This window comes from Diplotaxodon limnothrissa, linkage group LG18 (assembly GCF_057381915.1).
Source record: "Diplotaxodon limnothrissa isolate DT_005_m linkage group LG18, D_limnothrissa_male_GT1.1, whole genome shotgun sequence".
Classification (NCBI taxonomy): Eukaryota; Metazoa; Chordata; class Actinopteri; order Cichliformes; family Cichlidae; genus Diplotaxodon; species Diplotaxodon limnothrissa.
Window position 1 is genome coordinate 28,877,011 of NC_140613.1, and position 144,179 is coordinate 29,021,189.

A 144,179-nucleotide genomic window follows, 5' to 3' on the forward strand; every position below is an offset into this window, starting at 1 on the left:
TTTGTAGCACACTGATGCCATGATGTCTGCTTTGGATAACAGTGAAAATTCGTTTATTTTTTAGTTTCCTGTTTCATTTTGAACGTATTTCTTGGCGTGCATGTGATGTTCTGTGCCGTCTTTTGTATTGTCTTTGTCTACTCTGCTGCCTTTGAAGGTTTTGCATCTTCAGGGAATATTTCAGGGTTTTTTTTTTACTCTCAAACTACATAACATGAAAGTTTTTTCATCATCATTTTGATAGGTAAGTACAGCTCACATTCACCTATTGTTTTAATCATTACATTCATTTTAAGAGATTGCCTCTGCATCATCAATCAACAGGAATCATAACACAGCGTTTTTAAGAGCATTTTCCTAAAAGCATCTTTTCCAGGCATTTTAAGCGATCAGTATTTACCCATTTAAGACGACCAGAGTATTCAGAGTGGGGGCGAGGGTGTTTATGCACTAACCCACCTCTCAGATGAATCAGGTGCCCTTCATGTGTCACTTTGCTTTGGAGTAGTCCTGCCACCTAGTGGGCAAAAATCAGTGCATTTTAAAGACATGCACACTGTATTACAACGCCAGCAGACCATTCTTTTGTGACAAACTGTCCAGAGATATATTAGAGGCTGGACAGTCTAGACTACATGTTTAAGTAAAAAGGTAACTGAATCTCATTTGTTTTTATTGTTTGTTGTCTAATTTTTAAACCTTTAAACTCGAGTAATGACACAGAATGATCTTTTGCCACAACTTTATAATTGTAAGCATTTTACTTCACGTCTGTTTGTTCGTTTGTTTGCTCTTTTCAATTACTATCTTTAAAGATATTATTTGTAAAGGCACTCGCTGACTTAACCGAATTACTCAAACAGCAGTACAACAACAGTATTCAGCCGGTTTCTGTGCAGAAAGGCTACAGATGGCTACAGAGTACAGAAATATCACTCAGCATATTTTTGTGATACTCGTACTTGAGTATTTCCATTATAAAGGCGCATTATTCATAAAACTCTCCATGCTGTAAATGACAACATTTGCAAGTGTAAGCTGCCTTTGTGACAGCTGCTGTCTAGATCAAAAGTCTCACTGTGTCAAGAGACCCACTGCAGCTGCTCTGTTTAGTGAAATAGAGTAAATAGCTTTCATTTGGCATTTATACACCAAATTGAGTTTTCATCTCTGTGCTACTTAATTTCCATGCTCAGAATTCATCTCCAGATCCGCAGAGTCAAACTGCATTAACAAGGCTTCATTCATAATTTAATGTTTAGCCTGATGTGATAAGAATAATGTTTGTTCCCACAATCGAGTCAAAATGAACTGGCTGCTTTTTCTTAAGATTATTTTCTGCTAACAGGACTCTTTTCTGGTCATGCTTTCCTCCCAAGCTGGGGGAGATTCCAGCCCCCTCCCCACCAGCCCCAGAGAGGGAACAGATGGGCGAAGAAAATTAATGACTGAGTGAGTAAGGATCTGCAGGTATGCTTGACTAAGCTGCTCACTAGTAACCAGATTCTTAAGAATACTGGTTTTCTTTATGACTTTGTCTTTGATTAGATTCATTTCATTCAATCTCAGAATTTTTACAATTTAATAACTTCAAAATCTTCTATTCATTTGAGGTTGAAATGTAGAGAGAATGATGTGCTCAGACTAATCATTTTAAATGTCTTTAGTATCAAATTTATTGGGTATGTCTTTGCCACATTAAAAAAAACAAGAATAATGTTGAATGTTTTAATTAGAAGTGGCTGTTCATTCATTTGTAATAATGAGGCTCATGCCAGTGGGTATATGAGTATTCCTGGTCACTCACAGTGTCATTCACTGAAATATTTCATGCCTTATGCTATGCAGAGAATATTGATGATGGAACCAGCCAGCCTTTGCACTTCAGGTGTTAACAAATGTTATCCAAGAAAACAGAACTAACTAAATTTTTACTAATACTGCAAAAGTAGTAATCTCCCTTGTAAGGTAGACAGGGCGATCATTAGAATGAGCAGCGAGTGCTGCGACGCCTCCTGCACACACAGCTATAGATTTAATGTGCAAACATTTGCCCACTCTTCCACTTCAGCTGTTTCAAAAGCATGCTGTTGAATCAAACAGACTGTGCTTGGGTTATGTAACCCTTAAGTTCTTAGCCTTAAACACGTGCATGCAGATCCTATGCTTTCGTCTCCCTGGCCATAAAGCTGATGCTTGAACACAGCCTGAATTGACTTTTTAAAACGATTACGGGCAGAGAGTACTTATTAACGTGTAACTTAAGTAGCTGAACCTGGATAAAGAGATGGTTGTCTTTTTATCCAGCCAGTTTGTGATGCTGGTGAAAATTGTATAAATTTGTAATCTGCCATTGTGATTCAATTACAGGATTTTTGTTTTTTGTAGTGGAACTTTACAATATCTTTGTTAATGTAATTTATGTTGATAAATATTTTTCTCTCGTGTCCACAAATGTTTTTAATGATGATCTTAATCCGCACATTTTCATATATCCTGCTTTAATAATAACAGAATTTTATATGACTCTATTAGACACCATAGATGGTGTCTAATTAGACACATTGATTTTTTGTATGATGTAACTGCTGATGTAACTAATGTCTAATAGGTTTCACAGTTGGCCGTATGACTATGTTATCATACTAATATATTTAAGGGTACCCAGTGTGCAGCCTGGTGATGCTGACTCTGGGTGGGAGTGTGGATGTACACAACAGATTTCCTGCCAATGTGGCCGTTAACTTTCAGAATATGTTGATCTCCAAAAAAGACAACAAACACAGATGGAGAGAAGCGATGAAATGTCTCTGTAAGATAAATCATAAAGAAAAACCTTATTTTTGTATGGGCTGTATTTAATCTCAGATGGCAAGCTGTTTATCTGGTTTAACACCTGAATTATCCAATCAATAATAACAACTTCTATAAAAACAAGACTTTAACGTGTGACCATCTGCTGGCTCCTGAATACGGCCAATCGATCCACGGGACGGTAAATCTGCAGTCACTTGTGGTGTGGAGGCCGTTTCAGTCTGGCTGCTGTTTGGTCAAGTGAAAAAGCCTGCACTCCTTCTGTCGCTGAACTCAGCTGATATAAAACGCAAGGACTAGAGATTTACTCAGCAGTATTATTGAACCTCTTTGAGAGGATGCGGCTAATGTTTGCCCAAAAATCAATAGATTTGTCATTAGGTGGCTTTTTTGTTACATAAAGACTGAAAGGGGGCCTTGAGGGTTTGTGCATCCCATGACACTTTTTCTAATTTCGCAGTACTGCAGAGGTTTTCTGTGCCCTGCCTGTTGAATGTGTCACTTTGAACAATATATGTTATTAGCCTGTATGAAGACGTGTTACCTTGTTTTTCTGGGAGAGAACTTAATCGATTCAGTATTTCTTAACAAGAAAACCTTCATGAAAATACATTTGGACAATCATCAGCTCTGAAGGTGACCTATCATGTTCTCAGTGTATATCCATATACACGTGAAAGAAACACTTTTAATCAGAGCACAGCATTAATCTGTTAAACTTGTGGGGCATTGAACTGGTCAGTTAAGTATCAGAGGGGGTTGTTTCAGTTTCAGCTGCTTTGGCGTTAATGGATTAACAACAGGTGCACCAGAGGGGCTGTTTTTCACTAGTTTTGCTTTTGGCTAGGGTCAGGGTGACCCCTGATAGCATGAGGGGATACCTGAGCCCTACAGAGGTTGCACATGTAGTCCAACTCTTCCACGACGGCACATCAATACATTCCATCGCCAGAAGTTTTGCTGTGTCTCCTCCATCTCAATGGCATGGAAGAGATTTTAGAAGACAGGTAGTTACTCTAGGAGAACTTATCAGAACTGTAGAAGATCCTTAACCCATTAGCAGGACTGGTATCTGCTCCTTTGTGCAAGGAGGAACAGGATGAGCACTCCCAGTGCTACAAAATGACCTCCAGCAGGACACTAGTGTGAATGTCTCTGATCAAACAATCAGAAACAGACTTCATGACGGTGGCCCAAGGGCCCGACCTCCTCTAGTGGGCCCTGTGCTCACTCCTTAGCACTGTGGAGCCTGATTGGCATTTGCCATAGAATGCCAGAATTGTCAGGTCCACCACTGGTGCCCTGTGCTTTTCACAGATGTAAGCAGGTTCAGCCTGAGCACATGTGACAGACATGAAAGCGCCTGGAGAAGCCGTAGATAATATTATGCTGCCTGTAACATTGTTCAGCATGACTGGTTTGGTGGTGGGTCAGATATACCTCTACAGGCTAGGCAATGGCACCATTCCCACTATTAAGTATCGGGTTGAAACCCACTTTCAGATCCTACACTGGTGCAGTGGGTCCTGGTTACTGGCAATGCCCGGCCTTTGAGACAGGAACATGCAGGGAATTCCTGGAGGATGAAGGAAATGATACCAATGACTGGCCCCAAAGTTCATCTGACCTAAATCCAATAGAACACTTCTGGGACAATATGTTTTGTTCCATTCGACAACACCAGGTTTCATTTCAGACTTTCCAGGAGCTCAGTGATGCGCTGGTCCAGATCTAGGAGGAGCTCCCCTAGGAGACCATCTGTGGTCTCATTAGGAGCATGCCTGATGTATGTCAGGCATACAAGCAGATTACCATTTGGAGTTGCTCCAAGGAAATTTTGGAATAGTTTACTAGCCTGCTGCATCATCTTTTTCACTTTCATTTTCACTGTCTTTGAATTCAGCAAGCTGTTGGTTGATCATTTTAATTTCACTCAAATCATATGGCATCCTTTCATTTCTAACACACACAAAGTGAAAGAGCGGCTCCAGCAGATTCCAGGCACAGGTCTTTGTCCAGAAGAGTGCATGTAGGAACCTTCAAACACCCAGGCCTTCACGGTACCATTGTCTTCTTCAAGCTTTAGCTGTTGTGGCTGGACTGGACTGATAATCTGGTATGCCAGGCATTTGACAGTGACCCGATACACTTATGGGTAGATGTCACTTTTGTCAATGCATTTACATATCTGGGTTTATTGCAGTTTGACTGCCAAAATGTCTGCATTTATAGAGGTGGTCTCACTTGCTGATAACCAGTTAATCAACTGCACCTGACTTCTTAATGACTGACTTAATTCCTATGGAAAATTAAGAGTGTACTTTTTCACAGGACTAAATTCACATGACTGCATTTAATTAATACGGCCAGAAGAAGATGAAAAAGGGGACTGACCTAATAGCAAAGAGGCTAACAGATAAATAAATGGGGGCAGACAATAAGGATTAACAAAAATTAATAAAAAAATAAGGATTATTCGGTATGTTGAAAGCTAGCCTAAGAGAGATCTTCCCAAAAAATACCAAGTTGGAAATGAGCATAGCATGTCAACATTAAGTGACATAATGCTGGTCGAGTTGTAATCATTCAGAAAAAAAGGCAGCAGTTTAAGATTTGTGGATGAGCTTACAGCAAAAAACAAACAAACAGTAAATTAAAAAAAAAACAATAAAGTGCATTTTGTTTATTAAAATCACAATAAAAATAGTTGCTAATGTCAATATTTCCTTGTTATTTGCACTAAGAAAAAACACAATGTTACAAACGGGAAGGAACTAATCTTGCTGAGCACTTTGTGTACAGGCATATATGACCACAGCCTTCTGGTTAAAGTAATTTCCTCTGCACACACTCCTGGGCCATGCAGCTGTACCACCTGATACTCTCTTGTCCTGCATTAGCATTTAGATTCGTGTATGTATTTTTTCTAGGATGTATTTCCTCTGTCGATTCCTGTTCCTATGAATGCTTTGGGCTCAGCCCGAGGGGCTTTGAACTCAGAGAGGACCTTTTATAATTTGCTCCTGGAGAACATCAGGAGCAGAGCCAAAAAGAGTGATTGAGAGTGAGTTGCAATAAACGGTTAAACCCCAACGCGAGCATCCTGGCAGAAATTTATTCAAGTGAAGGTCTCACCTACCTCCTATTCTGGCATGGTGTCAAATCTTGGCTGTTTTAATACATCTAAGACCTCAAAGATGTCTGGAAAAAGGACGGTGGAGCCCTTTAGGCGTCCTGTCCAATCGATATTCTTTTCAGCTTTTTTGGCGTGTGACATTAACAGATCAGTAGAGCCATGAAACAGAAAGCCAAAGAGCTCAGCTCATGCTGTTATCCACTCTCCGGTCTTAAAAGTGATCCTCCATGTTCCTGCTAATAGTTCACTGGCTCACTGTCTACCCCCCCTTTTTTTGTTCCTCTTCAGGCGTAAACGCAAGAAAGACAGGAATCAGACAAAATGAAGTGTTGTAACAGCAGGAACCCTGACAAAGCAGAGTGTAGCCTCTGGTGGAATGACGCTGATGTTAAGCTGTCTCCATACAGCCAGCTGTTTAACACTCCCTCTCAATCTGTATGTGAGCCCATTTAGCAACTGGCTGCTGTGGAATCAGTTGTTTCAAGCAGAGTCATTGCTGTGAAGGTCAACTCAAATGTTTTCCTCTGGAAAACACTAAAAATAGATGAGAGTCAAACCGTAAAGTGCACTTGTAAAAACGCTGCGGTGATAGCAGGAGTGGACATAATCTAATTACTTAAATAGTGTCATTCAGGCAGTGTTTAGCTTATTTAAGTGACTACTTCTTCTCACGTACATTTCAGACAGGTAAGAAATCTTCTTACTTTAATGGAAGTTTACTGCAGATCAACAAAATGCCAGACTTATTCACTCCTCTCTTCAAGCCTCTCCTCTTTCATCGTGTCTTCTTGTTCATGCCACTCACTGCATGTGCTCAGATCTTAGACCTCCTGTAATTTCTTCACCCTTTTTTGAAGAGGACTGCTAGCGAGAAGGTACTGTATGGATCCATTTACAGTACATGTAGCCATACTTTCAGTACTTGTCTAATATACACTTTATTGCCAAAAGTATTTGCTTGTCACATGCATATGAACTTGAGTTCCATCCCATTCTTAATCCATAGGTTTAAATATGATTAATATGAGCCTTTGCAGCTTTAACAGCTTGGACTTGTCTGGGAAGGCTTTCCACAAGGAGTGTTTCTGAAAATTTCTGACCATTCTTCCACTAGTACATGTTTGAGGTCAGACACTGAAGTTGGACAGAAGGCCTGGCTCATAGACCCCGCTCTAATTCATCTGAAAGGTGTTCTAACAGGATGAGGCTTCGACTCTGTGCAGGCCAGTCAAGTTGTTCCACACCAAACTCGCTAATACATGTTTTTATGGACCTAGCTTTGTGCACTGGTGTGCAGAACAGGAAGGGGCCATCCCCAAACTGTTCCCACAAAGTTGGGAGAATAAAATATCTTGGTATCGTAAACTAAGGAGCTGAGCCCAACTCCTGAAAAACAACCTTATTGCTCCATAATCCCCCCACCACCCAACTTTACACTTGGTGCAATGCAGTCAGACAAGTGCTGCTCTCCTGGCAACCACCAAACCGAGACCCTTCCAGATGGAGAAGTGTGCTTAATCACTTTAGGAAACATCTGCATCGCTGTAGAGTCCGGTGGTGACTTGCTTTACATCACTGCATCTGAAGCTTTGCATTGCTCTTGATGATCTGAGAACTGAATGCAGCTGCTGGGATCGGTAACCCATCCCATAGCTCTCTACACACTGTTCTTCATCTAATCTGAAGGCCATATGAAGTTTGGAGGTCTGTAGCGATTGGCTCTGCAGAAAGTTGGTGACCTCTGTGCACTATGCATCTAGGCATACGCTGACCCCATGCCGTGATTTTACACAGCCTACAACTTTGCGGCAGAGCTGCTGTTGTTCCCAATCACTTGCACTTTGGTATACCACTAACAGTTGACTGTAGAATATTTAGCAGTGAGGAAATTTCACAACTAAACTTGTTGCACTAGAATTAACTGAGCCACCCATTCTTTCACAAATGTTTGTAGAAGCAGTCTGGATGCATAGGTGATTGATTTTATACACATGTGGCCATGGAAGTGATGGGAACACTTGAATTCAATCATTTGGATGACTGAGTGAATACTTGTGGATTGTGTCCCTGATCCACAGCTCTCCAGTGTACGTTTTATTTCATAAAAAATATTGGTGGATTTATTTATATTCAGAAATGTCTGCCCAGCCTTCTTTCCTTGTCTGGACGGTGAGCTGTTCGTGACATTTTATGTAACTGAGGCTTCACGAAAAGAAGGACAGATATCATTTTCTTTGAATAAGCTCCATTTTTCTTCCAGTTCCTCTATGGTTACGGTAATTACATTTACCACAAACCAGTATGAGTTTGTGTTTATATTTTGGAAGTAAAAAAAAAAGACTTATTCCTATGAAGCAGTATTCATGATTTCCCCTGAAATCGACACCTACACTCACAGGCATCCTGCCATCTCATCTCCACAAATCAGAACTGGAACAGTACTAATGATTCACTTTGTCCTAATGTTGTTATCCAAAATCTGTACCAAAACACTCTAAATGAAATGGTGTCATGGCAAGTCTTTCCTATCTGAACCTCATGTGATTTTCAAATTCATATTTTATACAATAATACTACTTTAAAAAAAAACAAAAAAAAAACGAGGGCCCTTTTGAGATGAGTTTTCCCTAACTGATATCTCCCAGTATGTTAAATTAAACATAAATTGACAGTTGCGCCCTAGTCAGCGATTTTCTTCTCTTGAATAGTTTTAAGCACCCCCCCATCCTATGTTATTTACCAACCCAATTCCAAAAAGTGTAAAATGTAATTACTCATGTTTAAAGTCAGCCATTTTAATATTTTAAGAAAAGGTCATTTTGAATTTGATGCAAACAATGTGTCTCACAAAAGTTGGGACGAGGGCTACAAAAGGCAAGAAAAGTAAGTGTTACTGAAAAGAAACAGCTGCAGGCACATTTTGCAGATAATTAAGTTAACCTGTAACAGGTCGGCATCATGACTGGGTAAAAAAAGAGCGTCTTAGAGAGTCAAACCTCTTAGAAGTGAAAACAGGCGGAAGTTCACCAATCTTGAAAAGACTGCATTGAAACATTTTAACAATTTCAGAATAATGTTCCTCACCAAAGACTAAATAAATGTTCATCTAGATCAGGGGTGCCCAATCCCGGTCCTCGAGAGCTACTATCCTGCAGCTTTTAGATGCATCCCTACTCCAACACAGCTGAATCAAATGGTTTGATCTCTTCAGCATGCCATCATGTTTGGCAAAGGCCTGATAACAAGCCATTCATTTGATTCAGGTGTGTGGGAACAAGGATGCATCTAAAAGCTGCAGGACGGTAGCTCTCGAGGACCGGGATTGGGCACCCCTGATCTAGGGTATAATGCGTGCAGAGAAATCTCTGTGTGCAAGGGACACGGCTCAGAATCAGTACTAGATGGCAAAGGGGAAAACTTCTGTGTTGTCCGACAAATCAAAATATGAAATTCCTTTTGGAAAACATGGACTGCACATCATTCACAGTGGGACCATCCAGCTTGTTATCAGGGCTCAGTTTAAAAGCCTGCATCTTTGATGGTCTGGCAGTACCTTAGTACATATGGAACTGGCAGCTTGCACATCTGGAAAGCCATCATCAATACTCAAAGAGAGCAACATATGCTCTCAGATAATGGCATTTTCAAGCAAGGTCTTGCATATTTCAGCAAGACGATGCCAATCTGCATACTGCAGCTACAAAGTGGAAGAGGCTGGGTGCTGAACTGACCCACTTGCGGTCCATACATTTCACCTACTGAATACATTTGGCCCATCATAAAGCAAACAAATAAATTAATCATTTAAAATAAAAAATATATATATACAACCAATAAGGCCCAGGACTGTTGAGTAGCTAGAATCTTATATCAGACAAACATTCCTCTCCCAAAAATCCAGAAAGTGGTCTCCTCAGTTCCCAGATGTTTAAGAAAAAACAGGAGATGCTCCGCAGTGTAAACCAGGCCCTGTCCCAACTTTTCAGAGATGTGTTGTTCATTCAAAACGAGCTAATATTTTTCTGAAAAAGTTACATTTCCTCAATTTACTTTTGATACGTTTTATGTGTTCCATTGTGAGGAACGGGTTTATGAGATTTGCAAATCATTGCACTCTGTTTTTATTTACATGTTACAGATGTTTAGAACATGTTTAGAAAAGGGTTTGTATTATGCGACCCAAGATAAGATCCCGATAGGCTGGGATATTACTGACAGATAAATGAAGAAGTGTTAGAATATTTTGAAAGTGACAGATTATCTTTGTCTTCTGTGTGTTTAACACCATCATTCTTGTCTGTTTGCTCTTTCTGTAAGGGTCACAGTGATACTGAACTCGACTTCACATGCTAAAATGTATACAGTGAACTATGGATTAGGGTCGGCTGATAGTGAAATGTCCTGGGTCAGAGGTACATATTTGGCTCTTTACGTTTGAGTATATTCAAATTTCAAAAACGAGTATCGGGTGTAATTTATTTATTTATCCTTTGTCCTTCAAGCCCTGATCTCAAACCACAGATAAGCGAAGCGTTTGTTTTTGTGTACGTGTGTGTGTCTTTAAGTGAGATTTAAAGGATTTGATTGAGATCCCTCTCCTAACCATAACTGACCCACATATTCTGTTGCAGTGGTAGAATATGCCAGTACGTGACACAGCAGTTTGCCCTCTGCTAACATGAAATGGAAATTCCCATTCATTGGGTGGGGAGGGGGTGGAGGGGTGGGCTAGGGCTGGATGTTTACTGCATCCAACCAGATGAGGGCAGTGTATCACAGCTCTGCTGCACAACCTCAGAGCTCTACCAGGGAATACTACACGCTGAGGACAACTCAGCCCGAGGTGGAGATTGGGAATGGATGGAAACCCTGCTTTAAAGCATCATTTTGACTCATCACTAACATGAGCAAAGACAGCAGGGACTACACTTTACATCTAGTCACTATTAGAGTGGATGCGGTTTCCAGTGTGTTACACACTTTCCTCCTCGCCTCGCTATTCCTCCAACTGCTGCTGTGATGTGTCTCACTTTTTCTCAGCACAGATGTTGTGCTGTATTCTGTTGTTATTCTCTGCCAAATGACAACCAAATGTCTGCATATAAACAGATGTCACTGAATGGGTGTCTTTTTTCCCCCTCACGACACTTGTCTGCTTGAAATACTCTGCTGCACCTTTGTAAAACCTTTTTTTTATTCCAGCATTGTTTTATGTCAGCAGATTCACGTACACACCGTACCTCGACAGACAAGTAATTGAGAGCATATTGAGCATCTCGACTTCTATCCACGAGATGCTGCATTGATGAATAAATCATGGATCGCCCTTTCAAGTGCATCTTTGAACAGTGCTGAAGTTTTTAACCCAATGAAACCTGGAGACAGCTACAGCCCCCAGATTTTAAACCTCTTATTCAAGCCCTACACACGCCACCTTTCTCCTTTAACGCCCCCACCAATTCCCTCTCTCCCTCTATTTCTCTCTCTCCAGCATAATGCCCCCCCATTGGGTCTTCTTTCATCAGAGAAGAGTATCCATGAGATGCAGACACAAAGGTCTCTCATACACAGCCCTGAATATACACCAAAGCATGTATGCATAAACCAGACTGCGCACTTTTGTTTTATGTCCCTGGAGGGCCAATTTTAGGAAATTCGGCGACAGCTGCACCCTCCACATCCCACTAATTTGTATCTTTATGAAACACATTTGTTATATTAAAAAGAGACAACGAGCTCAAAATTTGTGTCTAATTTAGGCTGCATCTAAGAAAAAAGCAGCCTAACTGCGTTGCATAAGCGATGACATTGACAAATAGCAGCCGTTCAGATGAGAGGGTGAATCATATGTCATTGTTACTTACAGCTTGAGCTGCAACCTGGCCTCACAATCCTCCTTCCCAAATCCTATCACAGCTGTGAGCGGTGGTCTCACAGCTCTGAGGAGAAAGCCACTGAATGAAACTGTTTGATATATGGCTCTATTCCCCCCGATGTCTTCACGTTGTTACAGACATATTGCCACGAAGACACATTTATCAGATGCATCATATCAGCTTTCTGCTCATGACATCACAAAACCGTTTCTTTTCTGAGAAGAGCTATAGTTTAAAAATTCTTCAAATAAATAATTACTTACTGTCGGACACAGGGGAATACAAGAGCCCATATGAATGGTTTGACACATGGAAGCCTTAAATCCTGCAGGAGGATTCAGGGTCCTCATGAGCAGGATCATCTACTAGAGCAGATGTTGTGACTTCCATTCAGTGATCACATTTAAACAAGTTTGATTACGGAATGTGTTTCTTACTTTTTCATTTCTTATCTCATTTCAAACTCGTTTAGTTTATAATTTACAGTGCTATTGCTTCTGAGAGAAACAAAGGTTTTTCTTATCTGACTTTCATCTTAATGCTTTATTTCTTAAAAGGGATGTATAGTTTTAATCAGTTTTTTTTTAAATTAAATAGATGTTTATTGGAATCAAAAATACATACAATACAAATTGAGGGTATTAAACAGGGAGCAGCATATAAATACGTAATGTAAATATACTATCAAAATATTCAAATCCATATTGAAAAGTTTTCTAATTTGTATTTTCATAGCAACTATATGAAAGTTTTTTTTCAAATATCACTTTTCATAACAATAGTAGAGTTTGCCTCACCTAACCAGTGGGCTTTCAAACTGCCAGAGAAATTAAATTAGCTAGGCTACTTGTAAGTAGCTAAGGAGCACATGAAGTAGCCAACCAAAGATCCTGGCACTCTTGAAAAGCACTGTGAGTTAAACTTGCATTAAGGTCGGACACAGATGCTCCAGACTTTTCCTCTATAGAGCTGTGTGTAACTAAATTATCCACCTAACATTAACTACTGATGCAGCTGAACATACCACCAGCTCTTAATTCAGTTCATACAAATGGTGTAACTAGCAGGCAACTTAGGAGCCTCATTAAGGAAAAAAAAAAAAAAAAGAGGTTGTTTTATTGTAGCTAAATGTGAATATAATGTACTTAGAGTATTAGCAACAGCAGCTAGCAAGGATGTTCAGAAATATATATATATATATATAAAATTATTTTATTATTATTTATAGCTAAAGCTAGCTAGTTAATTTGATGAACATGCTAAGGAGCTTTTTGGAAACTATTGTATAGGCTAGTATTTATAGGCTTATATGAAAACAAAATCATGATTCATTAACAAGTGATTACCGTTTGCATGAATTAATAATCGGCAGATCAAAAATATATGAAACACTGTAGTTATTGCAGTGTAAAACATGTAAATTATTAGGCCAAAGTAGTGGCTAGGAAAAGTTCTGAATTATTATTTGTAGCTAAGGCTAGCTAGTTAATTTGGTGAGCATGCTAAGACGCTGATGAAAATTATGGCCGGAAACGTTTTGAAAAAGTTCAACTTTGAAAATATTTTTGATATATGTTAAAAAAAAAAGTTTTTAGTTTTTAGTAGAATGAAAACAAAGCTCCCTCCTCCCTCAACTACTGCCAATGGACTAGTTAATTTCACAGTAGCTTGCAGTTGCTAATATATGCTATTACCAATTACTGTAGACTGTTTTCTACAGTCATTGGCTATTACAAGAGCATATAGCTAGAAACGGTGGTTAAATGTATGCTAACATTTATTTAAGTACTTTACTGAAGTCAATTTTAAATGTACTTTGACTGTATTAGGCTACTTTCTTATGTATTCTTCTGAAGATTTTTATATTTACTTATATATTACACTGTATATAAATAACCAGTACTATAATTAAAATAATTTCCTGCTACAATATTTAACAGATAAGGTTTATACAATTCACGAATCCATACCTGACCCATTATTATAATACATATGATTCTGCACAATGAACACTTTAGCTTTAGATATTTTATGCATGATTTGATGCTAAAACAGGTTTTTTCTTTCACTATTAGGACTCCTCCTTATGTATAGAGTACATAGCAGTGCATACTTGTTTTGCCAAAACATATAGGAACTCCTGTACAGTGCCACTTTTCATGCGAGCTCAGGGTTGTATTTAAGCCTGAAAATCCACCCTGATTGTTTCCACACTTAGTTTTCTATATGGTATTTCTTTCCAATCAAATGATCAAATCTAAATTCCTGTTATAGTAATTTTGTCTAAACAGCACATCAAAGATTCTGTCGCTTAAAACAAGGTAAAACCGTCTCACTTTGTTTCCCAGCAAAGACATTTGAAGATTTGACTAGAAAGTGTTCTATTGTTATTGTTTTTAGCCAAAATCATGATTTATCAGCAAGTGATTACCTTTGAATGTAAGAATCAATCAATTAAAAATATATGAAAAGTGTAGTTATTACAGTTTAAAACATGTAAATTATTAGGACGCCTGGAAGCCTAGAATCTCTGCAATTTAACAATAGGACTCTTTCCTTTGTCTATTTTTTATGGTACATCTGCTATTTCAAACAAATGATGGTGACCTAAAGATGATGAAGAGTATCTCAAACCTCTCTCTCTCCCCCCTTTCTCTCTCTCTCTCTCTTGTCTGAGTGCTGAAGTCGGAGGCGCTCCTCGGGTTTGCCACTGCGCACCGCGGCATCGCTTCTCACCACACTGTGCGGACTGTTGCTGCGCCTGGAGCACCTGCAGGCGCTGAAAGAAGAAAAAGAAGAAGAAGAAGAAGAAGAAGGGGGGGAAGAAGTGGACAGCGATTGCCTAAAGAGACATCTGAGAGAGGAGAGGAAGGAGAAGGGGGCCGGACAGGCGGGAGGAGCGCACCATGGCCTCAAAGGAGACTACAGCGGCGGGCTTTGCCAACGTCAACAGGGAAATCACAGGTGAGCTCCCGACCCGGGATGACTTTTTCGGGGAAAAGTGTGTTTTTAACACCGCTTCGAGCACTCCCGAGAACGCGAGAGGATGGATGAGAGCAGCTCTCGGGACGCGTACGGGTAGTTTTCTTTTACTCAGCTGCTCTTTAAACAACCTCTTTCCACTGCGTTTGATTTGAAAGGAGTTATCACCGCAGGGAAACGCAGGATATGCCTCCCCAAGGCAAAACCACAGTTAATGGCTGTTCGGGCTTGTGAGGACTGTAATCCTAGCGATCTCAGTGCAGGAGTCTTCACTTTGGGATTGATTTGTTATAAAGATCCGCGGTGAAATTTATCGTGCGCACGGGTCCAGTAGTGCTGTCAGAGTTATTTTCAAGTGCTGCGGTGCGTGTGAGCGCGTCATGGCTTTGTTGTGCATTCATTAGGAGTTTTTTTTTTTAATGGCTTTCTTTTCTCGCTGCACGTGTGTGCGTGGGAGTTATTGTGTGACTGCAAGCGCTTTTCGTGCAGCATGGGTACAGCTGGAAGCCTGAGCCTGTGTCTCCCGCTGAAGAGATCGGACAGCACAGGACACACGAACACACCATGTTTGGATGGTAGAGTGTTGATGAAGGGTGTCTCTCACCGCTAATTATCCTGATGGAGTTAAGTCCCGCTGTTTACCAGCTCAACCTGGTCAAGCACCTTCTGTGTGGCCTGGTTGTAAGAGGCAGGCGGTATTAGGCCATTAACACACCTGCTAGTGGAGGACCAGATGGGGAGGGGTGGGGGAGATGGGGTTCCTGAGGCTTGGGGAAGGTGAGTGAGCACATCCATCAAACTGCCAGAAAAGGCAGGGTGTATTAGAGGGAACTGACGGTGGAAAGGGGGACTGACCCATGCTGGTTTTTCATCTCCACCGCACCTTGCCCCTTTTTTAGGGAACAGATGCTGAGGTCACACCGGCAGGCCTTGGGGGGTTCTGGATAGTGCGTTAAAAGGTTTAAGCGATTGGGTCTTACCCAGCTTAATGTCAATAACTCTCTGGTTGTCTTCAGCTGATCCTTCTTTCGATCTACCTGAGTGTGCCCCCCCTCTCAGTCCCATCCCTGTCTCATCCTGCTGGCATCTGCCGCTGCTCAGTCAAGCGTGAGAGCCAACTTCATGGTTGTTGCCGGATGGGGACTGTGAGAATTGTGTGTGCGTGTGTGTGTGTGTGGTTGATACAGTGGGAAAGTTGGGAGACTGTGAGTGGAGCGTCGTGACACAGCATGACTCGCTGTATCTCCATCTGCTGGGCTCCATGAGTGCATATTTAGCACGGATGGCCCCATTTGAGATGTGTGCTGTGAACATATCACAGCTTGTAGGCATATGTGCGTGGTTCCACACTGAGGCTATAGGCTGATGTTATTTTGATGTTGGTTGTTGTTTGGGGGGGGATGTAATTGGCAGAGGCCTCTGGTGCGGTTCAGTGAGCTTCACAGGGTCGCCTGCCTGGCATGGTGGGGTAGAAGTCCCTAAAGACCGCAGCTCTGAATTGTGTGTTTGGTTCCGTTGAGAAGAGCCGGGCTGCTTTTTTCTTCTCTGAGGCTAAAAATAGTCCAGTTATGAGTCCTCTTCAGCTAGGAGTTGCATATGTGTCTGCCTGTCCTCATGTTGGCGTCTTTGAAGCTGTCTTCTTTTCTCTGTGACTGTTCGCCCCTGTGCGGCTGTCTTTTAAGGAATAATCCACCTCAGACACAAGACGTGATGGTCGTGGGGATTTAGCTGGGATGTGAACATATTTTTTGATTGATAACTACATCTTTAGAGCTTTTAAAAAGCTCTGAGACAGAAGAAGCACTGGGACTATTTCCAAAAATATGTCACCTGTTGGTGTCCTAAATCCAAAGTCTGTCATGTTCATCACCATACATCAAAATGATGACAAGAAAAACCCAAACAAGGTGTCATGTAAAGACTGCTTGTTTGTCTCATCAGTTGCTGAAAAATATCCAGTTTACCCTCTTCATAAATGCACAACTACTATGCACTTTACTTTTAGTTGTTGGACAAAATCACTTGAAGTGTTTTAGCTCTCACGTGATCTTCATCAGCCTCTTTTACTTATTTGCATAAAAACAAGACTTCAATCTTAACACGAGGCAAATGAGGCATTATCTGCTGATGATGACCACATATTTCAGCTGGTTTTTAGATTCTGAAACTTTTTATTTCAAGACTTGGCAAAGAAGAGAAACCTAAATACTTTAACCAACACATGAAAAAGGTTTTAACCCCCCACCACCTGATAGCTGGGGTGCTTGGACATCGAAGGGTTAATTAGGGATCAAGCTTTAATGTGCTGAATTGGCATCAGCACTGATACTGAACTTTATTAAGCGGGTTTAGCATGGAGCATGATTTAATCACATTCCAGCCAAGACCTCTGTAGTCAAAAGAAGATTATTGCCATCTGCAGTAATTTATATATGTATAGTGTGGCATGACTGTAGTTTGGGACCTCGCTGCTTTTCCATGTGCCTAAGAAAAGTAGGAGGCGGGAACAACAGCGGCAACACCTCTGCATAGAAGAGATTGAGTAATTGATTGACGCTGATCAAGACACATACAGCACAAAAAAAGGAGTTGGGCTTGTGGCGGGTTGCAAAGTGGCTCGCAGACTAAAGCAACTTAAATAACTGCTGGTTGATTATATACTTTAGTCTATATTTATTTTCTTCCAAAGATGTTCCTCAGTCTGATGCGCTGTATTAAGGAGGTGCTGTATTATCACAATTCACATTAAAAGTTGCCTTTGAGTCACTGCAGTTTAGTGATTCCACTTCCCTTCTGGGCTGGGTATGACAGCAGCCTCTTGTGCACAGTATTGTTTTATTTATCAGTTACTAGAAGTTCGTATTCACTCTAAACCTTTAGACAGCATTTTAACAGCTGAAGCCCTCTACTGACTTTTGTCACCCTCATGTTACTTTGATATGCAGGAGTGGCCCGATCAGTGCATTTCAGACAGTGAAGAACAAGAGCCCTTATATTGAATGGATACTCAGAATCAGTATTTGGAAAGAAAACTGGTGCATCTCATTCTTATTCCGTTTTTTTCTTTCCATTTTTCATCATGCTTTATGTTCTAATTTACCGATTTACCCTCTTGAAAGCCTTTCAAAGCATTTCTCAGAGCATCTCAGGACTGTAACCTTTTTTCTGTAATGTGTTTACATTATGTAATCAGTGCTCCTTTTTTTTATCCTTGTCTTTCCCTCTCTGCCTTCTTTCCAGAGAGCATCAGAAAGGTGCTGGACAAACAAGCCATTAAGTTTGTGCGAGCCGTCAAGCAGGACATGAGGAGCGGCAAGTCAGAGGACAGGATTCTGGTGAGAGACGCCGATACCCGCACTCCACCCCAGCACCTCCCCCCACTTCATTCTTGTGTTCACACCGGTGACCCGAGAGAGCTGCTAATAAAATGAAAGAATCTTTCCGTGCGAGGCTTTAAATGTGCGACAGAGTGACGCTGGCTCGTTAAAGTCAAAATGGAAATCAATAGAGCTTAATTGCAACAAATTGAAAGGGCCGTAAGAAGTCGCAGATTGTACTTCCTGAGCCACACAACAGACGCGTTGAAAATTAGGCTTAAGACAGATGCTGTCTAAGCAGAGCAAAGTGGACACCATGCCGTGTCCCACTGAATCCATCCTCAGAGTTTATTAGATGTGGCAGGATGGCCTTAATGCCGCAGGCGAGAGTGTGGTGTGTGCATGTGTGGAAGCCTGATGTTGTGTACATACAGGGTCCTGGTTTATTGCTTTGTTTTTGTTTTGTTTGTTATTGAAGGAGCCTCGTGTGTTTGTGTGGGACTGCATGCCAGAGGGAGTGTAGGTTGTCTGTGATGTGTTCAAGGAACCAAGGCCAGTGCTGTTATTGAGAGACTGTCAGTTAGTCAGGCACATTGGTGCCCGATCAGTTACTCATACTGTGTTGCCAAGAGCGAGCTTGTTTCCTCCTTTAAAGGCAACAAGAAAGGGATGAGCTGATGTGAGAATCCAAACTATTAACCAGGACTTCTCTCAGTTTTCCGTCCCTCCTATTATTTCTTTTCCCCCTGTCTCTGCCTTGCCTCCACCTATCTCCATCATTACCACACCCCCCTCTATTTTTGTCATCCTCTCTTTGTTTCCCATCCTTCCTCCCTCCCTCCTCCTTCCCTCCCTCCTTGTCTGTCCATCTTGATTATTCTCCTCCCTGTCATCACCCCCCCCCCCCCCCCCCCCCCACCGCCACGCTGATCGCCTCTCGCTTTCTCTCCATCTCTCCACTTTTATGCCCTTCCACTCGTCCCTCCATCTTTACTCAAACCTGTAAAAGGGTATTGAGCTTCTCTTTCCATCAGAAGCAATTCAATTAGGTCTTTGCCTTACGAGAGTTTTTTTTTCTCTTACTATCCAAATGGGCTTTGGCTGCTGCTGCTGCCTCTGCAACTGCTCCAAATTCTTTCAAGGGAAAGGATGTTGGATGCAGCTATATATGTATTCGTTCTAGCTCGTTGTCAAGGTCTCCCCCCTTCCTAAAAGGCAATCTTTTCACTCTAATGGATACATTTGTTTGGATGTAAGAAGGGCGAATAGACAAGAGAGTTTGTAAATTGACTTTTTTCAGTCTCTCTGGGTATTATGCACATAATATTCATGCTTGAAAGTATCATACATGGAGGTCAGAAAGTGGCGCATTCTAGGATTGCTGTCAGATGCAGAGCTTGAATTTTGTCCTGGAGAAGAAAAGAAAACCACAGCTTCCATCTCGATTCCCCTGGTTTGTTCGGTTCACAGGAAGAGAGTTTAAAACATCAACTCTGTATTTACTTTTACATTCAAGTCTTTGTTCTACATTTGCTCTCTCTGTCTTTTTTTTTTCGTGCCCTTCTTTGCCTCCAGAGACTGCTGGTATCCAACTGTCTGTGTGTGTTGACTGTACCAGCCATCATGCTGTGACACACACTTACACACAGGCACACACAGGGTTGTCTCCCCCACCACCCATCTCAGACAGACACAGGCCCAGCGTGACATCTAAACAGCACCGAGGGCACTGCGTTGGGGAGCATCAACATGCACGATTCCATCATTGGCTATGCTCAGACACGCACATGCACATTTACCCATGTGTGTGCATTTTGCATACATGTGCAGGAGGTATTAATGCACACTCGCACTGCTCAGTGCATCCAAACTTGCTCGCATACACACACACACTCTTACAGCCATTATTAGATCACCCTATTTGAAGATTAGAGGCAACTCTGAAAACAAAGCATCTTCAAAGGCTGAGTGGGGGAGAGAGCGATATGGAAGGAGGGAAGGGAGGAGTGGGCGGGTGTTGCTGGAAGAGGAGGGGAGAGCATGCCAATGGAGCAAAGGGAATGAAGGAAGGAGAGAGGGGGGGAAGGAATCTCTGATGTGTTATGATGCCCCAGTTGCCGATTTGGTTCTTCCGCCACTTATTTACCCTGATCGGTCGCTCTGTTTTATCCTCTGTTGACTCTGCGGTTTCTTCACTCCCACCTAATAACGGGCCTATTACTGGCTGAAAGTGCCACTGTTTGACAGCCCTGAACACACTTGGGTGCTTATTCCCACTTAAGCTGCACGGTTGCGTGGAGGTCCCATTCATGGGGCTCTTGTAGAACTGAGGTTTGAGGTCAAGTTTAAGCTACTGCGTTTAATGATTCGATTGTGCCCGTGTGCTCTGTGGGTTTGCCGGTGTGGAGGATGTGCGCAGCAGGGCTGCTTGTGATGAAATTAGTAGAATATGTAATGATTTATGGTTAGCAATCACTTTCAAAGTAGCTTTATTGAACATAAATCATTCAGAACTGAAAATCATTTGCCCTTTAATGGACCCACACTGAACAAAGCAATTACAAAAAAGCCCAAAAACCTAGCCACACGTGCCATTTCTTGCTCTTGGAGACTTCTAGTACCAAGTGAGTATTTATATTTATATTTCTAATTCTACTTTTTCGTTTTATTTATTTTATTTCTCTAACAAGCAGTAGAAATGCTAGTTTGCAGTAAAAGTGTACCTTCAGCAATATGGATGTAGCTGTGGTGCACAATATTTTTTTTTGGCATCATTGGGTGAAAATTCCATTTTAACCTTTCAGCATATTGTAGCTCAGGCAGTCTGTGAAGGCTTGTGCAAATCTTCTTGGCTTTGTTTTCAGTGCTTTTGATGATGTGATGGGTAAGGTTTGGCAAATCACGTCTTTTCATAGAGAGGGCAGTCTTACTTGTTTGTTTGTTAGATCGAACCCAAGCTGTGCGTAGCTAAAATTAGTTTTTTTTATTTATTGCACTTCATTCATGTTCTTATAGTGATGATGATGTGTTGTTTTGGGCAGCCCTTTCTTCAAGCGGTACAAAACTAAACTAAATTGACAGAGATGAAAAAAGTGAAAGACACAGTTCTTTAAAAAATTCTTGCAGTAATTCTTACAATATACAAACCCTATTCGTAGAACTATATAGAACTACAAACAGTTGCTGTTGGTCAGACAAATGGTTCATGTAATTTTCCTGTAATCAATAAGGTGTTTTGTGGTTGGGTGTGTAGGTGGATATGCCATTAAAAACAGAGGAAGAATTTAAACGTAGCTCGTGGGCTGTGGTGGTGCATTTGTGTCAGTTTTATCTTAATGCAGTGTATGAAACATGTGCACATACTCGGGTGCTTTGGGGGCTTTGACAGATTTGGTAAATTCTGTGTTTTCTATTTGTTCTAGATTTCTGCCTCCGTCACCTCTGAGAGTAGAGCCCATTCTTCTTCTTTTCCTGGACTACCAACAACATGCAAAAACTGAGAAATAACTAATCATGATTACCAAAACCGTGCCAGCATGGATTTTCCTGATTAGTTACTAATTACAAATTAGCAACTTGTAACTGATTAGTCATTTTTCAAAAAAAATTAATTAAAATGTCAAAAGATATAATTTTGATAAATGTACAACAGAAAATATTTGCCAAACTAGTGCATAACAATACTAATACATTGAAAAAAAATACATACATAATTATTTACAGTAGTAAATACTGATTATATTTATTTTAAAGAATTACAGACCTATTAATAATAACAGACATCTCCAGTAATTTGTAGATCCTGCTAAATCAGAGTAGTTGTTTGTGTTTGTGTGTGTGTGCGTGTGTGAGTGTGTGTGTGTATACTCCTTGAATAAGTAAACTTTACCACAAACTGGAGCCAAATACTGCGTCTACTGTATGGAACAGCAGCCAAGTAGTCGCTCTTCTGAAAGTGTTTGACTTTATATCCTATGATCAGTCCATGAAAATCTTTAAAGTAAAACCTTTAAGATAATCCTATAACAATAAGACAGCCAATGAAGCGTGATTGAAATTGGCATTGTGTTTATTGTTCTTGGTTTGGAGTCTAATAATTGATTTTTGATTTATACTGGTTTAGAGACCATCACAATAATCCAGCAGCGAGGGAAATAAAAGGATGAGTGATAGTTTGTGCCATCAAAAATCATTACTGAGCATATCTTGGCGACATTCCTCAGATGGTCGTAACATAACTGGATCATTAGCGTGTTTCTTGTAAGTGAAGCTAGCGTGACAGAGCATATCCAGCCTTCTGATATTTCCTTTTTAACAGTACTTTGTTAGGGACAAAGCAAAGACAGGATGCCATGATACAGCAGTTAAATTTTAAAAGAACTACTGGCGGCCATTTTTTAACCTCTGTTGGCTTTACGGGACGATACTGCTGCATGTCATTAGCAGTTGATTAAAATAGAAAGCAAGCCTCCCAGTCTGTTGTTGTATTTATTTTTTTCCTCCTTTAAGTTTTTATTTTTCGCATACTCCTATGGGTTTTTAACATCTTCATGAATAAGCGTTTTTGATAGTTTTGCTGTGTGCCTGTTAAATTATTAAATTTTATTACTTTGCAGTTGCACAATTGCTTCTGTTCCTCAGTGCCTAGACCGGTGAAGGCTCCATCATTGACTTGGGTTTTACTGACTTGTCCAGACCCATAAGGTAAATGAGGAGTTGCAAAACCAAGTCTGCATGTTTAGAATTCTTCTTGCGTCTTCTGTGGCTCCTTTAATGCCATTCAAGGTAATGTCATTGGGTCTTCTTACATTAAACAAAGACTTCATATTTTGCAAGCCTGCCTTACATTGACAGGAAGCATGAAAAATATGGGGATATCCAGAGATAGATTATCATATGGAGACAGACTGTTAGTAGCATTATAGTAAATGGAGGTGCTTTTTTTTTCTTAGTTTCTTAATCCATTAGCCTAATATGCATTTATTCTGACAGCTTTTGTTCAGTGTGCCTTTTGTGAGTCCTGCCACGTTATGAGGCTGCAACATATTACAGGAGTATCCTTTTAAGGCTTTCATAGTGATTCCACTATGAAAGGTCAGCACACCTCTGTGAGGTCTCTTCTCAGGGTTGGGGACAAAATCTGTTGTTGTTGTTTTTTTCTTTAAGTAGCTGAACTTTTGTGCTTGCAGTGAGTGTTTTGCTATACTGTGTTGAGATTAAATGGGTGCTCCTGGGCTGGGGATGTGTACCCATGACCTGGTTATATATGCTTCTGTAATCTTGAGACAGGTTATATGGATATGTAAGAGGAAGTGCTTTGACGTAGGGCTGGGCAATATGCCCTAAAATCCATATTGCGGTATAATTTGAAGCATGTGCGGTAACGATATATATTGTGATATATTCTTTTCTTCTGTACATATATATATATAGATGTCAAAATGACTGAACAGTATAGAATGCCATTTTAATAACATTTATTGTGCAAAACTTTTCAAATAATTTTTAAGATGTAACAGATCTTTTTCCAAACAATGTAACACAAAATTCTTAAATAGCAAATAAAAATGAAGATAAGTCTGTAAACATTTTTGAATGAAAAAAATACAAGTAAAAAGTTGTTGAAGATAAAGTGCAAAATGTGCCTTTGGAAAAGATGAGTCTGCTAGTGTGTAGGGCCGCCTTTTTTCTTTCCACTTGACCGACTGGGCGTTTGTGGAGGGCGCGTTCCTCATATTCAAAACGTGCTTCGTCTCTTCGCTATTACTGTTGCCCGGCATAATTTGCAGATGATATTTTCTGCTTAACATCTGAATGCTTAAACCCAAATCAGGTGCATATGACTAACGTCGCACCAGTGTTCTTTATGAGCACCTCCTCCTCCTCCTCTCCACGTGTAAGCTCCATGCTAGCTTGCAGCCGCTGCGATGATTTTGCGCAGCAACATGCGCTATTGCGGAAGAGCGGTATAGTCAAAATCTCTACCGTTGGCCAAATTCATATCGTTTATACCATATACCATTTATACCGCCCACCCCTGCTTTGACATGTTGCCTTTTTATTACTTGTGTACTAAAACCATTTTCACTATCTTGTTTGAGTACCATTTTCTAGAACAGGGATGGGAAACTCCAGGCCTCAGGGATCGGTGTCCTGCAGGTTTTGGTTATCACCCTGGCTCAACACACCTGAATCAAATGATTAGTTCATTACCAGGCCTCTGGAGAACTTCAAGACATGTTGAGGAGGTCATTTAGCCATTTAAATAAGCTGTGTTGGATCAAACATCTAAAACCTGCAGGACACCGGCCCTTGAGGCCTGGAGTTCCCCGCCCCTGCTCTAGAATATCTTTGAAGGCCTTCCGAGAATGTGACTGTGGCATCTTTGACATGTAGGCGCAGAGAGTGAAAGTGCAGCAATCCAAGCAAAAAAATTAAAGAATCTCGTTTTTGGTATTTACAACTTCAAACCCGCTGTACGCTGAAAGCAGAACAAGGTCTCTTTTTATTTTTTAATTTCCCCCATTGTGTGTGGTTTGTGTTTTAGAGAAATGGAGCCCACAGGACGGTGTGTTTGTGGCCAGTGATGGTAAAACTGAGCCAATTCTGCAGCACTTGCTTTTGATGCTGCAAAAATTGCGTGCGGTGGTGAATAAAGTCAAAAGCGAGAGATGCTCAGCGAATTATGTAACTTGACGTGGTGAAACTGGGCCTGGAAGACGACTCTTTGTTGCACAGAAAATCTAACTGTGTGTTGGACTGTGAAAGAAAGCCGAGTACAAAGGAGGAAAAGAGACGGCCGGCGCTCGCAGCGTTGTTTCACTCTCGCCAACACACGATGTGCTTGTGTAATGGTAAACATTACCACTGCATCACCCGTCATTTTCCTTTCATGGCTTTTCCCCCTGTGAGATTGTCAGCATGGAGTTTCTAGATTCGCCGTCTGACGGTGCGTGGCGAGCGCTCAGCTGTAATTAGGACTGAGTCTTCTTTCAATTATCATAAACACATGTTGGTACCCTGTGGCGGAGACGCTACGAAGTGTGACTGCTGACCTTCTCTCCTCCCACGAGAACGAGAGAAAGTGTGAATGAGTGTTTGCGCGCGCGTGAGTTATCAGGGCTGTAAGGGAACTCTGCCTCTATCTTTATCTCTCCGTTCTATTGAGTCGCTTTCTCTCTTTCGCTCCCTTGTTCTCATTGTCTCAGTCCTTACTGTACCCGCTGCTCCTCTCCTTTCCTCTCTTCTTTCCTCATCCATTTGGCCTTCCTTACCTGCGCTCATTTCTCGTCCCATCCGGCATCCCTGCATTTGCTTGCTTTAAGCTTTCACTATTTTCCCCTCCCTTTATTGCTTTTGACCCACTCGTCCAATCCCAGCCACTCTCCAGCCTCTATTTCTCCTCTCATCCTCTCATCTCCGTCACCCATCTACATTACAGTACTTCATCCCATTATCTGCCTCTTTTCCCCCAGTTTTTCTATCTCATTTTCAGAGTGCTATCTCTTTGATTTAGGACTCCATTTTTATCAGAGAATTTGGAACAAGATGTGTTTCGGAGCTTTGCATCTCTCCCTCCCTACCACTCTAAAGTCCACTTACGAAGCAGGACCTGGGGCATCTGTGCTTTCAGACCCTCCTCTCTCTCTCTCACACACACACATACGCACACACACATAAGCTGACAGATTGACTGATGGCAGGGTTGTGTTCTTATGATGCTGGGTTCACTTGAGTGATGGTGGCTGACTCTGTGTGACAGGATGGGAGAGAGAGAGAGGGGACGAGTGTAGTCCAAAGCCAGCTTAGCAAGCTATTGTGCATCATTATACGTGCGTGAGAGTCAAAAAGCAGTGTGTGCTGTAGGAGCACGCTGAACGTATGCAAATATTGGCGATAGAATGTTTCTGATTTTCACCCCGGTGTGTGTTTGTGTGCGAGTCTTTTGGTTTGTTTTTTTAATGCCCTTGTGGCCGAGCCAGAAATACCGCAGGCGGCCGAATCTGGCACTGATCCTCTTCTTGTTCCCTTCAGAGGCAATGCCGCAACACACACGCATACACATTTACACGTACAAGACCCAGAGACACACTTTGATTTGCGCCATCTCGTTTGAAGTGCAAGACCCAGAGCTTGACAGCTTATGATTAATATAAGCCCCCGCCCTCTGCCCTCTCTGCCTCGTGTGCACGCGAACACACAAAGCAGTGTAGAGATGCGTTTGTTGCTCTGTGCGTGTACTGTACACGCGGTCCTCCGCAGTGAGCTTCGGGGGCCAGCCTGCTGGCTAGATCTTTGAACTAGAGCTTTGACACCGTGCCATCACCGCAAGGGCACTTCTGGACTCCCCCAACCCCTCACCCCCCATCATCTTCGCCTTCTAGTCCTTCTCTCGCGTTACTTCCACATCACTTTTAGAGATTGTCGCCTGCTGTCTGCCTGGCTGACCAGATCAAAAAAAAAGAAAAAAGTTGACCATCTCATTTCAGAGGATTTCCTGGGTGGAAAACGAATCTTTCTTCAGCTTTTAGGATTTGTGATTGATCTGCGGAATAGAAGGTTTGCCAGAATGTCACCTTCTATTGTGGGAGGGGGTCAGGGCAAGGTGGGCAGGATTCTGCTTCTGGCTCATCATACTTGACATTAGCGTCACTGCTTGTGCCAGCTGATACTTATTATCTTTATGCTTCAGAAACTGCTTCAGAAACTATTGACTTTCTTTTTCTTTTTGGTTACTTAGGACAACCCATTTATTTATGTGATTGTCGAGGAAGAGGACGGACAGGACCAACAGTAATTTTCTCCATCCATGACTGACAGACGCTCATGTACGATGGTTGCAGTTGATGGATACATATATATATATATATAAAACATGTATTTTAAAGCCATGTTTTTATTTTGGGTGCTCAAATGCAACTGCATAATGATGAGATACAATTAATTCCCATTTTTGATTCATTTAAATTCACATACAGAGATCAAGCACAGCAGAGCAGCTTTTCTACCCAAAGCACAAAGTGCACCGCACCTGCTACTTAGCTAGAAACACATTCACTCATTCAAACTTCCTGAATCAATAACATTGTTCTTTACTTGCTTTGAGTTGTAAGACAAGTGCTCAGGGGCTGTCTGCGAAGTGAAACACTGAAAAAGATAATACACAAATATTGAATAATCTGACTTGCTGTAGAATACAGTGTCATCAGAAGCTGTTGAAGTATAACCTCCTGGCTTTGGTGCAATCAGCTGATAATTTCCTCGTTGCCTGTTATTTCCGGATAAGATGACATTCACGAGTGGCAGAGGTCGATATGTGTGCTGTGTCGGACTGTTTTAACAAATTTGAGCAAATTTAATGACTTTAGAAGGCTTTAAACATTATTTTTTGTATTATAAATGTCCCTTGTATACCAAGGAAGCAAACAAGACAAACAAGAAAGGAGAAACAACATTGGTATGGATATCTGTGCATCTCTACTTAACAGTGATTGATTTAAACAGCACCGTAACTCTATAAGATGGTCTCTTATTTGCTTCTATCTTCCACCAGTTATTTTCATTGTTAATCATTCTGCCACATTATCTTCTCCTTTCATTAGATCCCTCGCAATACAATGAAAGCCCAAGGTGATTATCTTCCTTTTTATCCTTACCACCAAGCACAAACCCAGAGTTATCCACCTTACTACATAATATATTAAAAAAGGGGAAAAATTTGAATTTTCAGTTTCTACTTGACAATCAAAATATTTGCCTTTTCTCCCTTTTTTCTCCCACTGATTGACTTTTATTAATCGACAGCTGTTGCTACGGTACTGCTACACCACACAAATTACTAATATGTACACCTGTGAAAATGTCAGCCTCCCGCTAAGCCGTGTGTGACAATTACGGCAGAAGATATAAATTATCATTCAGATTGATATGGGTGACAGCTTTCGGGGTGGTGGGGAGACTGACAGGACTGGCTGCTGCTCAGCTCTGAACGTTGGGCCATTCTGATTAAGCTGTCTAAAATATTAAAGTGAAGCACTTTGAAGTATTACTCTGGAACTCTGACTATTGCTTACTACCGTCTACCACTCAGTTGCTATCTAGCTACAATATAGTGTGGGCTGTTAAATGATGCAGGAAGCTAACTGAAAGGCTTATTGAGACTGACAGGCTGTTGTCTCCGTTGCTTTTCGCAAACGGCAAAAAGACTTGAACCTCGCCGACTTTATAAACAATACAGCGTGCTTTTTGACTCTCTTTAAACGCAGTCGATGCGGCGCGCAGACAACAGCTCGTCCAAGTTACACAACACATAATTAGACGGCTCATAAAACCTCAAAACAACAGGGATTTTTTTTTTTTTTTTTTTGTAGAGGATTATTGGGTGCATTTTCCCTTCACTGCTGCACACGTCCCAGCCAAGTAAGCAAAAAATAACCAGAGTATTGATTTGTCTTTAATGATGCCTCGATAGCCTGTAAATGATATAACAAGAGAGGAGAAATCCTATGCAAGAGACTTGCTTCAGCATCGGGGGATCAAATCGGCGCCCATCAGTGAGCCTGCATTATTGATGCCTTTGTTTACATGATGAGACCTTCTGTCAGGTAGCAGGATTTTATAGTGGTGCATCTGTCGTCCACGTCTTCATTATATATACAGTATTTGCGTCTCAACTTTTGTCCTTTTTCCCCCCTCCTTCTGTGTGCTTTCCCTCTGGATTTATATGGGAAATTTGTGGAGGAGCTGTGATTGGACTCCTTCTACAAAGGCCTCTCATCAAGCTTAGTGCAGCCTCTCTTCTCTGTTGGAGCCTGTTATGGATGCCTATATATTTAAGACACAGGGTTGATCTGTGAGATGAGCTTTGCTGGGAGTTGGTGAAGTATGGTGGAGGAGAAGACTTAATTATTTGGAGGGAAAAGTGGTGTCTCTGCCCTTCTATCGCCTCCTCTATCTCTCCCCTCTCTCCCTGTATCTCTTTGTATGTTTCATTTTCTTTCTTCCTCTCACTGCCACTCAGCAGGGCGCCATTAGCCATTCAGCGCAGAGAGGCCTTGAGGAATTGAAAGTGACAGAGCAGAAAAAAGAATAGAAAAACTGAAAAAGGAAAGGAGACAGGGGACTTGGGAGAAGGGGGGGGGGAGGAGAGAGGGGTGAGGGCAAGAGGGGTTGGAGTGAGGTGTTAGGTGGGAGCAAACCAGGCAGGACACAGTGCCACATTGGGAGATGGGAGGGGGGGTTAGGGATTAAGCAAGAAAATGAACACATTTCCATGGAGATGAAGAGAGAAATCAGAGGAATGAAAGGATGCAAGGGAAGGAATTATGGACAAGACAATTTGAAAGCTGGCTGAAAAAGAGCATGGAGACAGTGGTCGAGAGTTAGAGACGCGGCTTGGAAGGGCTAGAGACGCGCAGTGCATGCATGCATGTATTGAGTATGCTAATTATGGAATTTCTGAATTATGAATGAGATTAATTGCATAGGCAGATGTGAATTTATTCACATTTTCTTTCTCTTAATTTACCCCAGACACTTTTAAATGGTAATGGCTTTTTTCTGACAAAAGCACAACTCTTTTTGCTTACTCTTCCTCTGTCTTTTTTTTGTCTTCTCCCTGTTATTTCACCAGTATTCTTGCCGGGGCGATGAGGCGTCTGTTGAATAAGTACTACTTAGTTCCATCACCACAACTTGGCACGATAAATTGGACTGTGAAATGACTTGCAGTCCCGCCATCATATGTCTTTGACACACATACGCACACGCACGCTCACGTGCTGTCGTCATTAGCTCACTAATGTCTAGGGTGCTTAGCATGACTTAGGAGCCATTTGGATGAACTGCGGAGATGATTTGCTCTCTTTATGGGATGTTTGTGCTGTGCCATTTTTTGCTGCGATTTGCATTTTGCATTTCCTGCTGTCTGACAGAAATATAAATGTGTTCTCCCCTCAGGTCCTGGCAACATGGAGACTGTATCTCTTTGCTGTCAAAGTGCCCACCAAGGTAAATGTTCCCCCGCTCTCAGTGGAATTTTATGGCTTTCACTTGCCAGCCTTGATCTCATGGTAATTCGCAGAAAATGTGACAAAGAAAAAAAAATCAAAGGCTTTTCAGAGCAGGAGAAAAGAGATAACGATGATGACTGCAGTGATGATGTTATAGGATGATAGTAGTAATGATGACAATTACAATGTAGACGACGAGGGGCAGGTGGGATAAAACTAAAGCAGCAGTTTGAGGATGTAAATATAGTTTTTAGCTTGCAGCCAGTAGCTAAGATGCAGCTGGTCACCTTTGCTACTGGCTGTTTCAACAATACACTGTATATAAAAGATACAACAAACTTCTGGGTCACAAAAGTGAAGCCAGTAGTGCCTTAAACCTGTCTCCCTGAGGTGCCTCATTGGGTCAAAGTCTGTGGGGAAAACAGCCCCACTTCTCACTTTCTTAATGATCTCAGTAAACACTTTCCTTATGATTTCTTGATCTTTTAAGTGTCAATAGTCCCCACTGGAGTAAAGCGGAGAATAAAATGGAGTGTGCTTCAGGGTACACTCAACTTAACGCTTCAAGTTGGCACATTAATAACCAGTGGGTGATGTCCTGGTGGTGCTAATCATCTTTTATCTACAGTTTATGTTTTGAACACCTTGATTGGTTAAAGTAGGAGGACTGTAATGCCTTTTAATAGAGCCAGGTTAGCCATTTGTCCTTGCTTCCACTATTTGTGCAAAGCTAACCTAATGCATATTTTTTTCTTTTTGCTAATACACTTAAGGTGGATGCAGTCAAGATGGTGCCACCAATTAGTTCTAATTAAGCCCATAAATAGATTTTGATCAGCCATCTTTGTGGGTTTGAAAGTGGATGAATAAGAAATCGAGCTACATTACACAGCCATTCATCAGTGACTTATAGGAAACCCTAAAAGATAACCCAATTTATTATCTTTATTACTCTGAATGGGACCAAAATTTAATTTAAAATAAATGAGGTTGTGTTCAATAAGACTTGAAACTCATCTGGATAGTCTTTACTGATGTCATAAACTTAAAGAGAAATAGGGTTGTTTCTATACTATCATACTAATGTTTTGCCTCCTGGTGGTCATTATTAAGTAAAATAATTCAGTGGACTTATGGCTTCACTTTTTTACCCCAAAACGGCTTCCATCTTTAATATACAGTCTGTGATATCACTACAGACATAGGAGTAGTATCTCATCTAGCATGACTGCAAATACATTTCTTAAAATGTTTTTTTTATTAGCCAGTACTAGTAGTGATCCCATTTCAAATTGTATTTGTTTGGCCATAATAATTTTCCATCATCACAGCACTGTGCTCACTAGAAATGATGAGCAGTGAATTGATCAGAAGGGTTGTAAGCAAGTCAGCAAATCATCAGGGCGATGATTCTCTCTCACATGCTGTAGTAAGAATCTGGGGCAGAGATTAGGCTGCTGACCAGCTGACTTGCAGCGGAAACACTTTTGTGCAGGACAAACATAACAGAAAATTCCAAAAGAAGGTATTTAGTCTGAATTTTAGAGTAGATCTATTGAATTGCCGCCAAAGTCGATCAAGATAACAGTTCAAGCTAGATTGGAAGGCATCCACTAGGTTGTCAATAATCCCTTTCTGCAAATTTGCACATCTAACCACTACTTATAGGTGGTGAGTGAGAGCGAACAGTTTCAGATGTAATTTTACTGGTCAGCCTGTGTTTTCTCTGAAGTTTAAGAAGCCTTGGTGTGTGTGTGTGTGTGTGTGTGTGTGTGTGTGTGTGTGTGTGTGTGTGTGTGCTTCCAGCTTCATTTGAGTTTTCCTTTTGAGCAAATTGGCATCATCAGAACTCGGAATCTTCTTTATTCTGTGCAATATTTTGTGAACAAAACAAGCTGAGATTAGGTAACATAAGGATTTTGTTTGAGCTTGTGATGCATCTCTGCTTCTCTCAGGTCGAGGTCACCTTCAATTTTTTGGAAATCAGAGCAATGAACACCTACCCAGAACACCAGGTGAGAGCGGCGCTTCCTGCCAACTGTACCGTCGTAGCAGCGTTGACTCTCATGGGATTAAAACTGTCATTGTCGATACAGGTAATCATCGATACAGACAAGACCACCTACTCGCTGAGGCTGCAGACCCAGGAACAGCTGGATCACATGGTCAGCCACATCAACTACGCCCTCTCCAGAGTCTTCAACAACTCAATTTATGCGTAAGCAATGTCAAGCGTCGCCATCCTCGAGCAAAGTGCCGAAGCTTTCTGTTTTTGTGCTTTATGTTGCTGAGCAGCAAAGGCAAGTTGTCCCACGTTAACAGACTTTGACAGTGTGTTGGCAAGTTGGCAGCTTCACTTTAGGATTGCTTTCCTCTTTAACAGCCAAAAATCATTCTTATCTTGCAGTAGTTTCCCTCCAACCCATTTCTGTGTCATTGTAGACTCTTACACCTAGCAATCACTGGGCTTAATTTGCCAGCTGACACTGAGTAGGCTGCTACCGCGAGGCACGGTTTCGTTTTCTTGCTGTTTACGTAGTACTTTCAGTCAGTAGATGCTGTCGCCTCAACCCTGAAGTCAAAAGAAACACATTCTTATGCCGATGAAAATCCTACAGCGGGCACTGAACGTCCTCTACGCTTTAATCTAAAGCGGTAAAGCGCAAAGGATGCACACAATGAAAAGCCCAGAAAGTTTTGTCCCGCAGTCATTAGAATGTATGAGGAGGAAAGGAAGGCACAGAGTTTGTTTCCCTCTCTCTTAGTTCTCATCTACAATTTCTGAGAGCACTGGGATTGACTGTGCTCCACTATTGACCTGCACAAGGCTATCTCTGCACTTTATCATCGTTCAGAATAGCTCTTTTCCATTAGGGCCGCGGCAGATGATTGCTTCCAGTGAGGACATTTAAAGAGAAATAAAGAAAGGGGAGAGAACACAGGGAGGAACCTTGTGTTGTGGATTTAATTGTGCGGCCCGGTAACTGATTGGTACACGATGCAGATAGTATCTAGAGAGCGTGCACGTATGCACGCTCTGGGGCGGATGATGATGATTGCGGAGATAAGGCAGGGATTAAGGTCACGGATGTTGTTGGGTGTTGTGTGTGTGATTTTGTTGACAAATGCGATTAAGGATGGTGTGTGTTGAATTCCACAGTGTAACGGTGTAATCCTATCAAAAAGCCAAAGCAGGTACAGCCGCAGTACTATGTGTGAACACAGTATTTGCTTTCTGATCCATCCCTACACGCTCTGCTTACTTGTTGTTTCTTTCCGATGCAAGTAAGGCAGAAAGGTAGAAAAGGTGGATGAGCTATGTTTTGCAGGAGTTCATTTGAGATCTCAATGTTTAAGTCAAATTTCCTTTTAATGTCCTAATTTCACTGGACGTTGTGTAAGGATGTATCATTATGATACCTACCAGGGTGTGAGCCTGCTGGGAATACGGGTTATACTCATTCATTCGAACCTTGGTGCATCCTTGTGTCTTTGTATAGTCTCTTGGGCACTACAGTACTCCGCTTAAGCCACTGGGAGTTCAATGTCTTGCTTAAGGACTCTTTAGCAACAGCACCAAAGGAAAGAAGTATAATATTTAGAATGTACTTTTCCCTAAACCTCTAACTGATACCAGAGGCCTTCTCATTACAAAAAATACTCATTAATAATCCAGCCGTGTGCCTCTCTCCATAAAATATAGATGACAAATATACTTATTAGGTATTGTTGCAGCAGGGTTCGTGGATTTATAGTGAACCATCTCAATGGGCCACATAGAGCCCACTTTGATCAAAGAAACTCTCATTTCACATCAGATTAAAAATAACTACTTAACTAACTATACTTTTAATGCTATAGGTGTTTAACTAAGAGGTTTACCTTAATTACTGTTGTGTAGTATGAATAGCAGGGAAGTTCTAAAACTTGTGAAAATACAGTTGAAAGTCTAAAACCTATGCCTGCCTTTAAATTTCCAAAGGTGTCAGGAGATTGGAGTCTTAGCTGGGCAGATACTGGCCCCTGGGCCTTATGTTTGACACCCTGCTCTAACTCTGTGGGAGGGTGGGGCTTATACCAGTTGACATGTTACCAGTCTATTACAGGAAGACAAATGATCATTCACGCTCACAATCACATTTATGGCCACTTAGCATCACCAATTAGCTAAATGTGCATGTCTCTGGACTGTGAGGGGAAGCCGGAGGACTGGGAGAGATGCATGCAAACAAACAGTACCCAGCCTGCTGATGGATTTAAACCCAACAATTCCACCACTGTTCTGCCCTATAATGAGGCAAATCTCATTTTTATCTGGGTGCCATTGTTGCTGGTTAATCTGACAGGGAGAAACCTGAACCAGCTCAATCTAATAAAAAGAAATCCTAGCTAAAATGAAAGGTTCGGCTATTTTCACTTTATGTGCGTTCTGCAGCAGGCGTCTTTATTTAGTCAGAGGTTGTTTGGTCGTAGTATTACACCACAGGATGCCTAACACATGGACTTATTGCCTTTAAGAGCTGAGTTTGTTGGCTGCACACTAGCTGAATGTCCTGTCCCTGCTCTTTCCACACATTTCCTGGCTTATCTCTACTGCATTATATGAATAAAGGCCAGACTAGACTATGGTTTAGAGCAGGGGTGTCAAACTCAAATACACAGTGGGCCAAAATTCAAAACTGGAACAAAGTCGCGGGCTAACGTTAATATTTATTGAAATATATTTATTCCTCCAGATATAAGAATGAATCTTTTCTTATGGACTCAAACACGTTTTGCTGAAAAACTGAATATGGAACAAGCAAAGCTTAATACTAAACAATATATATATTAGCTGTATAATACCAGTAGGCCAGCTCTAATAGTAATTTGGTATGGCTTCGCGGGCCAAATGTAAGTAGGCTGCGGGCCAAATTTGGCCCGCGGGCCAGAGTTTGACACCTATGGTTTAGAGGATTGCCATGAATGTAAGTATCCTGCTTAAATTATGATTCACATCAAATGAGCTTTTCAGTCAGATCAATTACAATTTTGTTTTAGTACAAATGTACAGTTGTTGATTGAATGCAGTACATACAATTACAATTATTAATTATTTAATAAGCATTTCACACATTAAGCTTCTTTTCTTATTGTCAGTTGAAATTGAAATTGTTTTTTCACATCTTCCCCCACAAAGAGGATAGAATTTTAAATGCTGGATAACAGTTTAGTCAACTGCAATCAAAAATGTACATATTAAATGACTATAATTCCATTCAACTTCACATGTACCTTGTGTTTCATTCAAATCTGCACATGATGGCCTGGGAAGCTCTAAGATGCACTTTGGCGTCATCATTGCCAGCACGAGCTAGCTCTGAATCTCCTTCCTCTCTTTGTTTCAGCCCTCCTATTTGTCGAGCAGAGGGAGAAATGCCCGATGGGAGTCACAAGTTTTCACCGAACTCTGAGTCATCATTAGATCCCCAGAAAACTTGTGGTGAGAGCCCTGCTACCTTTCTAACCACATCTCACACGCACATTCATACATGCAGCACTTCAGAGTCCATTCACACGCTGACTCAGTAGCTCACAGCAAACCATTTTGGAGACTTGTCCATAAGTGGGTCAGAAGACCAAAGTTACTGGATGCACTTGCTTTCTGCTAGTAATCCTATTAATCTACAAGAAGAGCTCCTTCATGGTTCTGTACTTTCATCTCACCTCAATATTTACAGCTAATCTCTCCCTCTCAGCTGACTATCTCTGTCTCACTCTTTTTGACTCCCTCTTTCATCTCTGGCCTGCACCCTCTCCCCTCTTCGTTTCTCCATGTCTTCTCCGCTACTTCATTCTGTCCTTGCCATTTCCGATCTGTCATGGTCTAGTTTGAATTGACTTGTTGTCCTCTCCTTCGTATTTTCAGGAGGTTTTTCTGAGACTTATGCAGCTCTCTGCGATTACAACGGTATTGGCTGCAAAGAAGAAGTGCAGTGGGTGAGGAAAGCATACTCGCAGAACAAATCCACTTGTGTTTGTTGTCTATATTACCTTTTGTAGATTGCTATTCTTTGTAGAGTGGAAAATATATTTTTCATGATACTGTCTCATATCTATCTCAAACTCTGTCTGTTATTGTTTGTTTCCCTCCTCCTCTCTGTTCCAGGATGTTGACACAATCTATCACTCTCAGGACAACAGGGAGTTCAACTTACTGGATTTCAGCCACCTCGACAGCAGGTGAGGTAGTTTACTGACATTGTGGCCATGCCTAGTCTTAGTACAGTGTGGGAGCTCGCACTGATTTGAACAGCTCAATTAACTAACAAAGTTAGTTGCAGAGAGCAAATGGACACATTAACACAAACTCATTGTATTTGATATTCATTAGTTCTGCTGGAGTTAGTCTTTGGCAGATGTATGTAACCCACAGACATCAGCCAGGCGTTTGGCACGCTCACTCGTGCTGCTTTGCCAGAATCGGTCTGCAGCCACCTTTCTTTTCCTACTGATTTAGTGGGTTTTTTCTTCCTTTCCAGTCTGATATGGAATACCCGTCAAGCTACATTTCTGCACAAGTCAAGGCCGTTCCACTGAACGGCTCAGTATAGGTGTAGTTCTACACCAAGTTTTGCGTATGAGTGTGCAAAATCATTTCATTTGAAAAGATTCTCACAGGGATCACTTAGTTCCCAGATGGTTCCCACATACATGTACTTCACGTGATCAAATTAGAGGCAAGTACAGAGAAACTTTTGCCAGTTCAACAGAGGAAGGCTTTCTAGGGTGAAAGTCAGCAAAATCAGTTTTCAAGTGAAGGGCAGCAGATTTTGAGCTATTTATGGCCTGCAATTTTACCCGCTAGCCATCCAATTCACAGGTCTACGGAAACCACATTGCTTTATGGGCACGGATCTTTTGAAATGAAATAAGATATAGACCTTTTTTTTCCTGCTCTCTTTTCTCTTCACCTAATCAGAGTTGAAGTGGGAGGTTTTACAGAATTATCCATTTGCTCCTGCTGGAGTTCAGGGTTACAGTTCTCTAATTGGTCTCTGGATGACAGCTTACAAAATCATCTCCTCGTGTAGAGAATGAAAAGTTTGTATCAGCTCAACCAAATTCTTCCCTGCTCTCGAGGCCCAGTTTGACCTTTTCATTCTGTCAACATAGAGAAGAGGGAAAAAAGAAGACATTATTACCAACATGCGTGAACTGATTTATGGCTCTGAACTGTAGAAGATAAGAAAACTGCATAAATTGATTATGGGTCCAGAATTACCATCTCACTGGGTTTAGGTGTGTTGTAAACAAATGTAATAAAGCGGTCGACGGGGAATTGAAAGTCAAAACTCAGCACTTAAAACTAATGGTGATTTTATATCCCAGTGCTCTGGAGTAAAGACCAAAAACAATAAAAACACATCTGTGTTCTTGGGCTTTATGAGTGCCTTGTAGTTTTGGAAGAGGTCTGCATTTTATTTTGCATCACGGTGGACTGTTTTTTTTTTTTCTTCTTCTTCTTTTCCTGTGTGTCTCTTCAGCTGTCACTGTTCATCTTTCCTTACACGAGAGCGGCTATTTGTCTAACAAGACCCTCTGTGGTTAAAATTTTGAGTGCACTACTCTTCTGTTGACTCTCTGGCTCCCTTTCCCTCCTGTGCTTCTGTTGGGTTTTGTTAGAAGTTTGCTAAGATCTTAGATGATGTGGAATGAAACACCTTCAGAGGCAGAATCCACAACTTTAAGATGCCATGTGTGCTCTCCTCTACTTCCCTGCTGGTACCTTTTTTTTGTCTGTGTGTGCGTCTACTTTTTCAGACGTATAGTGTCGGAGCGCAGAACTTGCCCAACTGATACGATCATAAAAGGATTTGACAGCTGACATGCAAAAGCAGAATTCAGACGAGCTTATTTTTGTTTCAAGATTCATTTATTTATTTGTTTTGTCCTTAAAAAGCCCAGAAGTGTATGTATGGTTTCTATTTTCTTGTGTAGCAACAGCACTTCTGACTTAGAAAACATATTCACATTTAAAAACGTAGATCTCATCATAGGAGTGAAACCTTGCTATGGTGGTAAATCAAAAATCCATTCATAGAAACATGATTGCAGCAGAGGCTCATGAATATATTAATGTCTTTCGCATTGAGAGCCCAAATCGCTGCCTTTCTGTTGTTTTTGTTGTTGTTTGTTTGTTTTTTTGTACAATTTCTTCATATTCATTGTGATAAAGTGGGAGCTGCTGTTTTTCAAGATCTTCCTTCAGCATATTGTTCCCATGAGCCCAGCCCGTATCAAATCACGGCTGATAAAGGAAGCGAAGAATATCACAAAAATAAATAAATAAATAAATGCAGGAAATAATCAAGAAAGTCTGTAAAATGGCCACACAAACGATGTAAGAATGGGTTGTTCCGTGATCATGTGCCAGAGGCTATTTGTGGTGCATTACTCTTTCCCTCCCTTCCTTGTCCTTTCACATTTCTATTCCCTCCATCTCCCCCGATTGATCTCATCTACCGTTACCGCGAGCGACAGGGCGATGCTTTTTCTGCTGACTGCTGTCTGTCCAAACACAGACTGTGCTCACTCGTGTTGACTGAAAACGGACACCTTTTTTCAGGGCCCGTCTCGTCCTCGTCATCTTTGCTTCCTGTATTGGCTCCCCATTCGTTCTCCTCGGCTGAGTCGCTGTCACTCTGGGTTCTGTGTGTCTACTGCAAAGTCACAAATAGGTGGAGTGTGTGTGAATTTGGGTAGAGATTCTGTGGTTTCATACAGTTGCTTGTTTGGCGAATGAGAGAGACAGAGAGAGAAAAAACTGTTACGCCTTGCTGACTCAAGAACATGTAGAGGCACCTCTTGGATTGACAGTCCACCCTCTGCGTGCATACACACATGCTAATAAGCGCTTGTCTATGTAGAGTGTCCAGCTGCTTTCCAACTTTCTGACTGGTTTAATTTTTCCTGTTACTAAAGTTGGACTCCATAACAAGCCGGGCCATCTGCCCCACCTGTCACTATTACTGGATCTGAGTTGTGTTTAGAACGGAGTTAAACTGTAACTTTGATTCATTGCAATGCAGCACTTTCATATGCTTTGAATGGAGCTTTCTTCCTGCTGGAGCGGCTGATAGGATTTGCTTTATTTTTGCAGCACTTAGAAGACTTTGAATTTTATTATGGTTCAAATAGTTACTGTCAAGATGTCAGTCAAGATGATGCTAACGCTATCAGACTGTTAGCCTAGATTAACCACTTAGACTCTGTTGAAAGGTTACTTAGCACCTGTAATGCTGATAAATGACCTTATAGAGTATTTTCATTAATATATTGTTTGGCAAGTAGTGGAGAGTCTAAGGAATTTTGATCGTCAGTTTGATGCCCAGCCAAGATTTGGTTATTTTAAAAATCCACATTCAAATAATAGATTTTCATAATTATTTATGTTCTGTTAGCTGCTGCTTGGTTGTTGTGTTTATGGTTTCCCAAACATGTATGTTGCCAACAAGGAAGATGCGGAGTGCCCTCTGATGGGCAAACTATGCGACATCAACTTCAATAAAATGGTTGAAGGGCATTTCTTGTATCTATTGTTTACATTACTTTTGAAATTTTCATGTATTTGACGTTGAAAATGCTTATACTGATAGATCGGTAAATTACCACCAATGTACGATAAATCTGATCGGTCGATCAAGAGTTTTCAATCTTGGTACTTTATTAGTCTTCCTTCATGATAGTGATCAAAGGAGCTTGGAAAGAAAAGCGTCTGGACTTCTTTAAGTTGCTTGAAGACGTTTCACCTCTCATCTGAGAAGCTTCTTCAGTTCTAAGGTCAAATGGTGGAGAGTCCCAGATATAAACCTAGTGGGAGTGACCCCCCACAGAGGGACAAAAGGACCCCCTGATGATCCTCTAATCGCCTGAGCCAAGGTGGGAAACTGGGCGTGGGTCCCAATCAGCCAGAGTTTCGGGTGTGTTCATTGTGAAACCTGGCCCCACCTTATCATGCGAATTCCTGAGGTCAGATGGCCCAGGATGTGAGTGGGCGTTAAGGCGTCTGGGAAGGGATCTCAAAACTGGATTATAGATGGCAGAGAGTTGGTGTCGTAAACCCCCGCCTCTGTTCAAAGATGGCCGCTCACAGTGGACATAGATGGCTTCTTTCACTCCTCTTTCAAACCATCTGTCCTCTCTGTCCAAAATGTGAACATTGGCATCCTCGAAAGAGTGTCCTTTATCCTTAAGATGCAGATGGACTGCTGAGTCTTGTCCTGTGGAGGTGGCTCTTCTGTGTTGTGCCATGCGCTTGTGAAGTGGCTGTTTGGTCTCTCCAATGTAGAGGTCTGAGCATTCCTCGCTGCACTGTACAGCATACACCACATTGTTAAGTTTGTGTTTTGGCGTTTTGTCTTTCGGGTGAACCAGTTTCTGTCTGAGCGTGTTGCTGGGTCTGAAATGTCATGCTTGGAGAAAACTCTCCTGAGTTTCTCTGATACACCGGCTACATAGGGGATGACAATGTTGTTGCGTCTGTCCTTCTTATCCTCCCTCGCTGGTGTCTGGTCTTCTTTTCTGTGCCTCTTTGCTGACTTTAAGAACGCCCATTTAGGATAGCCGCACGTTTTGAGTGCTTCCTTTACATGTGTGTGTTCCTTCTTTTTTCCTTCAGGCTTAGAGGGAACATGTTCTGCCCGGTGGTGTAGGGTCCTAATTACTCCAAGTTTGTGTTCCAAAGGGTGATGGGAGTCAAAGAGGAGGTACTGGTCCGTGTGTGTGGGCTTCCGGTAAACTTCGATGTTGAGTTTGCCGTTCTCTTCAATGTGCACGGCGCAGTCCAGGAAAGGCAAACAGTTGTCCTTTGTGTCTTCCCTGGTGAACTTGATGTTTTTATCCACAGCGTTAATGTGCGCAGTGAAGGATTCCACTTCTTGTGTCTTGATTTTGACCCAGGTGTCGTCCACATATCTGTACCAGTGGCTGGGTACTCTTCCTTTGAAAGAGCCAAGAGCCTTCCTTTCCACTTCCTCCATGTAAAGGTTGGCTACAATAGGTGACACGGGGGAGCCCATGGCACAGCCATGTTTTTGTCTGTAAAAGCCTTCGTTGTACTTGAAATATGTAGTGGTGAGGCAGAGGTCTAACAGTGTGCAGATCTGATCGGGTGTGAAGTTGGTCCTGTCCTCCAAGCTGTCTTCTTGCAAGAAAACAATTAAGCATACAGTACTTTGCAAAAGTCTTAAGCTATCCTCTTTTTCTTTATATTTTGCTAAGAATGGGAAATAGTGCAGGAGTTTATTGAAACCTGAACGGCATGAACTCTCTTCAGGAATAGTTCTCCGGGCTTCTTTGGAGGTTGTTTGCCTTTGTTTCTGTTCTCTGTCAAGATGCTTCACTGCTTCAGTAATGTTGAGATTTGGGCTCTGGAGAGACCAATGATAAATGAAGCTGTTGCAGTCAGATTCATTGGTCAGTGTTAAGCAGCTTAACAAACAAAAAATAGTCTTCTGAAAATGGTCAGATTCAAGTGTCAGGTATAAGTGAAAATCTTACGTCTTAAGACAAACTTTTAATTAAACCAGGAAAACTATTTCTTAAGACCAATTTCATGAAATTTCACAAAAAACAAAACAAAACAGGAAATGAGGGGTGATCATGTTTAGAATGATTTACCCAATGCAGACTCAAGGCACAGAATTAAAGAACAGAAAACAAACATTTATTAAGGCCAGGCAGACAGTTCAAAGGCAGGTGAAAACCATAAATCCAAACTGGAGATCCATGAGGGAAAACAGAGGTGTGTAAACAGTAAGATGCAACAAAGCCCTTAGGGTAGACAAAGGCTATAAATACACTCTACATAACTAGGGTAATGGGAAACACTGGGGTACACAGCTGGAACTAATCGGGGAAAACAAGACAAGGGAAGCAAAACTAAATACAGCACACATGAAACAAGACACTATCAAAATAAAACAGGAAGTAACTGAAAATAGGAACATTAACACAGTGAAGGAGACGTAAGAAGACCCGGAGAGTATGGGGGAGGCAGGATAAACTGAAGGAAGAAATGCAATATTAACAAACTATAACCCTGAACAGAAACTAGACAGCAAAACTAATAGCACTCTGTGGCTATAAATAATACATTTATAGTTTAAATAATAAATAATGATACATAATAATATAGTGTAAATAACAAACCCCAACCAGCAAAAGGAATAACACAAAATCTCTGAATAATACATGAAAAGTAAACCAAGAACCAAGATAAAACGAACAACCAACAGAACTAGAAAGTGCAAAATTAAAAAACACTGGCTCTAAAACCCAGGACCATGACACAGCCTGACATGTCTTAAGAAAAATAAGGGCAATTTTCAACTGTCTAATTTTTTTCCACTTTCTGCCAATCTATTTTCATTATAAAGAAATGTGACTGTTGTAAATCAAGGAAATGTGCATACACAGCTTCTTAGCTTAATTACCTACTTTGTGTGGTATGCAGGTTGCGGGTACAAAAGAAGGCTGTAAAACTGACAAAAAATCAGACCTCTGCCTAGATAAAATTAATAGTTTTGGACAAGCAATTCTATGACATGATCCGTTCTTAACAGCCTGCAACACAATGCTTAATGGTCCAGAAATTATGGCTTCCTCCTCTGCAACCCACTGAGTCAAATTGGACCCTTTGGCCTGCTAGTTCTGGCCCACAGTCTGTATGTTTGACATCTATGTGCTCCAATTATATTCTCTAAAGTACACCCAGTAACAAGAACCTAATATTTTCCAACTATGCTTGTGGAAGAACTGTATACAGTTAATTCCACACATTTCTGGGCACTTTGTTTTTTGTAGTTATTTTAGCCATTTACCAGAACATGAAGCTATAGTTATGAGTTATTGAATATGAATATTTGCTTAAAGTGCACATGTTCTCTGTCTTTTAACAGAAATACTGCATGCAGCATTGAAGAGTTATAGACATTTTTCATTTCAGGCACTTAAATGTAATTGGACAAATTACCATAATCATAAATTAAACTGTTATTTTAATGCTTTATTGACAATTCCTTGCAGGTAATAGCTGCTTAAAGTCTGGGACCCGTTGACATCACCAAACTATGGATTTGCGATGCTTGATCAGGCCTTTACTTAAGCTGTCTTCAGTTGTTGTTTGTCCTTGCTTCCTTGTGTTTTTGTTTTTCCTTCATTGTAATCGATGCTTGATTGGGTTAAGATGAGTTGATTGACTGCCCTTTGCATAATTGCCCATCATGACCTTTAAAAACCCTTCTGGGTAGTTCTTGCAGTGTTTGTCTGTCTATACCGTGAATCGCTGTCCAGATAACTTTGCTGCACTTGGCTGAATCCAAGCAGAAGTTTTAACTCTCCTCCTCACAGTTTACTCATCTGTTAACATCATCAGTTAACACTAGTGACCCAGAGCCATGATAGACCACACGTGCCCACGTATCACACTTTCTTCATTGTGTTTTCTAGGGGTTGTACTATGCCTCCGTTCATGAGCTTTTCCAAGCCCTCTCCATGCTTTTCTCTTTCCTTCAGTCATTTTGCCACAGGCAATCTTTTCATCTGTGCAAAGGAGCCAGTTTCAGAGCTGGTCTGGCTTTTTTAGATGTTTTTTGTCAAACTCTTATCTGGCCTTTCTGTTCCGAAGGTTATTATATTCTGAATGGATTTTTCTTTGCTATGGAAAGGATCCTCCTGTCAAGCACCACTATTATCTTCAGTGGAGTTCAGCCTTTCCTGTGGACAAATACATGTTTATCAGTGAGTGTGTGTATATATGTAAACCTAATTATTATATATTATCCAGTCCTTAAAATCCTCTCTTGCCTTTACCCAAAACTGATTTCGCAGATAGAAGTGTGCAGTCGATAGGGCAGGACTATCTGTAAAAACAATCATCTGATCGAACTTGAACACTCTTTAATTTTGTTTTAATGTATCGAATTTGGCAACAGGACAATAAAAAACAACAACAAAAGTGACAGTAATTGTGATCAAAGCTAAGCAGTGGGAAGAGCAGGCATATTCCTTTAAAGAGACCAGCTCAGCCTTATTGATATTGTACAAGTTGCATAAAACAAATTTCAAGTTGCTGTATTTTCCAATTTACATATCCATATCAAAAATGATAAATAAATAAATAACATAAATAAATAAATCGTGAACAACAATAACTCTTAACCTGCGATGCCTTAAAAAAGCTTCATATAGAATCTGATATTTGAAAAGTCCAACTGTTTAACGTATTTGTGAAAAAGGTCCCACATCATGTTAAATTTCTGTCTGAAGGCCCTTAGCTGTTTCAAAGTAGAGCAGCAACACATACTAACAGCTTCTCTTATCCATTGAATATGTAGGGGAGCTATGGGAGATTTTCGCTTAAGTCGTGTTTTACATTTAGGCAGTAAAGTAGCAAAGGCAGTATAAAAAACACAATCCATCAGAGCATTAGGTTCCACTGGTTTTCCAGTGATATTTGATCAGGATCCAAAATTTCTTCACAGAAGTGCTGCAAAACCGTGCAAGATCAAAACATGAACGTGATTTTCCTGGGACTTGACAACACCTGTCACAAGTTAGGTTTGTCTTTATAAAATTGAGAAATGTTAAACTTCGTAATAAATGTAAGCGGTGCATGCTTTTAAATGGAGTTAATCCAAAAAGATGATTTATGTGCATTATGAAGGGCATGTTTTGAAAGATTTCAGGGAAACCAGATGAAAGGAGGGATTCTGAGAATAAATACAGTATATGAAATCATTCCTTTCTAGTTCAAGTATCGAAAACCTGGACACTAAGGGAATGTTTTGCTCATAAATCTACAGATTTGTAAATATCTAAAGAAATTATGTTTAGGTTATCCAACTTTATCAGACAACTGATGGAAAGGGGCAAACGTTTTATTAATATAGAGATATTTATATGAGGTTGGGCCAAGTTTGAAATGATTCATCTGTTAAATATGGACGAAAGACATGATTTACAGTTACAGGAGCAGATATTGAATATGTTTGGCTATGAAAATTGTGCTTGGATTGCCTCCAGATTCCCAGCCTTATTATACTAAAGACAATAATGTCTTTATTATACTCAGAAGAGGAACTTTTCATGGAGTGAGCTGAGGCTGACAGAGATACCAACTCACGAGAAGCAGCTTCCATTGTAAGCCAAACTGATGACAGCCAAAATGAGTCAGATTGCAATCAGAATTGAGTTATTCTTAAATTATTAGTCCAATAATAAAATTTAATATTTGGTAAACCCATCATTTTTGGTAATCCCAATTTTTTAAAACTGTTTGTAAAAATTGCTGTCTAACCTGTGGTGTGTTTTTATTTCAAATGGAGTCCTTGATAACAGATCACGAAATGCTCAAAATACAGTATTTATGTGCATTTATACTTTATTTTCCTTTTTGGTTAGTGAGGAAGAATAGTCCTGGCAGGCTTAAGACAGCTAAAGTAGAGGGGTTCCTTTGACACCTTTCTCTGTGATTGCTCCAACTGTATCTTGGTAATCCTGTTTTTCACACTTTATTTCCTCTTCACTGGTTAGAAAAGTAGTCTCTGAAATGTTATTGTTAAAGGAAAAAGCTTCGGGGGGTGTCTATTCCTGACCCGTATGCAGGAAAATCGGTCAAGTATCCATGTTGATATCGATGTGCATTTTCCCCAGAGCACTGTAAGAAATGACTGTTGACTGGCCACTCTGCTCTCTTGCCTCTAATTCCTTCTTGCTGCAGATGACTGAAGTTTGAAAGGGATAAAGTTTCATATCCCTGTCCTAAACCTAAAACGATCCAATTAAGGACATAAACTGCAGCAGATTGACCCACTGTGCCACCGCGTCCGCACGTACCAGTACAAATTGACACATAAACACCAACACGCTGCACGACTGAGCTGGATCATAGAGGTCAATTACATGTCCTGCTGTCAAAACATGAATCAGACAGTGCTGATGAATCTTGACGTGTGCATCATCTGCTCGCTTGCACAGACTTGGCCGTGTTTGTCAGAATGGACTGGCCTGACGGCTGTCATGCTAATGAAAAAAGAACACAGCCTGTAGCCATTTTATTCCTCTGAGATAAACTGTAATGTCCTGGTTACTGCAACAGAAACATCCTTGGTCCGATTACACTCTTTCCTCCTCCTTTCCCCCCTTTCACTCTGTGTTTTCCTCCGTATCATCCTTTCTTCGTCTTTCCCTGTGTGTATTCGCTTTCTCTGTGCATCCCTTCTCTCTGTGTTGCTGCTTGTTTGTCAGATGATGTATAGCAGGTGTAGCAGCAGTACGGCCATAGTTGGACCTTGGAGGATTCTAAATAACACCCTCTCTCGCTCTCTCTGTTCTCTCACTTTCTCCCTCCCAAACGCATACACAGGATCATCTGTGGGCTCTATGTCTGGGTGTACAGTAGTGGATGTAGCAGTGTTTGAGGTCTGTAGTTGGGATCAGAGTGTGGCTTTATTAAATAATCCACTGACCCGGCCATCGATCTTTACATCTCTCTCTCCTTTCCTTTTTTTCCATTTCACTCTGCTTCTTCTCCTCAGCAGGACTGCAGTATCAGTCATCTTTTAGAAAGCAGCCCTGCCCGTGCTGTTCTCCCTGTCACAATGATAAACTGCTTTTTACTAAATGCAGAGCATAGAATAAGTTTGGCCTGAGATAATGCAAATTTATAGATCAATGGGATCAAATGGTTTTGAGCAGATGGAGTTTGCTAATTTAAAGTTTTGAATTTTGTCTGTCATCTTCTTTCCAGGGACTTGGCAGTGATTGTGGCATCCATTGCCTACAACACCTGGTTCACCAAGCTGTACTGCAAAGACATGCGCATAGTAAATATCTTTTTTTTTAAATCTCCCTCACTTAAGAATTGTCTCTCCAGATGTAGACAAACAATGTTTGTAAATGTAAACGTTTGCTCTCTTGTGTTGTCTATTGATTTATTATTTTATTAAATCAGCTTGTCTCTTTGGCGTTTTTAGAAAATTATCATTTCTTTGTGTTTCTCAAAACACTTAATAGTTACCATGCTAACACTAAATTTTCGGAGCATTACGGCTACCTTAGTCAGGAGCTTCCTGGAGTGATCTGAGTCCTAAACTCCATCTGCTTCAGGTCCCAAAGTCAAACGAACACTGTGGCGTCACTGAGAGTTAAAAACTGTCTTTCATCTTTAATAAAATGATCAGTGTTGCTGCTTTACCAGGTGTAACAATTAAGTTTAACATCCTGGCATCATGAAAACAGAATCTATTAAATTTAACAGAGTTAGAAGTTAGCAGGAAGTTAGCTCGCTAGTTTGCACCTAAACATGATATACCATGTTCTGACTGAGAGATTTCTGAAAAAATTAAAACGTACAGCTCTGCTATCACTTCCAACATAAATGAGGACAGGAAACTAAACAGTAGTGACATTTGTAGGGTTACTGAAGTTGGACTAGCTGGTATATAACATTGTGCTACGTGATCGCTAGCGACACAGCTATGTTAGCATAACATAAACACAGTGATGCTGGAGGATGAATGCTAATTTTTTCCACTCGATAAAAGTTAACGTGAAGGTTCCCGATGGTTAGGGACAAATACAATCGCGTGGCAGGATGCTGTAAACTATGGGGCGCCGTTTGTAAAGTTAAACATGCTGAAATTAACGGCAACATTTTTCCACATTTAGCTCAAAACCTTACAAAAACATGTTTTTTCGAGTAATTTTTTACAACATTTAGTAAAATATTTGTAACTTTTCATCAAATGTTAAATATTAAATCTAAATGTTAAATCTAAATGTTAAATGTTAAATCTAAATGTTAAATGTTAAATCTAAATATTATATTTAAATCTAAATGTTAAATGTTAAATCTAAATATTATATTTAAATCTAAATGTTAAATGTTAAATCTAAATGCTAAATGTTAAACCTAAATGTTTAGGCTAATATGCAAATGTATTGTACGGATCAACGGAAATACCAAAATAAAAGCTTCCCGAAAACCTCCGGTGCAAAATCGTGTCTGTTCTCTTCCTCGCTTCTCCCCGCCATGTGCTGCTTCACTTCTTGCCTACGAGCATGTCCAGCGATTTTGCTGGACATGTGCTGCAGCGATTGTGAAGTGGAGACTGCAGCTGCTAAGAGTGCACTACTGCTAAACCTTTGGATGGCCGACAAAATGGATCTTCCGATGTTTTCAGCTAAATCGCCGGACGTGCTTTCTCATGGTCGGGTTATGGCTGAATTCCAGTGGAATGACGGTCCCGCCATAATAGACGTTCCAGCCATGTGTTCCAGCCCTAAACCTAACCTTATCTAACTATAACCTTATTCCTAACCTTTACTAGCAGTTAAATGACGTAAAATAGTGTTTTCCAAAGCGATTTTTAGAAAATGAACGAACGTGTAGATTGAGTCCAAACGGTTCTCATGTGCTCTCCTTTTTCTGTTGCCGTAATTTAGGAACGTGTTGGGTACCCGAAAGCATAAAATGTTGACAATTTGTCACCTAGCGAAAATTATTATGCTTTGGGAGTGAGAACGTGTCTGACCACTACCGGCACACTTTTGCACCGAAGGTTTTCGGAAAGCTTTTATTTTGGTATTTCCGCTGATCCGTGCAATAAATTTGCATGTTAGCCTAAACATTTAGATTTAACATTTAACATTTAGCATTTAGATTTAACATTTAGATTTAGATTTAAATATAATATTTAGATTTAACATTTAACATTTAGATTTAAATATAATATTTAGATTTAACATTTAGATTTAACATTTAAGGGTGATCGTGGCTCAAGAGTTGGGAGTTCGCCTTGTAATCGGAAGGTTGCCGGTTCGAGCCCCGGCTTGGACAGTCTCGGTCGTTGTGTCCTTGGGCAAGACACTTCACCCGTTGCCTACTGGTGGTGGTCAGAGGGCCCGGTGGCGCCAGTGTCCGGCAGCCTCGCCTCTGTCAGTGCGCCCCAGGGTGGCTGTGGCTACAATGTAGCTTGCCATCACCAGTGTGTGAATGTGTGTGTGAATGGGTGGATGACTGGATATGTAAAGCGCTTTGGGGTCCTTAGGGACTAGTAAAGCGCTATATAAATACAGGCCATTTAACCTTTAGATTGAATATTTAACATTTAGATTTAACATTCAAAATTCTGTTTTAAATATGAAAAGTTACAAATATTTTACTAAATGTTGTAAAAAATGACTTGTTTTGAGCTAAATGTGGAAAAATGTTGCCGTTAATTTCAGCATGTTTCACTTTACAAACGGCGCCCCATAGTAAACCGACCAAACGTCAGTTAGGAGAACAACTGAGATAATCCATCCACAATACGAGGTTAGTCATTAATATACTGCAACAACATGGGAATAGAGTGGCTGTGAGAGAATTAAACATTAATGAATCAATGGTAGGGAAGTGGAGGAAGTAAGAAGAATGAGCTGAGTAAAGTTTGACTTATCTGACTGTTTTGTTTCGCTTAATGCGCCTTATAATGCGATGTGTCTTATGGTCCAAAGAATATGGTAATTTATTGAAACTTTATCATAGAGTTAACTCTTATTTTTAGTCTCAACAAAAATGAAATGGTAATTATACTCATTATAATTAAGACACTGATTGATTTTGTGCCTATTCGAAGGCATTGTGTGTAAAACCAAAGATAAGATATGATTTGAAGTTCATTTAAAGATTTTTTTCTAACATCAGTCTATAGGCTTCCTCTTTAAAAGCAGATACAGGGCAGATACAGCACCTTATTTCCATTGTGCACTGGGTGGATTTACAGCTTGTTTTTTTTGTTTTTTTGAAAAAATAAATGAGTAGATCCTGGTTTTGGATCATTAGACAAAAAGTAATTTGTAGAATAGAGCATCAAGGGTTTTAGGAAACTATCATGGGCTTTTTTTTCTATTTATGTACTTAATCTTTTATAGGCACAACAATAAAATAGATGCAAAAAATAAATAAATAAGTTGTAGATTATTTTGTTACAGCCCTGCTTGTAGTTCACTTTTTCTGGCCTCCACTGCGGCTCGACACCACCACGTTCCACATGTGCTGTGTGTTTTTTCTGCAGGGGTCAGAGGTGGTGGACCAGGTTCTACACACAATCAGCAAGTCCAACAGTCTGGAGGAGCTCACTCTGGAGAATGCGGGACTCAAATCGTAGGTTTCCTATTTCCTGACATCATCATCAGCCCTACCCTCGCCTCTCTTAATCTAATTTCCTCTCCTTTTCTTCTCCTTGCCCCTTCACCTCTTCTCTTTTATCCTTTTGCACTCTCCAATCTTTTCTCACTCTTTCTCCTCCTTTGTCTCCTCTCTTTTCACTTACACAAGTCTTGTCTCACCTCTCCACCTAAGCTCACCTCACCTCTCCACTTCTCCTCCCCTCCCCTGCTGTCTCTCGCCTCTCTTAACCTCCACTCTTTCATCCAATAAAGCTCAAATAAAGCCTCCCCACCTATCTGCTTGTAGCAGGTGTATTGTTTCTCCATTGAAATAGATGTGAAATTTTGGGCTTCATCTGGCAAGACATTCCACCTTCTATGTATGGCTTGTATCATTTAGCAGAGCAGTTTTCTTATTTAGTATTAATTGAGATGAATTGGCTGCCCGAGGGCACGATGATTTACTGCAGCATATTGATGGAGTTTTTATACTTCCCCTGTGTTAAATCACTTCCAATAGAAAGGGTCATTTTTGTTGGAGGTGCTCTACAAGCACTATGCCAAAAGCTCTTACCTTCAACAAGAGAATAATAGACTTCAATACAATACAATATGTTAAGATACTCAAATAGTATATGATTTAAGGCGCCTATACTGACAAATATAGTTTCTGATGTGGAATTTCAACACAGATTTCCGGCACAAATATAAAATGTCACTTTTCACTTGATTGTTTACTTCAAACATTAAAGGAGATCGAGTAATCCTGACTACATGAATGCTTGGAGATTTGCCTCGAAATAAATAGCAATTCTGCCCAAATAAAACTTTGGGAACAACATTGAATGTAAATGTTTTTTGTCTATTTTACCTTTTAGATCTTTGGGAACTCTACCTGTGAGATATATGTTTTGGTAACTGGTAAATCTTCTGGTGAAATTGTTGTGTCTACAATCAGAAATTAAGAGATGTACCTGCGAGCGGGATTTATAACAATACAGCTAATTTGGGACCCAGTCAAACTCCAGAAGTCAAACTAACTTGGAAACTTGCCTTGCTTTCAGGGCTGTAGGAGACATCTTGTTCCAAGTGGTTAAACTTCCACTAATGAATATGTGTGTGTATATATATATATATATATATATATATATATATATATATATATATATATATATATATATATATATTAGGATGTTCCTGTGGGGTTTATAAATCTGCTACTGTATAATTAATTTGTTCTGCCATTGTGTACATATTGTTCTGTGGATGAGCAATATGTGCAGAAGTGTTGGGAAGCAGTGGACATTGATAAACATTAGCTTTCATTCTGAGTGGTGTTTGTAGCCGACAGACAAAAGTAAGTCAATTATTTACAGTCCTTGTTTCTCTCCAGAGGGAAATGTTTGACTCTTTACAAGTTAGATGGAGCAAGTTTACTAGCTAACTTTGCTTGGCTGTAATCTGTTCATCAGAGTTTTGTTCAAACTAGCCTTGGTCAGCTGAGAATAAGCTACCAATTGGCTAAAAGACAGAATAAGTTGTACTAGTGCATCTCAAAAATAGAAAATCTTGAAATTTTCTTGAAATTTTCTGTTTTTTTAAAAGATCAACTTATATAAATTCCATAATCTTTAGATGTAAACTGACTATTACACTGAACAAAAATATAAACGCAACACTTTTGTTTTTGCTCCCATTCCCCATGGGATGGACGTAGAGACCTAAAATTCATTCCAGATACACAATATAACCATCCCTCCCAAACAGTGGTCACAAATCAGTCCAAATGTGTGGTAGTGGGCACATCTGCCATATTGAGATAATCCATCCCACCTCACAGGTGTGCCACATCAGGATGCTGATCTGACATCATGAGTAGTGCACAGGTGTACCTCAGACTGCCCACAACAAAAGGCCACCCTGGAATGTGCAGTTTTTTGCGCTATTGGGGGTCTGGGGACCCAGAACCGGTCAGTATCTGGTGTGACCACCATTTGCCTCATGCAGTGCAACACATCGTCGCATGGAGTCTATCAGATTGTCAATTGTGGCCTGTGGAATGTTGGTCCACTCCACTTCAATGGCTGTGCGAGGTTGTTGGATATTCGTGGGAACTGGTACACGCTGTCGTATACGCCGGTCAAGCACATCCCGAACATGCTCAATGGGTGACATGTCCGGTGAGTATGCTGGCCATGCAAGAACTGGGACATTCTCAGCTGCCATCTGCCCTGAACAATGTGAACCATGATTCATCCGTGAAGCGCACACCTCTCCAACGTGCCAGACGCCATCGAATGTGAGCATTTGCCCACACAAGTCTGTTACGGCGACGAGCTGGAGTCAGGTCAAGACCCCGATGAGGACGACGGGCATGCAGTTGAGCGTCCCTGAGACGGTTTCTGACAGTTTGTGCAGAAATTGTTTGGTTGTGCAAACCAATTGTTCCAGCAGCTGTCTGGGTGGCTGGTCTCAGACGATCTTGGAGGTGAACCTGCTGGATGTGGAGGTCCTGGGCTGGTGTGGTTACACGAGGTCTGCGGTTGTGAGGCCGGTTGGATGTGCTGCCATATTCTCTGAAACGCCTGTGGAGACGGCTTATGGTTGAGAAATGAACATTCAATGCACGGGCGACAGATCTGGTTGACATTCCTGCTGTCAGCATGCCAATTGCACGCTCCCTCATTGCTTGTGGCATCTGTGGCATTTTGCTGTGAGACAAAACTGCACATTCCAGGGTGGCCTTTTGTTGTGGGCAGTCTGAGGTACACCTGTGCACTACTCATGATGTCAGATCAGCATCCTGATGTGGCACACCTGTGAGGTGGGATGGATTATCTCAATATAGCAGATGTGCCCACTACCACACATTTGGACTGATTTGTGACCACTGTTTGGGAGGGATGGTTATATTGTGTATCTGGAATGAATTTTAGGTCTCTACGTCCATCCCATGGGGAATGGGAGCAAAAACAAAAGTGTTGCGTTTATATTTTTGTTCAGTGTACAAGCATTTTTGTTTTAATTTTGAGCTCAATATTTATGAAAATCAGAAATCCAGTATCACATATTATAACAATATTTGTTATAAAAGATGATTTAAATATAGAAATGTCCAGCTTGATGTGTGATTGGGGCTCTTTTACCAGCAATTACTGTATCAGTTCTGTGCGACATGGAGGCCATCAGCTTGTGCCACTGCTGAGGCGTTATTGAAGACCAGCTTGCTTTGATAGCCGGTGCTTCTCATCTTCTTCTTAATAATACCCCAATAGATTCCCTGTGGGATTTAGGTCAGGAGGGTTGTCTGGCCAATCGAGCACAGCAGTATCACAGTCAGCAAATCATTTGGTAGTAGTTATGGCACTGTGGTCAGGCAGGTACTGTCCAGTCCTGCTGGAAAAGGAAATCAGCATCTCCATAAAGCTGATGGAGATGCTGGATGGAAGCATAAAGTGTCCTGAAGGCTTTTGGTAGACCAGTGAACCAATCTTCAGCAACTCCAGCAGATGACGTGGCACTCCATATTGTCAGACTTTACAAACTTGTGGCTCTCCACTCTTCCTCTTTCTCAAAACTCTAGAAAATTAATTTTCAATAGAAATGAAACCTTTTTTTCATCTGAAGAGAAGACTTTGGACCACTGAGCACGAGCCGAGTTTTTCTCCTTATCCCAGGTAAGATGCTTCTGACATTGCCTCTGGTTCAGGAGTGAAACGATATGAGGACTACGACAGATTTGTAGCTCCTTTCTTAAAGACGTCTGTGGGCGGTGACTTTTGATGCTCTGACAGCAGCCGCAGTTCACTTGCAGCACGGCTCTCCTGTGTTCTCGCCTTTTCTTGACAGTTCTCTCAAGACTGTTTGTGCACTTTTTCCTGCCACACTTTTCCCTCCCAGTCAACTTTCCATGCATACTGTTCGACACAGACCTCTGCACACAGACAGCCTTTTCAGCATTGAGCTTTCATGGCCTACTCTCCTGAAGGATGTTGATGATCTGGAAAACTATCAAGTCAGCAGTCTTCCCCATGATTGCAGCTAAGTGTGCTGAGCTAAACCAAAAGATGCATGTTTATATGTTTTGAACCATTTTTTATTTAAGCTTGAAATGACATATTCTAATAATTTGAGATGCTGGACTTCTGAATTTGATTAACTATGAGACCCAATTGTCAAAATGAAAACAAAAATGGCCTGAAATGCGATGAATTTGAAATATTAGAAAGTTTACCTGATTGAATTACATTACATTTTTTGAAGCATGTGCAAAAGCAATGCTAGCTTAATTTAAAAAAATCTAAAGTACCTTTATCAATTAATTGGTACGTTTAAGCAAAACACTGGAATTATTGTAAAGTGCTTTGAGGTAAGACAGGAGATTTGTTTCGTCAGTATCTGAGATCGGTATTGAATTTTCAATTTTGCAGAAATAAAACTTTTCTTTTTAATGTTGTCCACAGGGATTTTCCACAGAAGATGGCATCTGCGTTATCAGAGAACCCAGCCTCTGTGATTCACTCTCTCAACCTGGCTCATAACACACTAGACAACCAAGGTACCAACCTGGACTCTTATGAACTCTTCTTCCCTCCTCCCGCTGTCTCTCTCAGGGCAACTTTGATTGTTTTTTGGGGGGTGGGGGGGGGGTTTCTGCCCCATGTTATTACTTCACAGCTTTTGTTTGCTTTCAAAGAATTCAGAATTAATCCCTGTCCTCACAGAACCTTTTATTTTCTTTTATGTCTGTTTTTTCTCATTTTTTTCTTTCATATATTTCAAGCTGTAGGTTTTGATTGGTCTTTCACTGTGGAGAAATCCTTTATTTTTCTGGTCTCACCGCTCACCACACAATCCGAACCTCTTAGACCTTTCTGCACACACACACACACACACACACAGACACACACACTTTGCCACTTTGTGATCTGTCTCTGCAAGTGAAAAATAAACACGCACAATTCTATGGCGTTATTTTGGTGCCACTATTCTGAGCGCACATAAAAAAATTGCAGGTGCAAGTGTTGCATTTTGAGGAGAAATTTATTTTGAGCAAAAAAAAGCCAAATTTGAGTGAACAAAATTTATTGCTGCGTGCAAAAAATGTATTTCAGTGTTTGCTATTATCCACACACACACACACAATAGCAGCCCCTCTCGCTCAGTTTTTGCACTTGCGCTCGCTCGCATTGTGTTGCTCGCGCTCTCAACATTTCTGCCCGTGCGCGCTCAACTCTTTCTGTACACCGTTATATTTGTGCCACAAAACCATCCAATCACAGACTTGGATGCAAAAAAAATCTGATTGGCTGTTTTGGTCTTGGAGACCAGCCAATAAATTCTAACAACAGCTTATCAAGCTTGAACGTGCTGCTGTTGTTTAGCGCGACACCTGCTGATTTCCTCTTTCTGGCGCAAAGTGGGCGATAAACAAACAAGAGAGACGATCAGCTGATCATTGATCAGTTTCATGATTGAAGTAGCAACAGGAGAGGGAGGGGAGAGGTTGAGAGAAGAAGGGGCAGCTTGTGTCTTTTTCATTGTACCTGAAGTCCGGGATTCCTTTTCCCCTCAATACGGATGTATTGTAATTGGTCCAGCCCAGAGTTGATCATGACCAACTGGCTAATCCACCACCTTTCATTGTTTATACTGTTACAAAGACAAACAAAGACAAACAAACAAACATAAAAAGGAAAAATCACCATCGGCCCACCGGGCAAATGCGGTCAGCTGGTGGGTAACAGGCATCTCCGAAAACGTTAGAACACTTATGCAAATATGTGATGTCTTGATGAATCAAGCAGATATTTGAAGGTTACACAGCACCATTTTCGCATGAAAATATCTTAAAAGTTTATTTTGTGACCCAGAAAGAGTAATATTTTAAACTCCGCCACTCTGTGTTCCTCCGCCACTGCCTCGTTTGAGTTTTGGACGAAATGGATTCTGGGATATTGCATTTCGTCATTTCGAGCTGATTGGAGACCAAAACAGCCAATCAGATTTTTTTGCATCCAAGTCTGTGATTGGCTGGTTTTGTGGCACAAATATAACGGTGTACAGAAAGAGTTGAGCGCGCACGGGCAGAAATGTTGAAAGCGCAAGCAACACATTGCGAGCGAGCGCAAGTGCAAAAACTGAGCGAGAGGGGCTGCTATTGTGTGTGTGTGTGTGTGTGTGTGTGTGTGTGGATAATAGCAAACACTGAAATACATTTTTTTGAACGCAAAATTCATTTGCACGCAGCAATGAATTTTGTTCATTTGAGCAAAGAAATTTGGCTTTTCTTTGCTCAAAATAAATTTCTCCTCAAAATGCAACACTTGCACCTGCAATTTTTTTTTTATGTGCGCACAGAATAGTGGCACAAAAATAACACCATACAATTCAGGCAGCCTGAAGTGTGTGTGCAGAGTCAGACCTTATATGCATGCAAACGCCACTTATTAGCTCATTTCTGTCCTCACGTCTGACACTTGTCACTTCTACTCACCTCACAAGTGACAAGTGTCGGGGGGGCGGGCCACATACTTACTTTATTGTGATTGGAGCTGTAAAATGACTGCAACCTTATCACAATAATGCACATCTTTACAGCAAAGGATGACCTTCAGTCTGTGTGTGCGGTTGCCTAAAGTAAAACTACTCTAAATACAAATAAACAAAAAAAAAAAAAGGATGCGAGGGAGACACGAACTAGGAGACAACTTTTGGCATTTCAATGAATTCCATTTTTAATAAAAGCAAAGCCTTTCATATTATCTCCATGGCTGCAGTATATTTAATGAAACTGCTGAGCTGAAACTCTTTTGTACAAGGTGCTCATGTGGATTAGTCACTGCAATATGTTTAAAAATTAAGGCTGTAAATTATGTCAGTTGGGTTTTTATTTATTATTTATTTTTAGAATTACAAGGACATGGTTTGGAGAGTACATACATAAGGGAGTCTAATGTTACATGGCCAAACTATATATAAGCTCTGTGAGGGCATATAGATGCAGGGATGTACTGTAAGCAAGCCTTTTAAGATTTATGCCCCTACTGAAAAAATTATTCAAAGAAAGCATGAAATACCAACACTGAGATTGAAACTGTGGAGAGGAATGTGAAGAATGTGCTCCTTTTGAAATCGATGCCAGCGACAGTGAAATCTTTACCAATGTGATGTACTTTTTGTAAAATAGGACTGTGTGAGCATTATTGAAAGTCTGACCTGAGCAGAATGCAGTGGTGCTGAAATGAGTAAGAATGTTCCCAGTCCACATGACCATCTTGATGTGTCACTTTCTCTGGGTTCAAACATTGTTGGAAACATTTGCGATTTGCAGTAGAAGCAGGAGTTTTGCAGACATGCGACTGATATTTTATTTACATCTTCTCATGCAAATGGAAAATATGATGATGAATGGTTTAGCCGATTTTGAAGCTTAAATATGCAAAAAAAAAAACAAAACCTCAACTTTAGTGTTAATCTCCAGGTACGTACCTTTCTTTCTCTCATTTTAAGAGCAATTTCCTGTTAATATACCCAAAATTTGTGATGGTGTTCTCTCATTTTCCCAATATGAATATTTGAAATACTAATATTCATCTAAAGCAGCCAGCATTGTTAATAACTTGTAATATTTCTCAATTTTGCTGGTTTTAAGTTAAAGGGTCTAAATTAAATAATGCATATTTTGCAAATTGTAGATTTAGGCCTGCAAATCTGCTGTCAGAGACTGGACATTCAGATATTTGAGTGACTTCAAGGATTCATTCTTCTCAGAGTCCATAGTTACAGAGTCATAGTACCAGATATTTACCATAACAATAACCCATCTCAAGTAGTTTTCTATGTAATTTCCTTCTAACACGGCCTCTAAACAAGTTATACTAAAAGATATGTGAAAACACCCCTACCTTCATTCATTGAAATATTTTTTTCCAGGTGGTCAGTGTGCAGGTGATCACATGCCACATGGCCAGTGTGCAGCAGCCCAGTTTGAATCCCACTTGCAGCCCTTCACTGCTCCACTATCATATCCAATCTAAACCGGTCACATGTGAGACATTTGGTGAACTGACATGGAATGACCAAAATGTTATTTAATATAGGCTAACATTTCAGATCAATTGCTTTGTATTTTCTCATTTAACCTGCAAAAAATATGTATCAGTTCTCCATCACCATTTTCCAGAGCCCAACATAGTATCTACAAGTTGCTTAACCATTTCATAATTCACTGTTAATGAGCAAGTCTGTTGGCATTTTTGTGATTTGTCACTGAACTGCTCATTTAATGTCTTTGGTGTAGATAGATCAATATATGTTCTCTTATGTTTAAGTGATGACTTGACTTTCCTCTCTGTCTTCCCCCACCCCTCCTCCTACCAGGAGTTTCCAACCTTATTCAACAGGTGTGTCGCCTTAACAAGGGCCTGCGTCTCCTCAACCTCTCCAAGACTTCACTTTCCTCAAAGGGTAAGTGTGCAGCGATTAGACACAGCAGCCCCTAGTGGCTGACTGTGTGACAAACACAGATTTTTATCATTGTGAGTTCATATTACATTACACAAAGCAGTACAAAACACTGTGTCTTGCTCAAAGACAGCTTGGAAATTGTCTGTAAAAGCTAGCTGTAAGCCAGGTTCACAATGGTGGCCTGCTGCTCTAAATGCAGTTGCATTTGAACGGACAATTGCTCAAACAGAAATGCAGACCAGTAAATGTCCCACGTGAATCAATCCAACAAATAATAATCAGGTCAAAACTGAAAGTGGTCGATTATTTATATAAAAAAAGTATTCTCCATGAAATCCTGTGTATTAGCAGAGTGTCCCAGTTTTAATGCTTTTATCCCAAACAATATATTAAACAGTATTAAAGCAGATTCAAAAGGATAATGTTAATACAGATGTAATTCCATATGCTTTTAGCTTATTCTTTGATGATTATTGCAAATTACAAGTAATTCCTGATCTTAAATGGCATTATGGGTAATGATTATCTGATTTAGCTGATATAATGGGCGTTTCTGTCATTACAGAGAGCAGTATTATTATACTACTTGAAAAACACACAATGTTGTAACAACAATAAAATTTTAAAAAATGAATTAAATTAATAAAAACCAAAAGTACTACAAAAAAGCTAATGGCCAAACAGGCTAATCTTTACAAGCTAATGTGACGTCAGGGTTAAAGCTAGCTGGTGAGATACAGCTACAGCTTTCCTGAGGGATTAAACTAACCCGACCCATTTCAATGAAAAAGATCTATCTTGTTGATCCAAGATTCAATTTGTTATCAAGTAGTGAAATGCCAGGAAAGCAAGGAAATCAAACTCTGGCTAAAGCTAACTAGCTAACTAGCATAGTTGGGATGTAACAGTCATTTGAGATCGATTAATGAGACTTGTTATCTTGGTTTTGCCTGTAAGTCTTATTTTTAAATGTGCTAAATGATTAATATGTTTATTGTAGTCACTGTACTTGCTTGACAATACATGTATACTCATATAAATATATTTTCTGTTCTTTAGCTTGCAAGTTCTCCCCCCTCTCAAATCTTCTGCTTGTGCATTTACTGCTCTGCTCATTTTCAATGCAGAATAGGCAAGGAGATCCCTAATTTAACGGTATAGCTAAATGCAAACTTCATGCTACAGACAGTGACCTTGACTGCTTTTGTATGTTATGAATGGGAAGACCACACTAGGTGCCGTTTTAAAAGCCACTGGGTTGAAACAGTGATTTGGGAGAATGAAACGATCATGCTGACCTTGAATGTTGGGTGTTGGTAGGTGGGTTTGACTTTGCAGGGGCTGAGCACTTTTTGTTGAATATTTATAGATCTCTCTCGCTCCCCCTCCTTCCTTCTGTCTCTAAAACACCTATGCCAAGCAAAGCCCGTATGCACACTTATGCTATAAACACATGCTTACGTCACCTCTCAGATGTTAATCAGACATGCAAATAAGCTGATGCATCCCAGGAACTCTCACACCATTACTTCTATAGACACTTGACAATGTCACACAGACTAGTTGGCCTCTAAAAGTCTGTGCTTGCAGCAGAATCAAGCAGCTGATAGATGGATTGAGGCAGAGTGTGGGGTGGATTAGACACTCTGCCCCCTCTTCCCCTCATTTCCCTCCTAATCGCTACAAATTAGGGATGAACAGCTTACTGCCTTGCCAGCTTCAGATAGGCACATGCAATGGCTGTCTTGTTCCACCCTCCTCTCTAGTGCTAAAAACACTTCCTGTTGGTTGTTATCAGTGATATATTTTAGATTCAATACAGCACAGAGAAATGGTAGTTGTAGGCTTTGCATTTGTTTGGCTCTCATAGATGTTTCACCAGTGCTGTTGCTGTGTCTGTATTTAAGCTGTAACCTGACATGGGGTGCTGTGTGCTGCAGAATGAGGATTTTAATGAGGGCTTCCATCAGGCCTGTGGCTGTAATTGTGTAGTGATCTGATTTATACATACTTTTGTTTGGCTTTCAGGGCGCACTTGGAAACTGGGATAGTGGGTAAAAGGTGGCTGGCTTCCTCTGAAAGCTCTTTTTGTACAAGCCTGCCATGCACTGACAAGTCTCTGCTCAATTAGTTTTTATTTTTTTGCCACAGATTGTTTTGTTTTTCTTCACCTCTTCAGCTTTTTTATTCCTCAGTTGATGATATGTCATGTCCAGAGCATTAAATTGGCCCCCTGAAAAAAAAAAGATTATAAGTGATTAAATTAAACTACTGTATCCCTTCTCTTTTAATCCTTTATCAACACCCCCCCCCCCCCCCCCCCCCCCCCCCCCCAGGTGTGGTTTCATTGTCCCAGGCACTGTGCTCAGCTGACGACTATTCCAATTCTCTGCTGCATCTGGACCTTAGCAAAAACCCTGGGGTCTTATCTGGAGAGGACGCTACAGTAAGGCACAAAAATTGTTGCATTGTGTGTTCCCATTCAAATATATTAATGCACGCTTACTGTAATAAATCTTGAGTGGAGGAGGGGGGGGGGAGGAATCTTGTAATATTATAATAAAGATTTTTTACACTTGCCCATCAGGAAAGAGTCAATGTATCATTGCATGGAAAATTCTCAGGCCTCTGTTACTTACACTGTTTACAATATCTTAATTCTGATAAACTGGAAAATCATCATTTTTTTAGTGCTGCTGTTATGCCACCTTAGGATGGAAATGTAAAAAAAAAAAACATGTGTACATAAATATTGATTCTGACTTTCTTTGACGGAGTTGACCAGGTTCAGTCAGTTTGCGCAGTGAAAAAACATTTTTCAGCCCAGCTGCAGATTCTGAAGGCCTTATGGTCTCTTATCAGACCACAGGGGCTTCTTCCAGCCTACTTCAGAGTCTCCCATGTGCCTCCTGGCAAACTGTAGCTGAGATGCCTGCGCTTTTTAAAGAATGATAATTTTCTTTTCCACTTCCCCATAAAACTGTGGAAGATGAAGCGCCTAGCAAGTTGCTACTGCCTCCACAATCTCTTCAGGCTTTCAGGCTGAGCCTCTGAAGCTCAGCACTCCTTCGTTGTTGCCTTAGCTGCTTAGTCAGTCTTTTCTTTTTTTAAATCCATACCCTGACTTGTGTGTTTAGGTCACAGTTTAGCTGAGTTGCTTAGAGGGTTTTTCCAGGTATTGCAGATGCAAATCTCAGATTTTACAAATATTAATAGTAGTATTTATACTAATACACATAAACAAGTGAAACATGCTTATATATAATTAAGACATTTTATGTCTATAATATAATATGTAATATAGGTTTATACTCAAGTTTAGATCACTTTACTGATTAATTTTGACATTGTGATCTAGTGAAAATCAGTCATTTTCTCTATATCCAATCAGTTCAATTCAGCTTTATTTATACAGTGCCAAATCACAAGGCGCTTTATATTGTAAGGTAGCTCCTACAATAATACATACAGAGAAAAAAACAACAATCGTATATCCCCCTATGAGGCAAGCACTTTGGCGACAGCGGAAAGGAAAAACTCCCTTTTAACAGGAAGAAACCTCAGACAGAGCCAGGCTCAGGGAGGGTCGGCTATCTGCCGCGATCGATTGGGATGAGAGATCGGTGTCAAAATGCAGGATACTGTTCAGAACAGGACTGATTTATCAATATATCAGCAGCTGTTTGTACTGGCATTTATAACAGTTGATAAATGAAAATCTAAAAAGAAAAGGATATCAGAATATCAGACTTAAATCACTAAACATCAGCATTGGTCTTGGTCTTAAAAATCCTACATTGACTGGGTTCTAATGATGTTAACTAATTCCCATGTGAGAGTGTATCAATTAATCCAATGACCACTGCCCTTGACTGTGCAGATGTTTACTTGTGTACATCTTTAACTCAGAAATATTAACACTATCTTAAAGTCTCTCTCCTTCTTCCCATGCAGAACCTGTACCTCTTCCTGGCCCAGCCTAACTGCCTGGTCCACTTGGACCTGTCTGGGACAGACTGCACTGTGGACTCGGTTTGTACTCGCTGTCTTTGTTACAGTCGATATCCACCCATCACTATCTGATCTCATCACTAGAATGGGATTCAAGCCAAGAAACCGAAAGGCCTAGCGGTCTGAATATGAAACGCCTACCACACAAAACCTCACTTTATTCCATATCTCATAGAGATTCTCTCTGCATAATGCTTTAGGTGAAAGTGGGAGCTCTTAGAAGGGCCAATAATGAAGACGTATAACCTTTGTGATTTATACAAATTATGTCTTTTACGGAAAGCACACAGAAGCATTTGTTGCAAGCTTTTGTTCGCATCTTTGTTGTTGTGAGTATGTCTAAATTTAGCATGTCTGTGAGCCAGTGTAACAAATGGCATCTTGCTGTGGTAGCAGATATGCTAACAGTGGAAAGGATGACGGAGCTTTCTCTCAGGGAGAGAGTTCATTGGCCACACTTGAACATGTCTGTCCCTGCAGATTACTGCTGCGATGGCAGTTGGTTTGCTGCAAATATGCGATACTGTGTGGTTAAAAATGCTGAAAGTTACAACTGTACTCACGTTTTTAACGTCTGTGTCTCCTTAGAAGATGTAGGGGTTTGTGAAAAGGTCACATTTTATTGTTCATTCTCAGTCATTGCTGCTTTGTCAGTGCTGTGTTGCTGCTGATGCCACAGAACGCCATAGGGACAGGCAAGGTTGGGTAGAACAGACATAAATATTCATTTTTTATCGTTTCCACCACGGCAGTGAGGTTAAAGGTCAGAGTCGGCTACAGATCTAAGATCTAAGCACTGCCATTGTTCAGCGGTTCAGAAGGACAAGATCTACAGTAAATGCTCCATTTTCTGTACTGACTACTACAAATACAGTACACCAGAACTTTCAGCTACTTTATACTTGTATCCACCATAACAGGCAACAGAATTTTATCCTTATTACCAAACTACTTCATCTTAAACTCAGTTTAGTTTAGCATAGTTTGGAGATTGTTTTTCATATAAAAATTATGATCAACCTGCTGTTCAGTGAAAAAAATATATTTAAATTTTTTTTTGATTTAAATGTTTTGAAATATTTTCATAACTTGATTTGATCTGGGCTGAATCCCGTAGAGCTTTACCACGGCAGGTGGAGTTGCATTTAAAGCTGCATTTAAATGTGTTTCTGCACTGCTAACCATCACGAGTGAAACCCAGCGGATTGTTTTGGACTTGGAGTAGATAAATATTGAACAACATGCTGTTTTGCACGCTGTGTGTAGACTCCTGCCGTTTTGAAGGCTTCAGTGAAAGTAAACAGGTCTATGTTAGCGAAGCACTGGCTTTTGCATTAGCATTGCATGCCAGCTAGTTACAGTTACGGCATTTGACATTTTGTTTCACTGAGGCATTAATCTCGTGCTAATATATCCTAAACTATTATAATATATAATATACTGCATTTACATGGTTTTGCTACCAAGCAGATCCATCACAGCTGGTGCAGTAGCATGAATTCTAAGGTGTAGGTTACAATGTACAGCTGCACCTTAGACTTTATGTAGTACTGTAAGTCAAGCTTAGTGTAGGAACCTTTCTTTCTTTGTGTTGTTTAAAGAAACAGACACATTTTTTTGAGTAGAATGACAAATAAAAGAATAACCAATGGTTACTGTTTACGAACACCACATGACAGGTGCTGCAGTTTTACATTAAAAAAATACATTCTTAAGCTTTCATGGGAAGGTGAAAGTATAGAGTTAGTGCTGAAAACAACAGGATGTAAATACTTTGAAAGTCTGCTAGTAATGGCAGACCAAACTGTACTTTATAAAAATGATGTAATGTGTAGATATATTAATATAATGGGTCATTCTGTGCAATACTTCTGCTTCTTGAAGAAATGCAAAAAAATTGTACTTTTTCTTTCTCCAGTTCATTTGTATCACAATAAATTAAATTAAAAAAAGAAAGAAGAAGAAATCAAATGAAAAACTAAAGCTACAGTTTAGAGAACATCTACCTCTGAATTAAAAATGACAAAATAAAAAACTCAACTTAAAGGAAGTACATATTTAACCTTTGAAAGAAGAAAGAGAAAGAAATATCACAGATGTAGATTCTAGCTATAGATAAATTCTCTTTATCTAAAGCTTTTTGACACTAAATATTTATCACAATACAGAATAATTATGTTAGTTCTTTACAATTGTTTAAACAAGTTTTAGTGTGGAACTAAATCAGAGCACAGACACTGGCTAACCTTGGGTTTCTCAAAAATATAATTTCCTCTTGATTTGTACTTATTATTATGTTTTTTGGGGGGAAATGGGGAAAAAAAGAAAAAGGCAAACAGTTTCTGGACTTTTCTTGCCGCTGTGATACGTTTACTTTCCTCCCTCGCCGCTCTTCACTTGAGCAATTTTAACACCTAAAAGCAGCGAGCTTGTCAGCCAGGAATCTGTTTCGCAGAGGACTAGCCCACCCGTCCTGTTAATGTGGGCAATGAATTTTATATTGAATTATGTGCATGGATGGAAGTCATTGCTTCTCTTCTGCTTTATTTCCAAGTTGAACTTGCTCACCTTCAGAGGGTGACAGAAAGAGTTCTCTGTGAGACCTGCTTTAATGTCCTTTTTTTTGTGCTAATTGTCATTTATCCTTTAGAGAGGAGCTATCTCGGGGAAAATTAGTCTTTTTTAGTGTTAGCTTGTTGGATTGAATTATTAATACGTTTCTGTTTTTAATCTACGCTTGACACACAGACAACGGTCGATTAATCAATTTGCGTGATGGATCACACTGCCAGCGAAAAAATGGATTTGTCCGATAGTTTAACCTCTCACAAGTGATGGGATGCTGCTTAAAGTATTCCAGGGAATCTGGGTTTGGTTTAATGCCAATCAAATTTGCGTCCTCCTGCCTAACAAACACATATTTATCATCTTTATTTTAACATTGGGCGGATCACAGGTCCCTGCACATTCACTTTAGTACTCTCTAAAGCTCTTTATTTTGAAAGTCAGCCATATCATCACAAGGCATGGCTTGATTGATAATGGCCTCTGATGAATGATACATGGCGCTGTGCAGCATAATGCAGCATGGATCATATAGGCAGAGAACTGCGTGCGACACAGCATACTTGGTTTCCTGCACGAATCCTGTACAGCTTCTTTTTTTTTTGAGGCATTAAACATTTGATAGATATCCAGTGCAACAAATTGAAGAATAGTAATTCGTTTTTCCTGGTATGGGCTCAGCTTGACTTTGATTCAGTACAATACAATTACACTTCTTATTGCCCATTTGGTCCTGCTATCGGGAATTAGTAGACTTCTCTGACAGATGAGCACTTTCCGTACACTCTTTCAAAGATTGGCAGAAACACTACTGGCTGTTTTTCATTTGACTGCTGGAACTCGGGGCCGTTAACCCTTAAATATACACGGGAAAAGTAGCCAAACAAGACTCCGTTTTGTATAAAAATATCACTTTTATTTTTCAGTCTACATTATTGTCGCTCATTTAGGGTGTAGATTTGAGTAAGTGGTGACGTGCAGCAGCTTCCAAATATTCTGAAACAAATATTAATGATTCAAACCTTCATTCAAACATTTCTTTAAGGTAGAGAGAAAATGTTCTCTGTCAGTCTTTCACAGACAATAAAATTAATTCAGTGTTTTAACTAAAGTTCAGCTAAAGTTCTTTTCCTGGCTGAATGCCGTACTGAGAAACCTCGTTATTTCTATAGGCCTAGTTTATACAAGGATAGTTTCAATTCTGAGTACAGGAACAATGTTACTTAGCATTTAAACTCCAAAGAGATGAATTCAACAAATACCAAATTTAACAGAGTACAACTCTCCTTCACAAGTGGAATTCTTAAAAAACTAAATCTTACTTATTCTTTCAGATAGTGGCCTTGGTGACTATTATTTGACATGATTAGATTGCTAATAGTGTCGCATCTGTGTGGAAGTAGCAATTTACCCTTTATAAAACTTTAAATATAGTTTAGTATAGGGCTGCTCAATTAATCGAATTTTAATCACGATTACGATCTGGGCTTTCAACGATCATTAAAAATGACTGAGCCGATTATTAGCCCCTCCCTCATTTATCCGCGACACCTTAAAGGCCGGTCCGTGAAAATATTGTCGGGCATAAACCGGTCCGTGGCGCAAAAAAGGTTGGAGACCGCTGATTAAGAGGACCCGAGGGAAGCTCGGAAAGCTAAGCAGAAGTTATTTGGAGAGTGACTGCTGTTGGTTGAAAAGAGAGGTAAAAAAAAATTTATTATTTTTTTAAAGTCATTGTTAACCCTTTAAAGCCGGTCAGAGCTGCATGCTCCGTTTTGCGTAACTATTGTTAAATCCCTGTATAACCTGAACCGTGTAAGCTAGCGCAATAATTTGTTTTGCATATGAAACCGGAGGAGTTGTACTTACATCTTATGCCATCAGCTTGTCCTCGGTCACGGTTTCGTTCCACATATAGCTTTACAAAAATTGCATAAAAAGCGCTTGCAGGAACAAAAGCATAATATTCCAGAAACACGCTTTGCCGTTCCTATCAGCTGTTCGTAACACTTCCCACAGTGAAATGATGCACATGCTGTTTTCTTTGCAAATTTGCATCATAGGATTGTTTGTTTTTCCTGCAGTATATAAAAATTGCTGTATCTCCAAAATAAAACTATGAAGACACTCAAAATAAATTTCCTGTGGTGGGAAACTATTTTTTGCAACTTTATTGTATTTAAAGTTTTGAGGGATAAACCTCTTAAATTTCTCCAAGTAGAAATATATGTAAACAAAACAAAAGCGATTTTCAATTTTTTTTGTAGTTTATTGCACTTTTTTGCAATTTATGTCATTACTATGGACTTAATGCATACATATTATTAAAAATATGGGCTATAACAGTTGTATTGATGTATAGCAACTTGAAATGCTCCCACAAATGGCACTACAGCATGTAAAAAATAATATAAGCTCTGGTGGACTTGGTTCTATAGTAGGTCTTAAAGGGTTAAATAAATATCGTCAAATAATCGTGATCTCAATTTCAGTGAAAATAATCGTGATTATCATTTTTGCCATAATCGAGCAGCCCTAGTTTAGTAATTAGTCCACTGGTTCAGGGAGATGGGCATCGTCACAGTGAATGGTATTTGGACTGATGTTTATATACCAATAAACTACTCTTAGTGAATACTCAGTGTTTTGAGCAAAATACAAAATAGATTTACCAAAGTAGGAAAGAAAACAAAAGCCTGTCACAGGATTACAGTTTATATGCTTTTCTTTGTTTTTGTCCTGTGGATGCAAACAGAGATTGAATCACAAAACACCTTGTTTTTAGACTCTAAATGCAGTGAGGGGTTGCACTAGATAAACTGTGAATCATGCAGAATTTGTCATGAAAAATATATGGTTGTTCTATTTAAGGTCACAAGGCCCAAACATTAGTGTGCTTGTTGACAGTCAGAATGAGAAGTTTAGTAAAAGGTTTTGTGCACTGGAGTAAAAATATAGAATTGACTTTAAGTGAAACCAGATGTTGATATGGGGAAAATGACTATGCAGTGGAACTGTTAACAATTGAACCATTTTTTATAAGCTCACCATGTTTTATGTAGAATATTTATGTAATGTATTTCAAATGTATTGAAAAGACAAGTACAAAAGCTCAAGTAACTACCTTTTATACTCAGATGCAGGGATTTAGAGTAAGTATTGTCCAATGCTAAGTGGAATGAATGAATGACGCAGGACTGTGAGCATCTTTTATCATGTACTCCTCTCAGCCTCAGAGTTTCACTTTGTTTAGTTTTCACCCTGTAGAGGAGAATTTCCAGCACTGATTTCTGACGATGTCATATTTCTTGGAAAATCACATGCAGCAGATGCTAAATGCGCCTGTTTGCAGTTGTAGAAAGTTAATGACAAACACTGCATTATTCTGTGGAAAGTCAAGCCATATGGCACAGAAAGGATCAAATAAATCCCGAAACGAGACTGCTTTTTGTCCTGATTTGACCGCCTGTCGTATCTCGTTGTACTTGTCCTTTTTTACAACATGCAGAGCTTCTGCTAAATTCTATTTTTCAATTTCAAGCAAGGCTGTCTTTATACTTCAAACTATATATTTACTCAAGAGTCTTCACATTGCTTTTGTGTCAGCTTTAATTTGTGCTATAACTGTTTTTTCAATACTCAAGAGCCAAAATAACTGTTATACAACACAATCGTGTTCACCATAGTGAACATGACACCTCCCATTTATCTCTCTGTTTCTCTGCCAGTTGTTTGGGGCCTTGCTGCGAGGCTGCTGCGCTGACCTCTCCTACCTGAATCTCTCCAAGAACTCCTTCTCTCACAGGTGGGCATTCACCTCAAGTGTAAATCCCAGTTTAGGCTATTTTTATTTGAATATAAATATATAAATATATATATCAGTTTGCTTAATATGACTCAGCCAAACAGCTCTGGAAATTTTCCAGTCAGGAGGCACAGAGGAGAGCGAGCATCATCATTTATTTCCCGTAGATTAGCGTTTAGCCCTGGACCTCGCTGATAGAATTAGCATACAAGCTCACATCGCATCCCTCATTTATTCTGCCTCGCTGCATCTGTGTGTGCCGAATGTTTCCAGCTTCCTTTAATGTACACATGTCTCTGTTTGCTAACAGGTTTTCTGTCTGTCAAGCACTTGTATGCATGCCCAACAGTGCTTGGGTTGTTGTTGTTGTTGGCGTGCGTGTTGTGTGCGGTTGAACCCTGTGTGTGTTTGTTATCTTCACTAGCAGGCAGAAGCCGTTCCGGCTCTCATCATGTCATGTCCCACAGGAGCCTGGGAGCTTCCCTGCTCAGCATATTACATTACAGAATTACAGAGAAAGAAGTTGGTGAAAAATGAGACTAATTTTAGACGGGAATTATTGTTCCAATCCCCAGGCTCCCATGCCTCCTTCTTTTCCCCTATCCGTGTCTACTTTTATCTACTCTATCTCTCTATCCATCTTTTTTTTTTTGCACCTGTCTAGCAGCACCTCTATTTCTCCCCTTCCTTTTACTTATGGCATCTATTCTCCATCAGTCTTTTCTTTCTGCTTTTTATCGTTCCCTTTTTCATAACTCTTCTTCCCTCATTTATACCTCTCTCCTTTCCTTCCTCATCATTCTCAACTTATACGCCCCACTCTTCCTTCCCTGTATCCTTATCGCTCTACCTCCTTCTACACATTTTATCATCTTTACCTTTGCTCTTTCTCATCACATTCTTCCTGTGTTTGTAGTTCCTAGTTGCAGTCCTCCTGCTGCTCTTGTGGTATTAAATGCACGCTGGCTCGGTGCTGCCGGTCGGATGGCTGCTGTGTTGCCGTAACGACACGAAGGCACGAAACTGAACCGACTTGATAAGAACCGACCACCTGACTGCTGCTCATGAATATGGAGCGGGCTGCCTCAGACCACTCCTTTACCCTTTGCACACATACAGATGTGGTCACTTTTGACTAACAATGAGGAGTCTAGGAAGATGCTGCCACACAGACGTGCAGGCACGGTTACAAGTTGCTGATAGAGCTCTCTGGAGAGTGTTTCATGAGAGAGACAGTGACACCGTATCTGCTTATGTGACAGAAGCCATTCTGTATCCGTGCAGCTTTGACGGGCTATATGCTAATCGTTACAAATGGGTCAAAGGAGAGCTGCTGTTACACACACTGGGAGGTTATCTGAAAAGGAGCGACTTGTGATTGTAGTGCAGCTGCCGGGGTTTCTCTCACTACTGTCTTCCTCAATGTCTTTATCTTCTTTTTTCTTTTTTCTTTTTCCTTGTGACCTTTTCCTCTTTTTTTTAATCCCTCACAACTTCATTTTCTCCCACTTTTTCCCCCTCTTTATCTCACATTTTCCCTTTCTCATTTCCTCTCTCGCCATGCAGTTTAATCTTATAGCCAAGCTAACATGGTTTTGTCTGCATGGGGCGAATGTTCTAAAACAGGTTACTGTACTCTGTCAACCATGCATTTGCCTAATGGGAATTCAGACGCCACAGTTCGGCACGTTTACTTCCGCCCGTGTGCGTACGCCACTTTTAAAATGAGAGCCCGTTAAAAGTTAAATGTGTCTCGGTCAAATTTCTCAAGGCCAGCGTGGCAAGTTGCTAAATTATATTCTAATAGACAGTCATAACAGTCAGTGTGAAGCACTGGGTCATGTGCACAAGGACAATAAGGGCTCGGGCTCACGCTGCAATATGCACACAGGAATTTGTTGAAGTGGAACAGAAATTGGAAGGGTGTAGTGATTATTCATTATATTCCCAGCCAGTCAAATTACTGCGCTCATATCTGTGAAGCAGCTGTGCCAAACACATGACAAAATTGTCTCAGCAATCAGAGGAGAGGAGAGTGCAGAGCAGCTTTCCCTTTTAGGCTATTTTGGGGTGCTGGTGCAGCATTACAGGGTGTATTACTAAAGACAGGTGATGTCTCTCTTTAGTTCTGGCGTGTTTGTGCAGTTTTCATAACCGTGGCTAAGTTTGCACTTGCTGTTGGAGATGCTTTGAGGGGACTTCCACAAAACGCTTCCTTCCCCAGCTATCCAGACAATTTTTTTAACATGAATCTTTTAACGCCCTGCTCTCTGAGACTGACGTAGCAGCTGCCTAGGCCTGACATATTTTCAAGCTGAAGTGTCAGTGGAAGAGGAAACACTAAAAGTAATTTGTGTGTTTCTGGATGTTAGAAAGTAAGGTTGACAAAGTGTTGATGAAGTTTGAAGGACTTGTTTGAAAGTGTGACTGTGTTTCTGAAATGGCTTAATTCAGATAACGGAGTCAAAGTGTTGATCGAGCTTAAGGAAGCCATTACAATAAGGTGCTAAAGCATCATTGGAAAAGACGAACCTTAAATGATTATGATATGTATGATTAAACTGTTAAAGTAAGGAATAAGCCTTTTATTGTAGTTTGCTGTCATATTAAACCAACAATAATTTGGTGAATCATCAATTGTGCAGTCAGGATAGATCAGGGACTCTGAACATATGGTATATATAACTCCACCATCACCCCTGGGTGGTAGTTTGTCTGTTCTTCTCAAGCTGGGGTGCTCTAACAGAGTCCTTGGAGTTTGGGGGTTCTGCTAATTAGGACTATGCTCTTCTGGATGGAGATCTCTGATGTTATAGTTCATACTGCTCTTGTTACCAGTGGGACCTGTTTGGATTTTACTTTTCAAATCTGCTCCAGTTGTTTCTTTAGCTCCTTGTACTCCTAGTACTCTATTTTCTCATGCTTCTTCTTCCTGATGTTGCTATCTGCTGGGATTGCCACATCTGTCACAACTTTTTTCTAATCTTCCGTGTCAACCACCTCTATGTCTGGTTGGTTGGCTGCTTGTCTGTATGGAACTGGAACTCCCACAGGACCTCAGCCCTGTTGTTCTCAACCACCTTTGGTGGGATTTCACATCGGGACTTGGGGACTTCTAGTCCATATGCGGCGCAGATGTTCCTGTAGCCTATCACAGTCACTAGGTTGTGCTTCCAAATGTATGCGTTTCCAGCTTGAATCTTACATCCTGCTACTATGTGTTGGATAGTCTCCATGGCATTTCTACACAGTCTGTAGAGACGGCTGAGCACTTCTAACTGTGGATCTGTTGCTCAGGGCCTATTCTAGTGGACAAGGACATATCGATGTTCAAAGCTGGTCAAAGAAAAAAAAATCATGCTGAGATAAAACTTTGGTTTTAAACTGTGGTACTGGGAGTGGGTATGACATTGATTTTGGTTAAAAAAATGTTCTTCACCCTCAGCATTTCAAAATGCAACATGCATGCCTGTGCCTATGTGCTTCATAAAATACACTGGGTTTCAGGTGGGAGGGACTGAATATAGTTCAAATCCCTGGTGGCTGCTTTCATAGAATTGTTAATGAAATCAGCCGCAGCTGTGCTTTTCATGTCAAGTATAAAAGATTGTCTATCTCTCTATATATAGGGGTTTTTTTTGACTAGTGAACTATGAGGTAAATTTTACTTCTCATGAGTTTGCTTTCAAAGTGCCTCATCAGTGACAGCAATACTCATTTATCAGGTAGAAGCTAAAAAAAAGAGTTTTGTGCTGCACAAGTAAACAACATATCAGCCGCCTGAAAAGCAATAGCAGGTAATCTTTCCAAGAAAAACAAACTTCATCTTTCTGCAAGATGAATTCATCCTTCCCCTCACTCTCTCCTCCTCCTCCTCCTCGCCACTCATGACTTTATCGTTCCTCCTCTAGCCTCCCTTCCTCATCCTCCCCTGTGGTGAATTATGTGTACAGCGCGGGGGCTGGAACGGCAGATTGACAGCTTTGACAAGTGCTAAATAGATCGGAAACAGTACACTATATTCATTCCATGAATGCCGAGTACAGTGCCTGCTCTGACTCAGAGGAATGTTGTTCATACATGGAGACTTATTCTCTATGCTTCCTATGATGACGGGCTAATGTGCTGTATATGTCAGGCAGATGGTTAGATAATAGGTCCATGTTACCTTTTAAGTGATGGCAGTAATTAATGCCGACTTCACCTTTTCATGCTGTCGGGTTGATATAATACTGACCCAAATGTCGCAGCGAGCATCTTTTTTGCTTCAGCCTTCTTCTGGCTCTCTTCCCTCCCTTGTTCCCCCCCTGTCATTGCTCTGCTTGTCTACTGCAAATTCTCTGTCACTCTTTATGAGCGTATCAAGTCCTCCTGTCATCCTCGCTCTTGTTATAGATCAGTGTCATCCTATTTTTCGGTCTGCCTGATTAAGATTTAACTTAAATGCTCTCCTCGGTGCTCCTCTCCCCCTCTGTTTTAAAATCTTCCTGTTTTTTCTGTACTGTCCTTTTTCCAGAAAAGCCAGAGATTCTCTGCCAACTTTCCGTCAGTTCTTCAGCTCAGCATTCAGCCTCACACATGTCAGCCTGGCCTCTATGAAGGTCCCCCCTGATTCGATGAGGTGAGTCGCTGTGAAACGCATGGATTTTCAGGGAAAATCAAACTGGAAATTGGAAGTGCTGTGCAAAAGTCTTGAGCCACCCATCATTTATGTATATGAGGAAAATGGGAAAGAAGTACAACAATTTAATTTAAACATGTGGAGGCGTACATGGACATAAGTATATAAGGCAAAAACAGTTTGTACAATTCTAACAAGCCTGAAAGTCAATATTTGGTATAACCACCTTTATTCCTTAACTCAGTTGCTTTAAACAGTCTCCAGGCTTCTTGAAGGACATTCAATACTCTTCTTTGGATGTTGGCTGCCTTTTGTTCTCATCTCTGTCAAGATGATCCCACACTGCTTCAATAATGTTGAGGTCCAGACTCTTTGGAGGCCAATCCAAGACTGATGGTGTTTTTCTATCCATGTATGTTTTTACTGCGTTGGCTGTTTAGGATCATTGTCATGCTGAAAACTGAAGCTGTCGCCAGTCAGACATGTTCCAGATGTTGCTGCATGGTGTATCAAAATCTGATGGTACTTTTTTGTGTTTGTTATTCAGTAAATTTTAACAAGGTCGCTGACACCACTGGCCAAAATGCAGTGCAAAACTGTGACAGAGCCTCCACTGTGTTTTACAGACGGCTGTAGACATCCACTGTTGTAACCTTCACCTGAACCCCTCCATATATTGACAAGGATTTGAACCATATTTGCGTTAATGACTTTATAAGACTGGTTGCCAGTGATTTTCAGTCCAGGTCTTGTGCAATTTGGGATACCTCAGCCTTTTCTCCTCATTTCCTTTCCTTGGCTTCTTGACAGCCACCCTTCCACTGACACAGTTTCTGATCATGATTCATACGTCAGCGTTAAGTTGCTTAAGAAATAAAAAAAACCCCCAAAAAATAAAACCCATTCCTCTGTAAATGGCGAGGATTGAAAATGACTTAAAATCAAGCAACGTCCGGCGGGAGGAAAAAAACCCTGTTGCTTTTGCACAGTACTTCAGGATCTTTTGTATGTATTGTTATGTGTTACTGGACCTTGGCTCATTACATTGTATTTCCATATGACACAAAAGACTAAAGTTTATTTGATGGTGGAAAAAACAAGATATAATCCCCAAGAGTCACAAACCTGTATCCAGATATAGATAAAGGAGAAAAATGCCAAATAAACAAGTCAGTCAGAAAAATGCATCAAAACAACCTTTCAAAAGCTGCTCTGTGAAGATGCTCATAGTTCTGACAGAAGAAGTGACCTGTGAAGAGAGAGGTCTCTTTTCTCTTATGACACATAGATCAAAGTCAGCGCTGGGCACAGTTGCCATAAAGGTACCAAAGCACTATATATTACTAACTGGCATGTTAAGTCTACATATAAAGAGGGTCAAAGAATATGCTCAAGCTCAGTGTCTGGCAGTAAACTGGTAATTGTATGCTGTCATCAGGACCAACCCATGATAATTAGGGGTGCATATGTCTGATAAGCCAAATTAGAATCTGTCTTTATGATGTGACATTATGACAAAACCAGTCACAAGAAATTGACTTTTTTGTCATCAGTCTTCAGGTTTAATTACAGTTTCATTCAGGGAGTCATACAAAGGAGTATTGTTGTGAAATTAGCGCACACCCTAAATGGAGTTCTAAACAAAATTGGGTTGGGCTTTGCTTTAGCTCATAAGACTGTCAGTCGAACTCTGCTGCCATCCTGTTAGAGCTCATATAGGTTGTGCTACTCAAAATGCTCTAGCCTGCCCACAGTTGCTGTGGAGGTGCAAGCAGCTTGGCAACCCACCATTCCTGCTTTGCCTTTCATGCTGTGTCTAACTTGATCAGTCTCATACTTGCTGTCATTGGTGTCTGCTCTGTAATGTGCTAGGTTTGCTGCTGCTATCCCACAAAAGACCCCACACTGTCAAATATAAATTACTGCAGATAGAAATATCAATCATCTTTAGACTCTTGTGGTCCCGACCTAACTACTGTTAGTTTTGTATTCTAATTATGTATTGATACACTGGGTCTTCTTGATGTGGCTACAGTATAAATATTCTGCTGACTATATGTTTAGCTTTGACCTGTATATCATCATTTGTGACAGCCAACTGGCATCTGATTCTCTTCCACTTCATTTGGGAAATCTCTAGACGTGATGCATATACTGACTTGGCAAAATATCCTGTAATAAATGCCAAGATGCCAACAGGATGCGCTAATATAGACATCAAGCAGCTACTGAAATATTATGCTAGTATTATTAGAGGAAAAAAAGCTATAAATTACCTGCTAAGGAGACGCTGGAGAAAGTGTGTTCCTGTGCCTCCTACATACTTTATGACTGAAATTTGGAGAAGCCACTTACTCCTACAAGATAAGTTTAAAGTCCTTTTTGAAAATAGAAATATTACAGTAGGCTTGGAATTATGAATTAAGCGAATCTGTTGCTTTAAAAAAACCTCACTTTAATAATTTTTTGGATGATGTCTCCCAGCATTTCTACTACAAATTTCATGCACAGTAGGAGTAATGAAATCTGCAAAATAATCCAATTACGGGATGAAACGCCTTAAGTGAGCAAACGCGGACTTGAGGGAGACACGTTTCTTTCGTTATGATATTGGACGCAGCATTTCCCCCTCAGACTACCTGCCGAGCAGCTGTGCGATCAGGTACATTTTTTACTTTTGCGGGAGAATAGTGATGAATGGAAACTTTGCGGGTACAGCCAGAACTCATATTCTGTTTAGCTTCAGTGGAGGTTGATGATATATGTGGGTTATAAGACAAACTCGCGCATCTTGTTATTTTTAACTCCTAACCTTGTTCAGGGTGTCACTGGCAGTTTTGACTGCGAGTGCTGAAGAATGAATTCCCACTGGGGCCACTCCAGCTAAAAATGTATCCACTCATGATGCTGTAAGCTGCTTTAGTTTCAAAACACTGTATAAACCGAACTCAAGGAGGAAGACCGCTGAAGGCTTTTCGGTTTTCCATCCAAAAGGAGACTCGTAGAAATGGGAGAGCCCCCCCCCCCCACCCAATGCATTATTTCTGCATTCCTATTCCTGTACTCTAACTTTAATGCATGCAGAGGCCTTGATAGGAGGAGGATAGTACCCTAACCTGTCCTAATTTAAAGCAAAAACCGCCCAGCAAACAAGGTTGCCATTTTTCGGTCATCATTGTTTCAGTACAAAAATAGCTTATGCCATATGGAGTGTGGTTTGCATCCAAACCACCAGTGAGAGTTAATCATCAAGGTGCACATTAGGCTTCAAATGCTTTTCCTTGACAGTGGAGCCAGTTCACTGTTCCGTTAGTTGACTGGCCTTCAATCAGTTGACACAGACTGAAGCCCCCGTGTTGGCCAGCTTCCACTGTGCTGACGTGTCTTTGTGGAGGACTCTATGCCCACCAGCTTCAGGAGATCTGTAGCTAAACCAGCTCACAAAGCAGCCAAGCAACAAAAAAAAAGGAGTTTCCCAACGGGGATAAATGGAGTTTTGCAATATTACAGTTTCTCTGCTAGGCGTATAGCCTGCTGAACACAATCAATAGCAGAGAAAACAAAGCAAAATGCCAGCAATTGGGATGATTGCGCGCTGCGTGATGGATCCCTGCCAAAATGGATGGAGCAGACTCCCCACTTAGCACTTTTCCTCATTACCTCCTCATGGTGCATAACTCTTAAATGTGTATTCATTGCACAAGAACAACCTCCAGCGGAGCCTTGATGTGCAAATGTATTTTTCCCCCGCATCCAGCTGGGCTTGTGTAAATGTACAGTCGCTACAATCGGCCACTTCTGAATAAAACTTGAAGGTTTTTGAGGTAATTTCTGTTGCCAACTTAGTGAGCTATGAATCTTATATTTAAGCTACTTTTCTCTAAATCCTTTAAGATGGTTCTTAAACTTTTAGGTGTGCAGAGGAGAATGTGGGGCAGGAGGGGGGGTTGTTAGAGGGAGAAAGGCGATTGGATTTAAGTGGAACTGATTTTTATTTATTTTTCTTTTCCAATGTGGTTTTTGCTCATCCTTGTGCCTCAATTGACCTCTGTTTCTCAACATTTCCTCTTATCTAACTATCATTTTCGTACCCCTTTTTCTATATCTGCTTCACGATTAATCTGTATTTCCTCTCTCTCGCTCTCTTTCCCATCCCATCCTACCTCTGTTTTCCTTCAGGGCGCTGTTCCTCGGTTTGTCCAATAACCCTCATATCACTGATTTACACCTGGACATCAGCAGCTGTGAGGTACGCTCTGTCGGCCTGTACTCAGGGTGTATTCACTCATCATCTTCATATATCACCTCCTGTGGCTATCCCATCATGCTCTGCTCCTCTCTGTCTGCCTTCCACAGTTGAGGTCAGCAGGTGCCGGGGTGATTCAGGAGCTGTTTCCTCGAGTTTCATGCGTGGGGACTTTAGATATCTCTGATAATGGTAAGAACCCACAAGGGATGCACTTACAGGGGTTGTTGTATGTGTGTTGGGTAGCTGTAAATCGTATAGACTACGCCATTATTGTTTTGACTCCATCAGCTTTTAAATTGAATGGCTTTCTTTTAAACTAAACTAGTGAACCAGTCTCAGTCCCTAGAGCCTGGCTGATTTATCGGTGGGCCAGTACTGTTGGTTGATATTGGTTATTTCCTGATCTATCTGTCTGCATTTTATAACAACCAGTAAATGAAAATGTAAGTAGAGCTGGGAGAAGCACCCTTCAGCTGTGAGTGTTGACATCGGATAGTTTGAGGTGAATCTGCAGCTTCACTGTTGGCAGCACTTGTACTTGAAATGCCACAAACACAACAACCAGAGGCCTGCACTATGAAGAGAGTTCATCATACCCAGGGTGTCTTACTGTTATCTGGACTCACTTACCCTCCCTGTGGCGATCAGTGGTCACACGGAGCTGGTTATCGGCTCGCTAACTAAACCCCTGCATGTTCACAGGCTGGCGTTGGCATCTTCTGACCCATCCTAGTGATGGAAAAGTGTTCTGGCAACAAAGTAGCTGTTTTTACAAAGAAAAATGAAACTATGGGAAAATATGAAAAGGTTAAATGTATAAAAGAGACACGGCAGTGCACACCCACATGAATGCGATTAGAATTTACTAGTCTACTAGCATGACTGATAAAATGAGAATGATATTTTGAAGCATGAATAAAGAAGCTGATTCCAGTCCCCTTATCTGTGTGAGTTTAGTGGCTGAACTAATGTATTTCTTCATAGTTCAACAATGATGTAATCATTCATGGCGACACCAGATTTTTGTCTTTACATTCAAGACCTGATTACCAGCTGAGCATAGTGAATAAAGACCTGCTGCATCATACCACTGATGATGCAAATGTATGTGTGAATTTGAATCAGTGTGTTAACATACCAACAAAGGCATGTTTTGATTCTTGCCTAATCTTAGTCCTGTTTGTGGGAGTTATCGAAATCTCTTTTAAAGACCATTATTTATGCAGTCCAATTAAATTGTCTTTAAATAAATACCATAAACTACTTGATGCCTAAAAATCTGCTATTGATTGTGTTGACTAGAACTACTGCAAAGTGTAGTTCTGTTCATGATGCATGTCCATATTTAGTTTGATATATTTTCAAATTTTACAGGACTGTTCTTCACCTTGAAGTTTCAGTAAAAAATCTGACACTTAACCAATGAATCCTGTGATGTTGTAATGGGTAAAAACTAGAACTAAAAATATATATTGGACTGTTTTTACCACCTACCCTGCTGACCGCTGACCAGCTCGTTTCCCAAACAGCCAGTAATCTAGTTATAGTATTATAACAGAGACGCTAATAATACCTGAAACATTAGCTGCAAGCAGCTTCCGTCACCCACCCTCCTTGAATGTGTCACAGCAAGCTTTCGTAAAATGAATGCACTTCACTGTGAGCGCTGGAGTTGATTTAACCCGCAGATATTTTTGATCCCTGAATGAGGCATTTTACTCTGAAATATCTTGCCATGGTAACCGCTTCCATTTAGCAGCATCCTCTATCCTTGAGCTTTTGAAAAGGTGAGTGGGTGTGAGAAGGAGGAGGTTTAATTGGGAGTATTTTGGAATTTCAGTGGGCAGTGAGATTTTGTTCCAAAATGGACTATGAGAGAGAGAGAGGGAAAAATGGAGCTTTGAGGGCCAGAAATGTTAGCACCTGGCTCAGCAAATCATGAGTCACTGGTATAACGGCCCAGTAATACTCAATTTTATGTAATAAAATACGACTTGTTCGGTCCTTTATACCAGTTAATGGATTGCCTATTTATGGTCCAGAATAATTTGAAGTTTCAGGCATGTTTCTACTTTTTTATTGGCACGTACTAGGATGTAATTAAAGGTCTACTTTGAATGAGTTTTCACATAAGCTCCACTGAGCGTACCACTGCTGGCGTTGCGCTCGTACTCCAATGATGTGTGTTGGCTTCTGTTTGTGTGTGTGTGTGTAGGTTTGGATGCTGACTTGCTGGCTGTCATCCCAGCGTTCTCCCGGCATCCCTCCCTCAAACACCTGATGCTGGGGAAGAACTTCAACATCAAGGGCAGGTATGGACTGCGCGGGGGGGGGGAAGCAGCTGTGTGCAGATGGTTTGTGGAGATGATGCAGATGATGAATGCTTTCCCTCTTGTTTCTGCCTCCTCAGGGTGCTGGATGAAATTCTGCAGAAACTAGTTCATTTGGTGCAAGAAGAAGAGTGTGTGAGTTTGATTATGTAACATATTGTGCGTGCACAAATTCTCTGTGGTGTCATGCTCAGATGCACGCCCACGCGGACCTCCAAGATTTGTCACTGTGCGCACAAACCCTCGCTTGTCACAGTTTAATTCTTGTATCCTCATTCGTGCAGTCTTAAGCTCCATCTCCCACCTGCCACACGCGCAAGGTATAAACATGTACACGAGCCACGCTGTCTACGAGCCAGACGAATGATTCATTTGGTCTCAGTTTGTACGCGGGGCTCCCGAGGCTCTCTCTGCTGCGCAAATTCAGCATGACAAGTAGCTTACTCAATTATTTACCACTGTTGATGGTGATAGTTCACAACGATGCTCCAGAAGCGAACATGGACTGATGCTTGTATGAAAGCGCACCAACACTGGCCCAGGCGGTTGTAAATGTGCACATTTAAAGGAATTACACAGGCACTTTATCAGAGGTCAGCCATAGTCAGCTCACACATTAAGTGTTGAAAACACAAGCATCAAAACAATCTGTGAGTGTCCCCTGCAGACTGTTGGCATTAGTGTTAGTACCATGTTAACGCTCTAGTATGAGTCATAAAAGGCTTCTAGCCTCAAACGTGAGAAAAAAGAAAACTCTCAACAGACTAAATGAAATGAAGATGATTCTGAATGCATAAGACTGCTATCAGTAGGGATAAGGAAACAGTTTGTTTCATAGTCTGTACACCAGGAGTGTGGATTTTAAAGGAATCGGTCAACATGTGATTGAAGTGCAGATTTTCAGCTTTAATTCAAGGGGTTTAACAAAAGTGTAGCATAAACTGTTTTGGAACTGCAGCAATTTTTATACACAGTCCTCCATTTTTGCTCAAACCTAACTGGACAATTGCCCAACATCAAGTCAGGAACAGTCCCACAGAGGTAGGAGTGTCACTGTCAAGGTCTGCCATCAAGAATGGAGATGCAGAGGGTTTACAAAAAGTGCAAACCACTGGTTACGCTCAAGAGCACGAAGACCCCACTAGACTCTGCCAGAAACCATCTAAGAGCGCCTGCACACTACTGGAAAAAAGTATTTGCATAGTATTTGAAATTAAGATCAACCTGAACTTAAAAGATTGCAAGAGAAAAATATGAAGAAGGACCAAAAAAAACTTGATTTGTAGCATACGATATTGTCTGTCAAACATGGTGGAGGCAGTGTTATGGTATGGGCATAAAGTGGAACTGGGTCACAGGTGAATTCTCAAATGTACAGGGCTAAACTCTCTGTTCAAAAAACTCAAATGCTGCAAAACTTGGACAGTAATTCGTACTGCAAAAGTACGATACTGGCACAAAAGCACACTGCAAAAGCAAACCAAACTCAAAGCAAGGAAATATTCATCTTGATTGTTCGATCTAAAATCCACTGTGCTGGTGTGCAGAGGCAATATTACAAGTTCTACAAAAACGTATAAAACTAACTGGAACCTCATTCTTGTTTGTTTTAAGCTGTAAAAATGTAATCCATTTTCTCCTGTATTGAATTCTTTTTTAACCCCCCCAAAAAACTGCTTGTTCCAGGTTTATGTTTACCATAGAGACATGAGAAAAGCATCGACCTTCACCAGAGGTGTGGACTCGAGTCACATGACTTGGACTCGAGTCAGACTCGAGTCATTAATTTTATGACTTTAGACTTGACTTGAAAAAATGTTCTAAGACTTGTGACTTGACTTGGACTTTTACACCAATGACTTGGGACTTGAATTGGACTTGAACCGGTTTACTTGAAAAGACTTGATATTTTACCCCAAATATAAAATTTAACATGCATATTATATAGAGATTGAAAATGTGACGTCATTCACGGGTAGAACCGCAAAGGATTCTGGGAACTCGTGGCAAGCGGTACTAGCGCACGCAGGCTTTCAATTAAAATCAGTTATACAGCGATAAAAAGAAACACAAAAATGTCAAGAAGCTGTTGTATTATTAACTGCAATAGCCGGTCGCATGACAGCCACGGGAAGCCGACGGGTAAAGAGATCGGTTGTTATCGGATTACGTCGTTGAAGAGAAATTGTTCGAGCCATGTTTCCGAAGTAACAAAGACGCGACGGATGGCCTGGATTGCAGCCATTCAAAGACCAAATATAACGTCCCAGAACACTCCAGCTCACAGGTTAGTCTGCTCCAAGCATTTACACGAAGGTCAGTGTTTTTTAGTACTTAATACGTCATTTTCATAACATAATTAGTGATATAGGTTACAAGCAAGTCTGGCGCTGAACAGAAATGGTCGCGCTATGCTCCTTTATTTATTGTGCATAAATAGTAAATTGTCCTGACACAATATTGCGTTTCGCTTCTGTTATTATGGTACACTGACAAAAACATATACTTTTATTCACAGGATAAAACAGGTTTTTTGTATCACTAATTGCCCAGTACGATTACAGCATACAGTATTATTGTCACTGCTACATTTCTGTGATGCTACCAGAAATTATTTCCACTACTAATTAATTACCGTTGAGCTCAAAGGTCCTATTAATAAACGGTTAACGAATGTGTATTTATGACGACAATTTGTGAGACTGGTAAACTTATGATACGTACGATGGTCTTTCGTTCTACACGGTGCATTTCAAGGTCCTGCACCCATCTGTCGGTAAACTGTACCTGGGCTTGTTGCAGTGACCGGAAGTTACTAAACTTCATGAGTGTATGCACTCACTCCAAGAACCGTATGATTATAAATATGCATATAAATATGCTAAGATGAGATAGCTGACTTCATCTAACTAGCAAATGTTTTCCAGGCTACGTTGGTGATACAGTTTTTTTTTAATGTGTATGATATTTTTGTCATGCGATTTTAAAGCCGGTGTTGTGCAACACCGGTCCTACAACCGCATCCAAGAATAACATGCAGCTTATCTCAGAACTGTCGGTGAAAATTATTCTTGGAGCTAGGTTTAATTGAGCTGCATTTTATAGAGGTCCAATTTCACAATTTGTGTGTATTTTCTAAGTTCACTATTTTGTCATGTGTTGAGAAAAACACAGATTTTAAAATTACATGGTCTAATATTTACATTTAGCATAACTGCAACATTATTTTTTCGTTTTTTTTTTTAAAGACTCGAAAGGACTTGAAATTCAAAGTTTCAGACTTGTGACTTGACTCGGACTTTTACACCAGTGACTTGAGACTCGACTCTGACTTGCCTGACATTACTTGAGACTTGACTTGAGACTTGAGGATAAAGACTTGAGACTTACTTGAGACTTGCAAAACAATGACTTGGTCCCACCTCTGACCTTCACATCTAACTCTTTCCTAGAAAACGAATGAGTATTCTTCAAAATATTGTAGATGGCTCTTACAATCCTAGCCAGGTCCAGGAGAGTTAACCACAGGAGACTGTGCATGGCTGGAAATCTTTGTGTGCATAAGGAATATTCAAAAATGTGTTCACAGAGTCGTTTAAGCAGAGACAGGCAAAAACCTTCAGTAGAGCCCTTTTCAAACCTTTTTTTAACAGAAAATATGTCCAATTTGTACATCAGCAACATCATTTAAAGGAGTGTTAACAATCAAATTAGTTCAGCGTGCATTTCAAAGTCCTAACGAGTAAAACAGCAAAACAACAATTAATAATGAATGAGGGTTTGAAATGAAATCTGATCTGATTTTCAACCATGTTCTTTCATTATTGATTTTTTTCCTAATTAAATTTCAACAGAAATTGTAATAATTAATGAACCTGATAAATACACAGATTTCTTTTAGAGTATGGACGAAATTGGAAGTAATAACTTCTTGCTTTAGGTGGATGTTTCTTTTATCATTTAAACATAGGTGGTGCTTCTCACATATAATTGCCCTCTATAAAAAAAAAAAAAAAATCTGATTTTCAAATATGCTTCCGTATTGGTTACTCCCTGCTCCCCTGGCATCCTCCAGGCCCTGCAGTCCCTCTCGCTGGCTGACTCGAGGCTTCGGCAGCGGGGCACAGTGCTCGTCAACGCCCTGGGCTCCAACGCTTGTTTACGGAAGGTGGACCTGAGCGGCAACCTCCTGGAGGACTCTGGGGCCAAGATGCTCAGCAAAGCTCTGCAGATTAACACAACACTTAGGTGGGTGTGTGCGTTACAGCAGTAATAGACGATTAAGATGAAGAAAAGAGGGGATTTCAGTGCAGATCAGAAACCCTCATACGTAGGAGGGGCATGTCTGGAGAAGATGCTATAGACAGCAGATTAAAGAAAGAAAATTAATATGTTAGGTTTAGGAAGGGGATACAGTGAAGTTTCTATGAACAGTGAGTTGAAGGTGGCGCTTCAAAGATGGGAGGGGGTGGAGTGGCATGTAGGAGATAAGAAGGGTGGGGGGTATTAGGACCGGACCTAATACTGAGTAGCCTGAGGGATGTTACAAACTGGAGAGATGAATTAGTGGGAGGGGGCCTTTCAGACATAGCTTTTACAGCACCACCCTTAACAACACAGCGAATAACACTTCATGTTCGGAGGTATGTTTGACTTTAGAGTTGTAACAGGAGTCAATAAAATATTGAGAAAGGGCAAAGGAGGCCAGAAACCTCCTTGAATACTGGGGTTGTGGGGTGGGGGTGGAGTAGTACTGTGTGTGTGTTGGGAAAGGTTGGATGTGAAAGTTACGAAGAGATCGGAGAGGGAGACCACCTAAAGAGATAGATCTGGGTTTTTGCTGATTGAATTTCTAGGGCAAACCAAGTCGGGGGGGATGGGGGGGATTGAGGAGGAGGATGGATGAAAGGAAAGATGAGCTGAAAATGAGTGATGTATTAAAAACAGGAGCTCGTCGGTGTCGGGTGTAGGTGGAAATTCTGCTCTGCGAAATAACAGAAGCTCATTAGCGGCACGGCAGTTGTTCATGCATCTCTAATGTTGGGATACCATACACCTAGCTAAAAGAAAGCTCTGACGAATATCTTAATATTTATGTCTGTCCTGCGTGGTCAAAGAAGTACTGTCACTTTGATGTATCTGTGTGAGATTTTAATGTGGATTAGGCACTTTAGAAAGCAACCGATCCTCTTCTCCTTTTCCCTCCTCTCGGTGCTGGTCTTACCCCATTTCCCGCTGCTTTAATCCCTCTCAGGAGTGTGACGTGGGATCGCAACAACACCACGGCGACAGGCTTCCAAGATGTGGCGAGAGCGTTGGAGCAGTAAGACGAACGCAACGCAGCACACCAACATCCTTTTGAAGAGGGCGGACGCACACACACATGAAACGCATCACTCACACACCCATATGAAAGGCAGATAACCATCTCTGCGTGATGTTAGCGATTACAGAATGTTTCATCATTCTCCTGACGTGTGTGCCAGTCAAATAAGTGTGGGCGTGAAGTATGTACCCGCGCATCTCTGTCTGTGTGTACAAGGGTGTGTGGGTGTATTTGCGTATTAGGGAATTGCAGACAGCTGTTATAAGTGCCCCGGGCATTTCCTGTTTGTTCTTGTTAACATCAGTTTCTCCAGTTTATTATTGCCAGGGTAATGTTGTCTTTCTATCTGCCCCTCTTTGTCTTCCTTCGCTCTGCAACAAACAGCAACTTTACCTTGCAATACATGCCCCTGCCCCTCAGCGATGTCACTCAAGCGCACCGCAGCGCCCCAGAGAAGACCGACCAAGCCCTGACCAAGGTGAGGAGGACTTCTTTTCTTTAGCCTGTGGTTTGCTAAATTTGCTGCACCATGTTGCAAGACACAGATGGTTAATAAGAGCCTGGTAATAAGAGTCACACTTAGGCGTGGGTCTGATGAATGGCTTTCATTTACTCGTGCGTTAGAAGTGATGATTAAATGTGAATGTTCCCAGAGATGATTATGTTGATGTCTGTATGATATGTTGTGACATGAGAATGACTTTTCTAATACTGCCAGAGTCCTTCTGAGAGTTAGGTTTGCAATCTGTGATAGAGATTCCAGATGTCTGTAACTGCTAACGTAGTTCTGTCTGTGTCATATTCATATTGCATCCATGTATTACAGGTTCAGTTTAAAGGATTTAAAGACTTAATTCAATTCACTTTTATTTATATAGTTCCCCAAAAAGGTGATATTACAGTGCTTTATATTGTGAGGTAATATAGCGTGAGATCACAAAAGATCTGGCAATTCCTTACAGCATGCACTTGGCGACTTGAGGGAGAAAGAACTCCCTTTTGATAAGAACAGACTTCCAATAGGCCAGACTCAGGGAGAGGCAGGCATCTGCTGCCACTTGTTTTCCTTTGGGGGGGACAAAATGCAACCTAATTGATAGTGGAGACAGTTTTTAACATAATAAGTAAGTAAGGTTTATTTATTAAGCGCTTTTCACAGACAATCGGTCACACAGCGCTGTACAAAAATGGCAATAGTGGCACAGAAACACACAGGGAAAGAAAAAAAAGGGAGTGACCAATGCTTGGTTTGTCATGGGAAGTCCTCCAGCAGTCTGCCTGGTAGCGGCATAATTAAGAAAAAAAAGGTTCATGGTCACCTGATTTAACTTTGGCTATAAGCTATGTCAAAAAAGCTCAAAAGTAGGGAAGGTGTATCTTTCCCGAATGCAAACTGGGAGTTCTAGCTCCAAAGGAGAGGAGCTTGATAGCTGAAAGCTCTGTCTACCGCTTCTACTTTTAGAAACCCTGGGACCTAAAAGTAAGCCTGCAGTCTGTGAGTGGGGTGTTCTGTTTGGGTAATAGGGTGCTATGAGGGTTTGCTCTCATGCTCTCAAATTAAAATCAGACTTGTCTTGGAATGCAACACCTTGTCTGTTTAGATGAAAATTAGTATTATCATGATAAAAACATATACAGTCTGTGGTTTAACTAAAATATAAAGAAAGCAGTAGTCACATCCATTCATTTGGAGGCAACGCCAAGTGCCTGCTTGAGGAAGTGCAGTCTTTGGAACTTGTGTTTGCTTCATTTTTCAGCCCTGGAGGTTCCTCCAGGAGGTCTTTAGGCAGAAACAAAGCAAGAAAAAGCCCAGGCGGGCATCTTTGCTGCAGGGTGTAATGGTCACATTAAAAAATTCCAACAACATTATTCAGTTAATTGTTAATTTATGCAATTTATTATACTGCTCTACGCTGGTCATTGCCAGCAACATTCAGAAGTGTTCTTTGAGTTTGAACTTGCTCTGTCACTCATGCCATATGCCGAAATGTCAAGATTTTTTAAAACTCTTCTGATGATTTATTTTCTTCCTCTCTCTGATTCTGAGTATCTGCTCTGCAGCATTTCTCTAAGTCTCTTGGCACTTCCTGTTACTTTGAAAAAGAGAAAAAAAAAGCCAAAAAGTGACAGATCTCTTTTCGCAGACGTACAGTTTCTGGGCAGTGAGTTGCATGGTTGTCTTTGCAATTATGATGTGGTTGCTTCAAGTAAAGGCCACTTGAATTGTAGTTGAGGTTTTTCTTGCCAGGGAACAAAGACATATTTAAAGTCCACCTGTGTTCCATGTTACGAAGAAAATCAACACCCATTCAGAGTTTTCACTTTTTGATCAGCCGAGCATCAGTTGTCAGTTTGCATTGACTGCTGTCTGTCAATCCGGCACGTCGAGGCATACGTGTCAAGATTCTTATTTTGATTGTAGACTCAGTTTCTTGTATTTGTAATCGGAGAACTTTTTCAAGTTGCCAATCAAAGAATGAAACTAACTGACAGCAACACAAAAAAAAATGACAGGCAGTGTACATACAGCAAATGTGGCCTTTCTTAGCAGCTGTGTCTTTTTGTGTGGATGCTCATCCTAATAAAATCCATTAAACAAATCCTCATAAAGTGTGGCTGCTAATGGTGCTAAGCAGGAGAGTTGGCTGTAATTAAACATTAATCATTGTAGCTGCTGAAATGGTTACTTAGTATCACTGCTAAATAAAATGCTACTCATCAGCTAGCTTGTAAGCTAGTGTACATTGCATGTCAAACACTATTTCCGTGACAGCTCAGTTTTCAGTCAATAGCAAATCCGTCTTCCCCAGAGGCTTGTGACTGAAGGTACATTTCTGATACGGCTCGACAAAGCTAACACATAGGGTTGCCAACTCCCTGAAAAATAAATAAGGGACACCTCGTGGCCAGGGCCGGGCAACCCAGTTGTCTTCACCCTTCCCACTGTTGTGAATTTTCTAGCTCTTTTTTTGTGTGTGAAATTATTTTTTTTAACCATTTGACTTGAAGTTGATTTAAGTAGATGCATATTCTATTCTTTGTGATATGAACACATGTGAAACAAATGATCATTTAGCCATTTATTTTTAGCTCAAAATGACAACATTAACACAATAAAACAGGTCTCTTTCTTAAACAGAAGCCTGTCATGCTTAACTTTTGAGAATATAAGTAAATCTTTCTTTAAAAGAACTCTGTCCCGCTTAACTTAAAATAATAGAAAGAAAAACATTCTTGTAACAGTGCACATTTAGTGCATTTAGTACAATTGGCTTCAGTTGAGGTATTATTTCAGCTTTTCTAATGCTAATCAGCTGCTCCTGTTTGTAAACCCGCTTGTTGCCATGATTACGCACCTTAATTCATCATCATTATTCATCTATGTATTACTTTTATGTATTAGTCATCTATTTGTTGTAATCATCTATCCTTGCAGTTGTTTATTACACAAAATAAGTTATATTATCACACTTCTGGCCACATAGCGCTGATATTCACTGCACATATTAACTTTTTCCAGCCAGGTGTTTTCCTTTTCCCATTCTTACCCTTTCTCTGAGCGAACAAACATTGCTGCTCTAATGCTGGGCTTATGCTGGGCTTACACTGTGCGATTTTTTCAGTCGCGTTATTCAGCTCCTGCTCAAACTGCACGATTGACTCGCAGGGGTTAGAAGTTCATAGGTCACGATGCAGGGTCTCACACTATAGCTTGCCTCCACCAGTGTGTGAATGTGAGAGTGAATGAATAGTGGCATTGTAAAGCGCTTTGGGTGCCTTGAAAAGCGCTATATAAATCCAATCCATTATTATTATTATTATTATTATACGGCCCGATGCTCTGATGCGACCTGATTGCTCACACTGTGCGTCCATAAAAATGAAGGTTATAACAGAAATTCTGTCGCTCGCTCTCTCTGTCTTTCACTCACACAGACACACCACCACCATCAACTTTGCTAAATTGCTAATGAAAAACATTGATCAGGCAGCTGTGATTGAGCAGCAATGTAAATCCAACTATTTTCACGGTTGTTGTGGTCGTGATAATTTTGTGAGGCCACATCGAAAAGGCTCGGATGAGCTTTCCAAAGTTCTACAAGTTGTGCCTCCATCGCTTGTGTCCAGATCACACGCTGCACTGCCGTGCTGCGCCGTCTTTTTCGCTGACATTTGTGTTTGCGCAGTGTGACAAACTGCGGTGACACCCTCACGACAGGTTTGAAATCCTCGCGACCAAGCGATTGATGATCGGGAGCTCGTCGTGAGGTGTTAATCGCGTCTCGTTACCCCACGTATACTACACGATGCACGACGCACGATGAAGGCCAAAATCGGGCCGATCGCCAAAACGGTCGCACGACTCAAAAATCGGCTCAAAATGGGCCAAAAATCGCACAGTGTAAGCCTCACGACGAGCTCCCGATCATCAATCGCTTGGTCGCGAGGATTTCAAACCTCACCGCAGTTTGTCACACTGCGCAAACACAAATGTCAGCGAAAAAGATGGAGCAGCACGGCAGTGCAGCGTGTGATCTGGACACAAGCGATGGAGGCACAACTTGTAGAACTTTGGAAAGCTCATCCGAGCCTTTTCGATGTGGCCTCACAAAATTATCACGACCACAACAACCGTGAAAATAGTTGGATTTACACTGCTGCTCAATCACAGCTGCCTGATCAATGTTTTTCATTAGCAATTTAGCAAAGTTGATGGTGGTGGTGTGTCTGTGTGAGTGAAAGACAGAGAGAGCGAGCGACAGATTTTCTGTTATAACTTTAATTTTATGGACGCACAGGGTGAGCTCTCAGGTCGCATCAGAGCATCGGGCCGTATAGTGTGAGACCTGCATCGTGACCTACCAACTTCTAACCCCTGCGAGTCAATCGTGCAGTTTGAGCAGGAGCTGAATAACGCGACTGAAAAAAATCGCACAGTGTCTGCCCAGCTTTAGGTGTACTGTCGTCCGAGACTTGCACCGCAGTGTCGGGGTTTGTTTCCCTGTTGGCCATGCTTGTTGTTGTGGTCATCTGTTGTCTTCCGGTATTTTCTCCGCAAGCGACCTTTCCTCGACCAATGAGATGAACGGTAATCTGAATTGTCATACTCGAATTGTCATAAGTGTGCTGTCAGCTCATTGGTCACAAAGCAGGAGAGGGGCTGGGAATTATGTTTTCAAACAAAGCATTAATTCCATTAAAAGTTATAGACTACTTTTGATTCTCACTGTATTACGGGACAAAGTGCGTCCCTTATTAGCTCAATACGGGACGTGTACTTTTGTTTCTAAATACAGGACGATTCCGTATTTTAAGGGACGGTTGGCAACCCTACTAACACATTACTATGTGTATATATCTGTAGGATTTCTGACTGTTAAGTTGCCTGCAGACTTTCTGGTTCTAATCAAACACGGTTCCCTAAGGAGAGCTTTTAATTTAATTTGAGGCTTTATTAGCTTGGACAATGCGTGTGAGCCTTCAGAGTCCCTGTGCAATTCTTTATTCAATCTTTCTTTACATATGCTAAGATGATGATGCAGTCAACGCATCCACCTGCTGAGTCAAGAAAACAGATTAAAGGCGTCCCGTATTTTTTTTTTTTCTAGGGATCAAACCTCTCTCTCTAGTCTCCTTATTACCATGCAAATGGGTTCGTCTCCTGTCTCCCGCACACCGCACTTTGTAAACACCTGTCATCACCACTCCTCTTCCTCCCTGTTTGTTTTCTGTGTGTGTGTGTGCGTGTGCATGTGTGTGTGTGACAGATCCAGCGTGCCCTGCTAAGGAACAACCAGACTCAGCGTTTCTCTCAGAAACAGGCTCTCAGGCTGCACCAAGGCCTCGTCACCAGCACTGCTGAACAGGTGTGTGGCTGTGCTCATGCTGAGGAATAAGTCACTTCTGTTTTGGGTCTAATTGTATGCCTCCACTTTTGCACATGTGTATGTGTGCAGGTGATGGAGCGTCTGTGTGTACGGGTGCAGCAGCAGGTTTGTGTCCTGAAAGGCTGCGAGGAAGGAGAGGAGGTCCAGACGGCTAGACAGATCCTCAAAGAAGCAAGGAACTCGAGAGCTGTGAGTGGGTTATAAGTGTGTGTGTGTGTGCGTGTGTGTGTGGCTACGTATTTTAATCTTTGACTCTTCCACATGTACTTTAGAGTCTTGAACCAGCATTCATTTCTTTATAGTTGGTGAAGCCACTTAACACTCACCTGTAAATCACTCAAGCATAAAAAAGACATCTATCTCAAGGGATGAGCCATCGTTCTGTCTATACTTAACACACAACTTAGCAAAAAACATGTTTTAAACTATATCTTCAGACATTTTGTTGCTAAAAGCCTTTCACAAGAACACACCATTTATTCCCATTTCTTTAGTAAAGTCTGTGAAAAATGCCAAATATGACACATTTAATATTTTTTGCACCAACAAGGTGATTCCCTAAAGAAGTACCGTATTCGTCCAAAACGTAGCATATCCCAGCATGGTGTGCATGTTCTTAGAAAAAGTAAAAGACGTAAAGAATGATCTACAACAGATGAATGCCATCTGAAAGTCACGTCTTAAAGTAACAGGGATAAAATCCAGCAAAGATCTGACAAAACGTAAGCGATGCATCTGGTCCTTCAGCTGATCCTTCTGCTGTAGTCGAAATCTCAGGAAGGATAACTGGGAGAAAAAGGCTGACTTAAGGCAAATTATACAAGAACTGGACTGATAATTTCTGTCAACAGTTCTTATGGAGAGATGAATCCAAAGAATGTCAGAAGAGAGCTCCAACAGTGAGTGTCTACAGCCATTTGTAAAACAGGGTGGAGGCTCAGTCATGGTTTAGGGCTGCATTTCAGCCAGTGGTGTTGCAGATCTTGTCAAAATTGATGGAATTATAAATGTAGAAATGTATTGTCAGGTTATGGTCCACCACACAATACCATCTGCCAATCCAGTAAAAGCATACCTAGATGGAAAAACACTGGATTGTTCCCCAGAGCCCAGACCTCAACACTACTGAAGTGTGGTATTGTATTGACAGAGAACAGAACAGAAGGCAGCTAACATCCAAAGAAGAGCTTTGAATGTCCTTCAATAAGCCTGGAGAACTATTTCTGAGGACTAGAAATTACAAAAACAGCTGCCTTGGAGAGTTCAGGGTTTGTTGAAGATTAAAGGTCGCCACTTCATTATCGACTTTAAAGCTCGTTAGAATTGTACAAAGTCTGTTTTTACCTTATATGATGTATTTCCATAAGTAACAAAATGTTAAAAATGAGAGTTGATTAAAAACTTTCACATAGTGCTGCAGCATTGTATGATTCAGAGTTCTGGGTATTGGTGGACCTCCCAGGTCATCCACACTTTTGCTCAGCCGTCTCCCACTGCAACAGCTTACTTTTAACTGGCTGCCCCTCTCAAACACAAGATTTGAACACCAGGTGAAAAATGGAGGCAGGACAAGCGGTAGCTGGAAATTTCATGGTGAGCTGTGACCATATTAGGGATATTACCCCCTTACATCATAAAAATCCCATAATGGTAAGAACTGTTCAAAGCCAAGCATCTAGTTAATGAATGTGTGCCAGTTCAGTTTATTGCAGTGGGAAATATTGTACTTTGTCCTTCACTACATTTACCTAACTGCTGTAGTGACCAATTAGTTAGCAGTTTAGGATTATCCACTTCTAAGAAGGCATTCCCTTTTCCCTGGAGAAACTTTACAGAGCCTAACTGCATCACAGTGCACTGATGCAAAGACATATTTAGCAGCCTCCTTATAGTCATTCGTGCATTAAAATACAAGAGCTGAAGCTCATGGTCGGAACAGGAAAACACCAATAAAAGTAAAACGAAAGGGCTGCAAAAACCAGTAAAACTGGAATTATGCAAATGTTTATTACACAGTATTACCCGGAGCACGACGTCAGACCCAACTGTAAGATGTTCTGTGACCATATAAACGTGCATTAATGCAGCTGTAAATGCAGCTATTTAAAACCTTTTTTTAGGGTTCACTCAGTATTTTATAACCCAAGCCTGCACAGCAAAATACAGCCTGGCCAAACAAACACATAGAGAATAAAGATTATGAGGGTTGTTTTTTTTGACCCAGACCGACGCTAGGCTGGTGCAGCCATTTTGAATCGATAACGGCTTCTGTAGTGTGGGAGATTATAATCCAGCATCCATAAATCCGTACAATGCTTTAGCCACATGAGCTCTCAACAGCCACAACTGCAAGCACTGCAGTGTAACTTGACCAAACTGAATGCTAGAATCCAAATGAGAAGTCTGTTTGTGCTGAACGCCAATCAAGTATTAATAACCTGATTTTCAATACACATATCCTGCTGCAGCAGCAAATAAACATAGCATGTTCTGCATTGAGCTTAATGTATGTGCCCTGCAAACAGAGCAAGAACAAGATGAAAAACACAGCTTTGCAGCACAGTTTGTTTCGTGCTGCTCACTTCTTCAAATACACAAATATCCTTCACCGATCACCAGTTGTAGACCTGCACTCTTCAACACCTACACCAACACATACACTGGAGACACGCGGGGGGAGCAGTGCTTTCTATTTTCTTCTAAAGAAAAGGCGTGAACAGGATTGTAAGTGATAAATGGATTGTTGCATTCCAAATACAATTTAACAGGAAGGAAGAAGATGTAAATAAGCACGTTCTCCCTGCTTTTTACTCTAAAGCAGTACGCAAACATTTAATAAATGGTTCTGGACACTGTCGAGCATAATGTACATTCTTCATGCTTATTTATACACAACACTTGTCAACAGTTTTACAATTTATATGGAGCTGTATTTCATAGTGTTTGTTAGGGATGCACTTAAAATTCTACACCCAGAGCTGCTCAGAGGTTGCATGAATGCAGGCATAAGAAGAAAGAGATGGCACTCAAAGAAAGGTATATTGAGATCCTTCTCTAAAACCTTATTATGTCTTAACCTTCCTGCTATGTTGGTTTCCAGGAACACCAATTATGCTCCTGGGTTAATTTGGCCCGGGGCAAATTTACTCATCCAAAAGTGTCAGAAACACTGGCATTGATTATTTTACAATTTTCTTTTATAATTTAGATTTTTTTTTTGTTTTCTGTAGTGATGCAGATGACATGTGACATCTCTTCTGTTCTGGGTCAATCTGACCTGCAGCATAACAGGAGGGTTAAAGCAAGCAGACCCGTTTTATTTTTCTGTCAGATGTGACTGACAAGTTTATAAGTGCAGCTTTTATGTCCTAGTGACGTGAACTAAAAAGTCATTTATGCTTCAGACTAATCAAACGGCTGATAAAGATGGTTGTCGAGTCACAAATCGTGCATCTAGAAAGATGATGCATCATTCATGTTGTTGTTTTTTTAAACCAATATTTTTAATTATTTTGTTTTGGTTATTGTTTATTTCCTGATTTTGTTACAGAGAGGCAAAGAGACACAGTGAGTTCTTTTGGGGGTTTTTTGTCTGTCCTGTCCGGCAGTGTAGGAATCAGAGTTTTTGTCTGAAGGCTAAACAACATGCCCAACATATTGATTTTCCAAAGTGGACCTTTATGGCTTTTGTTATACTGGTTTACTTCATAGTTATACTTTAGGATTTTTTTGATCTTAAGTCATTACAATCAGAACGGTGTAGACCAGGGGATAGAAAAAAGAAAGAAAGAGAAGTTGTGGAGAAAGTTAGCAGAAGGTGAGGGAGAGAAAAGAAGAAGAAGAGGGACAGAGAGAGATGGAGAGAGAGAAGAAACCCTGAGAATCTGCTTGATCATCTGCTGAAAAAAAACCAGGAAAACGAAAACAACAGCGTGCATTTGTGAGTACCTGTTTGGACACTTGTGTGTGAGAAGACGCTTGCGTTCATAAGGTTTATCCATTTAAGTATCTAAGAATTATTATTATATTATAATAATTATTATGGTAAATGAACTGATTCTTATATAGAGCTTTTCTACTCTATCTGAGCACTCAAAGCAGTCATTATAGGATCTGCCTTACAATATAAAGCACCTTCAGGCGACTGATGTTGTGATTTGGCGCTGTATAAATAAAATTGAATTGAACAGAATTAATAGTGGGTGTGGAAGCCACAGCCCTGCGCCCAAAGACATGAAGCAGGCGTGGAGGAGACCTGGGCCCCAGACATCTAGAGGCTCCCCCCCAGAGCACGAGAGCCCCAGGAGGACCACCGCAGGGACAATGACGGCACCCATCTAGAAAAGAGGTGAGGAGGGCCTCAGATGGCGGTCACTCAGCAGCCATAGTGTAGAAACCACAGGGGGCTGCAGCGACAAGGCTCCACCAGCAGCCAGCTGTGCCAGAGCAGACCAAGCCCAAGGGCCCAAAAACCAGAGAGTCCCCCGCCCCCAGCAGTGGCCTGAGAAGCCAGGCCCCCCGGCAGCTGCCCTGAGTGAGCCAGTACACACCCGAGCACCCAGCCCCAGTCACAGAGAACCACCAACACATCGGCGGGTGGGGACACCACCAGCCACCAGCAGGGAATGTGATGGGGGAAAATAGGCCGCCACAACTGGGTTGGCCTGAGATGCTCTGGGAGAGGTGGAGTCTGAGACCTGACCTGACACACAGACATAAGACAAACAGACACACACAGACACAAGCATCCATTCCCACCCTCATGCACACATATACAAATACTCCGCACTCGCCCAACATGGAGACACAAAAATGAACGCTGTACACACTCTCACACTCCCCATACACCCTCTATACTCCCAGGTCCAGGCACCAACACACCCAGACCCAGGAGGTGGTTCCCTTTACTCTGCGGTGGAGACAAGCAGACCGCATTGACCTGCAGCAGCAGGGAAGCCCACCAGTCCAGAGCCTGACCAGGCGGCCAGCTCCTCCTCCTGGCCCATTGACAGCAAACAGAGAATGGGGATGTGAAAAGACCCCATACCTCACTCCGCTTGCAGTGTTGATGCGTGCTGATCTAAAGTGCACTTAAATAGGGGAGGGGCATGGCACCAACAACCCTCTGAAAGATAACAGCTGGTGACAGCTCGGCCCCTCCCAAGACCCTCAATGTCTACATGCAATTTAAAATTGAGAGGTGGGCACCAGCACCACAGATGAGGCTGAATAAACAGACTGTTCTCTGGATGCTGTAGTGAGGAGTTGAAGTGAAGGGTTGCCTGATAATGCTTCACTCACAGAAAAAAGGAAAACAGTGGATGGAGACTGCGGCACAAACAAAATTATTGCCACTGTGTGCAGTGAACGTACCATCTCACTGCCTTTGAAATAGTCAGTTGCCATCTTCAAAACAACTTCATTGCGTTGAGACTGGAACAGCAATAAGATAAAGTCAGTCTGCTATCAATTTGTGATCAAAGGGTTAAGTTGGGAATTAAATCTGTTGCCATTTGTGGCAAATCTGTTACCGTCCACAGAAACTGACATTAAACGATGGTAACTCACAGAACGAGGTGCACGCTCAGTCTCTGAGCAACAAGTCGGTCACCACAACTACGTGCATTCAGTAGCAAGAAAATTCTGTTCAGTCACTGGGCAACCAGAGATTTTTTTACCCTTGTTGCAAGAGGATGCTTTTTTCATCTGACGTGACTGAACCATCTCAAAACTAAGGCAAATAAAACAGTTTGTGAAAAGCTCACGGCAAGACAGTTCACAAATATATCACCAACTGAAGTAAAGATTGCAGATTTTTCTTTGTTGTAATCATCAGTAGAAAAATTGAGGCCACTGTTTCTTCCGTTATTTGAGCTGCAGAATTGACTTTTATATCAAAATAATGTGCAAGTAAACCAAAACTCATTCTGGATTAAGCCAACTCCCAATACAAATGCTTTGTTTTGCATCATGTTCATTAACATTAAAAAGCCAATGTGACAAAGCAAATCTTTTCATTCCATGTGTTATTTTTCTTTAGTATTTGCTTTTCCTTTAACCAGTTTTTAATGTAGGTGGATGTTTTTTCATTGTATTATTGCTACTTTCACTGAACGTGTGTGTGTTGTGTGTTCATCAGCTTTATCCATCTCTGTGTGAGCTGGCCCACGTGTTGTCAGTGGATGGACCTGTTAAACAGCGCCTGGACACTCTGGCAGGAGAGCTGGCCAAGGCTGCAGACAAAGAACTGCAGGTAGGCTGGGGGTGGGTTTGAACCGTGGCCTTGGTTGTAATCGCTGAAACATTCCTTCGCTGATGCATTGGTATTTTAAACAGTAGTGGAGCGCTGTACTAGTTGCATTTAAATTGCCCATTAATGCCGTGTGAATGTGTGTGCAGTGCAGGTATGCTGACTTCAAAAGAAATTCTCAGGGAGGGAACACTCGGACATTTTTTTTGTTCCATTTTGGTCTCATTGGGATTCAGTAGCACAGCATAGGCAAATGATAAAAAGCAGCACGCACCCCGAGGAGGAATATGGCATGCTTTGTATTGAATTTCAACTTACTTGAGCATAATTTACATCCCTGTTTATGCTGCCTAATTTTGTTATTATGCTAGACGCTGCATTTGTAATTTGCATTTGTTAAGATCAATTTAAAAAAACAACAAAAGAGCCAAAAATGCAGGTTTAGATAGTTGAGGTGTGTTTTTGCCCAAATGTCTGATAAACATAACATCTTGAAGAGACAAATGGATTATATGAATTATTAATACAAGTTTTGGGCATATAAATATGTTTTTATAGCTAATCCATCAGCTGTAGGCGACATATGATACATGTCTTGGGACACTTCTACTCTAGGTGGTTGTGGACTCCATGGTGTCCCTTTGCCGTGAGTTGTGCCCCATGTCCTGCTCAGCAGCTGAGAGACTGAGTCCACCTTTGTCGTCCATCTCTGAACAAGTTTCTATCCCTCGCTCCGCCATCCGCAACGCCCTGATGGAGAGGGCGGCAGAGGACATCAACAGAGCTCTGGAGTAAGAAAGAGAGTGGTTTAAAAAGTCCTAGAGAGGCAAAGAACTTCGAGATACTGATTGAACTGTTATTACTTTCTCTATCCCAGAGAAGTGAAGCTGTCTGTGGTCTCCTATCTGACCAACTCCATAGTTGATCAGATTCTACAAGAGCTCTACACCACCCATAAAACCCTGGTACTGGTAATATCACTTTACTGCATGCTTTCTTGTAGATTCTAGAAAAAAATGTTATTTGAATGTAAAGCTGGAATCTGTTTTGTTCTAAGATATAGTTAAATTTATAATATGACTATATGAAAAAAAAACAACCAAAATGATCCGCGTTTGTCTGAACTGTGCAAATAACAGGAAAAGCTCACCTCAGTTTCTTTTTTTTTTTTTTACCACACATGCATAAAACATTACAGATTTCACTTTAGGTTTGTGTTATTTGAAGTTATATTCATAAAGAAAATTGTTTGCTGTGTTGGGAATGCAGTCTATTAAATATGTCACTGAAGGAAGGAGATGGTTATCTTGTAGAATTAGCATAAAAATTGAAAACAGGGCGAAACTGCCAACTTGGCTCTATTCAAGTAAAATAACCGTCAGGACACGTCATGTGCTGGACTATTAAGCCTTTTTGTCTCCATCAAGCCTTAAGCAATAACATCCACTTATATTATATCCCCAAATATCCATTTGTTTTTTCTCTTTAATCAAAAAATTTAAGATAAAATTAATCTAATTTGTTACCCCAAAATGATTTTTTATGACTTGTGTACACTCTACACTTTATTAGCTACACCTGTTTAACTTCACCTTAATGCAAATGTCTAATCAACCAGTCAGCAGCAGTTCAGTGCGTTTATGTACTTAGATATGGTCGTGATAACCCACTAAAGTTCAAACCAAGCTTCAGAATCAGAGAGGGACTTTGAACTTGTCCCATTTGTTGGTGTTTTAGAAACTGTGGATCTACTGGGATTTTCCCCCTCATCACCATCTCTAGGGTTTATGGAGAATAGTCCAAAAAAGAGAAAATACCCAGTGAGCAGCAGCTCTCTAGGCAAAAATGCCTGTTTGATAAGAGTTCAGAGGAAAATGGCCAGAGTGCTTTGAGCTGATGTGATGGCAACCGTACCTCGAATAACCCCTTGTTATAACCAAGTTATGCATAAGAGCACTTTTGTAGTATCATCCAGTAGATTATGAGTAATTGAGCAGAGGGTCTACAATACTTGTGTCACCACTTTGCAATATGTTTATCAATGCAAAGCAATTATAAAGCTCCTGTGCACCTCCAGTGAACAACAGTGAAATGTTCTCTATCGTGTGTTCCCATAGCAGCCCATTTAAAATAAATTTATAATAACAAATAAATACATCCTGGAAAAGTACCCATTATGTGCATATATACATAATGATGTCTAACCGAATTAAGAAAGTCCTCCTACGCTGTGGACATTTATTCATTATATTCCATATGATGCTTTCAAACATTAATATTGTTATGGATGTTGTCTTTCAGTGCTGCTATAACTCTGGTATATTTATTGCACATCGCACACATGGTTGATAAAATAATAATCCTACCTCCAGCCGTACCAGTGTACAAGCACAGGATAGGAAATTTCTCAAGATCATATTGAAATATCAGCGAAGTTAAAATTGAAACTGAAAACATTTAGTTCAGACATGTTAATAAAAACTCTGAACTGTACAAGCATAGTTTGGATAAATTCTTCTTCGTTATTCCAGGTGAACAGTAGCATACTAATGCGTGCAGTTATCTGAAGAAGACACCCTGGTTCGCATGTCATTAACATATACAATGAAGATATATAGGTATAGAGCTTTGTTCTTTAAAGAGAATATTGAGCTCAGAGGCCAGATAACAACTTTATTTAAGCTGGTTAAGGACATGATGAGACCCTCCGGGCTCTCCTCTCCATAAAATTAAATTGTTTAAAATGAAACCAGCGGAAAAGCAGGAAAAAAATCGACTCTTAGTAATAACACGGCCTCCCCTGCTCTGCTTGGCATTCAGTTCACCACGTCTGCTGTTACATCTCATTCTCCTTTCTCTCTTTTGGTGCAATGCCGGTTTGTCCTCTATCTTGCCTTACTCTGCTTTGATAATCAAGATATTGTATTTAGTTCATATTCTTCATGGGCTTTACGAACGGTGGTAAAGTACTTTGTTTGTGAGCTTCTCAGGTACAAGGGCAGACATGCCTCTCCTCCCAGATAGCATTTAAGGATATATTTCCAGATGTCATCACTGCGCGAGTGTGAGCGTTTGTGTCTATGCAATGATACGTGCCTTTGATGTGTGTGTTGCATCAGCTGCGGCAGGTGTCCCAGGCAAAGCGTTGGGACGATGTCGGGACGGGCAGACGCACTGTCAGACAGTCCAGAATAGTCGAGTCTCTGGAATTCCCCGATGAGGACTTTGGTGTCAACCTGGGAATAGTAAGTGTGAGAGACACACGCTGACCTCATGTGCACACTTAACAAGAATGAGCTTCTTCATTTAAAAAGAAGCATGTCTAATTTCAAGGCATGGATATAATACTTAACTGACTGCACCTAAAATAAGTGTTAAGAACAAAACCAGTTTTCAGAGACAAAAGACAGAGGAAGAAAAGTTACATTTGATTTGATGGTTTAGAAGAGCCAAAGCAAACAATGGAAAGATGTCCACCTTTGACCTGTATTTTAAAAGATTAATAAAGCATTCATTCTTCCAGATGTGCTACTGTTTTCCACAACCCCAAAAATTGGGTTCATACCACATAAAAATCAACCAAATCTGGTGAAAGGTTCTCATCCATCTCTGACTCCCTCAAATTGGGGGAGTCTGCATAAATGTAAGGTGTGATTTTTTTTTTTTAATTCACCCTCATAATTTCATGACTCCCGGAAAAAAAGTGGGAGAAATATTTATTAGATCCTCTGCTGAATTTGTACATTTGCTCAATGGTAGTTTGTAGTTTCATTAAAACACAAAAAAGTTCTAAATAAATTTTTAATGTCATTGAGAAAAATAATGATTTGAACGCAAAACATGGCTTAGTACTTGGGTAGAAACCCTTGTTGTCAAACATAGCGTTAAGGTGCTTCTTGTAGTTGGTCACCAGGCTTGCACATATCTCAGAGGGATTTTATCCCACTACTCTTAACAGAAACTCTAAATCCTGTAGGTTTCTTGGCTGCTGCCTGGCAACTCGACACTTCAGCTCCCTCAACAGTTTTTCTAAAGGGATGCGATCTGAGAATGGCCAGGCCACTCCATGACCTTAATGAGCTTCTTCTTTAACCACTCTTTTGTTGGCTTGGTGGTATGCTTTGGTTCATTGTCATGCTGGAAGATGCGTCACTAACCCATCTTCGGTGTTCTGTCTGAGGAAGGGAGGTTCTTGTCCAATACTTTACAGCACATGGTCCTGTCCATTTGTTCGTCACTGCTGTGAAAAGTCCTATACCATTAGCGAATAAACAGCCCCAAACCATGTTTCCGCCACCGTGCTTGACTGTGGTGACGGTGTTCTTTAGATCATACCCTGCATTTCTCTGACTATGCGGGTTGAGTTGATTTCAAAGAGTTTGGTTTCATCTGACTGCAGCACTTTCCCCCAAGTCTTCTCTGCCAGTGAACATCTAAATGTTGGAGACATAAGATGGGCCTGTGCATGCGCCTACTTGAGCAGGGGGGCCTTGTGGGCACTGCAAGATTTCAACACATTACAGCGTAGTGTGTTACCACTGGTGTTCCTGGTGACTGTGGTCCCAACTGCCTTCATATCATTAAAAAGCTCCTCCTGTGTAGTTTTGGGCCGATACATTCGACAAGATCTTACGTTGAGCTCCAGAATGAGGTTCATTTTATATTTCTTACATTTCCAAATATTCACACCAACAGTCGTCACCTTCTAATCAAACTTCTTGTTGATGGTCTTGTTGCTCACTGCAGACTTGTGCAGGTCTACAAGCTTGTCCTTAATGTCCATTGACAGCTCTTTGGTCTTGGTGATGGAAGGGTTGGAATGGAAGAAACTGTTCCTGTGGACAGGTGTGCTTTATACACATAACAAGTCGAGATCAGGAGTGGCTGTAATTGATTTAATCAATTGTAATCTGTGTTTTGCATGGGCACGCAGCCAGTCTATGGGAGCCAGAATTCTGGGTGGGATCTTGGGAATAAAAGTTCACTCAGTGACATGCAAATCATTACTTTTATGCAGTGTAAATTGTTTTTGTCTGGATTTTTGGTATTCTGTTTCTCTCCATGAAACTACCATAAAAATTTGAGACTTTTAATTTCTTTGTGTTCAGCAGGGGATCGAATAATTATTTCACCCACTGTATCCACATTAAATTTTCAAATGGATGCTCTCCTTGCAGTTTGTTGCTTTGTTGCCTGTTCGGTTTGTCACTGTCTAATTTGAAACTAAACTTCTCACTAAAATTGCTGTGAAACCTGTGTTCAGTACAGTGTCCTCATCACCTGGCTTTTTAAGTGAGCATCCTTTGTTCCAGAATCCCTCTGTGATCCAGGCCCTTCTGCGTGCTCAGATTGCAGGGATATTGAAGAACTTCTACTGAATCTAAAGTTGTTTGAGATATATATATATATATATATATAGCACTAAAGGTGGTTCAAACATTAAAAAGTGCTATTTTAAAAATATATTATAACATTTTGGGCACAGAATGAGAAATTTAAAAAATCCCAACTAAGAAGAAGGAAGCCTTTCATATGGGATAACATGATTTGACCAGATACACACGGCACATGGAGATATTAGCCTTAAAAATGTAAGTTTTCTCTAGTAAATATTGGAAAGCAGGTAAAACATCAGTGTCCCAATGCTTGATTCACTTCTGTTTACTGGTGCAGTTTTGCTGTTGAAACTCTGATCCGTTCCACCATACTGACGCTCAGAGCTGGTTACAAACAAATCGTGTTGAACAAGAATTAAATTTTTTCAACTTCAGATCTTTTCTCCCCTTCAACACGAGTATTTTTATTGTGACTCTTCTCAAAATCAAGACAAATCCCACACTTCCTGTACCCTCCAACATGCTGTTGTTCTGAGCTTCACACTTAGATTTTGTAAACAGTTTCTGCATCTTTTCATTGCCTTTGCTTTACTCCAGTTGGATTTTCTGTGAAATACTGTACGTGTATGTCATTGATCTACTTTATTTCATTCATTTATTTTAGCGAGGATGGGATACTTTTGTCCATTTAACTTTTTTGTGCGTTGTAATTGTGTTATAAATGTAGTGAAGGCATTTGTGTATGTACAATGATCTCTTACAAAAGGACACCATGGCCATTAAGAAGCGGAGCTCCAGAACTAGAAGAATTCGACCCGTCTCCACCAGACTGAGTGAGTGTTCAGTCTGTAGTCGCAAATTATTGCTGTCACGTGCTAAAGTATCGTGAAATACAATACTGTGCAAAAGTCTGAAGTCACCACTCATTCCTTTATATTTTGTTTCAGAATTTGTTGTAAAAGCTTTTGTGTACTAGTTCTCCTTCTGCTTTCAGAAGGCCTTTCAGAGTTTTTCTTTGGACATGTTTTATTCACTCATTTTCAGTCCAGTCCTTGTATCTAAGCATTTTCAGAGAATTGATTTAATTTCATTTATTTATTTATTATGAAGCCACTTATCACTGACCTATCAATCATGCAAGCAAAAGAAGACACCTCATTCGAGGGATGAACCAGTGTTGTGTCTACACATGACAGACGACTTAGCAAAGAACCCAGTTTTAATTGCGTCTATGGCACTGTGTTACAGTCCCCCAAAGAACTGCCTAATTGTTTCCCCTTTTTTTGTTAGATCTACAAAAAAATATTGATTGACATGCAAAAAATAATATGTTTGCACCAACAAGTTGATTCTCAAAGAGCTATTAGACCACAAGTTGTCAAATCTCAGCGTGGTGTACTGTGTGTCCTGAGGAACCTTGACAAGGAAAAGACAAAAACACAAAAGTGATAGGCCTAAAAAACAATTTACAGCAGATGAAAGGTATCTAATAATCATGTCTTTAAGAAATAGAGACGTTGGGAGACCTGATACAGGACTTGACATGCATCCATCCTCCAATGCAGTAAAAGAATACCTGGATAGAAAAACACACAATGGAACATTATTAGTCATGGATTGGCCTCCAGAGCTCAGACCTAAGCATTATTAACTCATTCACTGCCATTGACGTCTATAGACGTCAATTACGTTTTTCAATGGGAGGGGCCAGAATACAACCTCGGGCAGCTTGTCAGTGAATTTTATTTTTTCATATATTTGTAAATAAATTGTTTTGATAAAACATAACCTTTCTCAGTGTTATTTCTGTTTTATAGAAGTGAAAAACTATTTTATATGTTAGAGGTGTCACAGGCACTTTTCTGCTTGAAATGTATTTTTCACAAAAAGCTCGTTTTCTCCCTTTTTTTGGTCAAAACAGGCATTTTTGGTGGAACCCACCTCTCTTCTACAGCTGATTACTAAAGAATGGAAAATGGTAGAAACAAGCTTTTTTTTTTTTGGATGAAAGAAGAGAGTCTGTTCTTCATTTTGGTAGGTTCAGCGTTTATATGATCATAACACACAGTTTTCTGTGGCTCTTCAAAAATGAGTAAAAATGCTCAAAAACCCTGGCAGTGGGGAGTTACCTGATTTGAAAATGGCTGGCAGTGAATGAGTTAAAGCAGTGTGGGATCATCTTGATAGAGAACAGAACGAAAGACTTTGACTGTCCTTGAAGAAGCCTGGAGAACTGTTCCTGAAGACCATGTAAAGAGGTTTAGAGACAGAGTTCAGGCTGTGTTGAAGAATAAAGGTGGACAAACTTCCATTTCACAGTAAAATATGGAGTCATGAAGTATGGCTTGAGACTTTTGCACATTACTGTTTTATATAGATAGCCAATACCAGGGCAAGAGTCACTTGATCTTTCATTTTTTTAGTCAATTAAGTAGTTTTTCGTCTACAGTAATGAATGTCCAACATGGCAGAATGACATAAGAGATAATGTTGTTTCATTTGGGCTGTAATCAGTATAGTAATATTTCTGTAGATAGAATGAAGCATTATTATAAAATAACATTGTTTTCTGACACCAACCCAACCATGGGTGAGCCTTTTCCCCACTAGTGGGATTTGTCTTCTAACAGGAAGCATTTTTTCTCACTTCAAAAGCAATAAAAATGTGAAATTCACAAGCTGATTGCAAATTTAGTCTAATCATACATTTAATTCCAATCAAAGAGGATTTTATCAGTGGTATTGCATAAATGAAGTTCTGTCACAATCCATTTCCCTTCCTGTCATAGGTTTAGGCGAGGAGCCCAGTTCCTCTCCGACACCTTCAGCTCCACCTCACTCTGCCCCTCTTACCCACTCGGCATCATGGGAGTGTCTGTCCACTCTCCCCACCAATGGATCCCCCTTACGCCACGTGACCCACGCCAGGCCACGCCCGCCACGGCGACACAGAGCAGGACACCTACCTCCTGAATCCGTGAGTTTGTGACTTTGCAGTGACATTTGACCATGTTATGAGCTTCAGTGGGCAGGGATCAGTGTCCCCTCCAGACTAGCAGCTGCTTCCACAGGATGTATACTGACCAGTTTCACTTTTAAGTGAGTTTTTATTGCGCCTGTAGCACCACTGTATGTGTTTAACTGGCCTATTTTGATCTGATACTACAGCATGAACTTCAGTCCATGTGTTTCCACAAAAGTGCACAGAGGGAGGCAAACGAGAGAAAGTAAACCAAACATGGCTTTTCTGAGGTGTTTTTTTCTTTTTTAAATCTCTTGGCTGCTGCATGTGAACTTTTGTTATTCATCTTGTTTTCATTGCCAGCGGCACCTTCCAAAAATAAGCTCTCTTTAAAATAGGAAGCTGTCGCACGTGTCTCTGTGATTCAAATGGTAATCATGCGCAGCCATCTCCCCTGGGCCAAAGGGCAGCCGCTAACTTAGCAGCTTGTTTGTTTCGAGACTTTGTAAAGCTTTTCCCCCCTAAATCAGTACAAACTGAGTTAGGGCAGCATGATGAAGAGCTGTTTTACAAACAGATTTCTGTTGGCAGCAGATTCAGGTTTATCAGCCAGCCATTAGAAATGATAATAACTTTTGTCAGCCTTTCATCCCCTTTGTCGGCATGGCAAGACTGATCATTGTCATACTGTGTGTGTGTGTGTGTGTGTGTGTGTGTGTGTGTGTGTGTGTGTGTGCAGCATTGCTCTGAGAATGGAGGAGTCAACATGCTGGAGGACGGACTGCCTGATTTCTACAGCAAACGAGTTTTACCTGACAGGTAGACGCCAGAATCGTCTCTGTGCAGTCATTAAGTATGTGATAAATTCTTTACTACACTGAGCCCCGAGGACGACACACAAGACGAGACATTGAGGGAACTGTGTCTTACATCTGGTGTATCAGTAAAACCTGTTTTCTATTGTTTGTCATTTAAACAGTAAAATGAAAAACAAACACACAAAAAACAACATGCAAATAAAGTACAATGTACCATTTTCCATTGTAGTTTCTTTTCCCTGCATTTCTTAACCACACGTTTAATTTTACCTTGTACTTTTTGTTGAAACGCATGCTTTTGGACACATTTGCATCACCTTAGGTCTTGGTGCAGTCCTCGAGTCATCCTTTGTTTGAAACAAACTGTTGTATCTTCCTTCCTCCTCCCTTTAAGTCAGCTTTCTGGTGACTTTTTTTACCTCACTGACAAAAGATTTAACAGACGGTGTGAGAGCCGGTCAAGTCACTGATATCATACAGCACTAAAAGTAAAAAAAAAATTCTGAAAGTGAGCATTTAGATATATGTTCACTCATATTTCAGCATTTACAACTTTGTTTAATATCGGCATCTACGATTGTAGCATTGTACACAGTATGACGGAGAAGAAGGAAGGGCAATTTCTGAATGTTAAGAAGAGAACAGTAGCTGTGTCTAAAGAATGCAAATGGTGCATTTTAATTTGCTGTTTAAATCTTTGCAAGAACTCTGCAGTTGTGAACCCGTGATACGTTTTAAGGAGTAAAAACACAAAGCTGGAGACTTGCTGCTGGACATAGTGGAGCATTTAGCAGCTAAGAAACCACATATTTTGTTGATAGAGACCGAGTGCAGTGCTTAAAGGAGAGTAATTACCAGAGTTACCAACTGTCACTGCAGAACAATCCTAATGATATTCAGTATGTGCTCAATGTGTCAGTGAGTAACTGTTTGCTAAGTCTTTCACCATGTCAGTAGATGAGGTGATTAAAATTCCAATGTTACTCCCCACAAAAGTGGGAATAAAATCAGTTATGCGCATTTAAGTCAATTACAGTATGCTATTCACTGGAAAAATTCCCATGTTCCCATTTTTTCTGGGCAGTGTTGGTATATTGGTGGTGCCATGTGGATAAGTGACTGAAGCTGCATCCTCAAAGACTCAAACCCAGAAGGAAATGTTGGCAAAGAAGATGGAACTAAGTGAAAATAATAAATAATGAATGAACTTAAGGATAGCTGATTGACTCTGCAGTCCCTCTAACCTCTGCACAGAATGAACATATTTAATTTTATTTTTTTAATTTTACAGGATTTCAGCTGTTTTTTTGGGGTACTTAGGAATTTGTAACTAAAAACTACATGTTCCTACACTACTAACTACCTTGAAATAAATAGTCTATATAGCCACTTGCATACCAGTGGACTATTTAGCAGCTGAACTATTTTCTTTAAATCTGAGTAATCTCTGGACACCAAAAACAAAGTTTAAAGTGGTGTAAGTATTGAATTTAAATTGATCAGGCAAGCACAACACAGCTGCAGATGGATGCCAGAATTGTCCCAAATTTGAAGATAAATAGATGCTGAGTTGCTGACATGTTAGCCCTATCAATAAATAAGGCCAATTTATTATTTTATTATATTTCACAGCCTTGTTTACAAGTCACAATCAATTTTCCATAATCTAGTTAATGTTGTATAAGAAATTAAAACCATTTTTTTTAACTTTATGAATATACTGTATGTGTAAAATAAAGTGTGAATTATTACATAACTTTATTCGTGCTACTATCCCAAATAACCAAAGTATTCTAGTATTAGGCCAGTGCTGAAAAGCTACACAAGCTATTTTTAAACATATTTAACACAAAACTGCTTTTTTTAATTAGTAATTATATGTGTTTTAAATTATTTCCAAAGTTTGGGTTAAGGTTTTGGTGTAGTGTAAGATTTTTTATATTTATGCAAAGTGAAGCTCATTTTAAGCATTATTCCTTTAGATGTCATAGCATAGTAACATTAACTGTTTGGTAAAATCGGCATGATTTTGCATCTCAAAGCTGGACAGCACTATGTAAATGATGGTTAACCCTGCAAGTGTTTTAAAGTTACATGCCAGTGTAAGCTTCATGCTCAGCAGCAGTGTGCTTAGGCAGCAGAAACACTGCTTCTGTCCAGAGTATTAAACCATGTGTTCAGGACTCGGCATACTAATTATGTTTCCTGTTCTTGTCAAACGGTTCATTCAAATAATGTAGTCGGATGTTAATTCTGGGTTTAGCCTGCCACTTATGACTTTCACAGAATACTGATAAATACTGGCTGCTGGCTGATTGCATTAACAAAACAAAACAGTCCAAATGATGCAATCTAGCTTTAATCTCACTGTGTGTGCCTACCCTCTTACCCAATGCTTTAGTTTACTCATTCTGTTTTTTTCTCTACTTTTCACTTTCAGTCAGTTGTCGTCCCTGCATCAGGCCCAGTCTCTGAGGAGGAAGAAAAGACGAAGTGTGTTGTCCATTTTCTCAGGATTCCGCAAGAACCGCAACTCCACCATCTCTAATCAGGACTCGGAGTGAGTATGCAGCACAGGAGCCGAGTGGAAGAAGTGGAGGAAAGTAACATTTAAGAGCACACGCCCAGAGAATGAGATGGTGGTTAAATTAATCCAGCGCTGGGCATTAACGCCACTTCAAAACTTCATGAATATTTGAATAGGAGAAAATATTTCCCCATCCCCAGCTGTTTTCCTTTGCTTTGAATTTATGGCGCTGGATGCATTTGAGCTGCTGTTACATAATGGCGCTGGAGTTAGAAAGTGTTGGTGGAAAAAGTTTGCAAACTTTTTTAAAAAAAAGAAAAATCATTTGCACAGATTAACAGCTGAGTGGGGAGAATAGCACTTAATAGGCGCACTTTGTTCACTTAAACTACACAGCTGCACGAAACGGACGAAAGGGTTTCTCAGCGAGAGCCGCAGTTTGTTTTTCAGCTCAGAGGTGTGCTTTAAAAAAAACGGTGATGCCTTTGCCTCTGCTGGTTAACAGCCTTGCTGCGGTGCAGGAATTTCACACATATGCTGTAGGCCGAGTCTACAGGAGTCTGAAAGAGAAGCATAAAAGCAAAGATGACTCATCTGAGGGGAAGTCATAGATGGAAATAGTTTCTTAAATACAGTATGCTGCGTTTTGTAAGCTTTCACCTGCAGATTGTTGCTAAGCAATCAAAGAGATTGTTTGTTGCTGCGTTCACTTGGCTTGCTCTCTACGTTCATTTCTTTTGTTTTTTAACAGCAGCACATTGTGTAGGAAGTAAGCTGTTGCGCTTCAGAAAAACTGCAGTGTTTCAAACTGATGGTGTTACTGTAAATTCATAAGCATAATAATATTGTATCCAAAATGTAGTGTATGGTTTATGATTGAAGTCAATTAGAGGGACCAGTGCTGAAAAGTCTGCCTTTTTCTGTCCAGCAACACCTCAGAGAATGTCTACTCCATGATTCAGCATCCTAAAGATGCCGTGAGGCCGGAGAGCGTTGTCCCAGGAGCAAATGGGAGCATGCCTTCACCTCACCCAACTCAGGGCATGCCGGTGCATGGGATGAGAACTGCCAGCCCCCCCTGCCTCATCCAAAGACAGGTACCGTGCTGTGAAAAGTTGGCTGTTTGAGCTTTTGTAGATTCACTTATGTCTCTAACTAACAGGGGCAACAATGACACATCCCCCAAGTCAAGGAATGTTTTTACAGGTGGAGGACACTGACATTTTTCCCTCCTCATCTTTTCTGGCTGTTTTTCACTAGTCTTGCATTTAGCTAGGCTAGGGTCAGTGTCACAACTGGTAACATGAGGTGATACCTGGACCCTACAGATGTTGCACAGGTAGTCCAACTCTTCCAAGATGGCACATCAGTCCAGCTATTTCCACAAAGTTTGCTGTGTCTCCTCCATCTCAGGAGGCAGGCAGTTGCTCTAGCAGAGCTGAACAAGGCTGTAGAAGGTCCCTAACCCATCAGCAGGACAGGTATCTGCTGCTTTGTGCAAGGAAGAAAAGGATGAGCACTGTCAGAGCTACAAGTAGGACACTGGTGTGAATGTCTCTAACCAAACAATCAGATACAGACTTTATTAGGGTGGCCTGAGGACCCTACGCTGGTGCAGTGGGTCCTGGGTTCCTCCTGGTGCACAACAATGTTGCAGCTACATCTATATCCTTTTCTCACCATTGCAATCTGATGTGTTTTCAAAGTGTTCATTTAATTTTTTTGAAATTGCATTCCTCAGGGCTTTGCCAAACACAGTGACTTGATAAAAGTGTTTAATAGTTAAAGAATATTTTAAAGTTTTAATTAAATGCTAATGCATTTCTATTTCCATTTTTTTTTCAAGTCTGCTTCCAGTTTAATTCATGAGTGAGCAGCTGCTACTTCTTTCTATAGTTCTACATGACATGTAACAGTGCATGGCCGTGTGCTGTCCGAGCCACCTGCTGTTCCCAGCCTTTTTATGTGTCTTATTGTAGTAGCTTGCCTAAGGTGTGGAGGGCTATTTAAACTCTGTGCTGAGGGACGGCTTGGATTACTCCAATTCTCTCTTAAGTAGAGCCCGTGGATCCTTAGTGATCATTAAGGGGATTTGAGGACATCCACTGCAAAAAAATGAACGATAATTTAATTTTGTTATAATTGAATTCAACAGAATACATTTTAATTAAGGCCTTCGCTTTCTCTATTGTTAGCACCAGATTATGAGTTATGCTATTCATTAAATCATCAGCGATTTGACTCGTTCTAACTGTGTCCATGACTTCTGTCCTCATCCAGTCCACAGACCTGGTCAGCATGGTGTACAGCTGCATCGGGGCAGAAATCGAAGACTCCGATGGCAGCAGCAACTGTGACATCAAAGGGATAGACCAGGATGCTGACAGATCAGTCACCATCTCAGATGCCCCGACAGATACTCGAACTAACGGCCACGTGGTGTCCTCCAAACAACAGACGGACAGACAGATGGAGACAGCCAGGCAGGAGAGGATTGTGCCCCTGACAGACTCGCGGACTGAGATAGAAGATGATGTGCAGAGCAGCGGAGGTGGAATCGTGGCCCCCGGTGGGCCAAGGCCAGAGCCGCCTCCACAGAGTGCTAAGCCCAGTTTGGCTGTCATGAGGCAGAGACACCTGCAGGAGAGTTTAGGTATTGCAATTTAAACAACAACTGAAGTTCTGTTAAAGTATAATATTGTAAAATGTCCCTATTGGATGAATAAGTATCCAACATGATAATAATCACATGGTATGAATATGATGATAAAATAATAAATGATGAAGACTCAGGTGTGATTCTTATTAGAATGACTGATAATAATGATAATTCTAAAAATAGACTCACTGTACACTGTACACGTGGCATGTGGTTGACCGTGATATATTTTTAGATCACTGTCTTGTTGGATAAAAGTTCAAAGGGAAAACAATCAGAAGATGCCATGTTTTTAAAGAAGAAAAAAAGCAGAAAACTCACAAAAGCTGCAAAAACCATGTAGACGAGTATGTCAAAGTGTGTTTAATGAGAGATGCAGTACGAGAGCAGACGATGACATGATTGGCTATAGCTATAGAGGCCTTTTGTGGCGAAAGAGCCATTGTTAAGTCTCAAGTCTAGACTTCTTAATGAGTAAAACCTCCGAGTATTGTAGACTGCAGTCTGACTCAAAGGGAATTAAGAGATCACTGTAACAGAAGTGGTCATGGCATAAAATCAATGTTAAAGCCAGCAGTTTGGCGTTAAAACGGAGAAAGGGTGCAGGGATGTGCATCTTTATCGTCCGATTGAAATCCTTAATGCAAGCTGTGGACAGCAGCACATATAAATAGTTGTCTCTTAAAAGCTGGAGCAAGCTCTTAACACAGAAATGGAAAAGCAATCCAGGTTGGTTGGTTTTAATTTGCACAGTTTGTGCTTTCAGCCCCTTCAGCCAAAGGCTCCCATTCCCAGGTTCGTGTGAAATGTGTGCTGCTTGCCAATATTCCAGCTTCAGGTCTTATTCTGCTTTTCTTATCTTACGTCATGTATAGTGTATATGTACTGTTATAGTGGGGTATGCTCATATTAGACAAGTTTCAGATAATGAGTTTAGTCTATGAATAAATAAACACCGTGAGCCAAAAACCTCTTCAGGCTTCAGAAAGACGGGCTGTCTTTTTTTTCTTTGTAGGTTACTTTTTGCTCTGTGTGACATCAAAGAATGGATGTAGTTGTTTCAGGAGAACTAGCAGCAGCACCACCCACATTAGTGAGGGGCAGCCAATCAGAAGGAAACTGGCCTAAAGTCAGAGTGAAAAGAGGAAGTGGATGAACTGAAGACAGCTAAGAATAACTTTGACCTGTGAATCGTGCAAGGCTACTATAGAAATCCCGAAATAAATTGAGCTTTGTTTGTGTCGGCTGCTTTTTGTTTTCCCAGAAGAAGCAGGAAGGCTGGAGGCAGAGGGAGACCAGAGTGAAAGAAAGCGCGAGGAGAAACAGAGAGGGCGAGGGCCAGAGGGAGAGCGTCCTCTCATTCCCAATAAGGTAACTATATGCTGTATGCGCTGTACGTACTATAAGAGAAAGCACATCTTGTTGTCATATTTTTCTGTTGCATAGTCAAATTTTGTGCTCCTCCATCAGCCCAGCTTGGATGTTTCTAGAGACAAGACCTCTCCAGATAAGGCCAAGACCTCCCCCGTCACCCCAGCAGAAGAACAAATCAATGATCAGAGGTGTTTACCTCCTGGTCAACCCATCGCTGAAGGTGAGGGAAGCACCGAGAGGATGAGCCCACCGGCGTCTGTCAAGCCTGGGATGGAAGCAGCAGATCCTGCTGTAATCAGTCACGGTAACCATGTCATTTTATATCTATGCACAGTCATAGCAGTCCAAAATGTCTCCTCTTTGTTTTTTCTTCTTTTTTAAAAATAAAGTAATAAACCTGGAACTTTAACATCACCATCACGAACGTTCTAGATCTTTACGTTCCATGCATGGCCGTCTTCTTTTGCTTTTCAGTCACAGGAACCGTAAACACCCCCAAAAGTAAAAGGCCAGATCTCTAGCAGGCAGTGTGTTCTTAATGATGTGGATAGAAAGGGCAGATTGGCATAATAAGATGCAAATAATTGCTGTGATCTTCCCAATTAACAATAACCAACAAACACAGATGAGGAGGGAGGCCATAATGGATTTCCAGCAGCATCACATCAGACCAGGAAGTCCAGCTCGTTTGACATAGGTACTGTGTGTCTGGTGCTGTGTTTGTTTCTGCAGCCCCGCTGTTGTGCATGCATTTTGTAGTACTGCGCACTAGTACGTAAAGATACAAATGCACGTCTTGGTTTTTTTTTTTGTTGTTGTTCATAATTCATAACAATGGCGCAACGCCTTTGTTATTTTTTATCAAACAAACTCAGCGTGACTCTCCTATTTGATGTGCTTCCAACCCTGTTGAGCGTGCTGGCTGCGCATCAACTTGTTGCTTTATCCTGCATCCTTTATTCTGAGTTCCTGTACCCCACTATGTGTGTGTGTGTCTGTCTCATGCCATTTATTCCCAGGCATGGAACGGGATGTGCCCTACGATCTGGAGAGGTCTTCAGATCGCAGATTCCTTGTGAAAAAACCCTATTTCCCTCAGTGCAGAAACAGGTCTCTGGACTACCCTGCTGGGACCGGGTGTATGTATCCGTCTCTCTTTCCTGCAGATATGTGCGGTATGACAAGCAGCATGAAGTGCATGCGTGTTGAGATTTTTGCACAATGTATTTTTTTTTCTTTTGCTCCCCATCTTGTTTTTATAACAATAAAATCTTTCATTCATATTCCAAAATCTTCAGTAATTTGTTTTTAGCATTTGCGGAAGCCTAAACGTGTACACGCTTAACAGAGATGAGTCATACCCTACATATTGAATGCAAGCCTCCTTTGCCTCAATTGGATTGCCAAAGAAAGAGATCATAAAACATAATTTAAAGATGGAATTTGGCTGTTTTCCAGATATGTCTCATTGCAGCTGGCAGCCGGATCTGACACTGCTTGGGATTAGTGTGCTGTTAGATGAGACCTTCTCCCTTTTTCAAACGAGGACCTTTTATCTCCCCTCCTTTAATTGGAGCAGATTCTTTCCTTGATATCATGTTCCATTATTGTGCTAATTGGCAGTACGGTTTAGCTGATTCATCATCTCTTCCTGCTTTGAGCAGATTGACGCCGAATGTGAAAACCCCGGGGCAGTGGAATTCAGCTCTAATGACATTCCAAAAACTACTGCCAATTATCCCAGTAATACAGAGCAAGTTGCTGCAGGGGACTCAATTATCATCACTGTGAGAATGATAAAAGGCTCCACGTGTCACAAGCATAAAAGCCGGTCATAAAGAGCGTGCGGGATCCTCTGTGACCTGTCGGGATGAGTTTAGGTGTATTGGAAGTTTAAGCGCCGCATTGTCACGTTTGTGTTTCTTGTCCACACCGAGAGGTTCTTTTTGCATGCGGCAGATAATATCTGAGCCTAGCTCCAGGTTTTTTTAAGCTCAAAGCTTTTTTTTGTCTCCACCCACTCATGCAAGCTTAAAAAGTTACGTTTGAAATATCACCTTCTAAAACTAATGCAGAAGACGGCCATCTGTTTCCATAGAAGTGCAGCTTTCAGTTTTATTTTATTTTTTGGCCACTTGGGGGCAGCAGAAACAAGCTGTGAACCACTGACTGTTGAAGAGTCATTGCTGTGAACACAACACTGACATTTTATCGCCCTACATATTTCCGGATTGAGCTAAGCAGCAACATTAGCATTCATTCAGAGTGGTGTTCCAGTCTAACTGTGGAATTAAGTGTAATGTAGCTGTCTAGCATTTTTTTTATTCCCACCACTCACAGTACATTTGCTTCTGTAGGTTATGAAAGCCCCCAGCTTGGTAACAGAGATGCATTATGACATTACCTGTGGACCAGGAGACGTTTGCTGGGAAGAAAGGACTTGGACGCGGAGGACTGGAGAGAGACAAGCTTTTAAAACTGTGGACTCGGCTGACAAAGATTCAACAGGATGTCTTTTTTTTAAAAATATATTTTTATTTTTAATCCCTGCAAACATTTGTTGCTGAAAATGCATGTACTGTATGCCGGTTTTGACTGCTTGCACTCGCTATTTTACTCTCAGGCATAAACAAAGCTCTACTTTTCATACAAACACAGTGGATCAGTGTGTCTCCAGTATGCTCACAAACAGCTGTTTTATGCATTTGTGCAAAAATCATTTAATATTGAAAGCGTGTCTTTTCATGCCCTATCTGTATTTAACTGACAATCTGTGACTTCTGAAAGTGAGTTTTGTAGTGTATTTATTCTAATTGGATGTATATACTGAATATATAACTGCACTAACCATTGTGGTAACTCTGCCAGTTAACAATCATGATTTTATTTGTGATAACATATCATTTGATAACCGTGTTTGTAAGTATGCTTTTGATGTATGCTGCCGGTGATGACTGAGAAACGTGTTACCATGCACTCCTGTCTCTCCAAGAGTATTTAAACTAGACCGTAGATCATTTTAATCAGATTTTGCGGGCCTGAAAATGAGTATTTTTTCTAAAAATGCTTCTATGAATCCGAATAAATAAAAGTGACTTTCCAGAAGGAAGTGGACTGCTGAAAGTTACTTTCACAATACATTACGCTAAATGTAAATATGTGTCAGAGTGGCATCCTAAAACGGGAACAGTTTAGCTGTTGTCACCATTTAGGCTGTGTTGTTGCTGAAGTAACACAGTGCTGTGCTTGTGTTGAGCCACCCGTCATTTCTTTATATTTTGCTGGGAAAATGGGAAATGGGTGATTTATCAAAGCAAACATCCACAGAAATGCATCAGGAAAAAACAGAGGCTGTCATTTCTAATGAGCTTGAAAGTTACTATTTGTTACCGACTTTATTCTTTAACACAGCCTGAACTCTCTCAGGCAGATTTCTTGTAATTTCTTTAAGTAGTCTTCAGGAATAGTTCTCCAGCTTCTTGAAGGACATTCAAAGCTCATCTTTAGATGCTCCTACCTTATCTTCTGTTCTCTGTTAATACGACACCACACTGCTTCAGTAATGTTGATGTCCGGGCTCTGAGGAGGCCAATCCATGACAGATAGTGTTTTTCTATCCAGGTATGCTTTTATTGGATTGGCAGATGGTATTGTGTGGTGGACCATAATCTGATGATACATTTCTACATTTATAATTCCATCAATTTTGACAAGATCTGCAACACCACTGGCTGAAATGCAGCCCTAAACCATGACTGAGCCTACACCCTGTTTTACAAATGGCAGCTCACTGTTGGAGCTCTCTTCTGACATTCTTCAGATTCATCTCTCCATAAGAACTGTTGCCACAAATTATCCACAGTTCTTGTATGATTTGCCATAACTCTTTTTCTCCCAGTTATCTTTGCTGAGGTTTAGAAAACAGCAGATGTAGTCAAGATGATCCCTCATTGCTTCACTAATGTTGAGGTGCGGGCTCTGGGGAGGCCAATCCATGATTCAATCAGGTACATTTTTACTGCAGTGGTAATACGTTTAGGATCATTGTCGTACTGAAAAACAAAGATGTTGCCAGTCAGATGTTATTTCATGGTGAATCAAAATCTAATGGTTCTTTTGTTGTTTACAATTTCATCAAATTCTCAACACAGATGAAATGCAGCACTGAACCTAACAGAACCTCCACTGTGTCTTTATACAGATTTCGAATTTTGTATTCATCACTCTGCAAGACCTGTTGTCACCGATTTTCTGTCCAGTTCTTGTGTAATTTTAAATTTTAAGAACAGCTCCTTCACAGCCACTCTTCCACTATGAGCATTTCTGATGAGACTTCAGCGAACAGCAGATCAGGTCCTGCTTGAGGTCTTTGCTGAATGTTTTTCTATTTCTTAAGAACATGACACCATTCATCTGCTGTCAACTTTTTTTTGATGGATACAAAAGTGGCATCAGTCCTCTCTTCTAACTCTCTGCAATGAAGAAAAAGTGCATATCTACCAAACTATCTGACCATTGGAAATCTGATATCTTTACTATTAAAACCGAGTGCTTTAAACTGAGACACTTTCACACTCTGGTTTTAACTATCGTTGTCGCTTGTGAGTGCTCCAGTTTTGTAGAGAGCCACATTAGTGGTGCCAAACTCTGCTTTTGTAAAATATGTGAAAATTATGACGCAAAATTTTATATCTCTATGCATTTTCAGTGCTTTGTCTAATAATAGGCTCAGAATCAGGAGTGGCATGAAGGATGCTTTATGATATTTATCATCTATGCTCACAGTACAAAGCTGACTCCAGATGCCCTTTTAGCATTACTGCTTCTCAGCACCAGATGGCAGCAGAGACTGAGCACATCTGCGGCTTCTGAGTGCCAGTGACAAGTCGCTGCCAACTCGTGATGCACTGTCATTACCATAATCATGGATCCTAGCAGCATCCAGTTACTGTAATGAATGCAGAATATGCACGATCATATAGTTATGACGCTGATGGTTGCTGATGAGATCGTTTGGAGCTCTGGAGGAGACTTGCCACAGAGCAAGATCAGCATTTAATTGACACTATTAACATGCTCTATTAAATGCTCCCATCTCTGGCATGTAAATCGCAGATTAGACCTCAGACTCTCTCTCTCTCTCTGTGAGCCGAGGCTTAGACGGTTCGTCAGCGTTTATTCCAGACAATGACGAGACGCCTGTTTATCTTGTGACAGTGAGAAGCTTTTAATTCCCTCCATGCAGTCACCTGATCTCCCACACTGCCAGGACAGATCACAGCCAGGGGTGTTCACATTCACGGGGTCACCAGATAAGCTCAGCTAATTCTCTCGCCGGCTTCCCTTCCAGACACAGTCCCACGCACCATATGCCTAGCTGAATGTTTTATCACTGTATATTGTGTTCACAAACCCAGTGTTACATTAACAAAACGGTGTGATTTTCTTAGGGCACTCCAGGTCATTCATCATCATCATTTGAATATCAGCTGGTGTGAGGGTTGTGCTCTTTTATCTGCGTGTTTTTAACCTTTACCGTTTCTGTGTCTTCGGTGACTGTGGAGAAGTGCGTGTCTCAAGTGTTAGGCACCAGCAGATGGGTCAGCAGCGGGCCATTTGATTCACCGCATCAACAGTGGAAGCCCCGCAATGAGTGTACGCATATGAGCCAGTATGCTACTGACAGAGCAAAACAAAAACAGGTGTGTAAGAAGAGACTTTGGGCTTGGTGGGCTTATGTGTAAAGTAATATAAAACGTGGCAAAAAAATAAGTATTTCAGCTTAGTGTCAAGGCCCATATGTTGCCTTTGGAGTGGGATACTTTCTACGTAAATATAGAGCATTATGCTGATTTTCTCCTCACAAACTCTAAGCCCTTGTTTATCTCCTTGCAGCCAGGCGGTGCTTTAAATTTGTATTGCTAATGACAGAAAATGTAAACAAATTAAGCATCCTGTTCTTTATAGACCCCGGCACCATCCATATTTAGTTCCCTGAGTTAGTTGTGGACATTCGAATAAAACAACCGAGACTGTTAGTGTGATGCTCGGTGAGGATAACTTGAACTCACTTAGAACTCACCAAGTCTGCAAAATTGAGCCTTTCTTTGAAGATTAACATGCCATCATGCCACGGGGTCTGTGGTCATTGCATGCATATGCAGTCTCACCAACCATCACTGAGCCCCCTGCCTCAGCAGCACAACACTGTGTGGAAGAAGTAGCATTTTAATAAAAATGCTAACTAGAGGAGTTCAGCCAAAGGTTAAAAGACCCAAAAGTTTCCTCAGCAGGCTTAGAAATATGGCAGAATAAGCATTGGCGACAGCAAGGGATCTCTGGCCTCTAGGTGCAACAGGATGATCTGGCAGTCCCTAAAGACAAGAGATGACAAGGCTTGGGATCAAGGGGAGTACCCTAATCCAGGAAGAACAAAGGAGAAGGACAGTGTGCAGCCAATGCCACAACTAGGAATATGGATAAAGATGGTGAAAACTGCAGCACAAGATCTGATGTAACACCTGCCAGCCAGAACTTCCTCTGAGTTTAAGATATCCACGATGTCTTACCAGCCCCAACAAACGTCTCCATCTGAGGGAAGACAGTAACTCCTTTCTGTCATCTGCACCTTTGGAGATTATCCCCGAAAAATTAATTCAACAGCTTCCTGAAGTCAAATGTAATACCAGTGTTGACATGAACAAGTCGTAAGGTTGTTGCTTGAAATGTTGCTGTAAGCCAGAATCCATTTTCTTGTTGGAATAAAACCCGATCAAGCTGACAACCAAAGCCATCCAGCACATCCACATATGCACACTGGCAGTTAAAAATAGACCTTTCGAGATAATTGAGATTTCCTGACCATGTGACATCAACAATTTGCTGGCCTGTCACGATCATTTGTTTTGATTCCACTAAGCAGGTGATCATGTTAAAGCTCACAGAGGCGTGGGCAGAGCTTGTGTGGAGGATGCTAATCAAAGAAAGTGCCAGGGATACTATATCTTTGAGGCTGTGAACTAAAGTGGGATATAGAGGAAAACTCTAATATGAGCGAACAGCTCAATGAGATTGCTCTGGGTCAAAATGCCTGACTCACGGGGGTGCTGCTCAGATGAAAGTTGAAGTCTGATTATCCTGAGTTGGGTCACTTGGGTGTTGGGATATGGAAAAACCTGAAATTCAGGTGACAGGAACACCAATGATGATGCATACCAGCTCAACTAAGAGTTGAATTTTGCACTTTTTCTTGCAGCAGTGGATGCTGAAATCTGAAGGTGAGTAGAGCAGGCTGCTGCTTGAACTGGAGAAGAGAAAGATGGGACTCGAGAATTAAATATTTTTCAATGTTTGCCAGGTGCAGTGCAGTCCAGCGGACAAAACAACAGCTGACATCTCAGATGACACTATCACAGTCCAGGGCTGGTCAGGGTTTTCTCTCTCCCGCTCTCTCCCTTTCCAATCCACTCCTTTTTCTCTAAAGTATAGTTTTGGTTGCCCCTCCTTGAGCTCCCCCTGCCAGCAGAATCAGCCTTTTTACTGTTCTTTGGCTGACATACCTGTTTGTGTTACCTCTCTCTATACAAGGACAAGCTCAAGTCTGCACTCCTCGTCAGGTTGTTGTTATATAATAACCTGACACATCACGGTAAATGGGAATCAGACTCTCTGATGCACTTTGAAGCTCCCAGGGAGATTTTCTTGCTAATGTTGCCTTCGCTACGCCTCTTAGAAAACCACCTTGTCCTTGATCAGCTGAAGCTTCTTTCCCAGAAGGATTACTCACCTGGAATCATGAGCCTGCCAGACACACACCTGAGTATCTCCCAGCTCCAAACTCTCTCTCTGTTGATCTTTGTGCCTAAAATAAAACTATTGAGAAGTGAACACTGTGGTCTGGGTCTCGCTTCAGTATCCTTCAAGGCTAAACTAATTGGCTATGGCTGATATAACTTCTGGAGCTTTTGACCATATTTCAAATATATCATAACTACACTGGCTCATTGACTTTAATCATTTTTAAAGTCTCAATGAGATCATTTTGTCTGAAACTAGAACTGTGCTAATTTATAAAGTTTATTTATTTAAATATCTGCCAAAAGTTTGCAGTGGCACACTTTTCACAATTCCTAAAATGTCAAAAGTATGTAAAACATAAGAACTGAAACTATAAACTATAAACACTATAAATTATACACTATGTAGTGTCGTAGTGACACTACAGTTTAGTGGCAATAGACAGTTTCCAGAAAGCAAAAAATTCCTGGTTCAGTCCTAAGAGATGTACAAATTTCTTTGGAGTCGTGTCAGGATGTCATCTCATGTGGAAAATCTGCCAAATCAAACACTTGGAACTTCCCACTATTGCAACCCCTTGTGAATAAGGGAGCAGCTGAAAGCAGCACGTTTTCAGAAGGTTAAAAAAGTAAGTGTGCCCAAACTTTATCTGGTCCCGTATTTCTGTACATTACTATGGAGTCTGTCACAAAGCCTACAATGACTGATTCAAGACTTGGCAGACAAGATTCTGGCAAAACAATCAAAATCAGACTTTGTCCAAAGCAGTGATGGAAGATCTGCTCAGGTCCTTTCCATAAGTACAATAATCACCACAGGCACATTACAAGACCTGCCATGAATATGCTGGCCTTGTAATGTGACCAAAAATGCTGCTTAAGTTAAAAGAATTTATCTGATCACGAGCAGGACTGTTAACTGTTCTGTTGCTAAACATTATCGCTTTTCTATTTTTCAATTAAAATTTTTATCTAATATACATTTTTCATTATACACACTAATGAAACACCAGCTAACAGCAGCTAACGATTTCACCAACAGTAGCTATCAGTAGCAAAAAAAAAAGCCGCACTTATTGAGAAAACAGTTCAGGATGTCCTCAACAAGTGTCAGCATCACTCTCATCAGACAGAAGACAGCTTCCCCGACTTACCAAGGGTATATCAGGGTAGTTTTACAGCTTCCTGTGAAACTTTGTGCAGTGGACATCCGGCATATTGACAACTGAGGAAAGCAGCATACTGACAGTCTAAACTTACCACGGATGAATGCAAGACAGGGTTGTTTGTCCCACAGTTGCCACCCTAGCTATGATTGTGCACTTGAAATGTAAGAAAAACACATTCAGCTGACTGCTTTCCGCCATCTACTGCCATCTAGTGGTGAGATTTTATACACTCTATCTTTACACCAGTATTCAACTTAAACTGGTTTCCAGTTATTCCAAACTAGGAAATAGTCTTTGGGACAAGGAACTCTTTAGACAGAGAGCTGGTTGAGACCTAAATTGTAGCTGTAAAAAAAAAAAAAAACATGACTAAACATCATTTTGATCCTAACTACAAGTAATTTAAATAGTAAATCTATTCTGTCTGCTATAATTTTCCTGTATCGTTTCAGCAGTTTAGATACAGGCAACATGGCAACATACCTTTTGTACTAAAAGGAAGCGATGCCTGTGATATCACCGCTACAGCCAAATTTACATCAGATTCCTTAAGGTTTTCTTAAGATTTGATACTTTAAAAATACTTTAATAGTTAATGATCAGCACTCAATTTAACTTAGTATTCTGTGTTAAACTATAACTATAAACTGATTCACTGTTATGTTTTTGCATTTCATTGCTGAAGACATCAACACTCACTCACTCGTTCATTCAGAAATAGTCTGTAGCTTGTTTGTACTAGCCTTCGTTCTGTCGTGTTTTTTTTCATATTTCCAAAACTTTATAAGAAACAGTATAATAAGAACATTTATGATAAAAGCAAACAAAGTGTAAAATGAGGTAAAACGAGTTGAGGTTTCAATCTGACTATACTGAAAATCAGCTGCAAACCCTGCTGCTTCTGCAGTTCCTCAGGTTAAAACCTTTATTCTTCCTTACAAAGAATAAACATGACGCAACTGAGCGCCACACACTTAACAGATTCCTCTGGCTCCATCCTGAACTCGAAATGACTCAAACATCTCCCACCGACGCAGCTGTCGCTGTGTTTTTCCTCTCAGGTTCATAAAAGGCTTCTATTCACGTTGCCTCCATCTTTACGATCTGAGGAGGCGTGCTTGACACTTTCAACACTTTCTTGGTGGAGGCAGTCATTCATACTCCCTCCCTTCTTCTTAATGCCTGCGTCTGCCTTGCTCTCAGTGCTCTCTTCCTCCCACCTGCTCCCTCGCTCTATACCTGTTTGTTTTCCCTTAAAGCATAATAATACCCACCGCCAGCAATTAGCGGAGATTAAAGCTGTGTGTGCGTGCTTCAGTGTGCTTGCACTTGCGGGGGTGTTTGTACCCTCTTCTGTTTCACTGTGTGTGTGTCTGCGTGTGAGAGAGCAAAGTGATAGTGAGGTCAGAGCTGAAGAAGATGAGGCGGTGTTACCTTTAGTGGGAGTGAGATATTTTGTAGACAACAAATACATGTAGCTAGAGGCAGCGTGGCCGGCTGAGGTCACCAAGCCAAGGGAGGAAGAGAATTCTGACACTGAAGGCCGCAGAGTGAAGATGGACTGCACAGCCACATTCAAATAACAAACCATATGGGATTTTTATGTGTGCTGCTTTAGTTTGCAGATGTCAGTCTCCTTGTTTTGTTAATCTGTATCTTTGAATTGCTCTAACCCCTCCACCAGTCAAGCATTGGAATATGCAGGCACTTCATACAAGCTATAAAGTCAATTTATTTGTGACTTTAAATTTGAATTAAAACAGGTGTCAAACCATGTTCTCACAGGTGAAAGCCCAGTTCTGTTAAAGACCAGTTTCATTAGTTTTCATATTACCTGACAGATGATCAGGTCTGAATGGCCCCAGAATCAGCTAAAGTCACAGGCTGATTTATTTATTTATTTTAAAGTCTGAAAATAGACCAAGGGGGTGGTGCCGAGACCTGGTATCCTCTCAGACCACTTCAATATCAACATAGTATAAACTTCCACCGAGGCTGAAACTCCCTGCACAGCATTTATGAAATGAGTCACTGGATTTAGGAAGGACATCCAGATTAGTCTCAGACATGTTGGTTTTTTTTTTGAGATATTACCACAAAATCTCCCATTTTTCTTGTTTCAATTTATTATGCTTTTTTGAAAAACATGATGCAAAATGTTCATTCTTGTCCTATGGGTGAACCCAGGCAAGGATACCCGTAGAAGTTGATCACTTCTTACCTGGAACAGTGAGAAAAACATTATTTGCAGCGGAAAATTTCATTCATTCATCATAACAAATGATATAAAACTGATCAGTTGGTTGCTCAACATAGAAATTAACTGTTTGTGTGATTTAATTCCAGTGTAAAGTCTATAGCAGTGCCTTACGATGTGGAAGAAAAGAAGCTAGCTTCCATAATATATTAGGCCTGTGGATAATGCACTGTGATATAAAGCAATCTGCTCGTAAAAGCTATGTTTACTATCACATTTAATTGAATGAGTGACAATCCAATTACAAAGAAAACGTCATTGGGCACCATTAAAATGACATAGTGGTGTTTTGCTGCAACCTTCCGACACTGATTTTTCAGCTAGTGGAGCATCAGTAGAGCTCAGCGCTGATGCTGGACATGATTGGCTTTCCAGTCACTCCCAAATGTGCCAGATGGTGTTGATGTCAGGCTTGTGCAACACAGACAGTCCCTAAACTGTGGAGAGCACAGTAGTATTTACAACCTCGCTGCAGGAAGAAGCACCAGAAGACTTTTCTAACTGCCATTAAAACTGTCTTAAACATTGAACAGAATTGATTCTGCTTGTTTGAAAGTTTCCTTTTTTCCAGCTTGTACACTTTTACCTGAAAAAATGACAAGAGTCTCCTTTAAGCTCAAGTTGTGTGTTTGTATTTGTGTATGCGTGTGTCTGTGTGTGCATAGCCAATGGGCAACGTGGGAAGTTAGAAAGACGAGTGGATAGAGGAGTAACACAGGTGCGTGCCTGCTCGTTCTCCTCTTCATACTGCACATCAGCTGATGGTAAGGGAAGGGCTTTTTCCCGGGAGCAGGTCACTGTTCACAGTAAGCGAGTCGCACACATGTACCATCCTTTTTGTATTTCCCTTTGGCTCTGCCCCGCATTTCATTCCTCTGGATTTCCTTTTAAACTCCAACTTCAATCCACACCTGGGTCTGTTTGCACTAAATTCTTGGCTTCTATTTTTCCTCCACTTGGGATTCGACTTTGTTGTGTCACTCTGAAGTATTTCCATTTCAGTTCATCCTCTTGTGACTCGTGAAGAATGCATGTAAGTCTGGATGTCCCTGTTCTCTACCCTCCACAAATGCTGCTCTAACCATACATCAAAGTATTTGATGTGTAAGCGCAATAGAACAGTTCTAGATCAGTAATGGATCAAATATGGTGCTAGTGAAGACTTCCAAAGACGAGCATGGTTAGGTTCATTGGCGACTATAAACTGACTGTATGTGAATGTGAGTCCTGCAACAGACCGATGACTTCTCCGGGGTATACCCTGCCTCTGGCCCTATGACAGCTCATGGCCAGAGGCTTTCTTTTGGAAACAGAATACAATTATGCTTTAACACTGCTTTTAGCTTCCTGTCTAATGTTACTGTTATTTTGAAGAAGGTATTGATAGAAGGTAATAGCTTTGTAGTTTAGTCGCTACTGAAACTGAATAGCTATAGCTAATTATTTGCGAATCCTCTGTCCATGTCATTTAAAACCTTCTACTGAGTGAATTTCTTCACGTGTACCAGCTGCCTCACCCAGAGCTAAAACAGCCTCAGAGATGCTGAGTGAGGAAGAGGCAGTGTTGGACTTGGACATCTTCAAAGAAAGGCTGGAAGGCTGCCTACAACTTTCAACCCAGCTCATTTCAGGTGGTTTTATGGAATGAAAAGGAAGCCAGATCATTCCACATATAGTTCAAGTGATCAAAAGGCAATCAGCTCAAATGTACATTTGCAGCAAGTTTTGCTTTCCTATAAAATCCAGCCTTACGTGAGCCTGAAATGATTGATTTTCATGCTACAGTTGTAATTAAATTTATCCTGCCACTGAAGAGTTAAAGTGGTTGAACCGAAAATAGCCGGGAGCCAGTCACAACTTCTACATCAGTAAATCAGCTCAACTTGAGGTCAGTGTGTCTAAAATTAAACGCAATTAGTTTAGCCCTGTGCTGTGCATTTCATGTCTCTTCACTTCCCATCACGTTTCTGTTCTTCTCCTCATCTGTCATGTTACATCTTTCCTTCTTATCCCCTTTACTCTATTTCGGCTCGTCATTCCTCATCCGGTTGCTGTTGAACTAATAAAACTGGAGAGTTAGAAAAAAAGATAAACAATACTAGAATGTGTGGAGTAAATTTTAGTATGACTGGAAGCAGGTTGCTAATTTGTTGCCCCCAACCATCACTTTTAATTAAGGCCTGTATGCAACAAAACAGTTTCACTAGCTATGCTGCCTCACTGACCCCTGGTTTATGTGTAAAGCGCGCAGCGTCAGCCACCCCCAAAGATGGAATTTGGACAGGTTTGTTAAGCTTTTCATCAGATACTGCATAAAAAGGACAGATGGGGTAAAGAATGAACAAATGTTCGTACAGTTGATCATCCATCTGTCCTTCACACACGATGTTGTGGACGCCGTTGATTTTGACAAAAGTGGGAGTAATGATGCATCCCACCACCGCACACTGGCATTTTCAAATTCCATTGATAATGTCACAGTTAATGGTTAAAGAGCATATCTCTGGAGATGTTGACAAAATGACACATAGTCATCATAAAAAACAAATAAACTACAACTGTACTTTGAGTCATGCCTGCTTTTTTTTTTTACCGTGTTATTGTTCTCGAAATGTGTGACGAGAAAAAAACTAAACCTATGTGGGCAGGATTTGATTAGATATGGGTAAGTGTGAGGCTTGAAATTCTAATATTTAAAGTTTGTTGAATATTTGGTAACACTTTATGTTGAAATTTGCATATTTATTACATTTAATGTGGAAAGCGATTTTCAGATTTTCAGCCATATCTCTGTGTTGTCGCTATCATAAAGAATTTGTGGGTATCCACTTCCTTATAAGCTTGGGTACTAGTTTCACATTGATAATAAAGCACTTCTTAATAAACATACTTTGCACTAGCAGATAATCTACAAGTGTCCCCTAATAACATCCTAATTTTTTCTTTTTGAAAGTAAGTTCCCCATCCTGAAGGGAGGGCAGGAGCACACCATTGTGTAAGTCAATATTCTCTATTGTGAAGTTACCTTCTCTTCACACACAGTAAAACTACTGAACAAAAACTGCAATATTTATTGAAAGCTAAGAACCAAACCACACTGTTTATTTCTATTTTATCATCTCAGGAGCTTTTATCGGTGTTTTGCAGAGATCAATATTTCCCCCTCACACTGAATTCAAATTGCCTAGCAAACACAAGAGGGGAAATTTGTAGAATTGTGGGTAACTGTCCACACCTCACTGTTAACGGTTTACTTTCTTTACACTAGGTTGTAAATTAGTTTTGATGCTATGCAGCCCCATTCTGCCACTGCTCTATTTGTAGCACTTACCTGGTAAAACACAGGTAAGCGTTTACTGTGAAACCTTTTCAGTATAAGATTTAAGTTTCTGCTTTCTTCTAGAGAATGAAATATGAAGATCAGTTTTACATCTACCCATTTGGTCCTAAGGAGTGGTTCAGTTAATGGGCTAATAATGCCATAAAGACTGAAAGGCATTGTAAACAAATAGCCTATAAAGAAGATCCATTAACACAAAGTGCCTTAAACATGCATTATTTTAATCACTAAGAGGGAACAAAAAATGTATTGGAAAATTATCCGACCGCTAACTTGTAGGACCTTTGTGAACACTTTCCTGATGAACTTACTGATACTGTACCATCAATCCCTCACCCCTGCTGTCTGCTTTAAAATATACCAAGATAGTGACGTACAAGCCTGAGGACTCGAAGACCACGAACCAGTGAGTGAGGTCACTTGTCCATTTCTCTTCATGCAAATCATCCAGTAGAGAAATCTAAACACATGATGGGAAAAGATTGAGTGAATTACATTTATTGTTTTTAATTTGAAATTGAAGTTTAAGAAAAGGGGGAAAAAAGACAGATTGGTATTAAAACTACCAACAACTATACACACCGGCCTAACTTCACTATACCAAAAGCTATAGTGAAGCAATGTCTTCACAAAAAGGGAAATTCAGACATTTCACAAAGGGAACCTGTTCTTTTATTGATTTGTAGCCTTTGCCACACAATATTAACTAGCTACGGTCATATATAATAATCAGAAGTACAGCCCGTCACTTTTTAAGGTTATTTAATAAAATAGACAGACATTGATTAGTGTGTAATTACATCTTCCAGCAAAGTGATGCATTCTCATAAACTTAATCCATTATAAATACATAGGAGTGGGCATTTGTGGAAGCTGTTGTGTTGACCCGCCATCTTGACTACAGTGGTTGAGATGTAAGTTGCCTAATAGTGTTTTATGTGGCTAGAGACGTTGTACGCCAAAAGCCAAAGAGAAGTTGTATTGTAGGGGCTGATTTCAAATTGTGTCTGCACTTTCAGACTCAAGATGTGAAGGATCATACACATGTTTTATCATCTGAGAAGAGGTCCTCTTCACCAAAAAAGCAAAGATGTGAAAAAAGACAAGGCAACTGGCATCTTGGAAAAAAAGCATCATGCTCTTCCTCCTCACCTCAATCCTCATTTCCTGAACTAAAGATATTTATGCACATAATCTGCATAAATATGCTTATTTATTCCCTATATTGTCAAAATTACTAGGTGTCAGCAGATTAGACATGCGATCCTCCTGTCTCTGGACAGCTGACGAGCCAGCTAAACAACAACAACAGCTGCTTATAAGCTAACATTATGCCGGCCAAGGTTAGGCTTGCGTGTCCTAAAAATCACACTCCCACACGCTAAGTGTCACAGTCCAACAGTGTTAGATCGACTTCAAAATAGGTCTATTTAATTCTGGCTAACAGCAGCTAACCTTGGCTAACAGCAGCTAACATCGGCTAACAGCAGCTATCAACCACTATCACCGGCTAACAGCAGCAAAACAGGAGCACTTCTCAACAGATTAGTCCAGGATATCCTCAACAACTCACCTCACTATTGCTGTCATCAGACAGAAGTGAGTTTCACTGACTTATCGAGTCATATCAGCCTCCTTTCATAAAGTTTTACAGCTTCCTCCAAAGTACATAGATGTGGACACCTGGCTATTGACAATGAGATGAACAGCAGCCGTTGTAGATAGGATTTTAACCTAGTTAAAGCTTAGTTACATGCAAATTGCAATCTACTGATATCTAGCAGTGGAATTTTACTCACTTTAACTTTAATGAAGCTTAAAAAATTGGGTCAAAGTAACTCAACAATTGATATGAGTGACTCAATTTAAATTATGTAATTTAAGTTAATTGACTCACATCCAGACAACTCCTGGCATATTTTGAGGAGCCTTTATTTGGATCCCTCTTTAAAGTGTGGTTTTCTTCAAGATGTTCCAGTGGGATACACTGGAGAGCAGCTGAATCAATCCATGAAGCCATTAGTAATGCTAATGACATTTAGTGGTGCATTCCTGTTGATGCATTTGGTAAAGTATCTGGGCAATGCTGAAGTTTCTGCTTAAACAATTATGTAGAATCAAGTATTCAGAAAACATCCCCTAACATCAGTGCGCATGCAGCCAAGTCCTCTCTTTAAACATCAAGTGAGTGTCTTGTTTACTTGTGGGGATAAGTGGTTTGTTTACATTCGGGGCTCCACTCTGGTTAAATCTTTCTCTTCACCAAAGTCTGCACGTTGTTTTTCCTTCTTAACGACTAGTTTGTGTGTGTTGTCTATCCCTCTGGGAACAATCCTCCTTCGTCTGTCTGCTAGTGCCCGCCGAGGTGAGTTGTCTCGTTTGTGTCACGATGCAGTGGACTTGCTGATGTCACTCTGATTGTTTGTTACTTAAATCTCTTGAGAGACAGATCATCTAGTCTGAATCATCAGGCTTGTCAGTCTGAGGAAGGGCCCGGTGAGCTCCGAATTGCAAGTGATTTGGAAGAAGCAAGTCCTATTAGGAATATGAATAATACATTGGAGGCTATTAATAACTACAATTAGGTCTCAAAGTCATCATGTGTCTCTCTAAATTCCTGATTTGGAATGCTGTGCTCTCACAGTTGTTGGCATTTTTTCATCTTTTTCTTCATATTTGTAATTGTAGACATTTGCTGAGCCTTTTCGACCTCACGTACAATAGCTTTTTGTCCAACCACCCCAGCCTGGCCGTCATGCTCCCCTTTATTTTCCTTTATTTCCTATGCCTGACTATCCTCCATCTGTCTTTATTTCACAGCAGCATCTTTTTGCTGTCAGATTTGTCAGAGCCATGCCTGCTATCGTAAACCTCCTCTTTAATGTGGTTTCCACCAACACCACCATCTCCTTCGGTGTGGTGCTGCCAATGGTCAGCCTTGTCTCTCTTCTGATGGGTGTTGGTCATCTTCTGCTCTGGCTGGTGCTGTTGAGGAACCCCCGCAGTCGTTCCAAGCCAAGCTCCATCATGCTCCTCAATCTCAGCCTGGCAGATCTTGGCGCTCTGCTCACCCTGCCCTGTGCGCTCCTGACTGCCAGTTTCTATAACTGGCAGCTTGGCGGTGGGACCTGTGTCCTCCTGGGATTCACAACTTCAGTCACAGTGAGAGTGGAGATCTTCAGCCTGGCAGCATTGTCTGTGCTGAGGTATCGTATCGTTGCACCATGGATGAGACCGCCTGCTAGTCTGACAAAAGTGTGAGTGTGAAGCGGAGGTGGGTTTGTAAAAATCATTTGAGGCAGTGTTTGTACAGTTGTTTGACTGTATAATGTTTACAATGATTCCTTTAACATGTTGTTCACACCTGTAAAATATTACCTTTAAAAAGCTGCATAAATCTTTATTAAAGGTATTTAAATGTATTTCAGTACAATGGAGCAACTGACTGCTAAAGGATATCACATGTATCCCCTCTCGAGTTGGAGGAGACCAAAACAGAGCTTCAAGGAGAGCGACCAGATAAATAACTTCAAATGAATGCTACTTTTTCTCTGAAGACATCTTTTTCTTCTAATTACATATGGGAACTTAGCCGTGTACGTCCTCCACTGGAAGTTAGGCAGGTGTGCTGTATATACAGTAGCAAACAAATATACTTATCCCTTGTTTCCTTGTTCCACAGGTCATGCGCTGTGGTAGCCATTTGGCTGGTCTCGTTGACCATGGCATTACCGAAGGTCACCTACATTGACTTCAGTGGTGGTTGCACGTGGTCCGTTGGCCAAAACAAGTGGCTCTACTTCCTGGTTCCTGCCTTTCTGGTTTACTATGTGGCCCCTCTCTTCTGCATCACCGTTAACTGCGGCCTTATCATCTCTCACCTCCATAGCTGCAGGGGCTCGCTGGCCGCCGACAGACGCAACAAGAAAGCTACTGCGCTGCTCATTGGTTCCACTCTGGTTTTTGCAGTTAGCTGGTTGCCATATTGAGTTTGTCAATGTGTTGTCCCCTCATGTTATTTAGCTGCTTTTCCCATTAGCCGACTTGGGGCTAAACTATCTTCAACTTTGCTTCATCTGTCAGCCGCCACACCTGGGCCAACGCAGGAAGCGCAGAGCGTGTCCCTGCTGTGGGAAGTGGCGTCACTGACGGCCATTTTTTTGGTGTGCCTGGTGCCTTGCTGGAACCCGCCACTGTACTTCCTGCTGTTCCGTCCTGCCGTACGTCAGCTCCGTGCCCTTTTGCCATCTTTTCTTCATGTTCAACGAGGAAAACCACCTGCACAACGCTGGCGTATCGCTCCTGCTCCTCCTCCCCCACGTTTGCCAATAGCTCAGCATTCTGCACACTCTCTCACTCATCAAACCCAGACACACGGGGTGACTTAATAAAGTTTACACAGCTGTGCTCACTCACATACCCTCGTGGGGCAATAGTCATATTAGATGTTATATCAACCGCTGTAAATCAAAATTCATGATTCATGCACTTTGTACAGAACATGCGTTTGTTTAGATCCTTTTGTGGTCAGTCTCATTCTGCTTGCTTTTGTAACACCTCTAAAAAGGCTCTTGGCAACAGTGTGTGTGAAGCTCTCAAATAGATGACAGTGTCTCATAAACAGAATGCATTAGGTGCCATAAAAACACAAGGTTTATATTTCTCAGCACAATACCAGTGTCACTCGGCAACTTCCTGTCTTAACAGTGGCAATTTTCCATAAACACAAAGCTGGAAATCTGAAATGATTTAAAAACAGGTTTTGAAGACATTTCTCTTCATATACCAGAGCTCACATCACAGTTTCCAAATCCAGGTCACTGACCTTAAAACAACCTCTTTAGAGCTCCCACACGGGACCTGAACCTGTGATCTTAACAGCTTTTTTTGAAGGACGTCTGCTGACTGACATTAAACCAACCAAGCAAATGGAAATCAAACTACCAGTGGAACTTTTAAACAAACATCTCTGAACTTAAAGGAAAAAAATCTGATCATTATGTCATATAGCAGGTGTATAGTATGAAAAGAGGTTTGCTATGTTTCAGAAACCTGCCATAGGATGTCATTACATTCCATCTAGTAGATTACATCCAGCAATGTAACCTCACAGCCCCTTTACTTCACATTGTGACTGAGTAAAAGCACAGGAGACACAGTCAGCTATGCCTGCTTCCCCGAAAAGCGCCCTGTACAGCTTAGTAGCAACATTGTCTAAATTCAATGTCATTTGATAACCTTATGAAAAGAAGCCTCCTTGACTTATGGGAAGTATTACTAAAAAGATGACTTGTTTTGTTCTGAACTGTAATGCGTAGAAGTGCTTATTAAATCGGGATTTGACACAATAATTCACATCAGAAGATGACTGCATGGGAAAATGACTTCTTAACAAGTGGAGCCTATCTACATCCACGCTGATTTAATATCACAATGTAAAGGGCATGTCATGTATTTGCGCGGGTATGGGGGCTTTGTTTGACAAATTGGCAGAGGGCGGGTAATTGGATTTTTTTGTTGTTAGCCTATTCATTTCAAGATTTCTAGTAAGCAGCTGAGTTGCAATCACTTGCCCTGAAATATTGCATAATGGGTTTGTTTTTCAGCTGAAGTGAAGATTGCTTAAATTTTTATCACTAATATTTGCTTGATGCAGGGGTTCACTTTGGGTACATGCCTACTTGCTTTCTTGCTGAGAGTTAGATAAGAAGATTCTCTCAAATGTGTCTGCTTGATGTAAAGCACCAGGAAGGTTAGCATACAGAGTAGGTGCTGCAAAGGGTCAACTTTGCTCTGTCTAATACACGTTTAAACTCACACCTCTTTTAATTTAGCATTAAATGTATTATCTATATTGGACATAACAACCTGAGGTCTGGTTTTTTAAGTTCTGTATTTCTGGTGATGGATAGAGACAAGCTAGCAGCTTCCCTGTTTCATATATTTACATATGCTATGCTAAGCTAGCAGATGGCTAACTGAAGCTTTATATTTAGCAAACACATACATTTACTGAAAGTATCAGCATGAAAGCACTTATTTACTGCAAGCATATATTGTTAATCTGTTATTGTTAATCTTTTGGGGCATTTGGGGACACGAGGAATTAGTCGCCTATTTGTACATCCAGCAACCACAAAGCCGCAATCCTTGTGTGGTGTTTCTAACCAGGGTCACTCCTGTCCCACAATCTTTTAAAGGTGTAATATTCCCATTGAAATATTATTAACCACTTCAGCAAATGATCTGAAATGATCAGGCAAACATGAAACTTATTGGAAGAATATGTTTGTTTGTTTTTCTCTCCTAAAATGAATCCTGAATCTTTTAGGTTTGTTTGCCATCTGTTTGTATGTGAGAGGACAGTTTTAAATCTTTGCATTATTGTCCACTTGTTCTGTTTCTGTATCATTAATCAATATAAAAAATTCAGCTCCTGGTCCCAGCCTTTCATGTATTTAATTTTTTAAATATAAATCCAGTGCCACTGGCGACTTGTGTAAAATGTTCTCTCTGTTTTAGGTCTTCTACTCTTCTCGCTAACTAGTTAAACATGTGGTTCCTCAGCAGCTAAATGTTCACATGAGCATAATGAATTCTTAAATAAAATCCAAAGTGATAGTCATTCATTTCCTTGGATGGGTAAAAGTAATACAGTTCCACCCGTTTTGTTATCTAGATCTGTGGCTAGATGCACAGGACCATGACGAATAAATGAATGAAGTGAATACAGTGATCCCTAACCTTGTGGGGGCCTTCTCATTGACAGCCACAAATCCTGCCTTAGTTACCTCTTGACCTCCTGACTCAGAGTGCACAGCTGGATATTCAAATGACAGACTGCAGTGTTTCCATTAGCAGGGAGCAGGCGGGGGTTTTTGTCAATGCTATCTTGGTGGCTAATGAGAGCACTTATCTCTGTCATCTGTCTGTGCTGTGATCCTCTCATGCGGTGCAAGGCACTCACAAGCTCTGATGTCCTGATGAGACTTAATTAAGTCTCTAGATTAGAGAAAGCTTAAAATATAAGTCACGCTCAGCAGGCCCATTGAGAGAATCCTTCCCATTTCCATTCTCTGTATTGACTGAAGTCCCAGCATGTCTAGGGACCTGCTGTATTACTGAAAATGCTGCAAGTTCAGACACTGAGCAGAATGGGCTGCAAAGTGAAGCTGACAAAATATTAATATCCAAGGGATTCAGGAGACAGTTGATACAAAGGAAGGCCCATTTATCTCACTTCTGCTTGGACATTTAGGCGAAGTATGATTGTGTTCAGGACTGGACACTTACCACTTAATAGCCTTAAAATTATGTTAGGTCATTCACTCTCACTGAGCACTGTTTAAATCCCACAGAGAGGATGTGTTTAATGAGACTAAAATGATACCCTGTACACACACACAACTGTCTGAATGATCTTTTCCGAAAACGTTGTGACACTGTAAAATAAGAATATTTCATAAAAACACGAGAAAAACAATCTAATAAACCCACATTTTATTCACAAAAGAACATAGAAAACATCACAAAAAGACATTCCACTGTTTCATGAAAAATATTAGCTCATTGTGAATCTGGAACAGGGAGAACAAAAGGCTGGAAAAGTAAGTCGCACTAAAAAGAAAAAGCTGCAGCAACATTTTGGGACTAACTAGATTAACTGGTAACATGACCGGGTATAAAAAGATCATCATGAAAATGCAGAGGTTCACCAGTCTGCAAGTATTGTATGTATTTGTGGTAGAATTTTGCAATAGTGTTTCTTCTAATGACTGAATATCTCATCATCTACAGTACAAAATATCATCAAAAGGTTTTGAGAATCTGGGCACTAGACTGAAAATGAATAGTGGATGTCCCTGTTCTTTAGGCCCTCGGGTGGTACTGCATTAAATACAGGAATGATTCTCTTAAGGAAATCATTGCACAGGCTCAGGAACACTTTCAGACACCAATCTCTGTCAACATATTTCACCATGCATTCATAATGCAGGTCAAAGCTTTGTCATGCAAAAGAGAAACCATATGTGAACGTGATCCAGAAATGCTGTTGCCTTCTCTCGGTCAAAGCTCATTTAAAATGGACTGAGGCCAAGTTAAAAACTGCTCTGGGGTCAGACGACCTGAAATTATTTTGGGAAAACATGGACCCTGCTAAAGAGGTGAAGGACCATAGCACTCATTTCAAAAGCCTGTATCTCTGATGGTATGTAGGTACATCAGTGGCTTGCACATCTGGAATGATGATATACAGATTTTAGAGCCACAAATGTTCCCATTCAGACATTTTTTTAAAAAAATTTTCAGGGAAGACCTTTCACATTTCAGCAAGACAATGCCAAACTGCATACTGCAGGTATTTGTAGTAGGAGAGTCTCTGTGCTAAACTGGTCTGCCTGCAGTCCAGACTTTTTCAGAAACTGAAAACATTTGGCCCATCATAAAATCAAAAATATGAAAACAAATATGACCCAGAACTATTGACAAGCTAGAATCGTGTGTCAGACAAGAATGGGAAAAATGTTCTTGAGTCCAGCAGCTGCTCTCCTCAGCTCCCAGATGTTTACTGACTGCTGTTTAAAGAAGAGGGGATGTCACACAGTGATAAACACGGGCCTTTCCCAATTCTTTTGCTGCTATCAAATTCAAAATGAATATTTTCTCACTTAAAAACAGTTCATGTGTTTTCCATGTTCTATTATGTATAAAATATGAGAGAGTTAATCCCATACAGCTTATGACAAAATTTGATCCGAAGTGATTGATGGCCCTAATCACGACCTTTTGACCTCCCGCCCCTCCCCCCCGGAAGCGTGTAATGAGCGTGACGAATCGCATCCGGAGAAGGGGGGTGGGAAACCCCCCGCGTGACGAATCGCATCCTGAGAAAGGGGGGTGAACCCCGGAAGCGCGCCATCTGTTGCTAACCGTGTCGAATTGCATCCTGAGAAGGGAGGGGTGAACCTCCGGAAGAGCGCCATCTGTTGTTGGGAAAAAAAAGTTTTTAGTGGGAGGGACTGCAGCGAGGGAGGAGAATAAAAAGCAGAGAGGAGGAGTCCGTCACAATTTCTAAGTCACACACACAAGATGGATTTCCTTCTGCAGCCCTCCAGCGGTCCTGTTTACTTGGACGGCGAAGAAATCTGCTCTCCCGCAGAACCCTCGAGCATGGGCGGCAGCAGCAGCGAGTGGGCCTCGTCGATTATCAGCAATACGCCTGTCTCTGTCTACAGTACCAGATCCGAAGCAACCGCCACTCCGCGGAAAGAAGGAAGAAGTAAGAGCGTCTTCATGTTCCGCAGCCAAATTCCAGCACCGAGAAACTTGCGGGGAGAATGGCCTCTGCCTGCTGAGGGTTGTGGAAAGTGGGGCTACATATTCAAATATGGGTCAGGGGAGCTCTGGTTTTATCAGTTGAACGAAGGAGAAAGCTTGACGGAATCGAGCAGCATTGTGAAGCTGACTCCCAGTGACTGGGCCGTGCTGAATCTGCTGGTTGCGATGGCTATCGGAGAGGCAAACGAGGATTTTCCCATTCCTGAAGAGGAAGATGTTGCCGCTAAAAGACCCCGGAGAGAGGTAGATTCTCCTCCCCCTCCTCCTCCTTCTCCTTTCGGCTTCGATGATGAAGAAGAGCATGATGCTGCTGATGATGAAAAAGATCCTCCTTCTCCTCCTTCTGTCTCCTCTGATGAAAAAGAGGATACTGACCCTGCTGTTGAGAATGATGAGGATAAAGAAAAGACCCCCTCTGTAGAGGATGTTTCCTCCCCTGATGAATCAGCTGTTGAATCAGCTGATGATGATGATGATGATCATCCTCTCTACACAGTTACAGAAGAAGAAGAAGAAGAAGATGATGAGCCCCCGGCTGAAAAACTTCCAGAAGACGCCGATGTTCCCCTAGCTCCTGAAATAAAAGAGGAGAAAGCAGCTCCTGAGAATAAAGAAAACATTCCCCCAGCTCCAGAAATAAAAGAGGAGAAAGCAGCCGCTGAGAATAAAGAAAACATTCCCCCGGCTCCAGAAAAAGCTACGGAAGAAGAAATAGAAGCTATTCCCCCTCCCCCGCCGCGGAACGGAGGCATACGCTTCAATGATGAGCAACTGATCAAGACTAAAACAATCTTGTCAACCGTCTGGTCTTCAGGAACCACAGCCACGGGGAGATGGAGAATGAGAGCCAGCCTGCGCTCTACTGATGAATCTGATGCGCCTGACATTTTTGTCATGGAGAAATTCAACCCCGACTGCGGATTATTTCGCAGCATGATGGTTATACCAGCCAAAGAGTGGGTCGTAAGAATGCTGCAAGTGAGGAAGGATATTACAATTCTTTTTCAAACTTGCCGCTGCTGGAGGGATGCTGTAGGAGTAAGGAAATGTCTCAGCTTCTGAAAATCCCCGCCCCTCCCGGACCACGCCCCCCTTCCTTCTGTTTTAAAAGTCCGATCAAAAAACCTTTTTTAGCTCAGAGAGAGAGATGGACTCTGCACCCCTGCTTCGCGATGAGGAGACCAGCTCCACCGATTGTTTTTCTGACGAGGGCGAGGTAGTACCCGACACTCCCGGCTACTACGGGCCTCTGAAGCGACAGAGGCGGCAGCGGCAGCAGCATACCGACGAGATGGACGGCTGGGCGTCTTCTTTATTCATCGACACTGTGAAAACGGCTGTGTATCATCTGGTCAACTTGGTGATAAACAAGCACCGCACCGACGAATGTAATGGCTGTAAGATAGACCATCCCAGCCAGAGACAACACGAGTGCCTGCAAATTCTGGAGGATGATTTTTATTCCGACAACTATTATAACATCAGAAAGAAACTGCTCACTCCTCGCTTTGTCCCTTCCATTCAACGTCTGCTGATTGCTCGCAACATCAAGACTGAGGACGTTAAAGTTGGGATGGTTGCGGAGACTCTGCTTCATGAGCTGAAATCGGTGAGGAAAGTCTTTGACGCCATCACAGACGCTTATGACAATTTGGTGGGGCAAGACGTGGTCAAAATCGGGGAACTCCGTTTGGTTACGGAGTTTTACAAAGGTTGCTGATTCTTATCCTGCATGCTTCCTATATTTAACCTTGTTTTTTAAATCATGTATTCTGTTTCTTTTTAAAAAAAACAAAAAACTACCTCGTTTTTTAATCATGCTTTATTTTAATCATGTATTCTGTTTCTTTAAAAAAAAAAAAAAAAAAAAAAACTACCTCGTTTTTTAATTCTGCTTTATTTTAATCATGTATTCTGTTTTTTAAAATCCTACCTCATTTTTTAATCATGTATTCTGTTTTTTAAAATCCTACCTCATTTTTTAATCATGTATGCTTTAAAAAAAAAAGTATCCTGTTTGTTTGTAACCTTTTAACATGTTTACCTCATGTTTTTAAAAAAAGAAAAAAAGAGAGGTTTTTTTTGTAACCGTTTGACTCTATAACTGTGTTTTATCTCAGGGTTTTGAATAAAAGTGTATTCCTGTTTTTTTTCGCATGTTAAACCTTCTGGTTTTGAATAAAAAAAAAAAAGAGTTTTTGTATTCTATAAGTGTGTTTTATCTCAGGGTTTTGAATAAAAGTGTATTCCTGTTTTTTTTCGCATGTTAAACCTTCTGGTTTTGAATAAAAAAAAAAAAAAAAGAGTTTTTGTATTCTATAACTGTGTTTTATCTCAGGGTTTTGAATAAAAATGTATTCCTGTTTTTTTGTTTTTTTTGTAACTTACTTGTATTCCTGTTTGTATTCTATAAGTGTGTTTTATCTCAGGGTTTTTGAATAAAAATGTATTCCTGTTTTTTGCATGTTAAACCCTCTGGTTTTGAATAAAAAATATTTAAAAAGCATTCATCTCTGGTTTTTGAATAATGTATTCCTGTTTTCTGCACATTAAGCCCTCTGGTTTCGAAATAAAAAACATTCATCTCTGGTTTTTGAATAAAATAATAAAAGCCGACTCCTGCGACGATATAACGCAGACGAGCTTTTTATCAGAAGACGAGATGGCCGAGAAAAGTGAGATGAAAAAAGTGTATTACGACCTGCATCACCCAGGTAGTTTCGGAGGAGTAAATAGACTCCGTCGTGCTTTAGAAGATGAAACTGGTAAAAAAGTTGATATCCGCAAGGTGCAGAATTTTTTATCCGAGCAGGACGCCTATACTCTACACAAGCCGGCGCGAGTAAGATTTAAGAGAAATAGAGTGTTTGTGACCAAACCCCTGAAGCAGCTTCAGGCCGACCTGTGCGACATGAGACATCTGTCTGAATACAACGACGGATTCAATTATTTATTAACCGTCATAGACGTATTTTCAAAAAAGGCTTACGCCCGCCCCCTGAAAAGGAAGACGGGTTCGGAAGTGACTGAAGCTTTCGAATCTGTGTTGAGAGAGAGTGAAATACCGGAAAATTTACAGACCGATGCGGGAAAAGAGTTTTTCAACAAGAGTTTTCAAGCTCTGATGAAAAATCACAGCATCTCCCATTTTGCTACCGCCAGCGACCTAAAGGCCTCGGTGGTGGAGAGATTTAACCGCACCCTGAAAACGAGGATGTGGAGATATTTCACCGCGCACAATACCAGACGCTATCTGGAGGTGTTGCCCGACCTGTTAGAAGGATATAACCGCAGTTATCACAGCAGCATTAAAATGGCACCTGCCGAGGTGCGCCCCGAGAACGCGGATCAGGTGTTTCGCAACTTGTATGGAAAGACACCCGCCCGTCCTAAAATAAAGTTGAAATTTAAGAGGGCTGATCTGGTGAGAATATCCAAATTGAGAGGAGTATTTGATAAAAAATACGAACAGAGTTTCACGGACGAAATCTTTACTGTGATCCGGGTCCTTCACCGATCGCCACCCGTGTATAAGCTAGAAGATTATGACGGGGAGCCTATCGAAGGGTCGTTTTATGAGCCCGAGCTGCAGAAAGTGAAACTGACCGAGGACAAAGCGTTTCATGTGGAGAAGATTTTAAAGCGGCGCACAGTCAGAGGGGAAAAACAGGTTTTTGTCAAGTGGAAAAACTGGCCGGATAAATTCAACAGCTGGGTGAAAGCCTCGGAAGTGGTAGACGTATAAAAAAAGAGACCCCTCGCATCATTCGGCTCATTTTTTAAAATTCATCATGGAGTCCGAAGGGTTTTACGTGACCCTGCCTTCCAACGCCAGCAAGGGCTTATTTAAAGATAACACCAGCGGCTGCTACACGGTGGATCTGGCCAAACCCCTCGAGCTGACCGGAGAATGGAGCGTGGGCTTATGCGAATTCATTTATCCGCGCACATGGTACAATCTACCGCCGGACGCCTCCTACTTGGAGCTGATGCGGACGACGGGTGAAGCTCAGCCCCTGGTGATTTTAAAATTCGGCAGGGGAGGTCATTACGGACGCGTTAAAGATCTATTGGATCACCTGGTGCCGGCGATCCAAAAGTACGACCCGTCCTTCGAGGCTTCATTCAACAACATCACCAAACGTCTGGATGTCAAAGGAGTCGGGAGCCATAAAATAAAGGTCTTCCCTCCTCTGTCTTACATGCTGGGATTGAAAACGAACGAGTGGTGGACTCTGTCGAAGCGCTCTACTCCGTATCCGTGCGATATGAACGCGGGCGTATATAACCTGTTTCTCTACACCGACATCGTTCAGTACCAGCCGGTCGGTGACAGTTACTCACCGTTGCTCAGCGTCCTTAACGTGAAAGGCGATTACGGAGACGTGATCAGCATCAGACATAATACGGTCCATTACTTGCGCGTATCTAAAAAATACATTAAAACCATACGCGTAGAAATTAAAACGGACCGCGACAGATTCGTGGATTTTGTTTACGGGAAAACGATAGTCAAGCTGCACTTTAAACCGGCTTGAGAATGGCGGCGCGTCTCCCGCAGGACCCCCACCGTTTTGTGAGGTATTATGAGGGGCAGGTGGGAGGTTCCCTTCCGGGTTTTTACGGAGCGCCCGTGATGTACGGCAGAGGGATAGGATCCATCTTCTCCAGACTGTTTCGTTTCGTGTCTCCTCTCTTCAAATCCGGGTTCGCCGTAGCTAAACCTCACCTGAAAACGGCCGCAACCAATATCGCTACAGACGCTGTGAAAAGAGTGATGGGTAAGCTGACAGAGCCTCGCCAGGAGGGGGCGGGGGGTATGATGGTCCTCTCCCGCAGGAAGAGGAAACGCCCTCCGGGCGAGCGGATTAAAAATAAAAGCGTCGGAGTAAAAAGTAAATCAGTCAAGGCTGGCAGTGGGAAGAGAAGGAAGCCCCAGAGGAGCTCGGACATATTTTAGAAGAAAATAAATAAATAAAAAATGTCTCTCTTACACAAGAAATCTGCCGAATGCACCCTTGCCGAACTGGATCTATTTTCGGCTCCCATGACCCAGCTATCCATAGAGGATAAAAAATATCAAGAATGTCAGCCCCTCTCTGCTTTGAACGACAACTCACCCATTGAATTTTTCATCCCCGGAGACGGGGAAAAGTATCTCGATCTGAACGACACCATGCTCCATCTGAGAGTGAAAATTACGGAAAAGGACGGGAGCAACATCCCACCCGATGCAGGGGTAGCCCTCATCAATTATCCTCTCAACACAATTTTCAGTCAGTGCGACGTTATTCTGGGGGATCGATTGATTTCGCAGTCCAGCGCCACCCATCCTTACAGGGCCATGATCGAGACGCTGCTCAACTTTTCAGAAGACACTCTAAAGAGTCAATTCAGCGCCGGTCTGTTTTACAAAGACACGGCCGGAGACATGGATTCTATAGTTATAAGCAACGGGCCGAACAAAGGGATAAAACAGAGAGCCGTTTTCACGGCCGAGTCGCGAGAAGTGGACCTGCTGGGTCCCCTCCACGCTGATATTTTCTTCTGCGAGAGGCTCCTGCTGAACTCTGTGGATTTGAGAATTAAATTGATACGCAACAGCGATGCCTTCAGTCTGATGGGAACTCGGGATTCGCAGTTTGCCCTGAAAATAACTTCGGCCTCTCTGTTTGTTAAAAAGGTCACGGTCTCGCCGGCCGTCAGGCTGGGGCACGCCGCGGCCCTGATGAAAGGAAACGCCCTCTATCCTCTTTCGCGCGTTTCTGTGAAAACCTACTCCATCCCTGAAAATTCCAGGATCTGCAACCAAGAGAATCTCTTTCTGGGAGCCATGCCAAAATACGTGGTCCTGGGCATGGTTCATCACGACGCCTTCACCGGGAGGAGGGATCTGTCGCCTTTCAACTTTAGACACAACGATGTGGAGTATCTGGCGTTGTGTCAGGACGGCAGGCAGGTGCCCGCCAAAGCTTTCCAGCCACAGTTTGACCGCGGAAATTCGGTCAGGGAGTTTTATCACATGTTTTCCGCCACGGGGAGACACCTCAAAGATTTACCTCTGAGCATCGATCGCCGGGAATTTAATGAAGGGTACGCCCTTTTTGCCTTTAATCTGGAACCCAGCGAGGATGCTGACGCCCTGTCTCCCGTCTCCAACGGGAATTTGAGGCTGGAGATGAGATTCAGAGTTCCTCTGCCTCAGACCACCACTCTCATAGTGTACGCCTGCTACGACTCTATTTTGGAGATTGACTCTAAAAGACAGGTGCTGGTGGATTATTACTAAAAAAAATATATATATATACATGGATAACCTTCAGCTGGAGCACATTCTACATCGCGCCTTGGGAGACGTTTTCTGCGGGGTTTGGGCCTCGGACCAGCTGGCCTTTTTGAGGCGCGACTTTAAACCCCCCGCCTACTTTATAGTAAACACTCACCCCTCGCACTTGAGGGGAGAACACTGGCTGGCTCTGACTCTGGAAAAGGACGGTTCCTCCACTTTTTTTGACTCTTACGGATTCCCTCCCGACTTTGCTCACTATCCCTCGGTCATCTCAGAGTTTCTGGAAGGCCGCTCTGACAAAATACTCTATCACGATCGTCAACTTCAGCACCCTATGTCTGTCGTTTGCGGGCAACATTGCATTTTTTATCTATGTCACAAGGCTCAGGTATGAGGTGCCGTAAGGGACATTATTACTGAAACGCTCTCACACACACAACTGAAACGCTCTCACACACACTACTGAA

At 41.0% G+C, this 144,179-nt stretch overlaps 3 protein-coding genes across 4 annotated transcripts; all 3 read left to right on the plus strand.

Moving 5' to 3' along the window:
* The first annotated feature begins 14,648 nt into the window (after window positions 1–14,648).
* Window positions 14,649–116,022, plus strand: carmil3 (capping protein regulator and myosin 1 linker 3). 2 transcript variants are annotated; one of them, XM_085377004.1, is made up of 40 exons: window positions 14,649–14,790; window positions 18,049–18,143; window positions 30,084–30,134; window positions 32,092–32,151; window positions 32,233–32,354; window positions 35,524–35,618; window positions 36,045–36,115; window positions 36,285–36,358; window positions 46,929–47,004; window positions 50,239–50,327; window positions 54,796–54,890; window positions 58,715–58,801; window positions 61,138–61,247; window positions 62,756–62,833; window positions 69,106–69,182; window positions 73,699–73,803; window positions 77,983–78,052; window positions 78,160–78,241; window positions 80,268–80,364; window positions 80,463–80,517; window positions 84,458–84,630; window positions 85,637–85,705; window positions 86,093–86,186; window positions 91,477–91,575; window positions 91,666–91,785; window positions 97,736–97,849; window positions 98,462–98,637; window positions 98,724–98,817; window positions 100,966–101,091; window positions 103,949–104,015; window positions 105,972–106,159; window positions 106,884–106,963; window positions 109,403–109,522; window positions 110,418–110,586; window positions 111,770–112,142; window positions 113,413–113,519; window positions 113,619–113,826; window positions 114,148–114,219; window positions 114,542–114,697; window positions 115,880–116,022. In XM_085377004.1, exons 1-40 carry the CDS (start codon window positions 14,733–14,735, stop codon window positions 115,918–115,920), a joined length of 4,293 nt encoding a protein of 1,430 aa, XP_085233130.1. In that variant the 5' UTR covers window positions 14,649–14,732; the 3' UTR covers window positions 115,921–116,022. The 2 variants fall into 2 exon arrangements, with proteins under 2 accessions (XP_085233130.1, XP_085233131.1); XM_085377005.1 differs by having other exon boundaries at window positions 98,724–98,811; window positions 114,542–114,661.
* Window positions 116,023–130,937: 14,915 nt separating this feature from the next.
* On the plus strand, window positions 130,938–132,472 carry LOC146613945 (prolactin-releasing peptide receptor). Its single transcript, XM_085378596.1, is given in 4 exon segments — window positions 130,938–131,341; window positions 131,767–132,069; window positions 132,071–132,099; window positions 132,102–132,472. Coding segments are annotated over 4 exon segments (1,107 nt in total).
* A 9,998-nt stretch (window positions 132,473–142,470) lies between these two features.
* On the plus strand, window positions 142,471–143,712 carry LOC146613946 (uncharacterized protein F54H12.2-like). The gene has a single exon (XM_085378598.1). It carries the CDS (start codon window positions 142,471–142,473, stop codon window positions 143,710–143,712), a length of 1,242 nt encoding a protein of 413 aa, XP_085234724.1.
* The last annotated feature ends 467 nt before the right edge of the window (window positions 143,713–144,179 follow it).

Excerpts from the sequence above, each read along its gene's own strand:
- carmil3 (XM_085377004.1), top strand. The coding sequence starts at position 14,733 with ATGGCCTCAAAGGAGACTACAGCGGCGGGCTTTGCCAACGTCAACAGG. Across the intron at positions 73,804-77,982 it reads GTCCCCCCTGATTCGATGAG|GGCGCTGTTCCTCGGTTTGT; the intron begins GTGAGTCGCTGT and ends GTTTTCCTTCAG. Across the intron at positions 106,964-109,402 it reads AAACGAGTTTTACCTGACAG|TCAGTTGTCGTCCCTGCATC; the intron begins GTAGACGCCAGA and ends TTTCACTTTCAG.
- LOC146613946 (XM_085378598.1), top strand. The coding sequence starts at position 142,471 with ATGACCCAGCTATCCATAGAGGATAAAAAATATCAAGAATGTCAGCCC.